This window comes from Rutidosis leptorrhynchoides, chromosome 9 (assembly GCF_046630445.1).
Source record: "Rutidosis leptorrhynchoides isolate AG116_Rl617_1_P2 chromosome 9, CSIRO_AGI_Rlap_v1, whole genome shotgun sequence".
NCBI classification, from domain to species: Eukaryota; Viridiplantae; Streptophyta; class Magnoliopsida; order Asterales; family Asteraceae; genus Rutidosis; species Rutidosis leptorrhynchoides.
Genome location: NC_092341.1, coordinates 48,359,995 through 48,504,173, shown reverse-complemented (window position 1 = coordinate 48,504,173; position 144,179 = coordinate 48,359,995). Strand labels below are relative to the sequence as shown.

Here is a 144,179-nt window from a genome sequence, read left to right as displayed (position 1 = left end):
GGTGTTCTTCGTGTTTACAAGTTTTATATCCTTATGTTAGCTTGACATACTGTCATAATACATGTGTTGAAGTGTTTTAAAATTCAAGTTAGAAGGATTAAGTTTATTTGCAAACAAGTTTAGAAATAATCTAAACTATGTTCTTGTTGTTATTAGTTATAACTCAAAATAAGATAGCTATATGAATACGAATCGAATAAGATTATGAATAAGGTTACTACCTTAAATCAAATGAGTAAAATTGCTGGAGAAATAAGGAGAATATTTTGAGTTCAAAGATACCCTTGATGGCTTGAAATTCTTGAAGTGTTCTTGATCAAGCTTTGTTATGACGATTATAACTTGGATTATGAGACCAATACTTGCTGAATTGAATGGAGGTTTGAGAGAGTGTTTGAGTATATGTTTAGAGAGTAAAATGATGTAGTTAATTGGAATGAAATGGATGGTTATTTATCCTACATGTTGGCATAAACATGGGGACAACAACATGGCTCCATGGTTTGTAATTTTATGCATTTAGTCATACTAGTTTCCAAGCCATGGTTCCCACAAGTCTACATCATGTTTATACATGTCTCATAACTGATTGAGGGCTACTAACATCAATGATTTAGTATGTATATACCCATAGTAAATACGTATAGACGCTGGGTATTATATGGGTATAAATACCGTATGAATACGAATAGGATTCTTGATAAAATTGAATGAGAAAATGAGTATAGCTATCTTTATTGAGTCTAAATATATTGATATGTATTATTAAGTCTTTCAAAAGTGTATTAATACATATTAATACAATACATATACATACATTTTAATTTAGAAATTATTACAACGTTAATCGTTATATATATGTATATAGTCTTGAAGTCTTTAAGTTAGTAATCTCATTTTATGTATATAACCAATTGTTATTATATATAATGAGATACTTAAATATCATTTTAACAAATCATAAGTATATATATATCCATATATACATCATTATATAATTATTTCAAATTATGATGTTCGTGAATCGTCAGACAGACTGGGTGGTCAAACATTTGCATAAAATCCATTCCAAATATATATATCTTGACAAGTTTGATTGCTTAACATGTTGGAAACATTTAATTATGTAAATATTAATCTTTAATATATTAGCGGAAAAATCCGGGTCGTTACACTTGCAGAACCCGATATCGTCATCCCTCTCGAGGAGCTTACCATTGATGACAAACTTCATTTCGTGGAGGAACCGGTTGAAATTGTGGACACCTCCGTCAAAACGTTAAAACAAAGCCGAATTCCAATTGTCAAGGTCCGTTGGAACGCCAAAAGGGGACCCGAGTTTACTTGGGAAAGACAAGATCAAATGCAAAGGAAGTATCCTCATCTATTCGCGAATTGGGAAACGCAAAATCCCGAGGAAGAAACAAAGACTACTACGCCTACTTAAATTTCAGGACGAAATTTCTTTTAAGGAGTAGGTAATGTAACATCCCGCCTTTTTCCGTTTACTTTCCGTTTATTCATTTTAAAGTCCGTTATATGTTTATAACATCTCCTGTTGATACGCGTTTTAAATTATCTCGCTTAGGTAATTCACGCACCCGTTTCTAAAGTTAAGGGACTAAGTTTGACAAAAGAGCAAAGAGGTGACTAGGTCAAAGAGTCAACTCTTTCTCCTCCATTCATTTATCCATTCATTTTCCTTTTTCTTAATTACTTACAGATTTTTCTCTCAAAACCTATACAAAGATTCATCATCCAAATCAAATCGAGCAAGCATCAATCCAAACAAATTACATATTCGGAATCCTCTCATCTTCCTCTTCGATTCCATACCGATTACATCTCATTTGGGTAACTTTCCAAAATCACTAGATTTTGTGTTCTTAATGTTTTTAACTTATAAAGTTGTTAATTAGTGTCTATGGCTCAAGGCTAACATGAATATATGATTTATATGCTCGATCTCGTTGTTTTAGTGTAACTAGCATGAACATGAAAAGTGCGTGTTTGATTTTGATTTTTGGATGATTTAATGTTGTTGTTACGATAAAGTGCAAGTATTAAATGTGTTTCTAGTATCACTAGCTTCAATTTGATGTGTAGGTTGCTTTAGAAAACTTCATAAACTTGATTATTGATTTTGGTGGATTTGAGTTAGGGTTTGGTGAACTTGAAATGAACCTTTGATGTTTTGAATGACATGAGATGTTAGTAGCAAGTGTTTAGTTGCATTGTATGTTTAATTGTCTTCGAAATAGCATATCATTCATGTAAATTGGTTGTCCGAATCATTGAATTGCATTTATGAACTTGAATGCATTAAATGATGAGCATTGAATGTGATATTGGTTGTTGAAAGTATTGAATTGTTTGTTGAAATGTATTTAGTTGTGTTCCTTGTCAAAATACCTTTCCAACGATATAAGATACTTGTTTTGAATGTTTACGGTTCGTAAGTTATGGTGATTTGAAGTTAGGTTCGTGCCTTAAGCTTGAAAACTGCCAGAAAAGTTGCTGAACAGGTATTGGCGCGGCGCTCAATACCCTCGCGCGGCGCGCCAAAGTAGGCTGACCACTTGGCACTTTTTAAGAAAAATGTTTGCTATGATATGGACCTCCGTTTCACATGTAACTTGTTCTAACATGCTTATATATGATTAAAAACCTCAGAAAAATAGTTCGGGACCCGACCCGAACGTGTTGACTTTTTGTTGACTTTGACCCGACCAAAGTTTGACTTTTTTTCAAACTTAACCAAATGATTATGCAATCTTTCTAACATGATTCTATACTTGTATCTTGCATGAAACTTGACAATTTGACTCACATATTATATAATCGAGCAGTAACGAGCCATAGTACTAATTGAACACTTTGATCTATCGTGTTTACCGATATTGATACAAACCTATTTGTTTAGGTCAAGACTAGCATTCGTTCTTGCACACGTTTACTTGTTGAAGTACTTTTTCATACGTGCACTCAAGGTGAGATCATAGTCCCACGTTTACTCTTTTAAACTTATATTTGGGATGAGAAAACATAAACGTTTCTTTTTACTAAGTGAACACAAGTACAGGAAAACAAACATTCTACATACGAGTTTGAACAAAAATACTCAATTCGATTATCATTAGTTACAATTTCCGGGTGTAAGCGAGAACTTATGTTATATGGCCATATGGGTTTGACAAACCCTCATTCAAACTGTTCGCTACCGTTTACGAATGGAATATATTTTCGAGAAACAGTGTATGTTCTAACACTATTGTGATGGGGTTCTATGGAAGGAATGTTAAGCATTGATAATTGGGTGCTCGTGAATATTAACTTTTGAAATGTATTACTATTATATCAATGTTACAAATCTTGTGGTTCACTTGTACTTACTTACTTAAACCTATGATTTCACCAACGTTTTCGTTGACAGATTTCTATGTTTTTCTCAGGTCCTTGAACATTTTGTGATACATGCTTCTGCTCATTTCTTTTGATACTTGCTTGGATGTCGAGTATACATGCATACGTGGAGCGTCTTTTGGCTACTTTTAAATTGTGTCGCATATGTTTCAATTGTACTTTAAACTTTGCTATGTAACTAGTTGTCGAACTACTTTGTAAACCTTGAAACATCTTTACTTTTGAAATGAATGCGACATACTTTTGGTCAAACGTTGTTTTAAAGACTTATGACCACGTAACGGGACCTAAGCAGACGACGCCGTCAATGACGATTTTGTCGGGTCGCTACACGTGTGTTTTGATGAGGGTGTATCGTTTCAAGATAGCAGAGATGATGAGGTGGTGGCATCGTGGAGAGGGTGATCGGTTTAAAAATGGTGAAGGTCGATGATGTGGGTAATTGAAGAAGATGGCTTACCAAGAAAGAACAAGAAGAGAATATGTATTTATCTATCCAGTGTTAGTATGCATGTATATATGAACTTATATAATATAGGGATATATAGATTCAGTTTGTAAGAAAACAACAAAAGGGAAGCACGGTAATCCGTTGAATATTGTGTCCTTTAACTTCACGGATATAAACTTAACAAAGTAGGAAAAGGAATATATCATATAAATATATAGAAGATTAGCCGCCTTCATTATTGATTTACTATTCTAACACGGGCTGAATTCCGTGCTCCATTGTTAATCAGCGCCGAATAAAAGTCTCTAGAAAAATCCCAAAATTTTATATTAAGTTTCTTTAATTATTTTAGTCATTATGGTAAAAAAATAAAATCGATCATTAACTTATTAAATAAAAAAAATACATCAACTGTCCCGCTCGATTCTGGGTAAAATATAAAAAGTGTTAAAATTTATTAATTAGCTTCTAAGTATATATTTTTTTTTAATAAGCCTAAAATTTATATAGCTCATTTTCGGATTACTGTTTATTTTAAAATCACACGAGTTCATTTATAACTTGTTTAATATCGATTGAAACATCAAACGAGTAATACAATCATTTAATATTTATTTTTAATATACTTTATTTATATATATAGATATATTTTAAATAATAATTATTATAATATCCTATTTATTTTATTAATAACAATAACATATAATACATCAAATTATATTTCAAATTATTGTATATTTATATATACACACACATATCTATTTACAATTAATTGTTCGTGAATCGTCGAAACGGGTCGAGGTTAAATGAATGTAATGAAAACAGTTCACAAATTCTGAGACTCACATTTACAGACTTTGCTTATCGTGTCGAAATCATATGAGAATTAAGTTTAAATTTGATCGGAAATTTCCGGGTCGTCACATTCAAATTGCGATTTCGACGCACATTTTCGGCGCGCGATTCCGACACGCATTTTCGAGGCGTGTTTTTCTATGCGTGTTTTTCGATGCGCGTTTTCGTGGCGTGTTTTTCGATGTGCGTTTTCGATGCGTTTTTTTTCCCATATAAAGTAATTCCCAAAGACATGATCGAAAATGGCAACATTTCGATACGCGTCGAAATCGCGCCTCGAGAATGCGAGTCGAAATCGCGAGTTGAAAACGTGCCACGATCAACGCGCATCGAAAACACTTGAAAAACGCGCATCGAAAACGCGCTTCGAAAACGCGTCGAAAACGGACGTCAAAAACGGGTGTCGGAATCGCGCATTAAAAACGTGCGTCGAAATCGTAATTTGAAAACGTTGATTGATAAAGGACTTGACATGTTTATGCAAAGTTTGACACTTAACTGACAAAGTTAACAAAAGTTAACGACACCCCTCTTTTTGATTAACTTTCGAAAATAAACTCCTTTTTTTATAGCGAGATGAAATACATTACCGAAAATAGGAAAACTGATATAATATGTTACCTTTAAATTTTATAAAGTAGTACAACTTGTATAATGTTTGATGAAAGCAGATCAAGAATTCATGGTATTCTTATAAAAGTTTACGAAAACGATTTATGAATAGATGATAGTAGTAAAGCAGTGACACAGTTGTATAAAACATTTTGATCTTATACCAAGTTTAGAATTTACTAGAAAGATATCGGTCCGCGTGATGCCGCGGATCTTTTCGAGTTGCATATTCATATTTAACATAGCGTTATATCTTTACAAAATTGAAAAGACGTTGCTACAGGTATAGTTGGAAACATGTGGTTAGTACCTACTATATATAATGGACTCCACGTTTTTAGCGCCACAAAAACCGCATAAGAAATCGATATAATGTGGTTACTTTTAGTTGTTTATTAAATCTGTATGTGAATGTATAAAATTTATCTCGAAATTTATAGCTTTTTTTAAAAAACAATCCGTTTCGCGCATAAGTAGTTGCGTCGTGTTCGTAAAATTATTTCGAGTTGAACGGTGATGACAAAAAAAACCTAACTCGCGGCGAAAAAAAGGATAAATTCCGTCAAAAAATTGAACGGTTTTATTTTTAAAACTTACATTTACCCCCCCCCCCCCCCCCCCCCCCCCTCCAAAATATATAAGGAATTTACAAATCTATATGAGCTAAATGTGTAATAAAGTAGGATTAAAAATATATAAGGAATTTACAAATATAGATGAGCTAAATGTCTAATAGAGTAGTATTAAAAGGGCCAAGTGTGTAAATGTTATATCACTTGAAACTGAGTCGTTTTGTAATAGCCAAACGACCAAAATAATGGTGGTAAATAGTATAAACTAGAAAAAATTCGACCGCGCGTTGCTGCGGTTGTATTCGACGCGCGGTCGAATTTGGATATACGTTGTTTGGTACCTAATATATCTAGTATGTTGGGTTGTTTGTTGAACGTGTATGTATATGTATGTAAAGCTTTTTTAACGATGTCCGTTTCGCGTATAGTTAGTTGCGTTGTGTTCGTAAAATTATTTCGAGTTGAACGGTGGTCTCGGAAAAATTTAACTCGCACCGAGCGAGAATATAGGGCCCGTTATTTAGTGTTTTTTTAACGATATCCGTTTCGCGTGTAGTTAGTCCCGTTGGATTCTTGAGATTTTTTAGAGCTGAACGGTGATCTCGGAAAAATTTAGCTCGCACCGAGCGGGAAGATATGACTCTCTGAAAAATCGGGTGGAGTTTATTAATTAAAATAAAGAATTGACATTTTGTACTCCTGTTTTGGGGGGTGAAGTTGCACATTGCTAAAATTTTTGGGGGTGAAATTGTTTTTTTCCATTTGTGGTTTTTGGGGCCAAACGGCCAAATTTGTTGTGTCAATTAGTATATATTGAAATAAAAAATGTAAATGTAAATGTAAATGTAAATGTAAATGTAAACTATGAGAAACAAAATATACCCCTAGTGGTCATGGAGTTTTAATGTAATTAATACCAGAATTAATACCACCACAACTCAGTATGCCAGGCACTACAAGCATCTTGTACATTGTAAGACCACAATTAACGGGGCAGCACCCAAAAAACTAACGCCCCTAGTATGTATGTGGCATCTCACTTGGCACCTCTCTGACGCCCCTAACGCCTGTAACGGGGCGTCACCCTTGTCGCTTTCGGGGCGTCAGTCGATCACTAATCTGACGGAAAAAAGGTAGGCGTCAGAATTTTTTGGACCAATCAGTTTTCAACATTAATTTTTATATATTATTAATTAATCTATTTTATATCGAACTACCAATAATATTTTACCACGTCACCCACTACAAAAAAATTTTGACATTCCCCATTAAAAAACTTCACTTATTGACCTTGTCACATCACCAAAAAGTACATCACTTGTCTTTGACGTCAAAGTCAGGGTTAATGGTGTTCTAATGGTATTTAATTATATTAGATGTACACTCATAGCTTACCTGTAGAATAGAATAGGAGTATAACTAGAATTATTCTACAGATAAGTTATGTTGTGTATATCTAATAAAGTAGCTAAGTTGAAAAAAGTTAGTTAGGCAGTTACAGTTGTTGTTAGTTAGTTACAAGCAGTGGCGGAACGTGGAGATTTTGAATAGGAGGGCCGGTAAATCTAGTACATACAAAATAAGCATCTAGGAGGGCCGGTAAAGGGTAAATAATTTTAGGGAAGGCTCATTAAGTCTAAATTTTTTTTGGCCCATAAAAAATACAAATTTTACACTTGTGGGCTAAAAAGTAGGGATGACCTTGGCACTCTTTGGCCTTCAAAGCCTTCCGCCTCTGGTTACAAGCCATCTCTTAGTTAATGTTGTGTATATAATATGGTGTAATAGATTCCAGATGTAACTTTTCCAGAATCAATGAAATTAAGATTTCATCTCCATCAAAGTTACCCTTAAGTTTCACCGGCAATGACTCCAACGTCCAAACTACTTGCAAAGCTGGTGGTCATCTGAGTTCACAAAGCGAGTAGGATACTCCTATTCAAAAAAATCGAATTCGATCTTATGTTTGCAATCTTTTCAAATGCGATATTGGTTTTGCTAACTATTAAATTGTAGGCAATGATTAACAATGTACACTTGTATAAATTTTGATATTAGTAACATCTTTAATAACATATATCTATATAGTAATAAATGATAGTATGTGATACTCGTATTATTCTGAGTTGACATAGGATTTTGGCTGTTTTTCTTATTGTTGCTGTTTTTCATATCTGGTACGCTACAAAAGTTGTACCGTAATGCTTAGTAAAAAAAACACTTTTCAACAATGGTAGAGCCCACTTAGGTACACATCAAGTTTCTCGCGGGTTAGACAATCACAACCGAAGCCCAAAATTTAGCCCACCAAACTTGTAAAGAGCCAAGATAAGCATAGCTTCATTTTCATTTTTATTCGTTTTATCTTTTCTCTTGAAAGGCAGGATTACACACCCACCGAACGAATATATACAATAATCTACGAAACGTCTACAATAAGATTTGAACCCTCAACTTCGATGCAGTGAGCTCTTCCGACTCAGTCTACTTCTTGGTCTATGAGGCCGGTCAGCAAGAACAACACAAAGAGCAACAGTTGATTCAGCCGTCACGACTTCAACTAAACTTCCGAGGAACTTTCGCTAAACGGTCAGTACGATATCGCTAGGCCAGGAGCTACAATTTATTTGATGACCTTTTTTATTTTTACCATGATTTTCCATGTTAAAATTAGTCGTGGCTAACAAATGCACATGTTTTTTCTTTTTCTTTTCATAATGAAGTAAATAGTTAATGTACTCAATGTCGACTCTAAGCTTTGTGGTGTGGGGTCCTATGACTCCACTACTTTGGAGATTTTTTATACAATGTACTCTTCAAATTGTACAGGACACTACTAAATTTAACTCCAGGACCCCATATATTTTGAAAGTTTATGGTTTTTGAAGGTAAACAACCACTAAATTATCCTTCAAATATAATTAGCTTTAGAAAAAAAATTTGGGAACCCATTGGGTTTCCATCCTAGAATCGCCACTGAATATACTAGATATGATTAAGAATTTATGATAACTGCTATTATGATTGATTGATAATTGATATTAGATAGTGTGTGTTAGATATAAAATTAAAAAGGATTATGCGATAAGTGATAATGTTTATCTATTCGGGTTAATAAGTGTTGCAAAAGTCGGCCAACTTGGTTGACGCGTTGTTTTTTAGGCATGACCGAGGCGTCAGCGGTAAAAAGTTGGTCAACGGTAAAAAGTGTTAGGAATTATGAACTCAAACAAGACCGGTGATTTAAACCAATCACCAAACCCATGAACGATAAACGATAAAATAAAGCATAACGATAAATGTAAACGACACGGGATTTAACGTGGTTATATCCCAACTAAAAAACACGGAGAAGGGTTTACTCCACGAGCGCAAACCAGAGATTTTTCACTATAATTTTCGTGCACACATTGTATGGGTTACATATGGTGTTTATATAGGCAAATCCAAACAAGGAAACAACTTAACAAGCAAGAAAACTCAATTCTAAAATTTTCTCCCGTCAGCACCATTTTCGTGACCGCAATGAATTTCTGGTGGTCGCGAGTTTTGTTTTCTCAGCACAGATGTGATTCTTGCGACCATAACTCTAAACTCGCGGTCACCAAATTCACAGATTCAGCAAACCTTGTTTAATTCGAACTTCGCACTCTAACAATCTCGCACTCGAAGGAGACATTAAACAACTTTCGCCAACCCGTCACTATGTTTAAACAAACCCACAATAACTCTAGATTAGCCGATTACCAACTCCTTTTGATACCGCCGGATGAGACACCCGAATCACGCCGCACTTCACTCGTTAGCCTACGAGCAAGTGAAGTCTTTCGACACCAAACACACCACTGAGTGATAATCCAATCTCATAGTTACTAGCTTGGGCATCTCGGTTTCTATCGCCACCATCTTCTAACACGAAGATCATTTTCTTACACTAGAAGACCAACTGAAGTATGCTACTCTTCAGTTATAGGATTCTTCATGAGACTACACCGCCTCACCAATCACTCTAGACATGTCCAATCCCGAAAACACATGTCAATAATCAACCTCGTACAGAATTTCACCGTCTATCTATGATTTTCCTTTCCAGCAATCAGAAAATCCAACAGACGCCCTCGTAGACTCTTCATCAAGAATCTAGTGAGAACACAGTCACAACCTCGAAATCTACTAACTTTTCAACTTTTCGCTTTCTCGCTGGTACACTGACTTCCTCATTGCTATGAATTTCACAAACCCATCTTCTCATCCCAAGCACGCTCCCACTGTACGAGTAAGAAATAAAACTGCGACTACTCGAGAAGAAACTTGGTTCGTACCACCAGTCAGTCACAAATTTCTTTGCCATCGGAGAGTAAAACAAGTACTCGAAGCCCTAGTGTTACCCGGAATCATCACACTAATCTTGAGAACTTTGGAGAACAACATCGCATAATTATCTCCAACACTCTACTAGTTGACTAACTCCCACTAGCTCGATAACTTTCGTCGATTACTAAACTCAACCGAGTTCCCGACACCCTGAATGATCCTAGAAAGCTCAAGTTCCATAATATCCCAATCATCTTGGAATATCTGACCATACGCTTGGTCACCCAGTTTCATAACACGCAAGCACCAACTTCCACCGATAAGTCACACTGTCAACTTCGACTCGATGCATCTTGTTCGTTATCCAACTACTCTAACCCGAGACAAAAACAACCTCCTGAGCTCCCATAACAAACCCACATCCCCGAAAAACACATGTCGTATTGCTCGAAGTTTCACGAGACAAAAAAAACCCGTCTCGCACTTGCATCATAAAACCCGAAAAAGTTCAACCTGAAAATGCTCAAATTCGAAAAGTCATATCTCAAAATTCAACGGTCCGATCAGCCTCGAATTTTTACCACAACTCTATTTATGTGTGTAGAATCACCATCCCAAAACTAAAGTCGATCCAACGATAGATGAACTCACAATTAATTTTCTCGCACAGCTGCGCAAACAAACCTCAAAAGGGTTTTTCCTGGCGGCTGCAAAATTCGAAAAAATATAATTCCAAATTGAACGGTCCGATCGCTACGAGTTTTGGATATGTTTTAGACCTACATGTCTACCACCTACAGAAAAAGTTTCAAGATTATCCAATGGTTAACGAATCCTCTATGAATTTTCGACCACGGCTCTTCAATCAAATCCTAAACCGAGTTACTGCAACTTCGGAAAATTTTATCTCCCAATCCAACCGTCTGATCACTTTCAAATATGGTACACCACCAGACATATGAGTCTTCAACCTATGGTTAAAATATCATGGAGATCCAACTGTTAACGAAACCGTTACGAATTTTCTACCACAGCTGCGCCACAATTTCGAATTTTTAAAAAATCTCCTTCACAACAAAAAACTATCGATCCGACCACCGACTCCGTTATCACCGCGAATCACCACAATAATCTATTATAATCATAGACCAAGTTTAATAGATTATCTCATGAGTACATAGACATACCTGTGAGTTCTTCGAGATCTCTTCAACTAAGCCCTTTGATCTCGATACATGTTGTACAAAACCCGTCGTTCGTTCACCATGCTTTCAAATCGCCATCGCTCCCACTCGAAACCATGAGCTCTTGATACCACTTGTTAGGAATTATGGACCCAAACAAGACCAGTGATTTAAACCAATCACCAAACCCACAAACGATAAACGATAAAATAAAGCATAACGATAAATGTAAACGACACGGGATTTAACGTGGTTATATCCCAACTCCAAAACACGGAGAAGGGTTTACTCCACGCGCGCAAACCAGAGATTTTTCACAATAATTTTCGTGCACACATTGTATGGGTTACATATGGTGTTTATATAGGCAAATCCAAACAAGGAAACAACTTAACAAGTAAGAAAACTCAATTCTAAAATTTTCTCCCGTCAGCACCATTTTCGCGACCGCAATGAATTTCTGGTGGTCGCGAGTTTTGTTTTCTCAGCACAGATGTGATTCTTGCGACCATAACTCTAAACTCGCGGTCACCAAATTCACAGATTCAGCAAACCTTGTTTAATTCGAACTTCGCACTCCAACAAAAGTTGGTTAAAGTTAGAAAAATCGGTTAAAGTCGAAAAAAATTGGTATAATTCGGGCAAAGTCGGTCAAAGATGGTCAAAGTCGGTCAATTTCTTTATAATATTATATAGAAATTGTAATATTGTTAATTGTTCATGTTTATTGTAAATGTAGTTTTTAATTTAAGATTCGATTTCTATATAATTTAATATATAAATATATATTTAATAAAACTATTTTATAAAGTCAAGGTTGGTCAACGCCCGACGCGTCCCCGTCTCGACCGAATCGTCCCTCCAAGGTCCCGGCCGACGCGTCCCCGTCTCGCGTCTTTTACAAGGGCGAATAGTTTTACTTTGGTGTACGTGACTTAATCGGATTAATATGGTATCGTTTGACTCTATCCTCGCTTCACAAAATTAAAAGGTTATATGGATGATTTTGTAAGAAAATAAATACTGAAGATTAAAGACATATGAAGGTAGTGATGTACATTGGAGCCGTTGATAATGGTCTGCCAATAACTTTAATCATGGAGAGAAAGAGGATCAATTATAGGGAATGGCCAACATTCATTCACTACTAGTAGTCTAGTACCCACTTAAAGTATTATCTTCTAGTTAGCATAACACATTGACACCCTTAACAAGTGTCAATTGAATGGTATGTTGTTTTCAATAGGTTGAAATTTTTGGATTGTAGACGCCTAAATTCAGTTATAACAACCTATTTCACGTGATACACAATCATATACATACGTGAATAGGTTTAAATGATAACCAACAAACTTTAATTTTTTATTTTTTTTTAAATTTTATACATGTAAATGCAATGAATTTCAAGATTTAAATGTTTTGTTATTGACAAACAAAGACTAAAAATCACAAAATGTACATGTCGAACATTTATATTTTCAGGACACAAATGTGCAAATGTGAAATAAAAAATATAAATTCGATTTTATGCTACTCCGACGTTTTTTAAATGGCTCTGCGTTTAATCTTAATCTACATTAATATTTACATATGATTTAATCTATTTATACATGAAAAGCCTTATAATTTGTTAATCACATAACTCGTGATTATTTTAAATCACATTTGAACCTTTTAAACTTGACCCAAAAAAATTTCAATGGTCTATTAATCGAGTCAACAGCAATCTTCGATTTATTGAATACTTTTTTTTTTTTTTACGAGGAACCCCCTAGCGACGAGCCATAATGGCTCCCCTCTAGTTGGTAAACCCCGGGTAAACGGCATGTCAGGCCTCCACCGCTACCAGGCAAAGCATCCTCTAGTCAATCAGTCACTAAATGGAGCTCGCCCCAAGGTATTTGCCTTGAAGGGAATCGAACCCGTGACCTCTTGCTTCATTGGAAGTCCTGGTGGCCACCCAGGCTTAACTGTCCCTTAGAGCCCAAATTGAACTTCAAGCAGGTTTAAAATCCATGGAAATTTGATTCTACCATTTTCATGGCGTCTCACACTTTTTTTGTTTTTTTTAAACCTACTTACTGGTCGGAAGTCTATTCGAAAACAATCTCCCTATCCATAATACATTGAGATGGAGGACTTTCTCTACTGTTGGTGTGTTTCACTCATGGGTGAAGAATTGACTTCTCCTTATTTTAGGATATGGGAAAGATCATCTACATTTTACCTCTTATAACCCACTTATGTAAGATTGTGTTTTGTTGTTGTTGTGTTCTTCCGTCGAAAGTTGAGATATTTATTTAGAGAGCAAGATTGGGAAGGCTTTCGGTTAAGGTGGAACTTGACAAACGTAGCATTGACTTAGACTCGATTAGGTGCCCAAATTGCAACAACGACATCGAAACTATAAACCACATGTTTCTTTCGTGCCAAAAAATGAAAGAATTACGGGGGCGTACAATACGTTGGTGGAATACGGGTCTCTCTACGTACACAAATCAGAATCATGTATTTTTGGGTAAATGATCGAATTCAGACCCAAATGCATATTCCAAAATGAATAGGTGTGCTGATATTTAATTTGAAGGAATTGCAATCTTAAGGTATTCGAAAATAAAAGTTGGAATGTCCCAATAGCATTTAACGAGATTCAAGTGAAGAGTTTTCAATGAATAAATAATCGCTCGAAAAAAAATTGTTCACTTGTTTGTAAAATTATTTTTACAAGCTTTTTGTTTTTCGGTTACTCAAATAAACATGGCCTAATTATATATTATTATATAACTTATATAAAAGGAAAAAAATGATGAATAGTAAAATCTTATCTTTTACATATCAGTCACAAACCTTTTCTTCTTTTTAAAAACAATCATATTATCTTATCTAAAACAATAAAGTTTTTATTTTTAATAAATCAACTACAAACCTTTTTTCTTTTCACAAATAATCACAAAATATTTCACATATTGCAAATTAACCACATAAAATTTCACTTTATTATTATTTAACTTTTTTACTTATTATAAATCAACTACATAACTTTAAATTTTTTTAATAACTACTTATTATTACTCGTATTATTATTATTATTATTATTATTATTATTATTATTATTATTATTATTATTATTATTATTATTATAAATATACCTTTTTTTATTAAATGGTTTGTACCAATCATTGATGTACGTCTCACTTTATCGATGAAGCATTTGAGTCCTTTCTCGCGATAAAGCCGGAACTAAAACACAAAAATGGTGAATAGTTACTTTTTCACTTATTAAAAATCAACCACATAACTTTACACTAGGTTGTGCATGATAGGGTACCGGACCAAACTAATTCGGTCCGGTTCCATCCTGAGTCCCATTTTATAGCAAAAAGTCGGATCGAGGACCGGACCACATAATATCGTTACGTTTCGGTTCTTGAAAATCGAATCTGGGAAAAGAATCGTCTTGTTTTATAATCATATGATATACTCTGTATAAAAAGTAGCATATATATATATATATATATATATATATATATATATATATATGGGCATGATCAATGGGGAAGTAAACAATTAGGGGGAAGCAATTTTTTTTTTTCGTTTTTTTGGAATGTTTTTTTTCAGGCATCAAGATCACACGAAAATATGAACATTTAAAAAAGACACTTCGTGATGAATGTTATTATTTTGAGGGATAAACGATCGACAAAAATAACATTCAAGATAATATTGATCGTGAAGAATGTCAACGTTTTTTTTCTTCATGTTTTATGAAGTAAAATTTAGCCCGATTTAGAGTTTAAGGTTTAGGGTTTAGGGTTTAGTGTTTTGGATTTAGTCCCTAAATTCAAAACCCTAAACTCTAAACTCTAAACCGTTCGTGTTAAAAACTCAATATAAATCCTAAATTTAAACCCTAAAACTAAACCCTAAACCCTAAATTTCTAAACCCTATAAACCCTAATATCTAAACCCTAATAACTAAACCCTAATATCTAAAACCTCAACATACGCTCGAAAAACACTATAATTGTTATATATTAATTCTTCGAGCATTTTCCCGTCAAAATAAAAACATTTATCACAAAGTGTCTTTATTAAATGTTCATATTTTCATCCAATCTATAATGTTCGTGAACAAAGTTTTTTCAAAAAATGAAAAAAAAAATTGCTTCCCCCATATTAGTTACTTCCCCCTTGATCCTACCACTATATATATATATATATATATATATATATATATATATATATATATATATATATATATATAATAATAATAATAATAATAATAATAACTGAATAGCATTGTCATATTATTAAAGTAAATGGTCAATTAATATTTTTTATGTTAGACTAAACAAGTAACATCCGTTGGGATTCGAACCCTCGGATCTTAATTTATGGAGCTTGAAAGGGTGAAACTTTCTCTACATTTACGAGTAAGCGGAGGCTACATAGTATCATGGTAGGTTAATGAAGTCATTTGTTTTTTTTGTTGTATTATTCATATGATCTTATTTTGCTTTCATATATTTACATGATCCACTCCTTAGTATGTGGACGTGATTGTCTCTTTTTATAATGTTTCTTTATCATTTTGATGAATCTTTTTATATATTATATCATTTTTCATCAAAAAAGGTAATACCGTTGATTACTAAACGAATCAATAGGTATGCTAAAATATATGTGAACATCGTTATATGCATTGGTTATTTAAAAGATTCACGAACGAGACTAAAGTCGTTTATTATTTAAGTTTTTGCCATAAAGATGCATCCATCGCTTATTAAAAGGAGCAAGAAAAAGTGAACAAATTAGATCTACATAATGTAAATATCTCGGTCTGGTCCGTTTCTCATTTTTTCGGGTTCGGCTCGTCCCGTACCGTGGACCGAAAAAATATCAAAATCGAGGACCATGCACCGTACCGAATCTCCTCGGTCCGATTCGATCTGGCCCTCAATTTTTTCAGTTTTTCCCGTATCATACACACTCATACTTTTCACATATTACAAATCAACTATAATTATTATTATTGTTGTTATTCTTAATATAATTGTTATTGTTTGGTTTTTTATTTTTCATTTTTATTTTTAATTTTTTTTTTTTTTTTTTTTTTGTAAACTTTGAATTTTTTACACAGTTCAATTTATGTCATTTGCTTTTATTTTTTCCCTATTTTTCTTAATCAAATTTAGCTAATATTCTCTTTGACATAACGCGAGGGCACTTCAACCGTTGGCTCTAATGACCATTTTCACAATAACTCAAGGCGTAAGTAGTGATGCTTGAACCTAAATTTCTTATGAAGATACCATAAAGTCAACCATTAGTGATGATGAGTTATTATTACTATAATGGAAAGTAATAGTATTATGCTTAGATATATACATGTGATTAATGCTCCACTTGCAAAGATTAAATAACACTTTAGATTGTATTTCAAGTCTGGTCTATGAGTATTATGAATTGGTGCAAAGTGTACCTCATCCACATATGTTAATATCAACTCTCAAATCATATCATTCCTCAGCTAGCTTGCAAGTCATTAAAGTTCCATTTTCATCTAATAGTCTTAGGAATAAAATTTCACAATTTATTATTATATTATTTATTAGAACTTAGAGTTTGTACCATTAGAAAGATTTGATCTTACCATTTGAAATTTTCTAAGGACAACCTTTAATGTTTTCATTACGAAATTTGGACATGTAAACATACTTGTACTTTAAAAAAAACTTAACCACCCTCTAGAAATAACTACCACATGTACCATATTTTTTGCACTAAATTAATTTTTAATGACAACCTTCGAAACTGTCATTAAAAAAATATGTATTCTTATTGTTCTCCCGACAATAGCAGACCTCATGTATAATATGGTTGTGTATTTGGTATCACATTAATTGATACAAGGACACATCACTTCGTAGTTTGTACGATTTTATAATTACAATCGCACATTGCTCAATATCTAAAATGGCTCAAAATATAATCCAATATTACACACCATTACTTTATTTACAACTATTATTTTAATTGATGTTAGTATTGATGACATTTTTTAATATTATTGAATTTATTATTATTATATATGAAAAACTTTCATATAATTTTCGTATATAAAATGTACACTTTTATTTATTAAACAGGACCAACGAAAATAGCGGGACGACCCTTATCAAAGGTCGTAACGTGAATTCATATTAATGCCTAAGATGTTTCATATCGTCTTACATAGAACAAAAATTAAGGTTACTGGTCTAGCTCGTTAATCAGCTCAAGCTTCCTATCTTTGTCGGTATATCAATTGCAGTGCAATAACCGGATATTTTTTGAAGTATTATTGTTCTTCCTTTATAATGCAATCTATAACAGATGCACCAACCAACTGTAAGCCTTATACTATTAAAAACCATTATCAACAAAACAAAAGTGTGAGCATATCTTGCTAAAATTATACTGTAACATCTTATCTGCTTTAACAATAGTAGCCTTGTCTTACATTAAATAAGACGTGAATTGACATATAAACCTTTATAAGAGTTGAAAGGGCCATTTCATCAAATTTTAGACAACAAATTCCCAACTACAATTTGATCTGGAAGTACTTGATCTGTTAAGTATAATAAAAACTAAATTTTTTTTTTTTTTTTTTGAATAAGTTCCAACTTTTTCTTAGTTTTATATGATGGTGAATTGTTAGGTGTTTATCAGTGGCACATTCCGAATTTCCGATAAATAGAAATACGTGACAGGATTTATTCTCACAAGACATTGACATTCTAACACATGGTCGTGTTGTTGTTTAATTAAATCTAAATAAAAATAATCTATTGGAATGACATGTGGCATGTTATAATTTATAATTATCTATTCTATACTATATAATATAATAAAAGTAATAAAAGGGAGTTTACGATGTCATGATATGCTTTCAAGGTTGTACTATGTGCTTCTAAATATATACCTAAATTAATCTAATGATGTCATAAATAATGATTATGGTCCAAATCTTTCTTTATACTCATTAATATACTCCAACAAGTTAAGGAGCCCGCGCTTCGCTGCGGAACTTCAAAGCAGACCCTAATGGAAAATCAAGTGTTTGAAAAAAAAAAATAATGTGTATGAAAGGTGGCCCAAACTATTTAGCGTTTTTTAAAAGGCATCCGTTTTGTGAGTAGTTAGTTGCGTTGTGTTCGTAAAATTATTTCGAGTTCAACGGTACGGTTGGGAAAATTTAACTCGCGAGAAGATATGTCCCGTAAGATTTTTTTTTAAAATTCTGGTTGGGGGTCGATTTGTATTTTGAAAAAGTTGGGGGGTCATTGGATTTGTATTTTGACCAAAGTTGAGAGGTTATTTTGAAAAACTGGATTTTAGTAATATAATAATGTTAGAAATAGTAAATTCATAGTTTAGGTAATCGATTTGTATTTTGATTAAAGTTGAGGGTTATTTTGAAAAGTAGATTTTAGTAATATAATAATATTAAGAATAGTAAAATCATACTTTATATCGAATATATTTATATTTATAATACAATAATACGGAGTATAATATAATTAGTCAATACAAATACAAATAAGATCTGATATTATCCTCGAAACTATCTGCAATCGCCTTTTTTTTTCACCGGTTATTTTTTCTACGACCAATGACTTCTGCTCTTTTGCTCTTCTTAAATTCAAAATTTAAAATTCAAATTTATATATCTGACCTAAATGGCTAAATCAGTCACACAAAATCATAAAATTGGAGAGAATTGGGGTTTTATTCATTCAAAGATACATAAATATTGCAGCCGGCGGCCATGGTTTTCAAGTATGATTCTTAATCTCTTTTTATTCATTCATTCATATTATAATTTCATTATTCGATTCGACTGCTTGGTTGGGTCTTCCATTTAAGTATTAGATTTGGGATAATTGGGATCGATTTTGTTGTTGATGTATTAACGCAGATCTGGAGGCAACTGAAATACGGAGTGCTCCTTTCTACCAGTTTGAAATTGTAGTGAGAATCATTTTTATCGGTATTCTAATAAAGATTAGTTTGCAGGTTTCAACTATAGTTGATGTTGCTGCTCTTTTTTTTTTTTTTTTATCTATGTGTATTCATGCCTTTTATTGATGTTGATCGTTGTTTACTTCTTGAAATTGTAGTTGTTTTCTGGAATTAAGCACCTGATAAGTAAGTTTACATTTTTATTTATTATATTCGTTTTCATCTTCTTCCTTTTTTATATTTGAGAATTTAGTGCTCGCTATGAACGTTTTTGTTATCCTGTGCAGTTATTTTGTTGCAGGTTGTTGTTACTTCATCTTCTTATTACAGCATTGTTTAGTAAGTCGGTTCTTTCTTCTTCTTCTTCTTTTTTTTTTGTATCTATATAAGTGGTTATTTCTTGTGAGTTTTAGTTTTTGTTTCACTTGGTAAATGTTCATAGTATGGGAATGTTATATGAACAATTGTTATGTATGCTATGTATGTCATTCGCTATGGGTTTATGTTGCTGGAAACCCAAATGTTACACGGAAAAGATTTCGCAAAATTGACATCAACAAACCTGAGGTAACGCAACTAAAAAACTATTTCTCATTAAAAGTCTATGTAAAAAATGCCATCTTGCATACTGTGCTGCTACAATCAAATGAGTACAATCAGCGACAATGTCACCCAACTAATGCTTTGGAACGATCTGGCAACCAAATTTGACATGCAATAATTTGAGACAGCTTGACATTTTGTTGCTGCACCCCATATGCTCACTGATTTTTGGTATCAACTTTTTCTTGATTTGTATAATTTAAAATGAAGTAATAGTAATGAAACTGCTACTTATTTGTATAAATTTTTCTTGATTTGTCAACAATGCTTTAACATTAAGGCAATTGTGAATTTGGGGAATACGACTCTAAATAAAGTGTGCCTTGCCTTAAGATACATTTTATTGTGGTTAATTTGGAAGTGGCATAATAGTTTAGTACATAAGGAGCATCATAAAAGGGGGTATGATTTTAAATGAAGATGTGTCAGCCACTCTTAAGGTAGTCACCCTGTTGTGGATCTCATCAAGGAGTATACAAGTGGATTATAACTTTGAATACTGGATAGAAAATCCAAGATGAGCTACAGCTGCTACAGGAGATGGTATTGTTCCTAAGGTGTGAAAATAGATAGTCCCATATTGTATTCTGTAATGTTGGTGTAATTGTCTATGTACCTTCGCTTCTTATGGGTTGTATACGTAATCTTTTGTGGTGATATAAAATCTTCCAGCTTTAAAAAAAAAAACAACAATATGGTACTCGAAAAAAAATCATACATGTGTCTTTTTTTGGACTATAAAATCTTCCAGCTTTTCAAAAAAAAAAAGAAAAAAAAAAAAACAATATGGTACTCGAAAAAAACAATATGGTGATAAAATTGTATATAGAATAACTTTGATTCTTTCAGTTAGTATTATGGTTTAACTGTTTCTTTTCAGTTTTGATCATTAGTACGGAGTATATAATAAGAGGGTAGTGATTCATATACATTTTTGAATCAATTTGTTAGTGTTTTGAAGTAAAGAATGTATGCCGAAGTTTCTTAGGTAATTTGAAACTTTTGTGCATATAAGGTATATTCTTATGTTTCTACAATTTTTATGCATGTTACGGACTTGAAATTTGTTTGGATTTAATATGCCCAATTCATTTTCGATCCCACTTTTAGAAGAGAGGGGTGTTAATGATTGGATCATGAACCGTGTCTCAAGTCACAATGGTTTTAAATCAAACCCGTAAAATTCACGGGTCACTAAACTAGTTATAATTAAATAGAGGGTTAATTCAATCTGGAGCAGTATTAAACTCCAATAAAATATTTATCTAGCACAAAGGTCCAGGGCGAGTAATGATAGGCCTGCGAGTGTTGTAAATGTTGGCTCGGGAGGTTTGAATTTGATTGATCGTAACAGGGAGGAGTCTTCAGAGGTGAGGCCTAGAAGGTACGGCGTTGGTACATCGTCGGGTAAAGAGGCTAACTTTTTCGATGAGGCGGGGAAAGATCTCAAATATATTTGGGTTGAAGAAAAAGTGCTTAGTTCAAGGACGGCGCCTACGCTAAAGAAAAGACAAATAAAAAAAAAAGCCTAAAGTTCATGATGAGAGTTGAGAAAGTTTAATGTTGATGGGATTTGACGTTTTGACGTGTGGGCTGAGTTCTTATTTATCTTTTTATGTTTCTTGTTATCGGCCGTTTTTCTTTCGTGTTACGTTTTTGTTTCGTGAGAAGTTTGTGGTTGTCTTGATTTAGTTGGTGTTTCTCTTGGATAGTGCTAGGTTTCGGTCTATTTTTTGTGGTTGTTATTGTAGTTTGAGTTATTTCTTGGTTAGGCGGCTTTGTTGCCTTTGGTTGTAATCGTTTTGAGGCCTCATCTTTACGATGGCCGTCTCCGAGTTTTTATATAAGTTTCAGTTTTTAGGGGGAAAAAATCAAAAGAACACTTGCACTTGTTGAGGTGTAGGCTTCGGTATTTAAGCCCAATAAAAACAGGCTTGGAGTTTACTTGGTGACCAAGTCAGGGTCTGGGCAACCCTAATTGGTTGGGCCGACTTTTATTGTTCTTTTCTTAGTCTATATATAGTCTCTCATTGTACTTGTAAATTATCACCTCCAAGTTAATAATACTCTCTAGTTCCAAAGTGGATGTAGGTTTCACATCGAAACTGAACCACTATAATTCTCGTGTTCTTTTCTTTTTTCTGTGTTTATTATTCGGCTATTGTGTTTTGTGATTATTAGGGTTTCTACTCTGATTAGGCAGATTAAGCCATAACAACTGGTATATAGAGCTCAGGTTCTAACCCTAGCCGTCAATCATAGCTGTTGCTGTTACAGATCCAGTCGCTGCTGCTGTTGTTGCTGTTTTTTACAGATCAGATTGCAGATCAGGTTGCAGGTGCTAAACCCTAGCCGCCACCAGACTTTGCTGATCAACTCTAGCCGCCACCAGACTCTGCTGATCAACTCTAGCCGCCACCAGACTCTACTGTTACAAATCAGATTGCAGGTGCTAAACCCTAGCCGCCACCAGACTCTGCTGATCAACCCTAGCCGCCATCAGACTCTGCTGTTACAGATTTACTGCTACTGTTACAGATCAGATTGCTGTTGACCTCAGATCCAATAATTCTTTTTTTTCAATGGCAGAAGAAGGAAGGATCAAAATCGACAAGTTTGATGGGCAAGATTTTGGGTGGTGGAAGATGCAGGTTGAAGATTTGTTATATCAGAAGGATCTGATCGATGCCTTGAATGAGAATAAACCAGAAGGAATGAAAGACGACGAGTGGAAAACACTTGACAAAAAAACCCTAGCAGTTGTCAGACTCACGTTGACAAAAAGTGTTGCCTTTAACATTGTGAACGAAACCACGACACATGGTTTGATGAAGACCTTAGCAAATATGTATGAGAAGCCGTCTGCTTCTAACAAGGTGTTTTTGATCAGACAGTTGGTAAACACCAGGTTGAAACAAGGTGCTTCAGTAACAAATCATGTTAATAACTTCAACAATATTATCTCTCGGTTACTGTCAGTTGATATCAAGTTCGATGACGAAGTCAAAGCTCTTCTATTATTATCTTCGTTACCTGAAAGCTGGTCAGGTTCAGTCACAGCTATCAGTGGATCCACAGAGTCCTCAAAGCTAAAGTTTGAGAGCATTCGTGATTTTATTCTTGGAGAAGATATAAGAAGAAAGAGTTCAGGAGAACCATCAGGAAACTTGCTGAGCACAGAAGAGAGGGGTAGGAGGAAAGGCAGAAGTAACACCACCAGGGTCAGGTCAAAGTCAAGAAGGAGGAGTGTGTCAAGAACGAGGAATGATATTAGATGTTGGAATTGTCAGGAGACTGGACACTTCCGAAACCAGTGCACTAAGCCAGTAACATCTTCAAAGCCAAAGGAAGTTAATGTTGTAGTTGCAACAGATGATTATGATAACGTCATTGTTTGCTGCATTGAGAATACAATTGATGCGTGGGTTATGGACTCAGGAGCATCGTTTCATGCTACTCCAAGTCCACATTTGATGAAGAATCTACGAATAGGTAATCTTGGTAAAGTTCGTTTGGCTAATGATCATTGTCTTGACATTACAGGGATTGGAGACTTAGAGCCGAAGACCTCTTTGGGTACTAATTGGACCTTGAAAAATGTCCGAGTTATTCCTGGCCTAAAGAAGAAACTAATCTCTGTTGGACAGCTTGATGATCAAGGATATAGTGTGCTATTTGGTGAAGGTCAATGGAAAGTAATAAAGGGGAACTTAGTAATAGCCAAGGGTAAGAAGAGAGGCACTCTTTATATGGTAGAAGTTCCAGCTAATGAAGTAAATACAGTTTCCAATGATCGTATAGCTTAACCAGTCAGTGGCACCAACGTTTAGGTCACATGAGTGACAAAGGAATGAAAATGCTAGTGTCTAATGGTAAAATTCCTGGTCTAAAGAGAGTTGAATCGGACTTTTGCGAGTCATGTGTTATAGGAAAGAAGAAGAAGGTCACCTTTGCAAAAGCAGGCAGAACATTAAAGGCTCGGAAGTTGGAGCTAGTACACATGGATGTGTTCGGGCCTACTCCTGTTTCTTCATTGGGAGGAGCACGTTATTATGTTACTTTCATCGATGATTCAACACGCAAGGTATGAGTTTACTTTCTTAAAAATAAATCTGATGTATTTGAAGCTTTTAAGAAATGGAAATCTGCTGTTGAATTATCTTGTGATTTGAAGGTAAAATGCTTGAAGTCGGATAATGGAGGAGAATACATCAGCACCGAGTTCGTTAACTATTGTGCTGATCATGGCATTCGGATGATCAAGACGGTTCCAGGTACTCCACAACAAAACGGAGTTGCAGAAAGAATGAATCGCACTTTAAATGAGAGAGCACGTAGCATGAGACTTAATTGTGGGCTACCAAAGACTCTATGGGCTGATGCAGTAAGCACTGCCGCTTATTTGATCAACCGTTCTCCATCAGCTCCGCTTGATTTCAAAATACCCGAAGAAGAATGGAGAGGTAAAGCAATCAGTTATGAGCATCTAAAAATCTTTGGGTGCAGTGCATATGATATTAATAAAGATGGTGACAAACTTGATGCAAAAGCAAAGAAGTACGTGTTCATTGGTTATGGGGGAGATGACATGGGTTACAGGTTATGGGATAACAAGGGAAAACATGTTATCAGAAGTAAACATGCCACCTTCAATGAAGCAGAATTGTACAAGGATTTCAACTCAACACCAAAAGAAAAAGAATCAGTTGAATTTGAGGTTGACACAGAGACAACTAGAGAAGATGAAAGGGAAACTCCAGAGTGTGAAACTGAAGTTCCAGTGGGAGTTCCTAACAGTGAAAGCTCGGAGTCTGATCACGAGCAGACTTCAGATAGTGGGAGCTCAGACTCTGATGATGAGCAGACCCCACAGCCCCCATCACAATCTGACCAGTCCAATTGAGTCAGGAGATCTACACGAGTTACAAGACAGCCAGAAAGGTTTAGTCCAATAGTTAACTATCTTCTTTTGGCAGAAAATGGGGAACCAGAAAGTTATTCTGAGCCAATGAAGGTGAAAGATTCGTTCCAGTGGGAGCAGGCTATGAAAAGCGAGATGGAATCTTTATTGAAAAATCAAACTTGGAGGTTAACCAGGTTACCACCAGGAAAAAGAGTCTTACAGAATAAATGGGTTTTCAGAGTCAAAGATGAAGCAGATGGTTCTAAATGATACAAAGCAAGATTAGTTGTCAAAGGATTTCAACAAATGAAAGGAGTCGACTATGCTGAAATCTTTTCTCCAGTAGTGAAGATGACGACTATCAGATTGGTTCTAAGTATGGTTGCAACCGAGAAGTTACACTTAGAACAGTTGGATGTTAAAACAGCCTTCCTGCATGGCGACATTGAAGAAGATATTTACATGTCTCAACCAGAGGGGTTTCGTGTCAAAGGAAAGGAGAGTCTTGTGTGTAATCTAAAGAGAAGCTTGTATAGTTTGAAACAAGCTCCCAGACAATGGTACTTGAAATTTGATAATTTCATGGAGAAGACAGGATTCGTGAGAAGTTCTACAGATCATTGCTGTTATTTGAAGAAGTTCAAGAGCTCCTATATTATATTGCTTCTTTATGTCGATGATATGTTAATTGCAGGTTCTGATATGGTTGAAATACGCAATTTGAAGAAGCAATTATCTAGAGAATTTGAAATGAAGGATCTCGGGCAAGCTAAGCAGATTCTCGGTATGAGTATATGCAGGAATAAAGATGGGTCAGTTTCTTTATCTCAATAAAAGTATTTTCGGAAGGTTCTTGAAAAGTTCAGAATGAATGGTGAGTCTACAAAGCCAAGAAACACACCGTTGGGAAGTCATCTAAAGCTTTCTAAACATCAGTCTCCTAAAACTGAAGTAGAAAAAGCAGAAATGGCTAAGGTTCCTTATGCATCCGCAGTGGGTAGTCTAATGTATGCTATGGTGTGTACAAGACCTGATATATCACATGCAGTTGGGATGGTTAGTCGCTTTATGTCAGCTCCGGGGAAAGAACATTGGGAAGCAGTGAAGTGGATACTACGGTATTTAAAGGGTACTCCTAAAGTTGGGTTATGTTTCAAGGGCAGGGGTACTACTCTCAGGGGTTATTCTGATGCAGATTTGGGTAGATGCAATAATAACTTCAAGAGCACCACCGGGTATGTATTCACTATAGGAGGAACAGCAATGAGTTGGACGTCTAGGCTTCAAAAGAGCGTGACTCTATCTACTACTGAAGCAGAATACATGGCCTTGACTGAAGCCAGTAAAGAACTAGTGTGGTTGAAGACATTCATGAAAGAACTGGGCAGCAAACAGACAGAATTTGTCTTATATTGTGATAATGAGAGCGCAATCAAGTTAGCAAAGAATCCAGTCTATCATGCTAAGACGAAGCACATTGGCATGAAGTATCACTTTATCAGAGAACGGATAAGCAAGGGAACATTTAATCTGGAGAGCATTCCAGGTTCAAAGAATCCAGCAGATATGTTCACCAAACCAGTAACGCTGGATAAGTTGAAGCTGTGCATAGCTTCAACTGGCCTTCAGGAACATTGAAGAGAAGGCAGGAACTAGAGAGAGAAGAGATGAGCTGAGTCTTGCATTGCAGAAGTACAAGAGTGCAGATCGATGTTATTCGAAGCCTCCTAGTGGGAGATTGTTGAGGTGTAGGCTTCGGTATTTAAGCCCAATAAAAACAGGCCTGGAGTTTACTTGGTGACCAAGTCAGGGTCTGGCCAACCCTAATTGGTTGGGCCGACTTTTATTGTTCTTTTCTTAGTCTATATATAGTCTCTCATTGTACTTGTAAATTATCACCTCCAAATTAATAATACTCTCTAGTTCCAAAGTGGATGTAGGTTTCACATCGAAACTAAACCACTATAATTCTCGTGTTCTTTTTTTTTTTTTTTTGTGTTTATTATTCGGCTATTGTGTTTTGTGATTATTAGGGTTTCTACTCTGATTAGGCAGATTAAGCCATAACAGCACTTAAAATCAGTTAATGCAAAACTAATAAAATTGCAATCTATATAGTCATATAAAGCTCTAAAATGATGATGTTATCATTAAACTAATTACCCTTTAATTTTTATAATGATGATGTCATAATTATATATTAATTTAATTAAAAAATAATACAAAATCTTTTATAAAAGGAAATATTAATCTCTCCTAAATTGTAATTTTGATTTTCTAAAAAAATTTAATAGGCATTTATTATTACTAATAATAATAATAATTATTATTATTAAAAGTATAAATACTCAACTTTAAGCGAACTTTATTATTATTATTATTATTATTATTATTATTATTATTATTATTTATTTATTTATTTTTAATATAATAATTATAATTATAATTAATATATTATTTATATATATACTAATTCCCGTAAAAATGCTGCATTCCTATATATATATATATATATATATATATATATATATATATATATATATATATATATATATATATTTTATTTTATTTTTGAAAAGCAAGAGAATATAAAAAAGAAAACTCGAAAGAAACAACAGGGGATGATAAGAAAACAACCCCAGCACGAATATACAAATAACAAGCAAGAAGAACAAACTAGCTAAAACTATTAAGTCGCAAAGCTTTGAGGATTTGAAAGCCAAGTCAACCAATCAAGCCTTTTATCATTAATACGATGAGAAATCCACTCGAACGATTTAATTTGAATCTCGTTCAGAGCAACCGGCGGAGTCCAACTTTTCTTTTTGAAGACCATACCATTTCTATTTTTCCATAGGAGATAACCGCACGACCACTCCACTGCTTGCCATAACTTTTTCCCGAACGGTGTCAATTGAAGCATTGTGTTACCCCGAAACAATTCATTAATGCTCAGGTTTGAAACATTACCAAGATTCCACCACTTGTATACCCTATCCCAAATATCCCAAACTTGATTGCATAAAACCAAAGAATGATCAACCGATTCGATGCCGTCGTCGCAAAGAGGGCATCTAACCGTGTGAAGATCGATACCTCTTTTATCCAATTCCACACGAACCGGTAATTTACGTTGTATAGCCCTCCAAATGAAGATTTCAATTTTTTTCGGAAGAAGATTATTACGCAAAGTGTCTTGAGATGATGAGACTGCATGCTCCGCTAGAATATGTTCTTCTATGATTGATGTCAATTTTTTTACAGTTAAGAAGCCCTTACTCGAAAGGTTCCACGTCCAGGTATCCTGTTTGTCCCTATTAAACGAGACTGATGATAATAAATTCTGCAGGTCGCTTAATTCACCTGCTGTTCGACCCCGAGGATTTTGCAGCCATTCCCAGTTCCAATTAAAACCCGAAGCAGATTGTTCAAACCGATCCATAATTAGCACGTCTTTAACCGATTCAAGCCGGTATAGCCGAGCAAATTTATCTTTCAGTTTGTAATTCCCTAGCCAATGATCATCCCAAAAACAAGTATTGCAACCATTGTTGACTTTTTTAACAAAGGAATTAGAAAACTGAATTCCTGAGTTATCAATGTCAATACCTGCATTAACAATTCGGGGCACGAAAGAGGGAGAAGTAGTACAACGGGAGGCTATTTAGAACCGACTTTATAAGAGTAACACGACCACCGTAAGACACTGTTCTAGCTTTCCAATCCGATAAACGTTTTTTAAACTTTTCGATAACCGGAGACCAATTGCAAACTTTACCCATCTTGGCTCCCACGGGTATGCCAAGGTAAATAAAAGGTAACTTACCTTCTTGACAATTGAACTTGCTAGACAGAGCAACAACCTCATTGTTAGGAACACCTATCCCGAATAATTGACTCTTATGATAATTTATTTTCAACCCGGAAGTCAACTCGAAGCATTTAAGGAGTAAAATGAGATTATTCACATTATTTTCATCCCACTCGCCAATGAAGATAGTGTCATCCGCGTATTGTAAATGAGAAACCATAACTTTATCCGAACCAATTTCAAGGCCTTTGAATTTACACTTCTGAACCGCCACCTTGGTAAGTAAATTAAGCCCTTCCGCGGCCAAAATAAATAAAAAAGGTGATAGCGGGTCACCTTGTCTAACACCTCGACCAAGATTAAATTCACGAGTCGGCGATCCATTAATTAAAATAGATATACTAGCCGACTTTAAACAAGACCTGATCCAATTCCTCCATCTTAACCCGAAACCCATACTTTCCATAACCTCCATTAAAAAATCCCAACTAAGACTATCGAAAGCTTTTTCGAAATCAACTTTAAAAATGACCCCTTTTTGTCTTTTGTGATGGAGGTAATCAACCACCTCATTCGCGATTAAGGCCCCGTCCAGAATATACCGCCCTTTTAAAAATGCACTTTGTTCACCACCAATTAACTTATGAATGATTTTTCTGAGCCGAATGGAAAGAAGTTTTGCAATAATTTTATAATAGCTATTTATGAGACTAATAGGTCTAAACTCACCAAAATGCAACGGGTCCAATTTTTTCAGAACGAGGGTGACAAAAGAGGCATTGCAACCTCTAGAGAATTCTCCATTTGCCCAGAACCCACTAACTGCATCAATCACAGATTCTTTGATGGTGGGCCAGAATTTCTTAAAAAAGCCCAAATTGAAACCGTCAGGCCCAGGAGCCTTTGTACTACCGCACTCGTTTATTGCATCGATAATTTCCTGTTCAGTAATCGGTTGTTCCAGAACAGCAGCTTCCTCTTCAGTAATACGTGGGTATTGAATATCCCTGAGACTTGGTCTATTAAGATCATGAGATTGAAAGATATTCATATATTCATATAATGATTAAAAGCCGCTTCCTTAATTTTTTCCGGGTCCTCACACCAAACCCCGTTAATGTTTATACCTCTTATGTTGCATTTAGTGAACTTTCTTTTCATCGAAGCATGAAAATAACGTGAGTTTTCATCTCCTTCCGTTATCCATTTAACCCGCACTTTTTGCTTAAACATATTGGCCTTTATTCTCTCCTTTTCAAACCAATCCTTTCTCGAATCCATCCACAGTTTATGATCCGCTTCATTTAACAAGCCTTGCTCCACTTTTAACTCTAGATCAGATGCCTTCTTTCTGTTGTGTTCAATTTCTTCTTCAAGGTTGCCCAGAGCTGATATGCTCAAAGACTTCAAGGCAAACTTAACATCTTTCAACTTGTTTCTCAATACACAATCTTTACGGTTACCTGATTTTGTCTTGTTCCAGACCTCATTAATGGCAGCTTCAGCACCATCAAGTTCTAACCATGTATCAAAAACCTTCACCGGTTTGGGACCAAAATCAATGAGATTATCACGAAGCATGATTGGGCAATGATCCGAAAGTTTCCTTTCAAGTGCAATAACCGATAGATCATGGTAAGTATCAAAGAGTTTTTCAGAAACAAGAAAACGATCTAGTTTACTCATCTTGAAACCATTGTCAATAATACGAGTAAATTTCCTACCACCTAATGGGATGTCTATCAAGCTGTTGTCTTTAATAAAATCATTGAACTTCTTAGCTCTACTTTCAATAAACTGACTGTTGAATCTCTCATCTTGAACACGTACCTCATTAAAGTCGCCACACAATATTAACCCACCATCAATAATACTAATGAGCCTGCTCAGTTGATCCCACATTTTGCATTTATCCGCATCATTATGCGGGCCGTAGATGTTAATAATAGACGTCTCAATACCAGTACTTCTCCATTTCCCTCTAATCCCAATACAGAAATCATTTTCAATCTTATTAGTAGCCTCGAATAATTTATTATCCCAAACTAACAATTGTCCTCCCGATTTTCCAACTTTCTCTTTCTCAATGAAATCACAGCTATTAGACCCCCAAATCGCATATACCCACTTCGTATCCAATCTTTTACATTTAGTCTCCTGGAGCGCTAAAAAATTGGGTTTTTCAGAACGACAAAGAGTTTTAACCCACCCTAATTTACCTTCCACGTCCGAACCAAATCCACGAATATTAAGAGAAATGACCTTCATTAAAAACAGCTGTAAAACGATGAAAAGAATAAACATACTGTTTAGCCTGATCAGGCCAACTGAGTCCTAATTCTCTCCCAAATTTCTTTAGTTCAACACTATCTTCTGATACCCCTTGTTGCTTATTATCGCCACATTTCGAAGGTTGTAACTTACTTCTACTAGTAGGTCTGACAGGACGATGTTCCTTGTCACTTCTAGCCGACTGCCCACAGTTTTTGCTATTTGTAGTTGGATGATTAGGATTAACAGTACAATTGCAGTAATTCATTTCCTTTGAATCCTTCTTCTTGTTTTTATTGCGGGCTTTCCTCTTGACATTGAGGATTCTTGACGAACTCTTCCAATTAAGAATAGAAGGCCAATTGACCTCGTGAGAAGATGAATTACCTTTACATACATATATATATATATATATATATATATATATATATATATATATATATATATATATATATATATATATATATATATATATATATATATATATATATATATATATATATATATATTATAGTTTAAGTTGTTTATACTTTAAGGGAATCAGGTACCATTAATATTACGTACTCCTATCATCTCATAAAAAGTGTTCTGTTAAGTCTTTGTTAAATTTAAAGGATTCTTTTTAAGAAATTAATTACGTTACATATGTATGCGAAAATACATGTCTCTATATATTTGTAAAAACAACGACAAGTTTCTTAGTCAAACGGATCATTAAAATAAATTACTTTAGCATTTACATTCACTTAATACTTAAAACATGTTATTAAATTTTTTCGTTTAAACAAACCAGTAATTTAACAGGTCATTTCACTAGTTAGGTATTAAAATCCTAGGGAGTATAATATTACCTAATAAAAGAGCTATAAGATCATTTCGTAACAAAATAAATTTCATAACAACCGTAAGTTTGTAACAACTAAGTACTCCTAATTAAAACACTAAAAAACTTGTTACATCATTATTGTATGATGATCAAACCCACCCACACACTTTTTCGTATCACTTCCCTTTTTCCTTTATTCCCCTTTTACTTTTTCTTAACTTACACTTTACCCCCTTTAACTTTTCCAAAACGTGTCTCATTACTGCTTGCATAATTCCACAAACACAGAGCAATTACACTTTACCCCCTTTAATCAAAACTATTTTCGCCCGCGCTTTCGCTACGGGTTGGTTTCGGAAAAAAAGTACTGTAGCTACAGTAGCGGGTATTCGGATCGGGTTGGTGGAGCGGGTCAGGGGATCCGGATGGTATTGGGTTAGTAGTTTGGGGGGTGTCGGGGCAAATCATGCTTTGAAAAAAAAAAAATAAGTTACTATTAACAAATGGTGTCAACCATAGCTTGACATATATATATATATATATATATATATATATATATATATATATATATATATATATATATATATATATAATGCTTGTAAATTACAATAATTAGTTCTGACGATTAATATACACAGCGACTCACTTATGATTTTCATAAATGCAAACCCTAAAATTTTAAAACGGACGTAAATTTCTGTTAGATCGACTTACAGTAGTTAATGCACTAACCAGCGTTTGTCCGGACGGTAAGTAAGATCGCCGTAGATTCACCGAAGCTACACCGTCAGTATTCTCAACATTTTTCACTTTTTCATTATGTATCTTCTTATTTGTTGAAATTAACGGTTTAAGAAGTAGAAACGGCGTCGTTTTATCACCGTCGCTTTTACTCCGGTACAGAATATCACGAAACTTCCACCGCCGTGACGAATTACCGGTAGAATTACACTTTTCCGGTGACTCTGTTTTAGGTTTAGGTTTAGTTTTAGGTTTAGGTTTCCACACGCAATACATTTCAGGCTTAATTCTAGACAGATCATCAGTTTCGATCACGAAATCACGCTCTTCATTGAACAGATTTCTAAGCGGAATCCGTGCAACGAGAGACGGTTTACAATCAGTATCATCCGTACGATTATTAACGATTTTAATTAAATTAGGATCGACGTCTGATAACAAACTTGTATCAAATAAAGGATAGTGAGGTAAATTATCATGATCGTGTGAGATAGCTGAAGTTGAAGATGAATTAGCAACAGCAAATTCGAATTCATCATCATTAGTGTTATAATTGTGATCGTTGAAGCTGAATATGTCGTTGTAACTATCGTGATTTTCGTGGTGGAGTTCTTTGATGACCCTAGCCGCAACGTCAGCTAGGTTGTTGGAGGAATGGCTGGTGAAACTTGGTGATAAAGTGGTGATTGTGCCAGATTGCATGATGGATGGATGTGCTGGTAATGAAGTTGAATGGTGTGATTGTAGTGAATGAGGAGTTACTTGTGAAATATGAAACGTGAAATGATGCTTTTTATTGGGCCGAAGCCATATTGTGTGGTCTTTGCTATACTTCGGATCGGATTTATGAAAATGTATAAACGTTATATCCCCATACCCTACTTACGTGCGATTGAATTTTGTTGTTGTATAAATGTTATGTCTTAAAGGCTGCAAATGTACAAGTGTTGAAGTTATAATAAAACCGAACTTTATTTAGAAAAAAACACCAATAATATTAATGATTTGTACCATATTAGTGTGTACTTTTGGGGTTTAAAAGTTTAAAACTCATTTAAGACAGTGAAATGTTACTAGTAATATTCAAGATGGGTTGTACATAATGTGTGTGTTAGATTGTATATTTGACGTTTTAAAAATTCAAAATAGTTCACAAAGTTTACATGGACCAAACATAGCGTGACATGACTCATTCACCACACAATTCGAATTAATGAGCACGGGAATATACACAAGAATGAACACGAACTACACTTGTTTATGCTTGTTGGCTTGTTCGAATATTTATATTGATCATGTATGTGTAGTACCCATTTAATGGTTCACTCACACTCACTCAAACTCTGGTATTCATAATTCTCAATGATAAATAACAACGACAAAAGCATAATCTAAAAAAGACGAATAAGGTATTCATGTTTAAGGCTACCCGAAAAGACTATAATTGAGCAAAGGCGAGGTAAAGTAGCTTTACGGAATTGTAGATGTTTTTAAAAAACAAGGTTTTGATAATTCTTTTGGTTCTTGAATCGGAAAATCATCTTCTTAATTAAGTATTTCGACCCTACAAGCATCGAATATCACAAAAGTCTAATTGGGATGAAATAAGAACGTGATTTGATTGTAGGCAAGAACAATATAATTATAATGTATTAGAGAGGTTTGTGTCTTTTATGTGTTTAGGAATGAAAAGCAAGTAAATGATTTTCATGATGGGAAATCAGTTATAATTCGATTGATAAACCAAAGGGTGTAATCCTTCATCTTGGGGAGAAAATCTGTTGGCAGACAACTTTTCGATAAAACATATAGTGCCTAAACTTTTGAGCTGGGGCGCTTCCCCTTGGACCCGCAAGGGGGCGCGGCCTCTTTAACCCCCACTATTTTTCAAGATAGTATCTAGTCAACTTTTACGAATGTGTACTCCACATTCTCCAAATCAATTGTTAATTATATCTAGCTAATTCTTATTTTTTCTGTAAATCTCAATCAACTAAAATAACTGTTATGACACTAAAATCACCAACAAATGTGAAGGAACAAAAACTCACCCTGAATCGACAAAAAGATTTCTTTGTCGAGCACTTTTGGTCAACATATATCTTCAAGTGGGCTTTGAACGTGAGAGCTCACGCTCATGTCAAGATATATAGACCCAACTGTCAATGGATCTTATTTTATCTATGAGTTATCAATTGTGGGACTTTCTTACCGGTATTTAATAGTTAGTTTATTACTCGCTTGAATTGTTATAACCAAAGCGTACTCCGTTTTCCAGGACGGGTGGCTCCCTCTTTCTTCCGCTAAGAAAGCGGTTTTTCCCTCATGTAATTGAGCATTAGAAGAGTCACCGTTTCAGTAGTCTCTCTATATATTTGATGTAGTAATACTTTGGAAAGCAATGAGATATGGTTTTAATTCCCAGCAAGCTTCTAGCTTTCTTATTAAGCCTTCTCGCACTTGAGTTCCTTCACCACCTCCCAAGTGAAAATAGGGTCTGTCCTGCCGAAATGTCCGTACACAATAGTCTTCAAGAACCTCTTGTTGTCCCCGCGATAGTAGCCTAGTGGTTGGGGGACATGCAGCATAAAGCGGTGATCATTGGTTTAATCCCAGCCCCATGTCCCTTTAAGCATGTGTTACATGATTTCCCTCTCACATGTTAGACCGTAGGAGCAGTTGGTGTGGGGCCGCAAGATGGTCGGTTTTACCCTTCAAGAACCTCTTGTTCCCACCTCTTTTAAGATCAAGGTTGATGGAGATCATTCCGGGTCTAAAATCAAAATTCTCCATCACAATCTTCAAAATCTCCCTGTCATGAATCTTTGATTTTCCATAAGTATCAACAAAAACTGACAACAGTTCAGGGACACCAATGGCATACGACACCTGAACAGTAGCCCTCCTGGCTAACCCACAAGCCACAATGCTAGCAGCTTGTTTAACAATGTAAGCACCACTTCTGTCCACCTTAGTGGGGTCCTTTACGGAGAAAGCAACCACCATAAGTATCGATGATGATTTTACGCCCGGTAAGTCCAGCATCACCATGGGGTCCACCAATGATGAAATGACCAGACGAGATAAGATGGAAAAATGGTTCTTACCATCAAGGTAGTTAGCTGACACAACAGGCTTAATCACATGCTCTTAAAGATCAGCTGCAATCTCATCATTAGTAACAGTCACATCATGTTGGGTCGAAATAAGAATAGTCTGGACACGAAGTGGAACCATTGCACCATTATCATTAAGGTATTGAACTGTGACTTGCGTCGTTCCATCAGGCCTGAGCCATGCACAAGTTTCATGCTTTCGAACTCCGGTCAAACGGGCACCAAGCTTAGTTGCAAGAACATGACTAAGAGGCATAAGCTCAGGTGTTTCATCAGTAGCATAACCAAACATATGACCTTGATCACCAGCACCAATATCCTCAGGTTCCATGAACACCTTGAGCAATATCAAAAACCATAACCATGTTGGTTTTGGTGCAGGTTTCACAAGCAACCTAGCTGTCAGGGTCCTGAGCTAAACAGGAACTGCATCATAGATCTGATTACAGAGTTTGTCTGGGTGTCCCTCATTCACAGGTGCAGATGTGAACAAAAAGGTAGGGGAGGATTTTATAAAATCAGGGTTTGGTTAAAATCCTCTGTTCATGGTGACCCGCGCCGATAACACCGGAGCTAAGAATTTATACATAATATCAGCTATCACCAACAACTAGACTATCTCGAGATGATAAAAAATAACATTATGGAACAAAAGCAATTCGAAAAAGCTCATAACGTTTTGAAAATGAACATTTATACCCATAATGACCAACTGGAACAAAAGAGGGCTAACAAAAAGAGATAACAATCAACCAACCGTAACAAAAGAGAGCAAAATCAAAAAGTCCAGATTTCGTATCACAAATTTATCTCTTGATTGTATGCAGAACAACAGACTCTCGAAGTTAATAGCTTTGTATGATTGAAAAAATGTACAGGCACAAACGTTACTCCTAATGCGTATAATATAATATAAATATAAATATAAATATAAATAAAACCTAAACGCATATAAAACTCTTCATATAGTGTGTTCATTTCTTTTGTTACCAACAAAACAAACACATCCAAAAATGCTCCGATCTTCTGTTTGTTCATACTTGTATTGCAACTTCTTCACTTTAGTCGATTAGCAATCAACTCAAATTTCCCAGAGTGGTCAAGCCCGCGCTGCAAAACCAACAAAAAAACCCCATCAAGCACAAAACTTCTTACTGTTTTCTGTGAATTTCGAAGCTGCTCTTATACGTAATCAGTCCGAGTCTAGTAATATGAAATATGCGCAATCATATATCAGGATATATATATATATGTATACACTATGTCCTGTTTGCAACCATTAAGAGAACAGGAAAATGTTGCAGACTACCAAAAATTTGTTTACTGGGTGACCAATCGAGCTGGCAACTTTTCAATCAAAGATCACAGCCCTACAGTTCCAACAGCAATTTTCTAACTACAACAAGATGAAGGTGTACCTGCTCTGTGAATTCTTTTAAAACCGCCACCAAAACCCTATCCCCGGTAACTTTTCTGATCCTTTTTATCATCTCAGATCTGGATATCTTATGCTCCTGTCAAACGTTACTAGCCAGAGCCATCATTAGGATTCAGGATCAAAAATTCGAGCCTAATAAGACATACACACAATTAACTGAAACTTACGATGAAACTGCGATGATGCAGCGTGATCTCCTTGATGGCCTTAAGGGGCAAAATCTTTGAAAGTGCAGTAATGAGTTGTGGAATTGGGATCCTAGGGGAAACAGGTTTCCCTGTACGAACTCCATTTAATTGTGACCCTAAATCACATACGTTAGGTTCAATCAAGATCAATAAACAATAATAGGTTAAATCCAATTACTAATACATGAAATTTTTGGAACAACTTACTGATAACATTCGTTATCGTCTTGAAACTTAGGACAAATTGAGGTAATATATGAGTGTTCATCTGACTACTCCACACAACATACTTTTTTGGGGAGACTAAATCATCCACACCAGTGTCGAAATCATCTGAACTCGGATAACATTGTTTAGAACCACAATTCATAAGCTCAGTTTTACCCAATAACACACGGCATAGCAAAATGTGTTTCATCCCATCACCATCAACAATTGCAGACTCCATACTGTTAGTAATATATATAATTAACTAATCACTAATTATTCTATCAACATACAAAATACTAATCAATTACTTATAAGCTAAAACAAACTATATTTGAATTTTAAACTCAACTAACCTTTCAAGAGGAGAATGAGCAGCAGAAAGAACAATTCCTTGACCAAAACCACCATTAGTCTGAACATTATCATGACCAAATCCGTACATAACAATTTTATCGATTTCGTCTTTTGATCCACCGAACCAAGCATACTTAACATTCACCTCACCGCCATTTTTTTTCTCCACAGCTTTTGTAACCAGCTGGAAACTAGTTAGTTTAGCTTGGGCAATCGCACTCGAATTAAACATATTCTTACGAATACATTCAACTTGGACATTAATCCCAATTTCACCCAACCTAGTCACAAAATTCTTCACAATAGTTCCGTACAGCTTATCACTCTCATCCAATTGAACCAATCCATTAGTCTCATTACTCTCGATTAAAACCCGTTCTGCAATTCGGTTTCCGGAAACAACACTTTCGCAATCAGAAACCGACGATTCGTCATAATCATCACCTCCATATTCAAAGCTATTAGTAGCAACAGAACCTTGTAGAACTGGTATATGAACTTTCGATTCACTTCCAAAACTCGATAATATCGAAATTTCGTCAGGTATCAAATTCAGATCAACAGGTACTCGAGACATTGTTTGATGACTTAAAATCTAAATTAACTTAACCTAATCAAAATTTTCACCTATAAACCCTAATTCCTAAAATGTTTCACTGATAATCCCGTGAACAAAACGCCAACTGTAATTAACTGCTGCATACATGTATATAGCGTCTTATATATAATATATAATAAAATAATATAATAATACAAAAAAAAAAAAAAAAGGAAAACACGGCTGTAAATTAACTAAGGTACAAATTCAAGTAACTAATTTAAGAAAACTGTAAATTACTTACAACAATTGAGAAGCATGTGTACGTATTTGAGTTGATTTGTAGTATCTGTATCCATATATCTGTATGTGTATATATAAGTCATGTATGTATAGACTTGAGGAACAATTAAAGAATTTGTGATATGTATGGGCACGCCAACAGGTACAATTTACGACGGTGTGCGACGGAAACTTGTGGCGAGGGCCGCCGGTTTATAATATGGAAGAAGGTCGGTTACAATAAACGAAACCTGCTCCCCACGGAATTGAATGCAATGTGAATTACGAAAATGCCCTTAGGATTTGACCCGTACATATGCACCTTGTTTAGCAAGTCTGTACTTTTGGGATTTTTTTTTTTTCTTAAATAACGATTACTACTATTTAAATCAGAATGTCCATTAATAAATGTATGATCTTCTAAATCAATACAACAAAGTAACGATTTTTAGTTTATTGTAAGGTCATTGTGAAAGGGGGTTTCTATGTGATATCTATGTGATATATATTGTAAAGTCATAAGGTTCTTTTTTTCTTTTTCTTTTTTTATATGGGATTATGGTAATTATTTGTTTGATATTTGATACAAGTAAACGAAATCTTTGACCTAACATGGTAGTAATGTATTTTAAGACGATTGTACTTATCTATTGAAAATCGCACTTAAAAATTATGACGATTGTTCTTATCTATTAAAAATCACACTAAAAATACGACAAGCGTTCTTATCTTTTGAAATTCGCACTGATAATAGCCAACTTTCTAATGTATGTGTCGATGGAGGTATCTTTTGAATTTCACACTGATAATCATTGTTAGAAACGAAGGATGAAATTAATCCCAGCGAATAATATCAAACGAGATTTTTAATGAATGAGTGTCTGATTTTATGTCTCTTAGAAACATACCAATTTTCAAGTTAAATGACATATTAACTGACGAAAAAACAACAATTTTACCTAGTGAATTAAAAGCTGTATAGATACAAATCATTAAGCTAAAAATAAATATGCCCTAAGTCTTGTATTAAATATAATAAGTTTAATATATAAAATCAAAGGATAAAATTATTTCGAGCGAATAATATCATATGACACTCTACATCCTCAAAACGATACCGACCTCATTACAATTAGTATCCAAATTTGAGTCGGGCCTTATTAGCATATACTCCTTCGTCCTATATGAATAGTCTTTATACAAAAAATATACGATAAATGCAATTATTACACTTCACCTTTTTTTACTGCAAAGGGGAAAACCTTATTATTAAATCCATACAAATAAAGGCCCGGGCCAAAACCTGCCCCAAACAAAACAAACAGAAATACAAGTCAATACAAACCAAATACAAACACAAACTGAAGATACAACTAATTTAAACGAAGCGTCTCATCTTTCACGACGCGCTAGATTTAGAACAACCAATTACCCACCATTCCATTGAAACTGCATATTGTCCCAAGTCAAATCCCACAACTCACCAGCTTTTATAACAGCAGCACTCCGTTTGACTTTAAAAGTCAATAATTTGACCCGAACAAATTGCTCAATTGTACCCCTTAAATCCTGCACAGATCTCTTCTTTCCTTTGAAAATTCTCCAATTTCGTTCTTGCCATATATAATATACCATAGCAGCAACAACAGTTCTATTAATCACACTCCATATGTTCTTAGAAAATGGATATGCAGAAAGGAGATCTATAATTCTGTACAAATTATTTGACAATCCCTTAAACAACAGCTTCCTTTTCAACAAATTCCATACTTTAGCAGCAAAAATACATCTAAAAAATAAATGTTCATGGGAATCCACCTCTTGATCGCAAAGAGCACTATTTAATCTCAAAGTAGGGTACCATTTCTGCAGCTTATCCTGTGTTACCAGCCTATTCTGCACAGCTAAACAACTTATAAAAGCATGTTTAGGGGTAGCCTGTGGGAACCAAATTACACGATGCCATTTGACTTTTGGCTTATTTTCACTCAAATCATTCCAGACTTGATCCGTGTTGTATTTGCTTCTTTTACCATCATTACTAACCCAGACTATTGCATCATCTTGGTTTGTTAACACAGGGACATCAATACTATAAAGAGCTGGATATTTAAGCCTCCATTCATCAGGCCACTTCCATTGGTTGTCAAGGATAATATGTGCCACTTTCAAATTATCACCCATCCTGGCCTGAAACCTGTCCCTTCTAGTAACCATTTGGTCCAAATAACCAATAGAACTCCAATTATCAAACCAGACAGATGTGTTAATTCCATTACCAATTACATGAGCAACATGTGGCTTTTCTTTATCTCTTAGAGCAAGTAATTGTCTCCAACCCCAACTATCAGAGTTTTCCATTTGCATATCCCAAATACTTCTACCCTTAAGCTTCACAACATAACCCATTTGGCCCATAATGAATCCTCATGAGCAACAATCTTCCATAGCTGCCTAATTAACAACAACTCATTCCATGTTTTCAAAGGCTTAATCCCTAAACCACCTTGGTCTTTATGCATACAAATGGACTTCCATGCAACTCTAGCTTTGCCTTTTGAACTGCAGCTTTGACTCCATAAAAAACATTTTAACATTTTCAATATCACCGATAAAAGTACTAGGTAACATGTAAACTGATGCCCAGTAAATTTGCATAGAGGTTAGAACAGATGAAATCAATTGGAGTCTACCTGAAATGTCCCGTTAATATAGATTATAAACGTTCCATATTAATTGATTTCGTTGCGAGGTTGTAACCTCTATATGAGACGTTTTTCAAAGACTGCATTCGTTTTTAAAACAAACCATAACCTTTATTTTATCGACAAGGTTAAAAGGACACCACCTAGATTATCAGAAATGATAATCTAAAAATATCACACATACACTCCACAATTACATGTTGGTTTACAATATTAATATGTTACAACAAAGTAAAGCTCGAATGCAGTTTTAAACAATATTATACAAGCATGCTGACACCATATCTTGTCCATATTTTAGCATGCAACAGCGGAAGCTCTTAATAATCACCTGAGAATAAACATGTTTTAAACGTCAACAAAAATGTTGGTGAGTTATAGGTTTAACCTATATATTTATCAAATCGTAATAATAGACCACAAGATTTCATATTTCAATAAACATCACATACATAGAGATAAAAATCATTCATATGGTGAACACCTGGTAACCGACATTAACAAGATGCATATAAGAATATCCCATATCATTCCGGGAAATCCTTCGGACATGATAAAAACGAATTCGAAGTACTAAAGCATCCGGTACTTTGGATGGGGTTCGTTAGGCCCAATAGATCTATCTTTAGGATTCGCGTCAATTAGTAGATCGGTTTACTAATTCTTAAGCTACCAAGCAAAAGGGACATATTCGGCTTCGATCATTCACCCATATAATGTAGTTTCATTTACTTGTGTCTATTTCGTAAAACATTTATAAAACTGCATGTATTCTCATCCCAAAATATTAGATTTTAAAAGTGGGACTATAACTCACTTTCACAGATTTTTACTTCGTCGGAAAGTAAGACTTGGCCACTGGTCGATTCACGAACCTATAACAAATATGTACATATATATCAAAGTATGTTCAAAATATATTTACAACATTTTTAATACGTTTTAATGTTTTAAGTTTATTAAGTCAGCTGTCCTCGTTAGTAACCTACAACTAGTTGTCCACAATTAGATGTACAGAAATAAATCAATATATATTATCTTGAATCAATCCACGACCCAGTGTATACACGTCTCAGGCTAGATCACAACTCAAAGTATATATATTTTGGAATCAACCTCAACCCTGTATAGCTAACTCAAACATTACTGCATATAGATATAGAACATGTGTTTAGTTGATTTTAAAAGTCAAGTTAGAAGGATTAACTCTATTTGCGAACAAGTTTAGAATTAACTAAACTATGTTCTAGTGATTACAAGTTTAAATCTTCGAATAAGATAGTTTTATATGTATGAATCGAATGATATCATGAACATCATTACTACCTTAATTTTAGTAGGTAAACCTACTGGAAATGAGAAAAATAGATCTAGCTTCAAAGGATCCTTGGATGGCTTGAAAGTTCTTGAAGCAGAATCATGACACGAAAACAAGTTCAAGTAAGATTTTCACTCGAAATAAGATTGTTATAGTTATAGAAATTGAATCAAAGTTTGAATATGAGTATTACCTTGTATTAGAAAGATATCTTACTGTAAATAAGAAAGATTTCTTGAGGTTGGATGATCACTTTACAAGATTGGAAGTAAGCTAGCAAACTTGGAAGTATTCTTGATTTTATGAAACTAGAACTTATAGAATTTATGAAGAACACTTAGAACTTGAAGATAGAACTTGAGAGAGATCAATTAGATGAAAAAAAATTGAAGAATGAAAGTGTTTATAGGTGTTTTTGGTCGTTGGTATATGGATTAGATATAAAGGATGTGTAATTTTATTTACTTGTAAATAAGTCATGAATGATTACTAATATTTTTGTAATTTTATGAGATATTGCATACTAGTTGCCAAATGATGGTTCCCACATGTGTTAGGTGACTCACATGGGCTACTAAGAGCTGATCATTGGAGTGTATATACCAATACTACATACATCTAAAAGCTGTGTATTGTACGAGTACGAATACGGGTGCATACGAGTAGAATTGTTGATGAAACTGAACGAGGATGTAATTGTATACATTTTTGTTAAGTAGAAGTATTTTTATAAGTGTATTGAAGTCTTTCAAAAGTGTATAAATACATATTAAAACACTACATGTATATACATTTTAACTGAGTCGTTAAGTCATCGTTAGTCGTTACATGCAAATGTTGTTTTGAAACCTTTAGGTTAACGATCTTGTTAAATGTTGTTAACCCATTGTTTATTATATCTAAAGAGATGTTAAATTATTACATTATCATGATATTATGATATATTAATATATCTTATTATGATATATATATACAGTTAAATGTTGTTACAACGATAATCGTTACATATATGTCTCGTTTCGAAATCATTAAGTTAGTAGTCTTGTTTTTACATATGTAGTTCATTGTTAATACACTTAATGACATGTTTGCTTATCATTTATCATGATTAAACATAGTGTATCAATATCTTAATATGATTCATATGTATTTAGTAAGACGTTGTTATAACGATAATCGTTATATATATCGTTTCGAGTTTCTTAATTCAATAAACTCAATTTTATGTATATAACTCATTGTTAAAATACCTAATGAGATACTTACTTATCATAATATCATGTTAACTATATATATAATCATATATATGTAATCATATAGTTTTTACAAGTTTTAACGTTCGTGAATCACCGGTCAACTTGGGTGGTCAATTGTCTATATGAACCCTATTTCAATTAATCAAGTCTTAACAAGTTTGATTGCTTAACATGTTGAAAACACTTAATCATGTAAATAACAATTTCATTTAATATATATAAACATGTAAAAGTTCGGGTCACTACAGTACCTACCCGTTAAATAAATTTCGTCCCGAAATTTTAAGCAGTTGGAGGTGTTGACGTATCTTCTGGAAATAAGTGCGGGTATTTCTTCTTCATCTGATCTTCTTGTTCCCAGGTGAACTCGGGTCCTCTACGAGCATTCCATCGAACCTTAACAATTGGTATCTTGTTTTGTTTAAGTCTTTTAACCTCACGATCCATTATTTCGACAGGTTCTTCGATGAATTGAAGTTTTTCGTTGATTTGGATTTCATCTAATGGAATAGAGAGATATTCTTTAGCAAAACATTTCTTCAAATTTGAGACGTGGAAAGTGTTATGTACAGCTGCGAGTTGTTGAGGTAACTCAAGTCGGTAAGCTAATGGTCCGACACGATCAATAATCTTGAATGGTCCTATATACCTTGGATTTAATTTCCCTCGTTTACCAAATCGATCAACGCCTTTCCAAGGAGCAACCTTAAGCATGACCATCTCTCCAATTTCAAATTCTATATCTTTTCTTTTAATGTCGGCGTAGCTCTTTTGTCGACTTTGGGCAGTTTTCAACCGTTGTTGAATTTGGATGATCTTCTCGGTAGTTTCTTGTATTATCTCCGGACCCGTAATCTCTCTATCCCCCACTTCACTCCAAAAAATTGGAGACCTGTACTTTCTACCATAAAGTACTTCAAACGGCGCCATCTCAATGCTTGAATGGTAGCTGTTGCTGTAGGAAAATTATGCTAACGGTAGATGTCGATCCCAACTGTTTCCGAAATCAATAACACATGCTCGTAGCATGTCTTCAAGCGTTTGTATCATCCTTTTGCTCTGCCCATCAGTTTGTGGATGATAGGCAGTACTCATGTCTAGACGAGTTCCTAATGCTTGCTGTAATGTCTGCCAGAATCTTGAAATAAATCTACCATCCCAATCAGAGATAATAGAGATTGGTATTCCATGTCTGGAGACGACTTCCTTCAAATACAGTCATGCTAACTTCTCCATCTTGTCATCTTCTCTTATTGGCAGGAAATGTGCTGATTTGGTGAGAAAATCAACTATTACCCAAATAGTATCAAAACCGCTTGCAGTCCTTGGCAATTTAGTGATGAAATCCATGGTAATGTTTTCCCATTTCCATTCCGGGATTTCGGGTTGTTGAAGTAGACCGGATGGTTTCTGATGCTCCGCTTTGACCTTATAACACGTCAAACATTCTCCTACGTATTTAGCAACATCGGCTTTCATACCCGGCTACCAAAAATGTTTCTTGAGATCCTTGTACATCTTCCCCGTTCCACGATGTATTGAGTATCTAGTTTTATGAGCTTCTCTAAGTACCATTTCTCTCATATCTCCAAATTTTGGTACCCAAATTCTTTCAGCCCTATACCGGGTTCCGTCTTCCCGAATATTAAGATGCTTCTCCGATCCTTTGGATATTTCATCTTTTAAATTTCCCTCTTTTAAAACTCCTTATTGTCCCTCCTTTATTTGAGTAGTAAGGTTAGTGTGAATCATTATATTCATAGCTTTTACTCGAATGGGTTCTCTGTCCTTTCCGCTCAAGGCATCGGCTACCACATTTGCCTTCCCCGGGTGGTAACGAATCTCAAAGTCGTAATCATTCAACAATTCAATCCACCTACGTTGCCTCATATTCAGTTGTTTCTGATTAAATATGTGTTGAAGACTTTTGTGGTCGGTATATATAATACTTTTAACCCCGTATAAGTAGTGCCTCCAAGTCTTTAATGCAAAAACAACTGCGCCTAATTCCAAATCATGCGTCGTATAATTCTGCTCGTGAATCTTCAATTGTCTAGATGCATAAGCAATTACCTTCGTTCGTTGCATTAATACACAACCGAGACCTTGCTTTGAGGCGTCACAATATATCACAAAATCATCATTCCCTTCAGGTAATGACAATATAGGTGCCGTAGTTAACTTTTTCTTCAATAATTGAAACGCTTTCTCTTGTTCATCCTTCCATTCAAATTTCTTCCCTTTATGCGTTAATGCAGTCAAGGGTTTTGCAATTTTGGAAAAATCTTGGATGAATCTCCTGTAATAACCAGCCAGTCCTAAAAATTGACGTATGTGTTTCGGAGTTTTCGGGGTTTCCCACTTTTCAACGGTTTCAATCTTTGCTGGATCCACCTGAATACCTTCTTTGTTCACTATATGATCGAGGAATTGAACTTCTTCCAACCAAAATGCACACTTTGAAAACTTAGCGTACAGTTTTTCTTTTCTCAGCAACTCTAGCACTTTTCTCAAATGTTCTTCGTGCTCTTGATCATTCTTCGGGTAAATAAATATGTCATCAATGAAAACAATGACAAACTTGTCAAGATATGGCCCACACACTCGGTTCATGAGGTCCATGAACACAGCTGGTGCGTTAGTCAATTCAAACGGCATAACCATAAACTCGTAATGACCGTAACGCGTCCTAAAAGCAGTCTTCGGAATGTCATCCTCTTTCACCCGCATTTGGTGATATCCAGAATGTAAATTGATCTTTGAATAAACCGACAAGCCTTGTAGTTGATCAAATAAGTCGTCGATTCTCGGTTATGGGTAACGGTTCTTGATGGTAAGTTTGTTCAACTCTCGGTAGTCGATACACAACCTGAATGTACCATCTTTCTTATTGACAAACAGAATAGGAGCTCCCCATGGTGATGTACTTGGTCGAATGAAACCACGCTCTAAAAGTTTCTGTAACTGACTTTGTAATTCTTTCATTTTGCTGGGTGCGAGTCTGTATGGAGCACTAGCTATTGGTGCAGCTCCTGGTACAAGGTCTATTTGAAATTCAACGGATCGATGTGGGGGTAATCCCGGTAATTCTTTCGGAAATACATCGGAAAATTCTTTTGCGACGGGAACATCACTGATGTTCTTTTCTTCAGGTTTAACTTCCTCGATGTGTGCTAGAATGACGTAATAACCTTTTCTTATTAGTTTTTGCGCCTTCAAACTACTAATAAGATTTAACTTTGCGTTGTTCTTTTCTCCGTACACCATTAAAGGTTTTCCTTTTTCACGCATAATGCGAATCGCATTTTTGTAACAAACGACCTCTGCTCTTACCTTCTTCAACCAGTCCATGCCAATTATTACATCAAAACTCACTAACTCGACTTGTATTAAATCAATCTTAAACGTTTCATCACCCAGTTTAATTTCTCTATCCCGATATATATTATCTGCTGAAATTAATTCACCATTTGCTAATTCGAGTAAAAATTTATTATCCAAAGGCGTCAATGGGCAACTTAATTTAGCACAAAAATCTCTACTCATATCGCTTATATCCGCACCCGAATCAAATAAAACATAAGCAGATTTATCGTCAATAAGAAACGTACCCGTAACAAGCTCCGGGTCTTCCTGTGCTTCTGCCGCATTAATATTAAAAACTCTTCCACGGCCCTGCCTGAAATGTCCCGTTCTTATTGATTAAAAACGTTCCATATTAATTGATTTCGTTGCGAGGTTTTGACCTCTATATGAGACGTTTTTCAAAGACTGCATTCATTTTTAAACAAACCATAACCTTTATTTCATCAATAAAGGTTTAAAAAGCTTTACGTAGATTATCAAATAATGATAATCTAAAATATCCTGTTTACACACGACCATTACATAATGGTTTACAATACAAATATGTTACAACAAAATAAGTTTCTTGAATGCAGTTTTTACACAATATCATACAAGCATGGACTCCAAATCTTGTCCTTATTTAAGTATGCGACAGCGGAAGCTCTTAATAATCACCTGAGAATAAACATGCTTAAAACGTCAACAAAAATGTTGGTGAGTTATAGGTTTAACCTATATATATCAAATCGTAACAATAGACCACAAGATTTCATATTTCAATACACATCCCATACATAGAGATAAAAATCATTCATATGGTGAACACCTGGTAACCGACAATAACAAGATGCATATATAAGAATATCCCCATCATTCCGGGACACCCTTCGGATATGATATAAATTTCGAAGTACTAAAGCATCCGGTACTTTGGATGGGGTTTGTTAGGCCCAATAGATCTATCTTTAGGATTCGCGTCAATTAGGGTGTCTGTTCCCTAATTCTTAGATTACCAGACTTAATAAAAAGGGGCATATTCGATTTCGATAATTCAACCATAGAATGTAGTTTCACGTACTTGTGTCTATTTTGTAAATCATTTATAAAACCTGCATGTATTCTCATCCCAAAAATATTAGATTTTAAAAGTGGGACTATAACTCACTTTCACAGATTTTTTTACTTCGTCGGGAAGTAAGACTTGGCCACTGGTTGATTCACGAACCTATAACAATATATACATATATATCAAAGTATGTTCAAAATATATTTACAACACTTTTAATATATTTTGATGTTTTAAGTTTATTAAGTCAGCTGTCCTCGTTAGTAACCTACAACTAGTTGTCCACAGTTAGATGTACAGAAATAAATCGATAAATATTATCTTGAATCAATCCACGACCCAGTGTATACGTATCTCAGTATTGATCACAACTCAAACTATATATATTTTGGAATCAACCTCAACCCTGTATAGCTAACTCCAACATTCACATATAGAGTGTCTATGGTTGTTCCGAAATATATATAGATGTGTCAACATGATAGGTCGAAACATTGTATACGTGTCTATGGTATCTCAAGATTACATAATATATAATACAAGTTGATTAAGTTATGGTTGGAATAGATTTTTTTTACCAATTTTCACGTAGCTAAAATGAGAAAAATTATCCAATCTTGTTTTACCCATAACTTCTTCATTTTAAATCCGTTTTGAGTGAATCAAATTGCTATGGTTTCATATTGAACTCTATTTTATGAATCTAAACAAAAAAAGTATAGGTTTCTAGTCAGAAAAATAAGTTACAAGTCGTTTTTGTAAAGGTAGTCATTTCAGTCGAAAGAACGACGTCTAGATGACCATTTTAGAAAACATACTTCCACTTTGAGTTTAACCATAATTTTTGGATATAGTTTCATGTTCATAATAAAAATCATTTTCTCAGAATAACAACTTTTAAATCAAAGTTTATCATAGTTTTTAATTAACTAACCCAAAACAGCCCGCGGTGTTACTACGACGGCGTAAATCCGGTTTTACGGTGTTTTTCGTGTTTCCAGGTTTTAAATCATTAAGTTAGCATATCATATAGATATAGAACATGTGTTTAGTTGATTTTAAAAGTCAAGTTAGAAGGATTAACTTTTGTTTGCGAACAAGTTTAGAATTAACTAAACTATGTTCTAGTGATTACAAGTTTAAACCTTCGAATAAGATAGCTTTATATGTATGAATCGAATGATGTTATGAACATCATTACTACCTTAAGTTCCTTGGATGAACCTACTGGAAAAGAGAAAAATGGATCTAGCTTCAATGGATCCTTGGATGGCTCAAAGTTCTTGAAGCAAAATCATGACACGAAAACAAGTTCAAGTAAGATCATCACTTGAAATAAGATTGTTATAGTTATAGAAATTGAACCAAAGTTTGAATATGATTATTACCTTGTATTAGAATGATAACCTACTGTAAGAAACAAAGATTTCTTGAGGTTGGATGATCACCTTACAAGATTGGAAGTGAGCTAGCAAACTTGAAAGTATTCTTGATTTTATGAAACTAGAACTTTTGGAATTTATGAAGAACACTTAGAACTTGAAGATAGAACTTGAGAGAGTTCAATTAGATGAAGAAAATTGATGAATGAAAGTGTTTGTAGGTGTTTTTGGTCGTTGGTGTATGGATTAGATATAAAGGATATGTAATTTTGTTTTCATGTAAATAAGTCATGAATGATTACTCATATTTTTGTAATCTTATGAGATATTTCATGCTAGTTGCCAAATGATGGTTCCCACATGTGTTAGGTGACTCACATGGGCTGCTAAGAGCTGATCATTGGAGTGTATATACCAATAGTACATACATCTAAAAGCTGTGTATTGTACGAGTACGAATACGGGTGCATACGAGTAGAATTGTTGATGAAACTGAACGAGAATGTAATTGTAAGCATTTTTGTTAAGTAGAAGTATTTTGATAAGTGTATTGAAGTCTTTCAAAAGTGTATAAATACATATTAAAACACTACATGTATATACATTTTAACTGAGTCGTTAAGTCATCGTTAGTCGTTACATGTAAGTGTTGTTTTGAAACCTTTAGGTTAACGATCTTGTTAAATGTTGTTAACCCAATGTTTATAATATCATAAGAGATTTTAAATTATTATATTATCATGATATTATGATGTACGAATATCTCTTAATATGATATATATACATTAAATGTCGTTACAACGATAAACGTTACATATATGTCTCGTTTCAAAATCATTAAGTTAGTAGTCTTGTTTTTACATATGTAGTTCATTGTTAATATAATTAATGATATGTTTACTTATCATAATATCATGTTAACTATATATATAACCATATATATGTCATCATATAGTTTTTTTTTTACAAGTTTTAACGTTCGTGAATCACCGGTCAACTTGGGTGGTCAATTGTCTATATGAAACCTATTTCAATTAATCAAGTCTTAACAAGTTTGATTGCTTAACATGTTGGAAACATTTAATCATGTAAACATCAATCTCAATTAATATATATAAACATAGAAAAGTTCGGGTCACTACAGTACCTACCCGTTAAATAAATTTCGTCCCGAAATTTTAAGCTGTTGAAGGTGTTGACGAATCTTCTGGAAATAGATGCGGGTATTTCTTCTTCATCTGATCTTCACGCTCCCAGGTGAACTCGGGTCCTCTACGAGCATTCCATCGAACCTTAACAATTGGTATCTTGTTTTGCTTAAGTCTTTTAACCTCACGATCCATTATTTCGACGGGTTCTTCGATGAATTGGAGTTTTTCGTTGATTTGGATTTCATCTAACGGAATAGTGAGATCTTCTTTAGCAAAACATTTCTTCAAATTCGAGACGTGGAAAGTGTTATGTACAGCCGCGAGTTGTTGAGGTAACTCAAGTCGGTAAGCTACTGGTCCGACACGATCAATAATCTTGAATGGTCCAATATACCTTGGATTTAATTTCCCTCGTTTACCAAATCGAACAACGCCTTTCCAAGGTGAAACTTTAAGCATGACCATCTCTCCAATTTCAAATTCTATATCTTTTCTTTTAATGTCAGCGTAACTCTTTTGTCGACTTTGGGCGGTTTTCAACCGTTGTTGAATTTGGATGATCTTCTCGGTAGTTTCTTGTATAATCTCCGGACCCGTAATCTGTCTATCCCCCACCTCACTCCAACAAATCGGAGACCTGCACTTTCTACCATAAAGTGCTTCAAACGGCGCCATCTCAATGCTTGAATGGTAGCTGTTGTTGTAGGAAAATTCTGCTAACGGTAGATGTCGATCCCAACTGTTTCCGAAATCAATAACACATGCTCGTAGCATGTCTTCAAGCGTTTGTATCGTCCTTTCGCTCTGCCCATCAGTTTGTGGATGATAGGCAGTACTCATGTCTAGACGAGTTCCTAATGCTTGCTGTAATGTCTGCCAGAATCTTGAAATAAATCTGCCATCCCTATCAGAGATAATAGAGATTGGTATTCCATGTCTGGAGACGACTTCCTTCAAATACAGTCGTGCTAACTTCTCCATCTTGTCATCTTCTCTTATTGGTAGGAAGTGTGCTGATTTGGTGAGACGATCAACTATTACCCAAATAGTATCAAAACCACTTGCAGTCCTTGGCAATTTAGTGATGAAATCCATGGTAATGTTTTCCCATTTCCATTCCGGGATTTCGGGTTGTTGAAGTAGACCTGATGGTTTCTGATGCTCAGCTTTGACCTTAGAACACGTCAAACATTCTCCTACGTATTTAGCAACATCGGCTTTCATACCCGGCCACCAAAAATGTTTCTTGAGATCCTTGTACATCTTCCCCGTTCCAGGATGTATTGAGTACCTGGTTTTATGAGCTTCTCTAAGTACCATTTCTCTCATATCTCCAAATTTTGGTACCCAAATCCTTTCAGCCCTATACCGGGTTCCGTCTTCCCGAATATTAAGATGCTTCTCCGATCCTTTGGGTATTTCATCCTTTAAATTTCCCTCTTTTAAAACTCCTTGTTGCGCCTCCTTTATTTGAGTAGTAATGTTATTATGAATCATTATATTCATAGATTTTACTCGAATGGGTTCTCTATCCTTCCTGCTCAAGGCATCGGCTACCACATTTGCCTTCCCCGGGTGGTAACGAATCTCAAAATCGTAATCATTCAATAATTCAATCCACCTACGCTGCCTCATATTCAGTTGTTTCTGATTAAATATGTGTTGAAGACTTTTGTGGTCGGTATATATAATACTTTTGACCCCATATAAGTAGTGCCTCCAAGTCTTTAATGCAAAAACAACCGCGCCTAATTCCAAATCATGCGTCGTATAATTTTGTTCGTGAATCTTCAATTGTCTAGACGCATAAGCAATCACCTTCGTTCGTTGCATTAATACACAACCGAGACCTTGCTTTGATGCGTCACAATAAATCACAAAATCATCATTCCCTTCAGGCAATGACAATATAGGTGCCGTAGTTAGCTTTTTCTTCAATAACTGAAACGCTTTCTCTTGTTCATCATTCCATTCAAATTTCTTCCCTTTATGCGTTAATGCAGTCAAGGGTTTTGCTATTCTGGAAAAGTCTTGGATGAACCTTCTGTAGTAACCAGCTAGTCCTAAAAACTGGCGTATGTGTTTCGGAGTTTTCGGGGTTTCCCACTTTTCAACAGTTTCTATCTTTGCCGGATCCACCTTAATACCTTCTTTGTTCACTATGTGACCGAGGAATTGAACTTCTTCCAACCAAAATGCACACTTTGAAAACTTAGCGTACAATTCTTCCTTCCTCAATACTTCTAACACCTTTCTCAAATGTTCACCGTGTTCTTGGTCATTCTTTGAGTAAATAAGTATGTCATCAATGAAAACAATGACAAACTTGTCAAGGTATGGTCCACACACTCGGTTCATAAGGTCCATGAACACAGCTGGTGCATTAGTTAAACCAAACGGCATGACCATAAACTCGTAATGACCGTAACGTGTTCTGAAAGCAGTCTTTGGAATATCATCTTCTTTCACCCGCATTTGATGATACCCGGAACGTAAGTCAATCTTTGAATAAACAGACGAGCCTTGTAGTTGATCAAATAAGTCGTCGATTCTCGGTAGTGGGTAGCGGTTCTTGATGGTAAGTTTGTTCAACTCTCGGTAGTCGATACACAACCTGAATGTACCATCTTTCTTCTTGACAAACAAAACAGGAGCTCCCCACGGTGATGTGCTTGGTCGAATGAAACCACGCTCTAAAAGTTCTTGTAATTGGCTTTGCAGTTCTTTCATCTCGCTGGGTGCGAGTCTGTAAGGAGCACGAGCTATTGGTGCAGCTCCTGGTACAAGATCTATTTGAAATTCAACGGATCGATGTGGGGGTAATCCCGGTAATTCTTTCGGAAATACATCGGGAAATTCTTTTGCAATGGGAACATCATTGATGCTCTTTTCTTCAGTTTGTACTTTCTCGACGTGTGCTAGAACAGCATAGCAACCTTTTCTTATTAGTTTTTGTGCCTTCAAATTACTAATAAGATGTAGCTTCGTGTTGCCCTTTTCTCCGTACACCATTAAGGGTTTTCCTTTTTCTCGTATAATGCGAATTGCATTTTTGTAACAAACGATCTCCGCTTTCACTTCTTTCAACCAGTCCATACCGATTATCACATCAAAACTCCCTAACTCTACTGGTATCAAATCAATCTTAAATGTTTCGCTAACCAGTTTAATTTCTCGATTCCGACATATATTATCTGCTGAAATTAATTTACCATTTGCTAATTCGAGTAAAAATTTACTATCCAAAGGCGTCAATGGACAACTTAATTTAGCACAAAAATCTCTACTCATATAGCTTCTATCCGCACCCGAATCAAATAAAACGTAAGCAGATTTATTGTCAATAAGAAACGTACCCGTAACAAGCTCCGGGTCTTCCTGTGCCTCTACCGCATTAATATTGAAAACTCTTCCACGGCCTTGTCCATTCGTGTTCTCCTGGTTCGGGCAATTTCTAATAATGTGGCCTGGTTTTCCACATTTATAACAAACTACATTGGCATAACTTGCTCCGACACTACTTGCTCCGCCATTACTCGTTCCGACACCATTTGTTCCTTTCGTTCTATTAACCCCTGGTCCGTAGACCTCACACTTCGCCGCGCTATGACCATTTCTTTTACACTTGTTGCAAAATTTGGTGCAGAACCCCGAGTGATTCTTTTCACACCTTTGGCATAGTTGCTTCTGATTGTTGTTGTTGTTGCGGTTATTATTGTTGTTGGGATGATTGTTGTAGTTGCTGTTGTTGTTGTTGTTGTTGTTGTTGTTGGGCCGTTTGTTGTAGTTGCGATTGATGTTGCGATTGTTGGGATAATTGTTGCGATTATTGTTGTAATTGCTGTTGTTGTTGTATTGGTGATTCTTATCACCGTTTTCCTCCCACTTTCTTTTGACTTGCTTCACATTGGCCTCTTCAGCAGTCTGTTCTTTAATTCTTTCTTCAATCTGGTTCACTAGTTTGTGAGCCATTCTACATGCCTGTTGTATGGAGGCGGGCTCGTGTGAACTTATATCTTCTTGGATTCTTTCCGGTAATCCTTTCACAAACGCGTCGATCTTCTCTTCCTCATCTTCGAATGCTCCCGGACACAATAGGCACAATTCTGTGAATCGTCTTTCGTACGTGGTAATATCAAATCCTTGGGTTCGTAACCCTCTAAGTTCTGTCTTGAGCTTATTGACCTCGGTTCTGGGACGGTATTTCTCGTTCATCAAGTGCTTGAATGCTGACCACGGTAGTGCGTACGCATCATCTTGTCCCACTTGCTCTAGATAGGTATTCCACCATGTTAACGCAGAACCTGTGAAGGTATGCGTAGCGTACTTCACTTTGTCCTCTTCAGTACACTTACTTATGGCAAACACCGATTCAACCTTCTCGGTCCACCGTTTCAATCCGATCGGTCCTTCGGTTCCATCAAATTCCAAAGGTTTGCAGGCAGTGAATTCTTTGTAGGTGCATCCTACACGATTTCCTGTACTGCTAGATCCAAGGTTATTGTTGGTATGTAGCGCAGCCTGTACTGCGGCTATGTTTGAAGCTAGAAAAGTACGGAATTCCTCTTCATTCATATTCACGGTGTGTCGAGTAGTCGGTGCCATTTCCTTCAAAATAGTTAAATGGAACAAGTTAATCATACAGAATATTAAGAGTAGTTAATAGTATTTCGTAGCATAATATGAACTCATTTATAAAAGCTTTTTCTTCATATTAGCGTTTTATAAGTTTAAATTCGGGTAGTACCTACCCGTTAAGTTCATACTTAGTAGCTAATATACAATTCAACTACTACAATTCTATATGAAAAACTGATTATAATAATATTTCGCGTTCAAACTTTTATACAATATTTTACAAACTTACAATACCGCTTATTTTACATAAAGCATGAAATATAGCACACAATAACTTTGATACAAAATAGTTGTGAAGACAATTCTAGCTAGTACACAAGTCGTTCAGCAAAGGCAATAAAGACACGTAATTCATACGTCCAGAAACAAGTCATGCATTCTGGTTTTACTAGGACTACTTCCCATCCTTGGTCTTGTGCAACATAACCGTTATGGCCGTTGATAAGACAGCGTGTTGTAACGTCATCAAAGGGACGAGGGTTACGTAATGTCCAACAGTCCCGTAATAATCTAAAAACCTCATTTCTTACCCCAATTACCGACTCCGTCACTTGTGGAAATGTTTTGTTTAATAGTTGTAGCCCGATGTTCTTGTTCTCACTTTGGTGAGAAGCGAACATTACTAATCCGTAAGCATAACATGCTTCTTTATGTTGCATGTTAGCCGCTTTTTCTAAATCACGAAGTCCAATATTCGGATATATTGAGTCAAAATAATTTCTTAACCCGTTGCGTAAAATAGCATTTGGGTTCCCCGCAATATATGCGTCAAAGTAAACACATCGTAACTTATGGGTTTCCCAATGTGATATCCCCCATCTTTCAAACGAAAGTCTCTTATAAACCAAGACATTCTTGGAACGTTCTTCGAATGTCTTACAAACTGATCTCGCCTTAAATAGTTGTGCAGAAGAATTCTGGCCGACTCTAGACAAGATTTCATCAATCATGTCTCCGGGTAGGTCTCTTAAAATATTGGGTTGTCTATCCATTTTGTGTTTTTAAACTGTAAAATAGACAAGAGTTAGATTCATAAAAAAATACTTATTAATACAAGCAATTTTTACATATATCATAAAGCATAAGAACACTATATTCCATATATTACACCATACGAATACAACTATCTTATTCCGACTCGCTCGTTTCTTCTTCTTCGGTTTTAGTTCGTTTTGCCAAGTTTCTAGGGATATATGATGTTCCCCTAATACGAGCAGTCGTTGTCCACATTGGTTTAGAAAAACCTGGTGGTTTAGAGGTTCCCGGGTCATTGTTACAACTTAAGGACTTCGGGGGTTGACGATACATATAAAGTTCATCGGGGTTGGAATTAGATTTCTCTATTTTTATGCCCTTTCCCTTATTATTTTCTTTTGCCTTTTTAAATTCAGTTGGGGTAATTTCTATAACATCATCGGAATTCTCGTCGGAATCCGATTCATCGGAGAATTGGTAATCCTCCCAATATTTTGCTTCCTTGGCGGAAACACCATTGACAATAATTAACTTTGGTCGGTTGGTTGAGGATTTTCTTTTACTTAACCGTTTTATTATTTCCCCCACCGGTTCTATTTCTTCATCCGGTTCCGATTCTTCTTCCGGTTCCGATTCTTCTTCCGGTTCCGACTCTTCTTCCGGTTCCTCTTCGGGAACTTGTGAATCAGTCCACAAATCATTCCAATTTACATTTGACTCTTCATTATTATTAGGTGAGTCAATGGGACTTGTTCTAGAGGTAGACATCTATCACATAATATCAAACACGTTAAGAGATTAATATATCACATAATATTCATATGTTACAAATATATAGTTTCCAACAAAAATGTTAAGCAATCATTTTTAAAGAAAACACGGTCGAAGTCCAGACTCACTAATGCATCCTAACAAACTCGATAAGACACACTAATGCAAATTTTCTGGTTCTCTAAGACCAACGCTCTGATACCAACTGAAATGTCCCGTTCTTATTGATTAAAAACGTTCCATATTAATTGATTTCGTTGCGAGGTTTTGACCTCTATATGAGACGTTTTTCAAAGACTGCATTCATTTTTAAACAAACCATAACCTTTATTTCATCAATAAAGGTTTAAAAAGCTTTACGTAGATTATCAAATAATGATAATCTAAAATATCCTGTTTACACACGACCATTACATAATGGTTTACAATACAAATATGTTACAACAAAATAAGTTTCTTGAATGCAGTTTTTACACAATATCATACAAGCATGGACTCCAAATCTTGTCCTTATTTAAGTATGCGACAGCGGAAGCTCTTAATAATCACCTGAGAATAAACATGCTTAAAACGTCAACAAAAATGTTGGTGAGTTATAGGTTTAACCTATATATATCAAATCGTAACAATAGACCACAAGATTTCATATTTCAATACACATCCCATACATAGAGATAAAAATCATTCATATGGTGAACACCTGGTAACCGACAATAACAAGATGCATATATAAGAATATCCCCATCATTCCGGGACACCCTTCGGATATGATATAAATTTCGAAGTACTAAAGCATCCGGTACTTTGAATGGGGTTTGTTAGGCCCAATAGATCTATCTTTAGGATTCGCGTCAATTAGGGTGTCTGTTCCCTAATTCTTAGATTACCAGACTTAATAAAAAGGGGCATATTCGATTTCGATAATTCAACCATAGAATGTAGTTTCACGTACTTGTGTCTATTTTGTAAATCATTTATAAAACCTGCATGTATTCTCATCCCAAAAATATTAGATTTTAAAAGTGGGACTATAACTCACTTTCACAGATTTTTTTACTTCGTCGGGAAGTAAGACTTGGCCACTGGTTGATTCACGAACCTATAACAATATATACATATATATCAAAGTATGTTCAAAATATATTTACAACACTTTTAATATATTTTGATGTTTTAAGTTTATTAAGTCAGCTGTCCTCGTTAGTAACCTACAACTAGTTGTCCACAGTTAGATGTACAGAAATAAATCGATAAATATTATCTTGAATCAATCCACGACCCAGTGTATACGTATCTCAGTATTGATCACAACTCAAACTATATATATTTTGGAATCAACCTCAACCCTGTATAGCTAACTCCAACATTCACATATAGAGTGTCTATGGTTGTTCCGAAATATATATAGATGTGTCAACATGATAGGTCGAAACATTGTATACGTGTCTATGGTATCTCAAGATTACATAATATATAATACAAGTTGATTAAGTTATGGTTGGAATAGATTTTTTTTACCAATTTTCACGTAGCTAAAATGAGAAAAATTATCCAATCTTGTTTTACCCATAACTTCTTCATTTTAAATCCGTTTTGAGTGAATCAAATTGCTATGGTTTCATATTGAACTCTATTTTATGAATCTAAACAAAAAAAGTATAGGTTTCTAGTCAGAAAAATAAGTTACAAGTCGTTTTTGTAAAGGTAGTCATTTCAGTCGAAAGAACGACGTCTAGATGACCATTTTAGAAAACATACTTCCACTTTGAGTTTAACCATAATTTTTGGATATAGTTTCATGTTCATAATAAAAATCATTTTCTCAGAATAACAACTTTTAAATCAAAGTTTATCATAGTTTTTAATTAACTAACCCAAAACAGCCCGCGGTGTTACTACGACGGCGTAAATCCGGTTTTACGGTGTTTTTCGTGTTTCCAGGTTTTAAATCATTAAGTTAGCATATCATATAGATATAGAACATGTGTTTAGTTGATTTTAAAAGTCAAGTTAGAAGGATTAACTTTTGTTTGCGAACAAGTTTAGAATTAACTAAACTATGTTCTAGTGATTACAAGTTTAAACCTTCGAATAAGATAGCTTTATATGTATGAATCGAATGATGTTATGAACATCATTACTACCTTAAGTTCCTTGGATGAACCTACTGGAAAAGAGAAAAATGGATCTAGCTTCAATGGATCCTTGGATGGCTCAAAGTTCTTGAAGCAAAATCATGACACGAAAACAAGTTCAAGTAAGATCATCACTTGAAATAAGATTGTTATAGTTATAGAAATTGAACCAAAGTTTGAATATGATTATTACCTTGTATTAGAATGATAACCTACTGTAAGAAACAAAGATTTCTTGAGGTTGGATGATCACCTTACAAGATTGGAAGTGAGCTAGCAAACTTGAAAGTATTCTTGATTTTATGAAACTAGAACTTTTGGAATTTATGAAGAACACTTAGAACTTGAAGATAGAACTTGAGAGAGTTCAATTAGATGAAGAAAATTGATGAATGAAAGTGTTTGTAGGTGTTTTTGGTCGTTGGTGTATGGATTAGATATAAAGGATATGTAATTTTGTTTTCATGTAAATAAGTCATGAATGATTACTCATATTTTTGTAATCTTATGAGATATTTCATGCTAGTTGCCAAATGATGGTTCCCACATGTGTTAGGTGACTCACATGGGCTGCTAAGAGCTGATCATTGGAGTGTATATACCAATAGTACATACATCTAAAAGCTGTGTATTGTACGAGTACGAATACGGGTGCATACGAGTAGAATTGTTGATGAAACTGAACGAGAATGTAATTGTAAGCATTTTTGTTAAGTAGAAGTATTTTGATAAGTGTATTGAAGTCTTTCAAAAGTGTATAAATACATATTAAAACACTACATGCATATACATTTTAACTGAGTCGTTAAGTCATCGTTAGTCGTTACATGTAAGTGTTGTTTTGAAACCTTTAGGTTAACGATCTTGTTAAATGTTGTTAACCCAATGTTTATAATATCATAAGAGATTTTAAATTATTATATTATCATGATATTATGATGTACGAATATCTCTTAATATGATATATATACATTAAATGTCGTTACAACGATAAACGTTACATATATGTCTCGTTTCAAAATCATTAAGTTAGTAGTCTTGTTTTTACATATGTAGTTCATTGTTAATATAATTAATGATATGTTTACTTATCATAATATCATGTTAAATATATATATAACCATATATATGTCATCATATAGTTTTTTTTACAAGTTTTAACGTTCGTGAATCACCGGTCAACTTGGGTGGTCAATTGTCTATATGAAACCTATTTCAATTAATCAAGTCTTAACAAGTTTGATTGCTTAACATGTTGGAAACATTTAATCATGTAAACATCAATCTCAATTAATATATATAAACATAGAAAAGTTCGGGTCACTACACTGCCCATTAGTATTCCCCTGATTCGGGCAATTTCTAATAATGTGGTCCGGTTTTCCACATTTATAACAAACAGCGTTGGTATTACTTGCTCCGACACTATTCGTTTCGGCATTACTTGTTCCGACATTATTTGTTCCTTTAGTTCTGTAAACCTTGGTCCGTAGACCTCACACTTTATCACGCTATGACCATTTCTTTTACACCTGTTGTAAAATGTCGTGCAAAACCCCTGGTGATTTTCTTCACACCTATGACATGGCTGTTTTTGATTTTTGTTGTCGTTGTTGTTATTGAGGTTGTTATTGGGATTGTTATTGTTGTTGAAACGGTTGTTGTTGTTGTTGTTGTTGTTGTTGTTGTTGTTGTTGGGACATTTGTTGTAGTTATTGTTAGGATTGCGGTTATTGTTGCGATTGTTGTTGCGGTTGTTGGGATAGTTGTTGCGATTGTGGTTGTAATTGTTATCGTTGTTGTACTGGTGACTCTTGTCACCGTTTTCCTCCCACTTTCTCTTGAGTTGCTTCGTGTTGGCTTCTTCGGCCGCCTGCTCTTTAATTCTTCCCTCAATCTGATTTATGAGTTTATGAGCCATTCGACTTGCCTTTTGTATGGAAGCGGGCTCGTGTGAACTCACATCTTCTTGAATCCTTACTGGTAACCCTTTTACAAACGCGCCGATCTTCTCTTCTTCATCTTCGAACGCTCCCGGACACAATAGGCACAACTCGGTGAATCGTCGTTCATACGTGGTAATGTCGAACCCTTGCGTTAGTAACTCTCTAAGCTCTACCTTGAGCTTATTGACTTCGTTTCTAGGACGGTACTGCTCGTTCATCAATTGCTTGAATGCCAACTGAAATGCCCCGTCCTAATCCATCCGGACAAAGTCCACATCGATTACAAACGATTCACAATAGTTGATTACATCGCGAGGTTCTTGACCTCTATGTGATACATTTTACAAACATTGCATTCGTTTTGAAAAGACAAACTTCCTTACATCGAAAATTGACGATATGCATACCATTTTATAATATATCTAATTATAATTATCTTAATAATAATCTTGATGAACTCGACGACTCGAATGCAACGTCTTTTGAAATATGTCATGAATGACTCCAAATAATATCTTTAAAGTGAGCAAATGCACAGCGGAAGATTTCTTTCATACCTGAGAATAAACATGCTTTAAAGTGTCAACCAAAAGGTTGGTGAGTTCATTAGTTTAACATAAATAATCATTTCATGATTTTAATAGACCACAAGATTTCATATTTCCATTTCTCATAAACATACGTCCCATACATAGAGACAAAAAATATCATTCATATGGTGAACACCTGGTAACCGACATTCACAAGATGCATATAAGAATATCCCCATCATTCCGGGATCCTCCTTCGGACATGATATAAATTTCGAAGTACTAAAGCATCCGGTACTTTGGATGGGGCTTGTTGGGCCCGATAGATCTATCTTTAGAGTTCGCGTCAATTAGGGTGTCTGTTCCCTAATTCTTAGATTACCAGACTTAATAAAAAAGGGCATATTCGGTTTAATAATCCAGCCATAGAATGTAGTTTTAAGTACTTGTGTCTATTTCGTAAAACAGTTATAAAAGCAGCGCATGTATTCTCAGTCCCAAAAATATATATTACAAAAGCATTTAAAAAGGGAGCAAATGAAACTCACGCATATAAATATTGTAAAACAGTTAATAAAGCATTTGCATGTATTCTCAGCCCAAAATGTATATAAAAAGGGAATAATGAAACTCACGCATATAAATATTGTAAAACATTTAATAAAGCATTTGCATGTATTCTCAGCCCAAAATGGTAAAGAGTAAAAAGGGAGCAAATGAACTCACGCATATAAATATTGTAAAACATTTAATAAAGCATTTGCATGTATTCTCAGCCCAAAATGGTAAAGAGTAAAAAGGGCAAATGAAACTCACGCATATAAATATTGTAAAACATTTAATAAAGCATTTGCATGTATTCTCAGCCCAAAATGGTAAAGAGTAAAAAGGGCAAATGAAACTCACCATACTGTATTTTGTAGTAAAAATACATATGACGATAACGAACAAATGCAGGGTTGGCCTCGGATTCACGAACCTATATCATTTGTATATTTATTAATACACATATTTGTAATCGAATAAGTTTATATAATAAATCTTGGATTATATATTATACTTATTTAGTTTGTGTATATATTCAAAATGTTTAATATTATTATAGTTATATATAGGTATATCTGTTTAGTGTTATAGAAAAATGCCTAAATTGTTATATATGAGTATTTCTAAAATAATTTGTTAATATAGTTAATATATACTTATAATAATGTTTTAAAAACTTTTATTTTTAAATTCACAATACTTTTAATAATAATAATATTGTTATTACTGATACTTATAACAATAATAGAAATTTTATTGATACTGATAATATTTTTATTTCATAACACTCTTCCTAATATTCTAATATCTTCATATAAAAATAATACAAATAATGTTTAGTGTTATTACCAATCTTAATAATAATAGTAATAACTGTAGTTTTTAAATGAAACGAAAAGTTTGATATTAACAGTAACGAAAATAATACTTACGTATGATAAAAATACATAATACTTAATGTTCATAATAAAAATAACAACAATATTAATGTTAATATTTATAGTGATACTACTTAATGATATTACTAGTAAGGATAATAATATTAGTAATAACAATAATAATAATAATAACAATTGTAACTAGGATTATGATAAAGATAATAATAGTTGGTAACTACTACCTATATTAGCAAAAATAACAATAATAACTAATGTTCATAATACATATTGATAATACAATTACTAATAAAATTTTATTACTTAATGATAATAATAACAATAACAAAAATTAAAAGTGTAATAATAATAACAATAATAATAATTATCATAATAATAATAATAATAATAACCATAAAAAATAATTTTGATAAATAAACTACCTTCCAAGCTTTTCTAAAAAAAAACGTCCAGAGCTGGGTTCGAACCCGTGACCTCACGCTCACACAAAACACGCCTAGACCATCTCACCATTCTCTGTTTTCTGATTTAATCTCCATTCTAAATCTATATATTTATTAACTTTCTGTATCCACTTCACCTTCTTCATTCTTTAATCGACCTCCACAGATCAAATCTTCATAACCGATTTAGATACCTCAAACCAATCATAACTAACCAAAATCAAATATTTGTATAAATTGGAAATGAAAAATATAAAAAAAAAATGAAACTGCTGATGCAGTTCACGAAAGGAAAAAAAATAAAAACTTGATTTTCGATTTCCATTTTAAAAACGTTTTGATTAATTGTTACAACCTAAACTAGGTGTTAAATTGTTTATAAAACCTTCTGAAATCCATAAATAAACTTGATCAATAACAGAGATTTCCAATTTAATCGAATAACAGATAGTTGACTTTTAAACTTATAACTTTGACTCCGAAATTCGTTTTTGATTTCGCAAATTAAGATGTAAGAATTTACAGAAAGATTCATAACATTATTTAGATCACTTCTGCATTTATAAATTTTAGAGATTGAATCAAAACACAAGCTTATGATTCTTACCCCTTCGACAGAAACAGGATCGGTTTTTCTTTTCTGTTTGGTATTATTTTGAAATTGCATAATAGAAATTAGAGTGTATAATTGAATTATTGATGTTAGAAATCTAATGATTCCTCTTTTAAACGTGAACTCATCGATTAATAAAGGGAAGAAAAAAAATTCGACAGAGTATCACGAGTGTAGCAGAAGAGAAAAAAAAAATAATTAAAACAGATTATGTCAGGTACCATTTTTTTACGCGTGATATATATATCCCTCTATATATGTAATATTTAACTTTAATAATTAATAATTATATAAATATTAATAATAATAATTATTATAATAATAACTAACAACAATATTGATATATATATATATATCAGTATTTTTCGTAAATATATGCATATATTGATATATCTCTTATTGTATTTTATAACACACTGTTTTTGTATATTTCTTTATTTATTATTATTATATTTTTTATAGATTTTAATTAATCTATATATTAAATATTAAGTATAACTATAGTAATAATAATACTCTTAATGTTATAATATTACAAATTTTTAATAATATAATTGAAATAATAACATTACTAATAATAACAACATGAAATGATATTAATAATATTATTATTGATAATGCTACTAATGATTGCTAATTATAAACTTTTAATATCTAATATCAATACAATTAAGAATTAAGATATAACAAGTTATATGTATTTATGTATATATCTATATCCGTATCTCGCGTATATGTTTATATTTGTATATTATTTATATAAAGATATTTAATATTAATTTTATTATTATTAATGAAACTAATAGTAATAGTAGATTTAATAATGATAACAATACTTGTACACCTCGGGTTTCATATATTTTGTATATTTTAATAATAATAATAATAATGATACAAATGTTAATATCAACATTTATAATGATAGTTGGGTTAATAGTATAATTTTTACATTTTCAATATACACCTAATAATAAATATGTACAGAAATCATTTGTTATATTTATTAACAACTTAATTGTTATTATATCATTTATTATTTTATAATTTATATCTTACAATTAATCATATATTATATCTAATTATTATATATACTCTTATATTTATATTTATATATTGACATATTTATTTACACATAAACGTTCGTGAATCGTCGAGCACAGTCATAGGTCGTTTGATTATATAAACATAGTTCAAAGTTTTTGAGATTCAATCTAGTTGACTTTGCTTATCGTGTCAAAATCATATAAAGATTAAAGTTTAAATTTGGTCAGAAATTCCCGGGTCATCACAGTACCTACCCGTTAAAGAAATTTCGTCCCGAAATTTGAGTGAGGTGGTCATGGCTAACAATAAAAATGTTTTCATGACGAATATGAGTTGATAAATTGAGTCTTATCATCATTGAGTGATATGGATAAAAATATCTCGATTATTCGAAGAATACGAATGAAACTATCACCAAAGAGCGAAATAGGAAAGTAAAGATTCATCTTAACTTTTGACAGAGTCAGGGTTGAATTTAGAAAATAAAGTGCATCTTAACTTATGACGTTGCCTTGGTTGAATTCCGGAATTCAAGGGATTTAAAGAAAATCTTCGAAATCTAAAAGATTTGATTCTTCGGTGAATAAGGAGATTAAGATCTCTATAATTAAATACGGTGATCTGTCTCGAATACTCTGTCTAATATTTCCACTATAAATTAAGTTCTTTCGTTCCATTATTCTCACCATTCCTATACTTTCTTTCTTAGTTCATATATCCAAACGATTATAATAATGCTTAATCTGGTTCTAATTCTTGTTCTTATTCTAACTATCGTAATGATCGTTCTTCTTTTCCAAATCCCACCGGAAGAATCTGTTTATTTCTACTATGCTCTAGGGATTATTGTATGCATAATCCTTCCGTATCTTTTTATTGCTATACGCACTGATCTCCACTGTTTGTAATTTCAGTGTTATCATTGGGCTTTATATTTTTCCTTATATTATTATGTCACTGCTTCTGTCTCCTATAATTATTGTCATCCACAGTTAATGGGCTCTCTTATTTGCTTCGATTTATACCCCCTTTCTATTTCGGAGTTTCATGCTTTTGTTTACTTTTCGCAAGTAACGGTCCAGAATTCATAGGTATGGAGTTTTGAATTATCATAATATACAAGGTAGAAAGAAAAGGTAGTAGCATGATTTGATTTGTCAAATTACCTGAATCACTGAGAATAAAACTATCAAGAATATACTTTCTTGATATGTTCAGAAGTTAAGCAGAATGAAAGAGTTATGTAACATGACACATGATGATGGTATAATCTACTGTGAACCATCATCAGGTTTCATTAGAAACTCAGCATGACTTACTGTAATATAATCACATTGATCAAGTGTCATTATATTATACTAACTCATGCATCAGTTCCCAACACTACTTCAAAAACATTCATATTTTAAGCTCGAAAGTTTACAGAATATAGAAACTAACAGTTTCTATATGATGTAACATTGATAGCACGAATAGATTATTGATTTCAGATAAGAATAGTTATGAAAATATCTTCAGAAATATGGAGGATATTTATAATGAAAGATACGATGATATCTTGGAATTTCTAATATCGATGGATGATGAAGAAGATTTATCCGTAAGGGTTTAGATTCGGAAGCAAGGTATTCGCTAAAGATTTCATCAGAAACGGAATCATTTGGATTCTTTGAAGTCAAACTTATTCTTTGTGATTTGTTCACGGCTTCCTTCATAGTTTCGCATAATCCGCTTTTCGGTACTAAATTTTCCATTGAATGTTTCCAACATAATGATACACAGGAAGCACGAAGAGGTATATAATTTCGGACGAGAATATTTATGAAAATATCCTCAGAAATATCGAAGATATTGATGATGATATTTTGGAATTTCTAAGTTCAATAGTTGATGGAGAAAGACTTTTCCGTTAGATTTTAACATAACTTCGGAGCAAGATATTCTCTAAAGATTTCAACGGATCCAGAATTATCTGAATTCTTTGAATATAGGGTATGGTCCTTGTATTTGTCCTTGGTCTCCTTCGTGGTTAGCTCAATCCGTTTTCCAGTTTTAATTTTTCTGAGCTTTTCCATCATACTATTCTTTATCATTAAACTTTCAATGATTAAAGTCGTTTACGGTTGTCTATGGTTTCTGCTGCTTTATTAAACTCTTTCAACATTCAGAGTACTGGTTTGTGACTGAGTGCTTTTCAGAATTTCAGAATGAGAGATCATAATTCTAAGAGATAAATGTCATACATATAATTGTTGATGTAGATATGCTGTGAGTTTTCAAAGTACTGATTGCTGATTCCCGGTAATTGGTATAGCAGTTCCCGTTATAAGATGCCGATGAGTATATGATAGGGTTTCAATGAATAAATATAATGATTTGTCAGAGAGATTTAAGCCAAGAAGTAACGAGGTTGCTGGTACGTCTGCTGGTAATATGGTGGAATAAAAAAAAAATTTCTCCGATCAAAAGGGTAATTGTATATATTAGGATTATAGTAAGGCTACTTCGAATGAAAAGTTGAAGTTGACTTGCTGGAGCTGTGACAAAATTGGCTACTTTGAAAAGGGATCGCAAAGTTATTTTCAGTAATAACAACGCCAAAGGAATTAGCACAGCTATGTTTTAAACGTTTACTCAGGTTCCTAGATTTTTCAGGTGCATAACTATATGTATCAATCTTTTCTTCCGTAGATGAAGTGCGGTTGTTTCAGCCTATCGATTGAGGTGTTTTCAAGAATCATGAAAGGTTTGAACGCAGATTGTAATCGTGATGATACGAATGGGATTTAAAATGAAATCAAGTGGCAACTTGAAGAATTGTTTAGTTTCATATGTTATAATCAATATTTTAATTCATTTTAATTGTCCAGTGTTGGTATTCCACAGTTGATAGTCCACAGTAACAGTCCAGTAATTCATATATAGTTTAATATATAATATTCGAATTAATTAATAAATATTGTGACCCGTGTACATGTCTCAGACTCGATCACAACTCAAAGTATATATATTATTTGAGAATCAACCTCAACCCTGTATATAGAACTCGATCATTACTGCATATAGAGTGTCTATGGTGATTCCAAATAATATATATAGATGCGTCGATATGATATGTCAAAACCTTGTATACATGTCCCGATATTTAAAGTGCGTAAAATAAATAACAGAAATTAAATGACGATAAATAAAGTGCGTAAAGTAAATAACAGAAATTAAATGACGATAAATAAAATTGCGAGAATGTAAATTGCGATAATTAAATTGCGATAATATGAAATGTAATCAGTTAGCTAGGAACAATTAGCTAGGAACAGTTAGCGTGGATTCTTAACAAAATTTCTCATAGTTAATTTGTTTGTTTCTAATAATTTTTATTTTGTCCAATGTTTCTTCATTATGCCACTTGTCGGATTCTGATAGATCAAAATCCAAATATGAAATTGAATGAAAATGGTTATTCTGTGGTGAACGAATACATATGTCTGTGGATGTAAGTAGGATAGTAAATGACTATTGAATCAGATTCGAAGAATGTACAGTGTAATTTATTAATGTGAAATCTGAATATTCCTCGGGTATTACCTACCCGTTAAAATATTTTCACGATTAACACTTTGTACAAAAAAATTTTTAATTACAATCTTTATGAAAACATATATACATATATATTTTCTTCAGATGTAATCATGGATTCATTGAGTTAATATGATATTAAACTCATTTGGTTTACCGTTAGAACTAGAATATATAATCTCTAAAACATTAGAGATTTCATAATCGCCATGTCGAACGAAGATAAATGATGTAAAATGATACGTAGAATGATGATTATGCTCGGGGTACATAATTAGATGTTGAGGCGTGATGTTGAAACTTGGGTTGTTGGTGATACTGGTATTGATGTTGGTGGTACTGTTGGTGCCAGTGATGTTGCTGAAGCTGGTAAATTTTGCACCATATTTTTCCAAGGCTATAACTCGGGCGCGAAGTTCGCTGACTTCTTGTATTACCCCGGGATGATTGGCGGTTGGAACAGCGAATGAATAAAGTTTAGAATATGAGATATGATATGTTTGTGGTGAGATATTCGGGAAATGAGAGTGAAAATGGTGTTTCAATTTGGTACGCCGATAGGTGCTTCAGGTTTTTCGTCAAGAGGTGAATTTGGTTGGTGAAAAAGATCGCCTTCTTCTCGTCTCCATTGATTGTGTCGACTACGAACTCATCAGATGAATTGAGGATGACTGATTGGTTGATTCATTCCGGTGACGCTAATAGGTGAAACTCCATATCGGAATAGCTGTCGGAATCCAAGGAATTCGAACTGGTTGAGGGATTCATCTCGTACGATCAGATGAAGGACTTTTCGATAAGAAATAGATTATAGGATGTAGATTAGTGCCCTGCAATACATAATTTACATATGCATATATAATACTAAAATCCCATAAGTTACAGAGGAATCTACGAAAGCTGTCAGGTAAAGGCAACAATAATAGATACGCTAAGATATGAATTTATCTATACACTGTCTATGCAACAGAGGCAGTAAGACATGTCTAGACTAAGAATAATGAGCAGGTAATTTCCTAAGGATGATAAGAAGATGATTTCCGACAAAAACGATAAGCAAAACTTTTGACATGCAGACCCGGTCGAAGTCCAGACTCATTAAGGCATCCTAACAACTATCAGTTAGACATACCAATGCAAGACCTGGTTCGCTAAGACCTCCGCTCTGATACCAACTGAAATGCCCCGTCCTAATCCATCCGGACAAAGTCCACATCGATTACAAACGATTCACAATAGTTGATTACATCGCGAGGTTCTTGACCTCTATGTGATACATTTTACAAACATTGCATTCGTTTTGAAAAGACAAACTTCCTTACATCGAAAATTGACGATATGCATACCATTTTATAATATATCTAATTATAATTATCTTAATAATAATCTTGATGAACTCGACGACTCGAATGCAACGTCTTTTGAAATATGTCATGAATGACTCCAAATAATATCTTTAAAGTGAGCAAATGCACAGCGGAAGATTTCTTTCATACCTGAGAATAAACATGCTTTAAAGTGTCAACCAAAAGGTTGGTGAGTTCATTAGTTTAACATAAATAATCATTTCATGATTTTAATAGACCACAAGATTTCATATTTCCATTTCTCATAAACATACGTCCCATACATAGAGACAAAAAATATCATTCATATGGTGAACACCTGGTAACCGACATTCACAAGATGCATATAAGAATATCCCCATCATTCCGGGATCCTCCTTCGGACATGATATAAATTTCGAAGTACTAAAGCATCCGGTACTTTGGATGGGGCTTGTTGGGCCCGATAGATCTATCTTTAGAGTTCGCGTCAATTAGGGTGTCTGTTCCCTAATTCTTAGATTACCAGACTTAATAAAAAAGGGCATATTCGGTTTAATAATCCAGCCATAGAATGTAGTTTTAAGTACTTGTGTCTATTTCGTAAAACAGTTATAAAAGCAGCGCATGTATTCTCAGTCCCAAAAATATATATTACAAAAGCATTTAAAAAGGGAGCAAATGAAACTCACGCATATAAATATTGTAAAACAGTTAATAAAGCATTTGCATGTATTCTCAGCCCAAAAATGTATATAAAAAGGGAATAATGAAACTCACGCATATAAATATTGTAAAACATTTAATAAAGCATTTGCATGTATTCTCAGCCCAAAATGGTAAAGAGTAAAAAGGGAGCAAATGAACTCACGCATATAAATATTGTAAAACATTTAATAAAGCATTTGCATGTATTCTCAGCCCAAAATGGTAAAGAGTAAAAAGGGCAAATGAAACTCACGCATATAAATATTGTAAAACATTTAATAAAGCATTTGCATGTATTCTCAGCCCAAAATGGTAAAGAGTAAAAAGGGCAAATGAAACTCACCATACTGTATTTTGTAGTAAAAATACATATGACGATAACGAACAAATGCAGGGTTGGCCTCGGATTCACGAACCTATATCATTTGTATATTTATTAATACACATATTTGTAATCGAATAAGTTTATATAATAAATCTTGGATTATATATTATACTTATTTAGTTTGTGTATATATTCAAAATGTTTAATATTATTATAGTTATATATAGGTATATCTGTTTAGTGTTATAGAAAAATGCCTAAATTGTTATATATGAGTATTTCTAAAATAATTTGTTAATATAGTTAATATATACTTATAATAATGTTTTAAAAACTTTTATTTTTAAATTCACAATACTTTTAATAATAATAATATTGTTATTACTGATACTTATAACAATAATAGAAATTTTATTGATACTGATAATATTTTTATTTCATAACACTCTTCCTAATATTCTAATATCTTCATATAAAAATAATACAAATAATGTTTAGTGTTATTACCAATCTTAATAATAATAGTAATAACTGTAGTTTTTAAATGAAACGAAAAGTTTGATATTAACAGTAACGAAAATAATACTTACGTATGATAAAAATACATAATACTTAATGTTCATAATAAAAATAACAACAATATTAATGTTAATATTTATAGTGATACTACTTAATGATATTACTAGTAAGGATAATAATATTAGTAATAACAATAATAATAATAATAACAATTGTAACTAGGATTATGATAAAGATAATAATAGTTGGTAACTACTACCTATATTAGCAAAAATAACAATAATAACTAATGTTCATAATACATATTGATAATACAATTACTAATAAAATTTTATTACTTAATGATAATAATAACAATAACAAAAATTAAAAGTGTAATAATAATAACAATAATAATAATTATCATAATAATAATAATAATAACCATAAAAAATAATTTTGATAAATAAACTACCTTCCAAGCTTTTCTAAAAAAAAACGTCCAGAGCTGGGTTCGAACCCGTGACCTCACGCTCACACAAAACACACCTAGACCATCTCACCATTCTCTGTTTTCTGATTTAATCTCCATTCTAAATCTATATATTTATTAACTTTCTGTATCCACTTCACCTTCTTCATTCTTTAATCGACCTCCACAGATCAAATCTTCATAACCGATTTAGATACCTCAAACCAATCATAACTAACCAAAATCAAATATTTGTATAAATTGGAAACGAAAAATATAAAAAAAAAAATGAAACTGCTGATGCAGTTCACGAAAGGAAAAAAATTAAAAACTTGATTTTCGATTTCCATTTTAAAAACGTTTTGATTAATTGTTACAACCTAAACTAGGTGTTAAATTGTTTATAAAACCTTCTGAAATCCATAAATAAACTTGATCAATAACAGAGATTTCCAATTTAATCGAATAACAGATAGTTGACTTTTAAACTTATAACTTTGACTCCGAAATTCGTTTTTGATTTCGCAAATTAAGACGTAAGAATTTACAGAAAGATTCATAACATTATTTAGATCACTTCTGCATTTATAAATTTTAGAGATTGAATCAAAACACAAGCTTATGATTCTTACCCCTTCGACAGAAACAGGATCGGTTTTTCTTTTCTGTTTGGTATTATTTAGAAATTGCATAATAGAAATTAGAGTGTATAATTGAATTATTGATGTTAGAAATCTAATGATTCCTCTTTTAAACGTGAACTCATCGATTAATAAAGGGAAGAAAAAAAATTCGACAGAGTATCACGAGTGTAGCAGAAGAGAAAAAAAAATAATTAAAACAGATTATGTCAGGTACCATTTTTTTTTACGCGTGATATATATATCCCTCTATATATGTAATATTTAACTTTAATAATTAATAATTATATAAATATTAATAATAATAATTATTATAATAATAACTAACAACAATATTGATATATATATATATATATCAGTATTTTTCGTAAATATATGCATATATTGATATATCTCTTATTGTATTTTATAACACACTGTTTTTGTATATTTCTTTATTTATTATTATTATATTTTTTTTATAGATTTTAATTAATCTATATATTAAATATTAAGTATAACTATAGTAATAATAATACTCTTAATGTTATAATATTACAAATTTTTAATAATATAATTGAAATAATAACATTACTAATAATAACAACATGAAATGATATTAATAATATTATTATTGATAATGCTACTAATGATTGCTAATTATAACCTTTTAATATCTAATATCAATACAATTAAGAATTAAGATATAACAAGTTATATGTATTTATGTATATATCTATATCCGTATCTCGCGTATATGTTTATATTTGTATATTATTTATATAAAGATATTTAATATTAATTTTATTATTAGTAATGAAACTAATAATAATAGTAGATTTAATAATGATAACAATACTTGTACACCTCGGGTTTCATATATTTTGTATATTTTAATAATAATAATAATAATGATACAAATGTTAATATCAACATTTATAATGATAGTTGGGTTAATAGTATAATTTTTACATTTTCAATATACACCTAATAATAAATATGTACAGAAATCATTTGTTATATTTATTAACAACTTAATTGTTATTATATCATTTATTATTTTATAATTTATATCTTACAATTAATCATATATTATATCTAATTATTATATATACTCTTATATTTATATTTATATATTGACATATTTATTTACACATAAACGTTCGTGAATCGTCGAGCACAGTCATAGGTCGTTTGATTATATAAACATAGTTCAAAGTTTTTGAGATTCAATCTAGTTGACTTTGCTTATCGTGTCAAAATCATATAAAGATTAAAGTTTAAATTTGGTCAGAAATTCCCGGGTCATCACACCAACCACGGTAGTGCGTAAGCAGCATTTTGTCCAACCTGTTCAAGATAGGTGTTCCACCACGTTAACGCAGTACCTGTGAAGGTATGCGTAGCGTACTTAACTTTGTCCTCTTAAGTACACTTACTTATGGCAAACACCGATTCGACTTTCTCGGTCCACCGTTTCAATCCAATTGGTCCTTCGGTTCCATCAAATTCCAAAGGTTTGCAGGCAGTGAATTATTTGTAGGAGCATCCTACACGATTTCTTGCGCCGTTAGCTGCATTGCTAGATTCAGAGTTATTGTTGGTATGTAGCGCTGCCTGTACTGCGGCTATGTTTGCAGCAAGAAAGGTACGAAATTCCTCTTCGCTCATATTCATGGTGTGTCGAGTAGTCGGTGCCATTTCCTTCAAAATAGCCAACTGAATCGAGTTAATCATACAGAATATTAAGAGTAGTCAATAGTATTTCGTAGCATAATATGAACTCATTTATAAAAGCTTTTTCTTCATATTAGCGTTTTATAAGTTTAAATTCGGGTACTACCTACCCGTTAAGTTCATACTTAGTAGCTAATATACAATTCAACTACTACAATTCCATATGAAAAACTGATTATAATAATATATCACATACAAATATTCTTCAAACTTACAACTTCGCTATATTACATATAACATGAAATATAGTACACTTTGATACAGGACAGTTTTGAAGATAAATCTAGTTAATACGCAAGTTGTTCAGCAAAGGAAATAAAGACACGTAATTCATAAGTCCAGAAACAAGTCATGCATTTTGGTTTTACTAAGACGACTTCCCATCCTTGGTCTTGTGGATAATAATCGTTATGACCATTGGCTAGGCAGCATGTTGTAATGTCGTCAAAAGAACGAGGGTTTCGTAATGTCCAACAGCCCCGTAATAATCTAAAAACCTTGTTTCTCACCCCAACTACTGAATCCGTCACTTTGTGGGAAGGTTTTATTTAAAAGTTGCAATTCGATGTTCTTTTTCTCACTTTGGTAAGAAGCCAACATCACTAACCCGTAAGCATAACATGCTTCTTTATGTTGCATGTTAGAAGCTCTTTCTAATTCACAAAATCCTATGTTGGGATATGTTGAGTCAAAATAGGTTCTTAACCCGTAGCATAAAATTGCATTTGGGTTCCCCGCATTTAACGCTTTAAACAAAACACGACGTAACTTACGGTCTCCCCAATGTGATATACCCCACCTATCAAAGGAAAGCCTTTTATAAACTAAGGCATTTCTGGAAAGTCTTTCAAATGTTTGACAAGTTAATTTTGCCATAATTAATTGTGCTGATGAATTCTGACCGACTCGAGACAAGATTTCCTCAATCATATCCTCTGGTAGATCTTCTAAAATATTCGGTTGTCTACCCTTAATGTCCATTTTGTTTTTATACTGTAAAATAGACAAGGATTATATTCGTAAAAGATAATTAACAAACAATACAAGCAATTTTTACATAGAACAAAAAAAGTACAAGCACACTACAATACATATAATATACAACATGATTACAACCCTCTAATCTGAATCACTTGTTTCTTCTTCTTCGGACTTGGTTCGTTTTCCTAATTTTCTAGGAATATATGGAGTTCCTCTAATACGAGCCGTTGTTTTCCACAATGGTTTAGAAAAACCTGGTGGTTTAGAGGTTCCCAGGTCATTGTTATATTTTAGAAAATACGGATGTTGCCGATACATATAAAGTTCATCGGGGTTGGAATCGGGTTTCTCTATTTTTATACCTTTTCCCTTATTATTTTCTTTCGCTTTATTAAATTGGGACGAGGTAATTTCTATAACATCATCGAAATCCTCATTGGGATCCGATTCATCGAAAAATTGGTAATCTTCCCAATATTTTGCTTCCTCGGCGGAAACACCATTGACCATTATTAACTTTGATCCGTTGGTTGAGGATTTTCTTTTATTTAATCGAATTACTGTAGGTATCAATATTTCTTCCTCCGGAACCTCTTCTTCTTCTTCCGGTTCCTCCTCTTCCGGTTCCTCCTCGTTCGGTTCCTCTTCTTCCGGTTCCTCCTCTTCTGGTTCCTCCTCTTCCGGTTCTTCTTCGGGAATTTGTGAATCTTCCCAAAATATATTCGACTCTTCATTATTATTAGGTGAATCGATGGGATTTGTACTAGTGGTAGACATCTATCACACAATATCAAACACATTAAGAGGTTAATATATCACATAATATTTACATGTTAATTATATATAGTTTCCAACAAAAGCGTTAAGCAATCGTTTTTAAAGAAAACACGGTCGAAGTCCAGACTCACTAATGTATCCTAACAAACTCGATAAGACACACTAATGAAAATTTCTGGTTCTCTAAGACCAACGCTCGGATACCAGCTGAAATGTCCCGTTCATATAGATTATAAACGTTCCATATTAATTGATTTTGTTGCGAGGTTTTGACCTCTATATGAGACGTTTTTCAAAGACTACATTCATTTTTAAAACAAACCATAACCTTTATTTTATCGACAAGGTTAAAAGGACACCACCTAGATTATCAGAAATGATAATCTAAAAATATCACACATACACTCCACCATTACATGTTGGTTTACAATATTAATATGTTACAACAAAGTAAATCTCGAATGCAGTTTTAAACAATATTATACAAGCATGCTGACACCATATCTTGTCCATATTATAGCATGCAACAACGGAAGCTCTTAATAATCACCTAAGAATAAACATGCTTTAAACGTCAACAAAAATGTTGGTGAGTTATAGGTTTAACCTATATATTTATCAAATCGTAATAATAGACCACAAGATTTCATATTTCAATAAACATCCCATACATAGAGATAAAAATCATTCATATGGTGAACACCTGGTAACCGACATTAACAAGATGCATATAAGAATATCCCCTATCATTCCGGGAAATCCTTCGGACATGATAAAAACGAATTCGAAGTACTAAAGCATCCGGTACTTTGGATGGGGTTCGTTAGGCCCAATAGATCTATCTTTAGGATTCGCGTCAATTAGTAGATCGGTTTACTAATTCTTAGGCTACCAAGCAAAAGGGGCATATTCAGCTTCGATCATTCACCCATATAATGTAGTTTCATTTACTTGTGTCAATTTCGTAAAACATTTATAAAACTGCATGTATTCTCATCCCAAAATATTAGATTTTAAAAGTGGGACTATAACTCACTTTCACAGATTTTTACTTCGTCAGAAAGTAAGACTTGGCCACTGGTCGATTCACGAACCTATAACAAATATGTACATATATATCAAAGTATGTTCAAAATATATTTACAACATTTTTAATACGTTTTAATGTTTTAAGTTTATTAAGTCAGCTGTCCTCGTTAGTAACCTACAACTAGTTGTCCACAATTAGATGTACAGAAATAAATCGATATATATTATCTTGAATCAATCCACGACCCAGTGTATACACGTCTCAGGCTAGATCACAACTCAAAGTATATATATTTTTGGAATCAACCTCAACCCTGTATAGCTAACTCAAACATTACTGCATATAGATATAGAACATGTGCTTAGTTGATTTTGTCAAGTTAGAAGGATTAACTCTATTTGCGAACAAGTTTAGAATTAACTAAACTATGTTCTAGTGATTACAAGTTTAAATCTTCGAATAAGATAGTTTTATATGTATGAATCGAATGATATCATGAACATCATTACTACCTTAATTTTAGTAGGTAAACCTACTGGAAATGAGAAAAATAGATCTAGCTTCAAAGGATCCTTGGATGGCTTGAAAGTTCTTGAAGCAGAATCATGACACGAAAACAAGTTCAAGTAAGATTTTCACTCGAAATAAGATTGTTATAGTTATAGAAATTGAATTAAAGTTTGAATATGAGTATTACCTTGTATTAGAAAGATATCTTACTGTAAATAAGAAAGATTTCTTGAGGTTGGATGATCACTTTACAAGATTGGAAGTAAGCTAGCAAACTTGGAAGTATTCTTGATTTTATGAAACTAGAACTTATAGAATTTATGAAGAACACTTAGAACTTGAAGATAGAACTTGAGAGAGATCAATTAGATGAAGAAAATTGAAGAATGAAAGTGTTTGTAGGTGTTTTTGGTCGTTGGTATATGGATTAGATATAAAGGATGTGTAATTTTGTTTACTTGTAAATAAGTCATGAATGATTACTAATATTTTTGTAATTTTATGAGATATTGCATACTAGTTGCCAAATGATGGTTCCCACATGTGTTAGGTGACTCACATGGGCTACTAAGAGCTGATCATTGGAGTGTATATACCAATAGTACATACATCTAAAAGCTGTGTATTGTACGAGTACGAATACGGGTGCATACGAGTAGAATTGTTGATGAAACTGAACGAGGATGTAATTGTATGCATTTTTGTTAAGTAGAAGTATTTTTATAAGTGTATTGAAGTCTTTCAAAAGTGTATAAATACATATTAAAACACTACATGTATATACATTTTAACTGAGTCGTTAAGTCATCGTTAGTCGTTACATGTAAATGTTGTTTTGAAACCTTTAGGTTAACGATCTTGTTAAATGTTGTTAACCCATTGTTTATTATATCTAAAGAGATGTTAAATTATTACATTATCATGATATTATGATATATTAATATATCTTAGTATGATATATATACAGTTAAATGTTGTTACAACGATAATCGTTACATATATGTCTCGTTTCGAAATCATTAAGTTAGTAGTCTTGTTTTTACATATGTAGTTCATTGTTAATACACTTAATGACATGTTTTCTTATCATTTATCATGATTAAAGATAGTGTATCAATATCTTAATATGATTCTTATGTATTTAGTAAGACGTTGTTATAACGATAATCGTTATATATATCGTTTCGAGTTTCTTAATTCAATAAACTCAATTTTATGTATATAACTCATTGTTAAAATACCTAATGAGATACTTACTTATCATAATATCATGTTAACTATATATATAATCATATATATGTCATCATATAGTTTTTACAAGTTTTAACGTTCGCGAATCACCGGTCAATTTGGGTGGTCAATTGTCTATATGAAACCTATTTCAATTAATCAAGTCTTAACAAGTTTGATTGCTTAACATGTTGGAAACACTTAATCATGTAAATAATAATTTCATTTAATATATATAAACATGGAAAAGTTTGGGTCACTACACTACCAACATATGAAAGTTTCTTGTTTCTCCAATTTTGCACTTTAGCTTGAACCTTATCCACAAACATTTGCAATCACCAATTCCTAATCTTTCTGCTAATAGAGGCACCCCCAAATATCCCATAGGCAGATTACCAATTTTAAATGGTAATATATCCATAATGCTACTTTTAACCTCCTCATCAACATTCCCAAAAAAGATAGTACTCTTACTCAGATTAGGTATAATCCAGAAACACTGCTAAAGTCATCCAAAGCTATTTTAATAACTTGAATAGATGCTAGATCACCATGGCATAATACCATCAAATCATTAGCAAAACACACATGGGTGATTTTAAGCTTTTTACAACCAAAGTGGTATTTGAACTCACTGTTTTCCTTAATTTTCTTAGGCAAAATCAAAGTGAGGACTTCCATAACTAAAGTAAACAAATAAGGAGACATAGGGTCTCCTTGTCTCAACCCCCTTCCACCCTTAAAATAACCATGAGCTTCCCCATTAACACATATAGAAAAGCTTGCAGTTTTGACACATGTCATGATCCACTTGATCATAACTGGATGGAAACCAAAGCAGTATAACACTTTTTCAAGAAACACCGAACTTACAGTGTCATATGCTTTTTGGATGTCAATCTTTAAAGCACATCTTCTTGGCCCACTAGCTCTCTTGTAGCCTTTAAGCAATTCTTGAATCACCAGGATGTTAACTTGAATATGCCTACCAGGAATAAAAGCACTTTAATTAATACTCACCACCTTCATAAGCCACTCCTTGATCCTGTTTGTAATTATCTTACTAATGCATTTAAAGATGACATTGCAACATGCAATTGGTCGAAAATCAGATACTTTGTCTGGTGTGTCAATCTTAGGCACCAAAGCAATTAATGTTGCATTGACCTCTCCAAGTAACTTGTTTGTTCTGAAGAATTCCTTCATAGCTAAACATACCTCAGGACCAACAATGCTCCACGCTTTTTTAAAAAAATGTGAGGAATAGCCATCTGGCCCTGCAGCTTTATTACTATCAATGTCAAAAATGGCATCCTTTATCTCTTGATCAGTAACTTCTTTCACCATAGCCAAAGCCTCATTGCCAGACAGTTTAGTGGTAAAAATATCAATCATCTCCTCCAAGGGTCTAACATCTGTAGTAACTCCCAAAAAACTGCTGAAAATGCTTAACAAATTGAACAGTCACTTGATCTCCAAAGTGCCTAGTACCCACTTCATCACGGATACTATCCACTTTACTTTTTTGCCTTCTGCTTTTGAGAATCCCATGAAAAAAACTTGTGTTTTTGTCACCTTCAGTCAACCACTTAATTCTAGCTTGTTGTTGAAGCAATTTCATCTCATCTTTTTTAGCTTCATCATACTCTTGAGCTAATTTCACAGCATTGCATTTAGCCTGCTTATTAAAAGGATCCTTATCAATTTCTTGTTGTGCCATATGAAGCTTACATCTTATCTCCTTTACTTTTGTGAATAAGTTGCCATGACTCCAATTCAGATTATTGAGATCTTTTTTAAGAAGCTTGAGTTTTTCACCAGTTTATACATACTATATCCTTCCACATGCCTAGTCCACCCTTGTTCAACAAAAGGTAAGAACACATCCCTATCAGCACAGTAATTCATGAATCTAAAAGCCTTCTTTAAACGTTTGAACCCTTCAGGAATACCCACAATTGCAGGACTATGATCAGATACAAGATAAGGCAAGAAAAGACCATATGCATAAGCATACTTGGACATGAATCCATCATTTATTAGAATTCTGCCAAGCTTCTTAAGAGTGTTGCAATTTAGATTTTTAAGTGATATGGTCCATGTAAAATGGAAACCAGTACTGCATATGTCTTCCACTTCAATGCCATTAATGCAATTAATAAACTCCTGCATATCTTCAGTTACATTAGATCCACCAGCCGTATGCTCATTAGGCTTCAAAGTAACATTAAAATTCCCCATTAACACCCATGGCTGCTGATTTGTAATACCCTTCTACAATACTAAATCATTCCATAGGAATCTCCTCTCCTTACCAGAATTGATTGCATAAACAATACTGAGAAAAAACTTTGTTATATGATCACATGATTCTACTTGACAAAAAATCATCTGCTTATTCACGTGTAAGATCATCACTTTAATTTTAGCAGGATCCCACCCCAAAACAATCCTACAACTGTTAGGACTATGAAGAACATGAGATGTGTTTCAAGTGCAGCACACATCTGAACCATTTCATTCTTAATAAATAAACTAAATTCTTTTTGCTTATTCTCTGTATTCATACCTCTTATGTTCCAAGTTGAAAATTTGAACTCCATGGGTAAACACAATAATCACACAACTGCTCATATTAAGATATTAGGGTCCAGCCCTTTTACCTAATTAGCAGTAACATCTCCTTCCTCTAATCCACATTCAACATCATCTTCCTCATATCCATTATCCCTTTGCCTACTTTTAGCTTTCCATTGGAGTTTGAAATAATGGATCATATCATATGTCCATTTTTTGGTAACTTCTGCAGAGGGTTGAACATTCTTTTTAACATATCTATATACAATTATTCTGTTATCTATCAAAGGATTATCAATTTCATCATCACCCTCTTCGTCTGATAGAACTGCATATTTATTTGCACCTTTAACTTAAATGCATCAGCCATTTCTTTATTCAACTCCCAAGTCTTATTAGAGCTTGTAACATTTGGAGCCTTCTGCCTGTATTCAGTTCTAATAGCATTTTTGTGGCCATTTTTCTTTTGAACAAATTTTTTATTCCTCACTTGCTCATACCCTTCATTGTCCTTTTTGCTAATGTTCTCAACCTTTTTAGCTGCCAATTCTTCTTCAGTTCTAGGCCTCATCTTACATTCACCATGACTGTGACAAAAAACAGAACAATGACTGCACACTTTAGGCTTCCAGGGGTATTCCACATTAACTTTCTTACTATCTTTTACATTATTCTGTTTATCTTTATATTGTATTTCAACAGTATCCACAAAACCTTTTCCAACCTCAATTTCCACCATCACTCTAGCATACTCTGCCCTACCAACACCTTTGTGACACATATTAGCACTCACATTATCCATCACCATAGGTTTCCCTAATCAGCTAGCTATGGCACTTATCCCTTTCACATTCCATGCTTCCAAAGGAACATTTGTCAGCTTAACCCAGAGGGGAACCTTATTAGGATCAGTTTTCTCTATCATATATCTGGATTCCATTTATACACTAATATAGGTTTACCATTCACCATCCAAGGACTTTGTTCAACCACTTGAGTCAAACCATCTATGCTATTAAACTTGAAATAGCACATCTGGTTATTATCCATTATAATATCTCTAAGTCCAAATCTTCCCCACATTCTCCTTAAATTGTACTGTAAAGCACCATAAGTCATATCATATCCAACAAAATATCCACAAGCAGTATTCTCCCATTTTACACTACTCTCAGCCACAAATTCCTCATCAAATATAACAACTTCATTACCCTCTTTATCAACAGCAGTAGGCACAAAACTCAGTTTCCTATCAATGCTCTTAGCCTCCTTATTCACAATATTAGCATATGATACCTTCTCATTATTCACATTCTTATCCATATTAATAGTATGAACGACATTCACATTAGCAGAGCTATTAGCAATATCAGAATTCACAGTTGCAGTATTAGGGCTAGGAGTATTCAAAACAGTATTATTAACAATCTGTGGATTACCTCCTTTTAACACATCATTATTCAAAGTAACACCAGCCGGATGTTGATATACAGAGCTATCATGAGTATCCATTATCTTCCTATGCATATCTTCCTTCGTACCAATTACTTCATCCTCCGAACCTGCAATTCCTTTTGAGTCGGTATCATCAATTTCTGTCACAATTGCCTCAGCTGTAGCTTGATGCTTACTGTTATTAGCAAACGTGAGGATTGAATCATCAAATTTGTTTGGCAGTTTAACTTTCCTATTTGACTTCTTATTAGAAGCCATTGCAACAAAATCGAAGTAAATTGATGAGAAAATTACACTAGAACTGAAATAGAAGAGTAATAACTACTAACTACCGGATTAATTCGGAGAGATTTAGTGTAATTTGGGGCGAAATTAGCGAAATTAGGGTTCAAAGGATGTAACCATCCTTCTCGCCCAATCGCCATCGAGGAGAGAGAAATTCATTTTTTTTCGCTTCACCTTTTTATTTTACCGTTTATCATTATTTTTTACATATATATTTATTATATATGTAAAAGTTGAGAAGAAAAGAAAATTTTACTTATCTATTTTTATTTTTAGAAATCAACTATGGAGTATTAGTTTGGGAAAAACACAAAATGAAATGGGACGGGAGTATCATTTTTCAATTGTACATGATTGGGCCAAAAAGCCCACTAACAATGAACATATTCCGCCTTCTAAATCCCTGATTTACATATAGGGTTTAACCAAAATCAATCAACATTCACCTCCTCAATTGCTCTCTTAAAATCTGAAATGGGAAAAAAACGAAAGCATACCGAAGTACAGCCACCGGCAGCGAAAAAGGAAGAAACGGCACCGGAAAGACCTAAACGGACTCTTTTAGGTTGGAAAGATAAATCGGAATTTCAACAGCAAAACGATTCTACTGGTTTTAGGAACAAAGTGAAAGTTTTAGTGACGTGTTCACGTCGAATTAATTACAGGTTCAGTTTTATTTATTCAATTATTTGTTATTGAAAATATAGATTGTATCTATCTATTTAGCTAGGGTTTGTTTGTTGAATTGATTTTGTAAATGAATATTTTTAGGTATCGACATTTGATGTTGAATTTGGTATCAGTTTTGCCTCATTGTAAGAAAGATAATAAAGTTGAGTCTAAAGCTACTAAAGGTGCAACCCTAAATGAGCTTGTTGAACTTAAGAGCTGTTCTTCATGTCTCTTTTTTGAGGTTAGTTTATATATACATATACATTTGTATATATGCAATGATTTCTGTTAGAATTTGAACAAGTTTGTGTAACAGTTTCTTTTTTAATTTTAATTTGCAGTGTAGGAAACATAAAGATCTTTACTTGTGGATGTCTAAGTGTCCAAATGGTCCATCTGTCAAGTTCTTAGTGAATGCAGGTAAGATTATAGTTGACTTTGACTTGTTGTACAAATTGTACAAATTTGAAAATATACTATGAGAATATGATATGGATTGTTAATATGCTATACTTATTGATGACTTGTTTTATGTTATATTAGTTCATACAATGGAAGAGTTGAAGCTTACTGGAAATCATCTTAAAGGTTCCCGACCTCTTCTCACATTTTCGTCTAATTTTGATAAAGACCCGCACTGGAAACTGCTAAAAGAAATGATTACACAGGTATGTAGTTTTTACCCTGCTTTAAAGTAGAGGAGTTTTTAGTACGTTTTGTGGTTCATTGTAAGAATCGTTTCGGTATGGTGTTCTTCACTTATGAACAGATATTTGGAACTCCTAAGGAGCACAGGAAATCAAAGCCTTATCATGACCATGTGTTTGTGTTCTCCATTGTTGATGACCACATTTGGTTCCGAAATTACCAGGTTGGTGACAAAGATAGCAGCTATATTGCATATATAACCTATAGCTTTTCAATGTATTCTATTGCTTTCATGTCAGAATGCCAAATTTAGTCTTTTAATTGCAATTTGTGTAACTGCTATTTGTTAAATTCTGTTACAGATATCATGTCCTCATACTGGAGCAGATAAAATTGATCGTGGAGGCCTGGAAAAAATGACCCTTATCGAGGTTTGTACTTTGCAGTAATGGACTTTTTAATATTATCATATTTGGAGGTTCGTTTTCAAGTTTTATTTGAGACTTGTATGTTATTTTCAATAGGTTGGTCCACGATTTTGTTTGAATCCAATCAAGATCTTTGGTGGTAGCTTTGGAGGTCCTACTCTATATGAGAATCCATTCTATGTTTCACCAAATATGGTTAGAAAGCTTTTCGCAACAATTTCCCAAGCATTTTTTTTTTTAAACGAGCTGATATTATGCATAAAATTTTAATATACGTTTTTGTTTAATTGTTAGATACGTTCATTGGAGAAGAAAAAGAAGGCGGGCAAGTATGCAACGAAGATTAAAGCCAAGACTAGAAGAAAGATGCATGAGATGACTAACCCATTGGAGATTGATGAGTTTGATGACATGTGGAAACAAGAATAATTCGATATGTACGTTCTTGCTATTTTAATGCCAAAGTCTAATGAAGTTTTGTATCCTTTTGATGTTTATTATATATATGGCTGTAGGGTTGATCATCATATTGTTATATGTTCCCATGGTCAGAAAGACATGTTGTACTTTGATAGAGTAAAACTTGTGGATTGGTTTTTGGATGTGATTGTGCTTCTTATTATCACGTTTATGATATATTTACCGTGTGGAAATGTTTAATTACATTACTTTTAATTGTAAGTTCCTACAAGAATCTTCAAATGTACCCTACCTAAGAATGATATGTTCGTTATGGCAGGATGTTTTTTGCGAATTGGGGCAATCGGGTGGGTAACCTTGTCTGCAAGTTGTGTTTGAGTTGAATTCGTTATGTTCTTTGTTCTATATATATTTATATGTTAAGGTGATTATTTATAAACCTTGTACCTACGAAATTAATATTACAGAGTACAAATATTACTCTTTGGTTAGCCGTTGACTAAATCAATCGAGTAGATTGGTTATAACTTATAACCACGTTATATCTAGTAGTGTTTGTTTACGTTTCTTCCATCATACCTATTGTGTTCATCTTGCTATTCGGTGGTTGCTTTTGTTAATTTCGATTATTGTTAGTGGATGTGAGCAATGACTAAGTTTACTTTGTCTGGTGGTTGCAACTTACAAGTAGACATTTATTCAAGTAATATAGGTTTCCACTTTCAACAAATTGTACTTGAAAAAGAAATTTTGAAGACTCATTTTTTTTTGGTTTGAACCTTGTATATCTAGTCCAGTCTGTGCCTTCTTGTCTATCATGGCTTGAACATTGAAACCAAATGAGTACTTTCTCAATAAAAAGTAACTCGTGGACGTGAGATCTGGTATAAATATTTTGAGTTTTATATTAATTTCACTACATCATTATCAATTTAAACTTAAACTTGTAACAACACCTCTTTAAGTAATGTTTATTGAATTGTACGTACTTTATCAAAAAGTTGGTGCATGGTTATATTTTTTGTATCATCAGCCATTCAGCCGTATTAGAATTGTCAAAAAAAGTTTAACTGCCCACATGTTGCAAAAGGGGGCATTCCGAGAATCGAACTCGGGACCTCTCGCACCCAAAGCGAGAATCATACCACTAGACCAAATGCCCAGATGTTGATAACGTTTGTATTAATGTAATACATATACGCGCGTTTACACACGAGCTTTCTCACACATTTGGACAAATAAGTAGGTGTCAAGGTTATAATCGGTTGTAAACATATATGTTTCCTTTATATGATGGTGCGTTTCTTGCAGTTTTGATGATGTGTATGTAGTTTTGCTTTTAGTGGTGGTGCGGTGTGGCCTACGGGTTTTTATGTTCGTATGCCCGTGTAGAGTAAGGGTGTTGTCTGTTGGGTCACATTGCACGGTTCAAACTTATTTTTTTGGTTTGATGATGGTTGGTGATTCAAACTTATTTTTTGTTGTTGTTGTTTTCGCTTACTACGTTTACTTGGTTTCTTATTGTTCAAGTTAGTAGATCTTGTATGTTGGTTGGTTTATGTGGTTAGTCAATGTGTCGTTCATGTATTGAACGCTTGTTGCTTGGTATGATCAAACAGATTGTGACGATCACTAATTAAGCAAATTAATAAGAACCCTACAAAGATCAGATCTATTGGTCCGTTGATGCAAAAAACTGATTAAGCAACTCTGTTTGAACATACCGGTTTGTCATAATGTATCGTCAAGCTTAAATACATCAAAAGCCAAAAAACGATCAGAAAGTGTATCAACGTTGGAACAAAACGACTCTTAATCTACTGACTACTCGGAGTAAAAAGGTACTCAAATATCCATAATTTCATACATAAAAGTAACTACTCAGAATACATTAGTACTCGGATATCCATAATTTTATTTTCATAATTAACTAAATAGAAGTAATGCAAGTGTTAAAACAAACGCACACAACTGTTGAAACTTATTCCTCGACTTCAATACATACATTGATACATACATATCTCTATCAAGCTTCAACTACTTGTCACACAAGAAAAATAAACAAAGTAAAAAAGAAAGAAATACAGAAAGGGGAAAGGCATAGTTTATGGGCATGTGAGGTTCTGTGTTTCGGGTACCCAGACGGATATAATCAAGCCTCGGCAGCTTTATCGGTAGTCGAAGCAACCGATTTACCGCGTTTAGTCTCATAGTCTTTGACTGCTGCCTTAATAGCATCCTCAGCAAGCATGCTGCAGTGGAGTTTCACAGGTGGAAGGGACAAGTGTTTTGCAATTTCTCTGCAACAAAATTTTCAACAATAGATTAATAGATAGAGCACCAAAATAGTAATTTAATCTTATTTTTTTTATATATGAAAATTCTTTTAATAATTCTTACTCCATTTCAGCTAGATTAAGTTATTTGACCCGGTTGAGATAAGAAAATAATCCAAATCAGCCTAGTCATAGCTAAGTAGGTTCAAAGTCCCACCTCCATATTAATGTTTTATGTGAGACAAGGTACTTACATGGTGTACATTAAGTACCCAATTGTAGCTTGGATGGAATTGGTTCTTGGTTGTTTACGGGTCTTTAAAGATGTTTCGGCTCCGTTTTAGGTCGGGTCAGGATATTAAGGGAGTCTAGAAGATTCATGAGTTAGTTTTCATATGTTTTGTATTTGTGAAAAGTATATGGGTTGTAACTGGGTTTAGCTTCAATAGATAGTCAAAAAGATTGTAGAATTAGCTCGAGTAATATATGTATATATGTATGTACAAGTATTGGCACCCTTTAATGAAGTAGTTCACCAGAAGAATAAATTATTAGCCACAACATGCATATAAATTATAGAGAAAGGGGGTTGCAACTAACGTGTTCTTGATGGTTATAACTTCTTCCATTTGTTTTCCTTTGACCCATTCAGTAGCTGAAAACACAAAGTTAACATTTAAAGCAGTTATTACAAAAAAAATAATCAAACTTTAGCACATAATCCATCTGCAAAGTGTCCTAAACATATTGTTATTAACGTCTCAAGTATCATAAAAAGCTAATGCTATTAATCATATCACATTCATCAACATGTCAAAAAAAAAAAAAACAAAAAAAACCCTAGCACACCCCACGGGTTACAAAAGAAAGAGCATTCAATATGTTTCTTTTAGCAGATAGATAACAATACGTCACAAGCAAACTGGCAAAGAGACGAGATCGGTAGTTAAAGTTCCAAATCTATGTGTTGTTTGTTTTAAAACACTCAACCAAAAACACATGCAGGGGTGAAAATATGAAGGGACCGGGGGGCACCTGCCCCCAAGTGGATTTGTAATATTTAGAGCAAAAATTTTGGATATTTTGATTTTGCCCCCAATGAATATTTTTTGCCCTTAAAGCCTCCATATTTTACCTAAAAGCCTCACAATTTTGCCCGAAAACATCCATATTTTGCCCCCAAACCACCAAATTTTGCCCAAAAAAAAGTTGCTACGTTTTTAAATTTTTTTCGCCCCCGGTGAAAAAAATTCCATCTTCCGCCAAAAATACACCACAAGCATTCTTCCATTATAATACGAACTAACCTAAAGCACAAGCATAGATTATGCATTTATGCTTAAATTAATCATTTCCTAAACCGTGTAAGCTAGAGTAAATACGACCTATAAATTATTCAGTAAATAGACATAAAAAATAGCATCTTAACAATTCATTAAACCACAACACGTATTTCAAAGTTATGTATAAATAGCAAAATCATTTAATGTAAACAATACATAATTCTCACAGATGAAATAGCTATAACATATGAAATATACTTTCAAACCGCCATAACTAAAACAGAGCTAGGGTTTTAGAAAACAACAACTAACCAACAGAAGATGAAGCAATAGCAGAACCACAACCAAACGTCTTAAAACAAGCGTCCGTAATCTTTCCAGTATCTTCATCAACCTTGATTTGAAGCTTCATTACATCACCACAAGCAGGTGCACCAACAAGCCCTGTTCCGACCGTCGGATCATTCTTATCAAACGCACCCACATTACGTGGATTATTGTAATGATCCACCACCCTTTCATGGTAAAACCGTGGCTGAATTCGATTCACCACCGGCGTAAACCCTAGAACCCTATTTGTTGCGTGTCTCAGCATTTTTTGTGATTATATGATCTCGATTGAATACAAATTCAACTCAGTTCAATTCCTATGTCAAGTTAGGGTTAGGGTTATGACTTTTACGATATGAAATTGGTTGTATGGAGATTAACTAGTTTTGTTTTGGAGCCCTAGCTTGGCACCGGAATCCATTTTGAATGCGAGTAAAAAAAACATTAAAAAAAAAAAATTGATCTTTTTTACAAATTTTTTTTTTCCACATCTAACATTAAAGGTTTGTTACTTTTGCGAAATTTGCTTCTTTTAGCGTTCCTTTTTTTAAGTTAGTTATCTATTTTGTAAAAAATAATGTTTTTCGACATCTTTTGGTAGCATTGAAGTAGGGATGACAATGGGCGAGAAAAAACCCGTGACCCGCGGGTACTCGATCCGCAATGAGCGGGTTAAATCATTAAATCTTACCCGCGGGCACGGGCACAGGTAAAAATTTATACCCGTCGACGGGTCGCTGGCGGGTCGCGGGTATATACTACCCGTCGCGGGTAAAACCCGACCCGTGAATACATGAGACTTTTCTTAATTTACCCACGAATTAATACTTACAATTATTAAATTTAAAAGCTATTTTACTAGTATTTGAATAACGATTAAAAATTTAATATTATATACAAGTAAAAAACTTAATTTTTACATCATTATACATATAGCTTGTACATACGGTTTTATAATTAATAAAATTATTTGGGTTTTCTAATAAAAAGTTGTATATTATTATTACCCGCGGGTCACGGGTATCCGCGGGTCACGGGTATCCGCGGGTCACGGGCATGGGCGAAAAGTTTTTACCCGTGGGCTGGTAACGGGTCTCAATGTGGAAAAAAGAAACCCGACGGGCGGGTCGCGGGTATATAATACCCGTGCCCATTACCCGCGGGCGCCATCCCTACATTGAAGGGTTGTTCCTTTTATGAATGTTGCCTCTTTTATCGTTGAGGGGGAAAAAACGGTAGTTGATTTTTTTATAAAAAAGAATTTTTTTTCCACATCTTTTGGTAACATTGAAGTGTTGGTTCTTTTACGAAAGTTGCTTCTTTTATCGTTGGAGACAAAAAAAAAAGGTGAAATGACGGGAATACCCCTGGTTACTGTTGATGAATAGTGAAATAGTGTTTTGTCTTTTAGATAATATGTAAATTGGCGTACGTGGGTTAATTTTGAGTGGGTTAATTTTGAGGGCGGTAAAAAAGTTGGGTCGAGAGATTATCACCAAAAAGCCCATTTTTCCGAATTTTTGTGCCTGAGAGCCCAAAAAAAATTGCCAATTTGCCCTCGCAAGAAGCAAAATGCCTCATGCTCACTTGCGTTTTGCGTCATTGTGACCTTAGTTTCACTCGGGAGCAAGACACCTTGCTCCTAGGTGGAAACAAGGACGCAAATGTGTCTCTTGCTCCCTTGCTTCTACCTGGATTGCTCCCAGGTGAAACCAAGGACGCAAAGCGCAAGAGAGTAAAGGCATCTTGCTCATTGTGAGGACAAATTGACAATTTTTTTAAGCTTTCATACATAAAAGGCCAAAAATGAGTTTTTTTGGTGATAATCCCTTATAAGCGGCCTAGTAAACCTATATGCAAAAAGACTTGACCTATATTTTTAGACCATCTTACACACTTCAAGGCCCACAACTTATCATTCTTTCCATTTCTATAATTTCTATTTCTATATTTGGTACTTTGGCATCCCCTAATTAAATTAGTTTAAAAGTAAATAAAAATTCTAAACACAACGTTTATAGTTATTCGGATTCGTTAACATGTGGATTCCGTTTCGAAAATTTACAATCTATTTTTTCAAGACTATTTATCGTCAACTTGCATCGAAGTGTTGTAAATAACAGTTACCGGGTATTTATTACTTTTGAAATGACGATTTTCTAACTATAAAATATCTATATACGGATTAACAATGGTCTTAAGGAAATATTCATAAAAAGAAACATAAATAATTTCACACTTGTCTTCAACGGATGAGCGAGAGTCTTGCCCCAATATTCGCCATAAAAAGGTGAAGCCATAACAAATGCGAAGCTATACGACTTAACTCCAACATAATGACTTGATATAACAGACCCTTTTAGGGACTTAAATATAGACTAATTGCTCTGACGCATTTACAGTTATTGATTCTGTGAACATAGTAGCTAAATAATCCCGACATTTACATAAGGCAAATATTTATAGTTATTCGATTTTTCGAAATTTTTTTCCACACCTCCGTGTAAATAATCCAATCCATCAACAATCATAGAGTACAAAGTATAGTGACCATTGTACGTTCGGATCATTCAGCCTTAATTCCTAATATACAACAATAATGAGCCCAAGCCCAAGCCCAATCCAAGCACAAGACCAAGACCATCTACTTTCAATAAGGTCATGGGCCAATTAAATGTTCACGTGAGTACGTGACCAACTCGATTTTGTCTGATTGCATTATATGTTAATTTTTTTAATCAGAGAGATTTTCATTAGGTTAACATACATTTAGTATTTTACGTTAAGTACTTGTGTAGCTAGTCCGGTACACTGCACAAAACATATGAACTGATTGCCAACCAATTTGTCCTTCTTAAAATGTACACTTGATTGAGCTATTTACTATTTATACACCATCCCATGTGTAATGCTTCATTCTTTTACTCCACTTTTGGGAATTTAGTTCAATGTTTTTCAGCTATGGTGTAGCTACATACCTCAATTATAAATGACATAAACAAATTCGTCGGTAACAAAAGTTGGCGTTATATTATGAATTATGATTACTCAACAAGATAAATAATCTGCTTTTTGAATACATTGTGAATACTCATTAGTATTTAATCTGTTCGATGTGAACCTGTGAATAAACGCTTGTGTGCCATTTGCAGAGCTCTTTGTTTTCTTTTGCTCTTTGATTACCAGATTTTTTGTCATTTACCATGAAACTTAAAGGTATGCTCCCTATCCTCTCAACAATTTATATTCTCAAACATGTATGTTTATATGTTCCTAGCATTAATTAATTAAAAATGGAATCATCAAGAGTTTGTTGGTGCATAGCTTGTTGACATTTATGCATATGGGATTTGTCTCTTTCCTAATATGAATATGAATTGGAAAATTAGTAACAATTTACAAGTGGTTGGTTTGAACTAATATGTCGATTCATCACGTCGACACGTTGGTTGTATAGAAGGAGAGTATATGTTTAAATTTTAGATATTGTATCGTTGACCTATTATTTTGTGCCACAATAATTATGAATCCTCACTTCGCCACTTAGGTATATCATTCATTTTCCTTGTCAGGGTGGGGATCAGGTCATAGTTACACTAGTTAACTTCCCTACCTGGCTTGCCCGACCAGTGTATATGATTGATCAGGGTTCCTGGTTAATTACCAAAGGGCCATTGATCTGTCGGTATCGAGGCGCCCCTTGACTTTGAGGTCATAGGTTCAAACCCCTTGGTGAACATTACGTATATATTCGTTTAAAATCGTGTTGGGTGTGCGTGTTTGCTATTAATAAAAAAAGGTTCCCGGTTAATTAAGGTGTTTGCAAAGAAGATGGATGAAAATGAGAAACAAGTGAAATTCCAATTGAAGAGGACTTCACAATTTTAGAACTTGTGGTGTTATATATATACTCAGTATGTGTTTGATTTAGATTCATGCTTAATGTGCTTTTTACATATACAACGCAAGATCACACCAATATTTCCTTCACTTTAATTGCATGCAAATGATATGATCAACTAAATTGATGTGCCCACACAAGTCACAACCCATGCAAAAAGGTACAGGTTTTAAAAATAACACATCTTCATCATAATTCACATCAAGGGGTTATTTTTTATAATTAGCATTATATCATACTCACTATTAAATAAATTATTCGGAATAGTTTAAGGTTACGTGTAGGTTGATTCAACTAAGCTTAGACCATTAATAACGCACCGTTTGTCCCCGTGATCACACCTACATGTCAAGACAAACACCCTCACAAATGCCTGTGATGTTGAGGTGGCGATTGCTGATTGGTTGGAGTTATTTCTCTCTCTCTAACTTTTTATTATTTTACTTTTTAAATATCAATCAAATTTTAACACATTTCCCATAAACTATCACTACAAGAAAAATGCTCATTTGTGACGATCTTTTAGTGACGACTCAATATTTGGTCACTAATAATGCTATTTAATTACCATTAAAAAAGTGGTCACTAAATTTTGGTCACTAAACTATATTAGTGGCCAAACAAATGGTCACTATAGTGACCAATTTTGATATTTTGGTCTCTAAAAATATTTTGTGACGGATCTATAGTGACGAGAAGTGACCAACCTATTTTGGTCACTAACTTGATTTAGTGACCATTTTAGTGTTATTAGTGACCAGTAGTCTTCGTCACTGAAGCTCATTTTTCTTGTAGTGTATCTACAATCCTCTCAACACCTTCACCATTACAACTCACCCATTTCTCCATCATTGCAATGTCAGCGCCATAACACAAAAAGTACCTATTATCCACTCTACGTCAACGCAACCATTATCCGTGGTCTTAAAAAAGTCATAAACACTATTTATAATGCATACTATACAACATACAACGTTGATTAGAATACTGAATAATGTCTTTAACTTAATCGGACTTAATTTTGCCTGAAAAATAATTAACTTAAGCTTTTATTTTGTTTAATGAAGTGCTCAACATTTTTGAAATGTACTAAAAGTAGGTATTTCTGTAGCCAAATGGACCAAACATAGGAAAGGCTGCTTGCCTAATATTATTGAAGTGCACCTTTTTTTTTCTTCTTCCTGTGATAACTGATAAGTACATTCACCAGAAATCTCTGAGTAATTATACAAATAACGATCAGTAAAAAAGTTACTGAAGTTTACTTTATTTGAGACCCTTAACAAACCTTAATATCAGCCTAGCCGTGAATATACAGCTATTTATCATAAATGTCTAAGAGCACCTTTAATTATAAAAATAGATTTACAGAGTATTTTTTTTAATTGTCATTTGTTTATTGTATTTTATTTTTACTAGATCAATATTATCTACTTAATTAGTTAATACTATTTTGTTTATGTAATACTCAGTATCTAGTAATCTATTTGATCATGTAGAAAAGAAACCTGTAAATATGTATGAAAGCTTATTTATTTATTAGAACTGTTTATGCATAGATGCACAGTAATTGTCTGTCAGTAATAGTTGTGTGGCTACACTTTCCTCATATTTTTCTAAATCTTGCTCTCGAAGTCTTGGAACATTGTGACTAGGATTGCTTGTGCTAAGTAGTTTTCATTGCAAGAATATTTCATAATATAGCTTTTCTAATATATTGTGTTAAATTAAATCAAAATTAAATAATTTTACGCAGTACTAACATCCTAAAGTAATATGTGGGATAATTTCTTTTGGTAAAAAGATATACTAGTAGAGTGGGCAATTCTTTGCGTGCTTATAGTGGTATGGGAATATTTTTCCTAGAAAAAACTTGAGGGTGTATCTAAGTATGAATCTATTTATTGATGTACACTTGCATAATTGGAGCAAAACTTCTCTAATTGATGATTAATGGATAATTTAAGTTACAAAAATTCGAAGTTTTTGGGTAAAATTTATGGTTTGATACTAGTATAATTAGTAATTGTCCATCTCAAGTAAAGATCTTTTTATGTAGTTATAACATCGCGAAAGTCAATAATTCAAATGAAGAAAAAAAACCCCTTGTTATAATAATAATAATAATATAGATATGGATAGTCAATTTTGGTGTATACATATAGTCAATTTTGGTACACAAAGTATGTATTTTTATATTGAGATTTTAGGCTATAAATACTCATGAATGCAAGCATTAAACTTGCACCATTTCACACACTTACAAAGTGTTTCTTTCTTTCTCCATTATCATCTTTGTTCTTACACTTCATTATTAGTATTCTTAATCAAGAATCAAATCACTAAAGGTAGTTATAAGCCTACTGAATTATAACATCAAGAATCAAACCACTAAAGGTAGTTATAAGCCTACTGAATTATAACACGTTATCAGCACGATAATCTTAATACTAAATATGGTTGGCTCTGCCACCAAAATGATATATGGTTGGTTATACCACCAAAATGATATATGGTCGGTTATACCACCAGAATGATATAGGTCGGTTATACCACCTGAAAAAATATATGGTCAACACTGTCGCCAAATTTTCATTTATGTTTACTAATATTTATATTTTTGTTATATAACATTTATTTATGATTGCTTACACATGGTCGACACTGTCACCTACTTATCATTTATGTTATATTAAATTTATGTTTAATGTTTATATACTTATGAATATAAATTGACTCTAATTTATCATGATGTTTGTTTTAATTTTTGATAATAGAAAATGTCGAATCTGGAAAAGCTTAAATTTACTCCTTTAGAATCAACTGGAAACAACTACATGCCATGGGTTATAAAAGTAAAAATGCATCTTAAATCAATGGGCATTCTTGAAGCCATAAATGAAAACAACAATTGTTCTGAAAAAGAACAAGCAACGGCATGTTGCTTTATTCATCAACATATTGATGAATGCTTACAAAATAATTATGTGACTGTAGAAGATCCCCATGTATTATGGGAAGGTCTCAAAAGCAGATTCAATAATCAAAGAGAAATTTTACTTCCAGCTGCTATGGAACAATGGAGAACATTAAGGTTCCAAGACTTTAAGAAAGTAAATGAATATAGCTCAGCTCTGTATAATACATGTTCACAACTTAAATTCTGTGGACATGAAATAAGTGATGCGGACATGATGGAGAAAACTTTCTCCACAATGAATGCTGCAAACATCACAGTGCAAAGAAATTTGAGAATGCTAAAGTTCAAAACATATCCTGAACTTAATTCATATCTCTTAGTTGCAGAGCAAAATGATGAGCTATTAATGAAAAATCAGCAATCCCGTCCTACTGGTACACTTGCAATCCCTGAAGCAAATACTGTAAATAATTATAAACAGGGACAAGGACGCGGGCAAGGTCGTGGTTGTAATAACCATCACCATCATCATGCCAAAAGCCATAACTATGGTAGAAACCATCCTTATGGTAATGGTAATGGGCGTGGACGTGGTCGTGGTCGTGGCCGTGGTGGTCAAAGAAATAATAATCCACGAAAATATAAATATCAACCACAAAACAAGCCCATTAAACAAGATGTTGAAGAAAATTCTTCTAAAAATTCTGAAGAATCTTGCTACAGATGTGGTAGAATGGGCCACTGGGCTAATACTTGCCGAACATCTAAACATCTTGTTAAGATGTATCAGGATTCGCTGAAAGATAAAGAAAAGGAAGTAAACTTTGTGGATAACGTCGATCCAACAGTCACTGAGAAACCATCTGATTTATATGAAGATTTCTTGAATGTTTAAGTTGTGTGTTTTTCGAAAAATAAACGATTTAATATCGTCTGTCTTTGTCATTATGTTTGCTAAATGTTTCAGTACTATCTATTTGCGTTTAAAATATTGTGTAATATTAATGTACTCACTATTTATTTCTTATATATGAAGTTCAATATGAATTTTGCTGGAATACAACATCAATCAAGTGGTGGAGATCTCTGTATAGCAGACAGTGGAACTACACACACTATACTTAAATCCGAGAAATATTTTATTGATCTAAAACCAACGGAAGGAACTATACATACAATATCAGGACCTGCTAACTTGATAAAAGGGATAGGAAAGGCAAATTTCATACTACCAAATGGTACAAATTTTTTAATAAATGATGCCTTATTTTCTCCCAAGTCAAGCAGAAATTTATTGAGTTTCTCCGACATATACCTTAACGGGTATGATTATCAGTCAGTGACAACAGAAAATGAGAAATATTTAAGTATCACTGACAAGAGTCATGTGGTTGAAAAACTGCCAAGACTTAGTTCTGGATTACATTATACACATATAAATGTACCAGAAATACATATGGTAGTTAACGAAAAATATATTGATCCTGGTGTATTCAGTTTATGGCATAACAGATTAGGCCATCCAGGATCAACAATGATGAAAAGGATTATTGAATGTACTCATGGACATCCACTAAAGGATAGAAAAATCCATCATGATACAATGGTTCCATGTACATCTTGCTCTCTTGGAAAATTGATAACTAGACCCTCACCACTTAAGGTTGAGAAAGAATCACCAATTTTTCTTGAAAGAATTCAAGGTGATATATGTGGACCAATTCATCCACCATGTGGACCATTTAGATATTTCATGGTTCTAATAGACGCATCTAGCAGATGGTCTCATGTTTGTCTGTTATCAAGCCGTAATGTGGCATTTGCAAAATTTCTTGCCCAAATTATTAAATTGAGAGCTCATTTTCCTGATTACACCATTAAAAGGGTGAGACTTGATAATGCTGGTGAATTTACATCTCAAGCATTTAATGACTATTGCATGTCTATAGGAATTGTTGTTGAACATTCTGTTGCTCATGTGCATACACAAAATGGTTTAGCCGAGTCATTGATTAAACGTTTACAGTTAATCGCTAGACCATTGATAATGAGAACAAAACTCCCTGTATCTATATGGGGTCATGCAATTTTACATGCTGCTGCATTGATTCGCATCAGACCAAGTGCAAGTCATAAATATTCCCCCCTACAACTTGCTTTTGGTCAAGAGCCAAATATTTCCCATCTTAGAACATTTGGTTGTGCAGTGTATGTTCCAATTGCGACACCACAACGTACAAAAATGGGTCCTCAAAGGAGGTTGGGAATATATGTTGGATATGAAACATCTTCAATATTAAGGTATATTGAACCTATGACAGGTGACCTTTTTACAGCACGTTTTGCTGATTGTCATTTTAATGAAACATTGTTCCCTAGATTAGGGGGAGAAATGAAAAATAAAGAAAATGATGTTTCATGGTGTGAACCTCAATTAAAGTATCTTGATCCTCGCACAAAAGAATGCGAGACAGAAGTTCAAAAGATAATGCATATACAAGAACTTGCAAATCAATTGCCTGATGCATTTACAGATACAAAAACGGTGACAAAATCATATATACCAGCAGTAAATACTCCAGCTCGAATTGAAATTCCAAAAGCTGGCAATAACGTCACTCATGAATCTTTGCCACGTCAGAAACGTGGAAGACCAATTGGTTCAAAGGATAAAAATCCTCGAAAAAGAAAATCAGCTGATAATGAAGTAAAAGAAAGTGTTCAAGAAGAACCACAAATCAGTACTCCTACTGCAGAGGAGATTGATGATGTCAATACAGAAATTGCAATCAATTATGCATATTCAAAAATATTATGGAACCGAAATGAAATGAAAAATCTTGATGAGAAATTTTCATTTAATGTTGCGTATGACATCATGAATAATGATGATGATCCAGAACCAACATCTATGGTTGAATGTCAAAATAGACATGATTGGGCTCAATGGAAAGAAGCAATACGAGCTGAATTAGAATCACTCAATAAAAGAAAGGTTTTCGGATCCATCATTCTCACTCCTAAAGATGTGAAACCTGTAGGATACAGATGGATTTTTGTCCGAAAAAGAAATGAGAAAAATGAAGTTACAAGGTATAAAGCTAGACTTGTAGCTCAAGGTTTTTCTCAAAGACCAGGAATTGATTATGAAGAAACTTATTCCCCTGTTATGGATGCAATTACTTTTAGATACTTAATCAGCCTGGCAGTTTCTAAAAATTTAGAAATGCATCTCATGGATGTTGTGACTGCTTATCTATATGGATCACTTGATAGTGATATATATATGAAGATACCTGAAGGATTTAAGGTACCAGAAGCATCAAATGCAAAACCCAAAGAAATGTATTCGATTAAATTACAAAGATCTTTATATGGGTTAAAACAATCGGGACGTATGTGGTATAACCGATTAAGTGATTACTTGATAAGCAAAGGGTATACAAATAATCTTACTTGCCCTTGTGTTTTCATTAAGAAAACAACATCCGGATATGTGATCATAGCTGTTTATGTTGATGATCTTAACATCATAGGTACAAATAAAGAGATCCATGAAGCCATTCAACTTCTAAAGAAAGAATTTGAAATGAAAGATCTCGGAAAAACCAAGTATTGCCTTGGTTTACAAATTGAGCATATGCCTAATGGTTTACTTGTACATCAAACAACATATACTGAAAAGATTTTGAAACGTTTCAATATGGACAAGGCAAAACCATTAAGTACTCCTATGGTTGTTAGATCACTCAATGTTGAAGCTGATCCATTTCGTCCATGTGAAGATCAAGAAGACATTCTTGGACCAGAAGTACCATATCTTAGTGCAATTGGAGCTCTTATGTATCTTACAAATTGTACAAGACCTGACATTTCTTTTGCAGTTAATTTGTTGGCAAGGTTCAGCTCTGCTCCTACCAAAAGACACTGGAATGGGATCAAACACATATTTCGATACCTTCGAGGAACTACTGATTTAGGATTATTTTATTCTAACGAATCAAAACAAGATTTGGTTGGTTATGCAGATGCAGGTTATTTATCTGATCCACATAAAGCTAAATCTCAAACTGGATATGTATTCCTAAATGGAGGTACTGCAATATCATGGCGTTCTCAAAAACAAACACTTGTTGCTACATCGTCAAATCATGCCGAAGTGATTGCATTACATGAAGCTACTCGGGAATGTTTTTGGTTGAGATCAATGACACAAATCATTACTGATTCTTGTGGACTAGAACGCGATAAAAGTCCAACAATTATCTATGAAGATAATGCAGCTTGCATAGCACAGATGAAAGAAGGGTATATCAAAAGTGACCGAACCAAACACATACCTCCTAGATTCTTCTCATACACTCAAAATCTCATTAAGGACAACGAGATTGAAATGAGATATGTTCAATCCAGCAAAAACTCTGCTGATCTTTTCACGAAAGCACTTCCAACTGCTATTTTCAGAACACACGTTCATAACATTGGCATGAGACATGTTCAAAAGATGTAACAGCTGAAGCGATGTCTACTTGAGGGGGAGTCAACTCCATGCTGCACTCTTTTTCCCTTAGCTAAAGTTTTTTCCCACTGGGTTTTCTTTAGCAAGGTTTTTAACGAGGCAGTAATTTATAGTGGATCTTCAACAAAATAAAATTGCTATCCAAGGGGGAGTGTTATAATAATAATAATAATATAGATATGGATAGTCAATTTTGGTGTATACATATAGTCAATTTTGGTACACAAAGTATGTATTTTTATATTGAGATTTTAGGCTATAAATACTCATGAATGCAAGCATTAAACTTGCACCATTTCACACACTTACAAAGTGTTTCTTTCTTTCTCCATTATCATCTTTGTTCTTACACTTCATTATTAGTATTCTTAATCAAGAATCAAATCACTAAAGGTAGTTATAAGCCTACTGAATTATAACATCAAGAATCAAACCACTAAAGGTAGTTATAAGCCTACTGAATTATAACACCCCTTATTGAAGAAAAAGTGTCATTGTTGGTTATTCGAAGTCATAAAAATGTTAGAAAAGAGTAAAAAATCATATGAATACATGATACACAGTTTTAAATCAATTATTTTTTTAAGGCAAGTTGTTTTAAATCAATTATAAATATAAATTAGCTTAAACCGGAATGGAAAGTTATGATGGAACAAAACAAGTTATGTTACTCCTATCACGTTGCATATAAATTTACCAAAATATATCTATTTTGTGATCAATTTATTAAGCACTAGAGTTTTCTAGTTGCTTGGAGCACTTCATATTCTTCCATTAAGAGTGTTCTAACACTGACATACTCCCTCTCCAAAACACTAGCTACCATATTAGCACTTCCTTCCCTGGACTAACTCATGATGAAACACTACCAACAATAACATATTTCCTCAAATAAATTGTGACACACTATATTAATTAATTATTGTGTGGTACAAATAGTAGAACAAAATGTACAAATCATTAAACCCTTTTCTTCTCCTTTCTTCTGTCCTGGTTCCTGCCTGAGAAAGAAAGAGACAAAGGCGAAATGGTGGGCGGATGGCATGGTGGTCGGTTGGGTGGGTTGCTGCCAACGGCACCCTGCTGGGCGTATGGTTGGACGGGTGGCAAGACACCACCATCGAGAACTCTCTAATTAGATATATAAAAAAGATGTTCTAAAACTTAGGCAAGTTATCATACAATTGTTACACTTTTCTTACAATGTTTAATGGTTGAGTTACACATACTTATGTTAAAACAATCTTTCATGAAATCATGTCTTTATGCAAAATTTTCTTTTGTTGTACATATATATACTTATTTAGTAGAGTCACTCAAAATTGTTAGATGGTTTGAGTTGTAAGTTATTAACCTTTTATCTATCCCAATAAGGCAATAACATTTAAAATGTGTAATTAATTAAATAAATGAGATTTCAGCTATGTGATTTAGTTTTGTTAGGAAAGATACCAAAACATTAGATATAAAACATTTAACATAGAACTATAATATTAAAGATGTTTGTTGTAAAAAGTTACAATGAACAGTTTTATATAACATGGTTGTTCAAAGTGTTTATAACCTTTCACCAAGATTTACCTTAAATATTTATTGCTTTTATGTAAAACAGTTTTTCTTGTTAACACCTATTCTTTAAGCTTTGTACCATATAACTATACTGTATGGACCTTTAAATTAAATATAATAAACATTAAAAGGTTACATTATACTGTATTTTATTAAAACATTACAATGTCAAGAAGTGAGCATATAGCAAAATCCAACACAAAATCCATATTCAAAAGCATTCTTATGATGGTCCCCACACACTATCTCTTCACTATCATAGAAAACTAAACTCATATGCCAAACACCCATCCATTAAAAAGAATAAAATAATTGCATGGGAGAAGCATATTTATTTGTTGTATATAGATTTTGACATAACACCACATACACAAAACAGAGCTCTCCCTGTTCCCAAAATCTTGTCATATAATAAAACACCTTGAAATCAGAAAGCTTTTGCTCCAAGCACATCATCCCTCCCACAATTTTATTTTCTTTAAATCTTGAAGAGGGTACCTTATATTCTTTTTAATTATAATTTTTTTTATAATTTATAAAAATAAATAAATACAAATTCTTATAATCTAAACCATAGAAGCAAAGCATCTCTTGTTCTTGCACAACTCCTTGCTTTCTATTGTAAGCTTCTCATCTTGCCTTTGCTTGTAATTAACAACTTCACATCTTTTCATCTTCATTCAATATCTTCTCATATTTAATCCATCATCTTTTTAATGAGAAACAATCCTAAAGTTTAGAATCTTATGTCATGCTTCATTTCATCCATTAATGAGCTTGAATAATGCATGAGTTTTTGTCTTTCTTGAAACCCTTAAACTGCTATATATCACCTAATCATCATTATCTCCTTTCATTAACTTAATCTTTTGTTAAAGTCTTCACTTTCCCATTAATTATTTAAAATGAAATTCCCATAAATTACCAATCTTTTCATGTTCATACCTTAGTAGGATCATTCTTGAAGTTAGATTACATTGTTGTAACAAAAAGATAATGGATTTTATAACAGGAGGGTCAAAGAACACGTGGCAGCCAGTTATGGGGCCAGATACAACTACTTCAAGTTACTGGTTGAACTGGAGACTGTTTTTATGTTGTGTATGGTTATTGACATCAATGGGTATAGCTTCGTATATCATAACAAAATACGAAGCACCGTTTAATCGAAAATTAAGAAATCGAGATGACGATGATGATGATGATGATTATGGAGGAGTGTTGTATGATGATGAATTATGGAAGCCATGTTTGAAAGGAATACATCCAGCTTGGTTAATGACATTCAGAATATTTGCTTTTTTTGTGCTCTTGATTCTTTTAGTCCTAAATGCCATTGTTGATAGTGGCAGCATATTTTATTACTACACACAGTAAGTTTCATCATCTTGATCTTAAGCATTCATTAATAGATTATTATTGAATTTTACATTTGAATTCAAAAATCTTGTTGAGTCTTCTTGTTTACCAATTTAGCCATGTCACAAATTACTGATTATGTTGCAAAAAAAAATCTTTTTAAGGGTACTTTAGACATTTCACTACTAGTTGATGCTCTAGTGTCCATTGATGAAACTTGGCCTGATTATCACCTTTTTAGTACTAAGGTGTTCAAAAACTCAGTATTATTTCTATGAAATCTGATAACTTTTTGAAAGTAAAATATCAGAATGGCTTTATTCTGATTCTCCAATTTTCATGCATTTTTTTACTCTGGTTTTTACCATTTTGATTCTGAATTTTACTTTGTGTTCTATTATATTATGGTGGTTGCAGATGGACTTTTACATTAATTACAATATATTTTGGGGTATGTTTCATCACCATCATCTGATTCTTACCCCTTTATCTTTCTTTATTAAAGCTGTTTTATTATCCTTTTATTCATTAAAATTTATCAATGTTAATTAGTTTTTTTAATGTGCAGATTGGATCTTTGTTATCAATTTATGGTTGCAACCAAAATCAAAACAAAGTTGGTGGTGATCAAAGTGATGAATTTGATGCAGAGCTTGCTGATATTTCAAATTATCCGAATGGTGCGAAATTTGAATTCCATAATAATCAAAGACACCCGCGCCAAGTCGCTGGCTTTTGGGGTTACATTTTTCAAATAATGTTTCAGGTAAAGTTTTAAGAACAACTATATAATTAATATAATTTAACTTAAACTGGAAAAAAAATTATAACGAAAGTTTATTATTCAGATGCAGGCAGGTGCGGTTGTGCTTACAGACTGTGTCTTCTGGTTTATCATAGTCCCATTTCTTGCTATTAAAGACTATGATTTTAATTTTGTAAGCACAACCTTTTTTTACATTTAATTTGAAAATATGTTACACGTTCATCTCTTTTAATCTTTTTTTTGGGGTATTATACATTATTTTGTGCAGTTTATAATAAATATGCACTCGATCAATGCTGTATTTTTGCTTGGTGACACCGCGTTGAACAGCTTGGTAAGTTATTTTCGCTTTGCAAACGCTAAAGTCAACCTAATATTTTTCGTTACATATTGACCTTAACAATTTTCCATTTTTCAGCGATTCCCTTGGTTTCGAATTGCATATTTTGTGCTGTGGACGTGCGTTTTTGTTGTTTTTCAGTGGATCGTTCATGCGTGCATATACATTTGGTAAACTATCACACCTTTAATCATCTACAGAGACTTTAAATACAAAGTGACAAAATATGTTAAAATATGTGTGGCTTAAAACTGGACAAATATTTACTTGTTGATCGACCTACGAATAATTTGTTTTCTGCTGTATTATTTTGTCTAACAATAAAAATTAGTTTGTTAGTTATGGCTATGACTAACTTTTGGCTATAATCCACTTACTACTTATGACTAAGTTTTCATGACTCATTTAAGACTGAATTGAAGTCGACCCATACTGACCTATTCATAACTAAATGGGTCGAAATTGCCACTTATTAAAAGTTATACGAAATACAACGTACATAAACTTTCGTTTATTAATCTTGTTAAGATCAAAGCTAACAAAATTTTAAACTTTGGCAGGTGGCCTTATCCTTTTCTTGATATTTCATCCTCATTCTCTCCATTATGGTATGATTATGAAAATCTTACAAGAAAACACATTTTTATTATCAAAAAATCGATTTATTAAATCTTTTATATGTATGCAGGTACTTAGCAGTGGCATTGTTGCATGTACCATGTTATGGAGTTTTTGTTCTTGTGATTAAACTAAAGCATCATCTTTTGGTGAAATGGTTCCCCGATTCTAACCGTTACGTTCTATGATCTGCCTCAGTCACAATGTGGGTTGACTTAGTGTTTGACTATCTAAAAAGGAAAGGTCTTGCTAAAGACGACTGCGACATTTTATAGAGATTGACTGAGAGCTAGATTTTCAAGTGAGAGTGATAAATATCGCTAGAATATACGTTAGTGGCATTCTTAGAAAAGTTTAGTGTATTGTTGTTTGATGTAATTATACGTTATATACAAATTGTGAGCGTTAAACGGTATTTTTTCTTGATCGATTTTAATGTCATATGGTTAAACCAAGTAGTAAGAACAACCTTTTGCTTTATAATATGTACATTGGATGATTGATAGGTATAAGTGATGATGTCACAAACATAAGCACATGGAAAAAGTGTTCTAAATTACAATACTCACTTTTTGATCAATCTGACTGTAAAATTATGGGTTGTCCTTAGACCCTAGTCAAAAAGATTATGAAGCAGAATTGGGAACTTTACACTTTGTTGATGCATCAGTTTTTGAGCCCAAGAACCCATTCAAATAGTCCAATAACCCCACCATTTCAGACCTTTAATGATCAAAGAATTCAAGTTGATCATAATTGTTTCATATGTCAAAATTAATTGCTAAAAGTATATGGCAAAAAATTTGCTTTTACGAACTAGAAAATAATGTAGATTCATTCATTGTCACATCATTCGTTTTCACATGTAGGGGTAAACAGGAAAAAAGTGATTGATAAGGTTTACTAGTTCGGGTTACCTTATAAGATGACACTATTTTTACTCTGATTTACATGGTCTAACCGTTTCGCTGACCATCACAAAATTTGAACCTGAAAGTCTCAAGGTCGAACCACTGAGCTCATATTGATGGTTAGGTTAGGGGTCAAAAATTGGTGCTAGCATTGATATGCTTTTAGTAGCATGTGATTTAAACAATATTAATAAGTGACCATCCACCTCATGTGCGTCAATTTCGGAGTTGATATGCCTATTGCCTGTTGGTTGGATGTGCACTAACATAAATATTCTTCAATGGTATATATCTGTCCACCATTTTCAACAAATCAACTGATTAGAAATATGACTAGTAACTTGATATGACATAGTAGATACTACACTCAAACCAATACATTTGTAACTAAATAAATTATACTCGTAATACTTTACTTAACCTCATACGTGTTGACTCTGGAATATAGTAATACATGTACATAATAGGTCTCAATTTTAAACCATACTAACAACACGCCTTGGGTGACTAGGAAAAGGTTAAAACAGTTACGAAATAACCCGATTAGAACGAGTACACTTGAGTAAATAAAATCGCCTCTTCGATAACTCGAACATGAAAAACCTCACGCGTTTTCGTTTTATTCATAAACTATGGGCCAGGCCGGTTACAAGAGAAGATAAAAAGGGTTGAGATGGAAGACTCTAGGTATTGGGCCCGGACTTAAATAATAATAAGCCCAACTCAAGTTGTTTTGCGTTGTTTTGCCTTTTGGGACCAACTGAAGGTGTTAAGGCATGAACTGTGCCCACTAGTACTTAGACGGAGCTTAAAAGATTAGGTTTTAATCCAAAGAAGCGAGCACATATTATAACTTTTTAAACGGCATTGCACATTTACACTCCAACAGTTCAATAAGTTGTGTTACGATTTAAAATTTTTGAACCAATAAATTGTTCAGTGGTAAAAAATATATGTCAGGTATGTCCTTTTCCTATAAGCCGAAATGGTAAATGGTAATTTTGTAAACTTTAAACAAAATTCATTGATCTAGTGAGATAAGTGACCCTTCAAACTGTAAGAAATCGGGTATGAAAACAGATAATCGGATTCATTCCTGAATCGTGAAACACTTTCCTAATTAAGTATTTCGTCACTCATAAGCCTCGGGTTAACACGAAATTCTAATTGGGATAAGACAAGAACTATTTTGTTTCCAGGCAAAAAGAAATCAAAATCACGAATTAGGGAATCTGTGTGTGTTTCTGTATTTGTTAGAATGAATGCAGAGAAATGCCAAAACGTTTTTAATAAAACAGTTTATAGGCAGTTATTGTCTGAAAGGTTGTAACCTTTCATTTGAGCGGTAAATGCTGTTAAATGACACCTTTTCCTTTAAAATGTATAGTGACATATAGTGTCATTTCTGTTAAATGACACCTTTTCCTTTAAAATGTATAGCAACCCCCTTGACCCCCGCATTTTGCACAACAGTTAGTAGACAACTCTTACAGGCGTGTACTCCACACTCTCCGAACCCGTTGTTAAGTATAGCTAGGTAACCTTTGCATTTAAGTAAATTCCAATTCACTAAAATGAATGTTGAATGACGCTAAAATCACCAACACAAACTATGAGGTTGAGAGTTAAGTCAAAGAATGAAACAGCTATATTATATAGTGCTAGATCTAACAGATATAATAAAACCGAGTTATAATACTCAAGAACATAAACCGAGTTATAATACTCAAGAACATAAACCGAAACTTATATAAATATCAGTGTTACCTTTAAATTCGTTTCACCAACATCTTGCCATAATGTATTAAACATTACACTGCATTCTTGAATTTTAAATAAAACGAACTAAATACTCCGTAACAAACAAGGATTAAATGAGGTGGTTTAGTGATGGTGGACGAAAGTAGCTTCAAGGGGACTAGAGGATTTGGTTTGTGATAAGGAATTGTTTTATGGAAAAAGTGTGTGTATTGTCAATTACGACTGGAGGTGTTAGGATGAGATCAAAACTGATATCCGTTATTTTTGGAAGAAATAATGGGAATTAAATGACTCAATCAACAGCCATATTTACGGAGGTTGACTTGGTAAAGTTAACGGTCGTTAGGTTTAGGACTAACGGTGTAAGGGTTTATGACTTGTGTAGACAATTCTAACCTAAACCTAACTAACTATTACAAAAGGTCACAGCACACATCATTTTTATGTATCTAACAGTTGCTTAGTTCGTAGTAACATAAGTGTGTGAGTCTCACAATTTGAGATTTCTCTATCTATTGAAGAACTAATTATGAAACGGATATTAGATGGACAATTAATGATGTCCACAAGGCTACTAGTTTACCATCTAAAGCACCAAGGGACAGGGGCGGAACCACTAAGGGGCAGGGGGTCACCTGCCCCCAGTGGCCTAGTATATTTTAATGTTAAATTTTTCGGTATTTGGATCTGCCCCTAATCACTGAAGCAAAACCCACCATATATAAGTTTATGCGTGATGAGATATGTTCAGAATCTATGCAGCGCGATGGGTATCGGAAATCCACCATCACGCCACCATAGCTCCGCTGTGGGGCATGATGGTGCAAAAAAAAAATTGAGGCATGGGTTGATCATGGGGAAGAAATTTGACTTTGGTTCGATCTGTCTCATCTGTTTCATCTGTTTCGAACGTTGCATTATATCATTTGCCATATTCTATTTTTCAAATAAAATGAATTTAATTTTATAAATAATAAATTTTACACACCTCTATAAATAACTGTAACGACCCTGGATTTTTCACGTTTATTTATTAATAATTATTATTAATACTTGTGTTTAATGAATGTATTGTTTATATACATTTACTTGTTACCATACTTGACTTTAAATGCCCGAAACGTCTTTGTGACACACGTACATTACACGAATAATATTTTCAAGTATTATTTACATTCATGATTAAGTTTTATTAATCATTTTAATTAACTAAGGTTATTAGTTAATTACTTGGGCTTTATTGGATTAATTTGTTAATTTATGGAACTTGGGCTTTTATTAGTGTTAATGGACTTAAAGAGCCCACCCTACTTCTTTAATGGACTAGTTAGCCCACTAATTTATGTAAGTATTACTTAAGATGAAACTAGTTGGTGTAATGCTTATAGAATCTTGTTACTTACTTAGTTACACACCATTTCCATAAAAGCACACCTATTAACCAACTTTTGAGCCATAACCATGCAAGACCTTGTGGACTTTCTCCCTCCCCCTCTCTTCCTCCAAAACTGTCGGTTTGGATGTGTATACAAGGGAGTTCAAACTTTTTTTTACATTACTTACTTGTATTCATATCACTTTACACACACACTCACTTACTTTCATTTTTCTCTCATTTCTTTCTTTCATTCTCTCTAAAGATTGTAAGTAACATTAGCTTTTGTTCTTCCTTTTCTTTTGTCTTAAAACCGAAATATACATACATAATCATCATCATCATTTGTTCTTTGTTATTTATTTACTTGTTCTTGTTTGTTACTTACTTACTTGTAGTTATTTGTTGTTTACTTACTAATTATTAAGAATCAAACTTGTTAGTTTGATTCTTCATATCAACTTGTTCTTACAAGACATACAAGAACATAAACTTTCTAGTTTATGTTCTACATTTAATGTTTGAAAGATTGTAAGTTCATATGTTGTAAAATCATACTTGTAATTCATGTTGTAAACTTAAAAGTTTACATTCTTAAAGATCAAGACAAAGTCTGAATCTTTAAAGTATGAACAACAATGAACTAGTTACTTGTTTATTTAGTTTATTACTTCATTTACTTGCACTTTAATTTCATGATTCATGTTGTTGTTGGTCAAGTGTTACAAGTTAACTTTGATCTCATTTTTCTTGAACTAAAGTTAACTTTAAAAGTTCAAGAACATGGAAGTATAACTCTTTAGTTATAAATTCATACACTTGTGTTAGATTTAACTTAATAACTTTAGATATAGACTTTTGGGTCTTGGATCTTCAAGATCTAACTAAGAACTATGTTCTACAACTTAAGATCTTGATTAGTTAGTTTACTTTCAAGTTTGTAGTTCAATATTACTTTTATAGTTCATGTATGTGTTAAATCTAAGACTTTGATGTAACTTTGGTTCATCAAACTACATACAACACTTAATTGAGTTGTGCTACATATCTTAGACTTACACTTGGGTTATTATGGTCAAAACTTGATTAAGATGATGCAAACTCATCAACGAGTTATACACTTGAAGCTATATGCATCAAGGATGAGAACCGTGATAAGCATCGAGCACCAAGAAACCCCGGAACCTACTATTTTATTGTTTCTGGGTCTGATCAGTACGACCTGGGCTACTGTAAAGATGATTTCAGTTATCTCTGTTCGAGTAGATAACTTTTCATTTAGGACTCGTCTTAATCCGAATTACGGTTTAGGATCTATGGCCCTCCGAACGTCACTATGTCTTTTAACGTTGTGCTGAAAATTCTGACCTACTCGCACTTAGACCGTCGCCACGGTCAAACGAAGAAGAGTTTGCTTCTGGAATTTTTACCACAACTAAAGGACTCATATATGGAGCCATGGCCACTGGTCTCACCTTATTTCAGTAGGTATAGAGGCCGTGGTAACTGATCAAAATCAGCCTTTGTTTTAAACTCTTTTCATGAACGAAACTTACTTTACACCTTTTGTTTAGTGATGAATGATGATGACCCTTAAGACCTAATTTACATACATTTAAACCTATTGGAACGATTTACTGACTTAGTACTATTTGACTTAGGTTGAGGACTTTCCGGACCTACGTACTTGCTTATTTTCCCGACTCGACTTTACCACTACTTTACCTCTGTGAGTTATAGCATCCCTTTTTACTTTAACTATTTTAGGAACTGAGAATACATGCGCATTTTACGTTTTACATACTAGGCACGAGTACTTAAACTTTATATATGTTTGGGTTATACAACGGTATAAACATTCCCTTTAGCTCGGTAACGTTTAGTCATTGGTTTTTGAACCGGTGAACGCGAATCTTAGATATGGATCCATAGGGTTTGACATCCCCACTCTGGCTAGTCGCGCTAGCATTTAACGAGTGTTTAATACTTCGTATACATATGCACTTGCCAAGTGTACTTTCAGGGGGTATAAACATTAAGTTAGTTACCAAGTGCCCACGGTTAAACATATACTTTATCATACTGTTTTGAAACGCTCTTTGTAGCACTGAAATCTCGTGGCCTACCTTACATACTGCTATACTTAAACTATAGCTCACCAACCTTTGTGTTGACGTTTTTAAGCATGTTTTTCTCAGGTGCTTAAGGTTGCTTCCGCTGTGTACTAGTCTTGCTGTAGACACCCGCTGCTCTAGAGTTATCACCGCATGAACTGTTTATCTTGCATTCATAACTTTAATACTTTTGAACTTTGATTTGTAACGACCTAAGGGTCACATACTATTATCTTTGCTTCCGTTCATAGAAGCATACTTTTGATGTAAAACATTGATGTTGGTTAAGACATTACCTTTTTATCATGAATGCAACGTATTTTGAAATAGCATATAGTGTTTGACCTTGTAATGATCCTGTTGTTGATGATTCGTACACGATGGTTTTGTACGGGGCATGTAGTGACCCGTCCTTATCCATCTGGACGAAATCATCAACATTTGGTCCCATTACGATGATCGACTCCAAATAATGTCCTTAAAATGAGCAAATGCACAGCGGAAGACTTAATTCGTACCTGAGAATAAACATGCTTAAAAGTGTCAACCAAAAGGTTGGTGAGTTCATAGGTTTATCATAACAATTATTTCAATATATTAATAGACCACAAGATTTCCGTTTATAAATATATGTACACTCGCAAGTGTATAAAAATATTCTATAAGTTGTAGGCACCCGGTAACAAGCCTTAACGTTCATGTTTTACCCTCTGAAGTACACCAGATCAGGTGTGTTTAAAATGACCTCGAAGTACTAAAGCATCCCATAGTCAGGATGGGGTTTGTCAGGCCCAATAGATCTATCTTTAGGATTCGCGCCTACCGTACATAGACAAGTAGTTTAATGTTACCAAGCTAAGGGTATATTTCTGGTTTAAACCCACATAGAATTAGTTTTAGTACTTGTGCCTATTTTGTAAAATATTTATAAAACAGCGCATGTATTCTCAGCCCAAAAAAATATATATAAAAAGGGAGCAAATGAAACTCACAATACTGTATTTCGTAGTAAAAATACATATGACGTCATTGAACAAGTGTAGGGTTGGCCTCCGATTCACGAACCTATATCATTTATATATATATATATACATATTAACACATATAATTGACATGTAATAGTAATCAAACCAGTTTATTAATTATATAATATGTTACTTATTAAAGTAGAAATATATTTATTATTTCCCATGTTATATATATCTATATATATGTTATTTTGATATGATATATATGAAAATAGCAAATTTAGATGTACTTACGATGTAGATAATAATTATATTTTTATATAACTATCATTTGTAAAAATAATATTTATAATACTACAAAAACAAAAATGTTAGTAATAATAATAATAATAATGATAATAATAATAATAATAGTAGTAATAATAATAATACTAATAAATAAAAATGTTATATGTTAATACTTATTTTAATAATTAATAATAATAATAATAGTAATTACTAATAGTAAACAATACTACCTTAAAAAGGATAACAATTATATCACAGGAAGGGCTCGAACCCAAGACCTCTCGAAACTCCCTAACACCTCGAACCAGTGAGCTGTTGCTGTTTTTCAGTTTTCTAATACCATTTAATTTTTATAACCCGTAAACCAGTGATTCCTACCCATTCTTCTTCCTCATTTAATACGATGCAACCAGGATTCAAATCAAACACCTCCCTAAATTATTTTAAACCTTTATCTGTTTTTATTTTTCATAAACCAACATCATTATTATTTTCTTATCAATGATCATAATCACCCTTCATGATCATCATCGACACCAATTTCATTTTCATTTCATAACCCGTCACCAAAATCATTATTACTTCCTCACTGTATCATTCATATATTCTTCTCTATTACTAATATCATCACTCAATAATCTGTATCGTTTTCCTCAAAAACACAGAAAACATAAATGACGAAAGAAAACGACGAGAGTGATGTGGGTTTCGGTTAAAACAAATAACGATGGGGCTTTTGCTACGGCCCAAGAGCAGCCCATTCAAATTTATTCAGGCCCGTTAAAAACCCAAGGCTACATATTGAAACAAACCCACTCTGTTTGAAGGAAAAATGTTGGTGGTATTCTTTTGTTAACAGGAGAAGACCAAACAAGTTGTAACAACAGCGTAATTATGGTCTACAGGTGGTTTTCGTGGTTTTGTTCAACAAGGAAGGAAACAAAATAGACGGCATTAAGTGGGTGGTTGTGTTTCGCGTCTGTAAACAGGAAGTAAAGCGTAGTGGCGGCTGTTTGTTTCGAGACAGGAGACAGAAACGAGTGAACAAAGAAAGAAAGAAAAAGAGGGAAAGTAAATATAAAGGTGATGACGGTGGTGGTCTCGCGGTGGCGATGGTGGTGGGTGTTAGCCGTAGGTTTTCAAGGTGGTGGTGGTGGTGGTGGTGATAGCATTGAAAGAGAAGGTGGCGAGTGGCGGATATAGGTGGTGGAAGTGAGTGGTTTATGGTGGTAAGTATAGTGAGATCAAGGTGGTGTTTGATGGAATGGTTCACGATGAAAGGTGTTAGCGAGGGTAACCGGTGGTGGTTCTCATGGGTTTCAAGGTGGTTGCGATGGTTGTGATCCTTGGCCAGAAATAGTAGTTATAGGTATGGTGAACCGGAAACAGAAGTTGTCGGACAACAAAATAGTAATGATTAAATGGGTGTTCGGGTTTGATTTGGAAAACGAAATAGGAAATCAACAAGAATTGTTTCGATGGTGTTTGAGTTGTATAGTGGTAGATGGTGGCGGTTTGATGATTGTCCTGTGAAGGTGAATGGTGGCAGCGGTGGAGATAGTTGACGGTTGTTGATGATGGCTTGAGTGCCTATATATCTCTGTGCTTTATGTATACATATGTATATATAGAGAAAGGTAATAATTAAGATATAATTATAATAATATAAAGTAATAATAATAATATAATAATACAACTTGAATCATAAAATTAAGAAACGTGCGTGCACAGTTTGCATCCTAATATTTCTACCGACAGTTTATCCGAGATAACTATATCGTGTCCATTGCTAAACAGTTGTCGTATAAAAGTGTTCCTAAAAATCCCAAACTTTTAGATTAAATATAATTAATTATTTCACTCATTACCTGCTTGAAACCTGATCAAAAAAATTCAAAAATTATTTATTTCCTGTTCCGATTTATATGTACGGAGTACGAATATTTAAACTTAAAAAGGTAAAAATACTTTTAACAAATCTAAAATCTTCGTAATCAATTTACAGACTAACTTTTATTCTAACTTTTCATAAACTCGTATTAGATCTATATGAATACTAACGAGATGCCAATCGAGTGTTACTGACGATTACTAATTAGGTCCGAAATCACAAAATATATAATTAATATACTTTATTTATATTTAGATGTGTTTTAAATATTAAATATTATAATATCCTATTTTTATTTTTTTACATTTTAATAGCAACAACATATAATACTTCAAATTATATTTCAAATTATTATTTATGTATCCATACACACATATCTAATTACAAATAGTTGTTCGTGAATCGTCGGGATTGGTCGAAGGTCAATTAAATATATGAACCAGTTCAAAATTTTTGAGACTTAACCTAACAGACTTTTCTTATTGTGTCAAAAATATTAAATCGTATCGAGAGTTTGGTTCTAAATTAGTCGAAATTTTCCGGGTCGTGACAGTACCCACCCGTTAAAGAAATTTCGTCCCCGAAATTTGATTGAGGTCGTCATTGCTAACAATAAGAATGTTTTCATGACGATTATGAGTTGATAATTAGAGTTTTATCATTAATGATTAATATAGATAAAACGACTCGATCTTGTGAAGCGTACGAGTGAAGCTATCACAAAAGTGTGAAATGAAGTGATAAGAGGTTCGTCTTAACTTCTGACATAGTCAAGGTTGATTTTCAGAATTCAAGGAATTTAAAGAAATCTTCCAATCAGAAGGAAAATGTATTAGCACGAATTCTTAGCAACTGTTGGAATTACGGAAGAACAGAAATATCAAGGAAATATTTTCGTGATATGCTTAAAGATTAAGTAGAATGAAGGAGTCGTGTGATATGGCACATGATGGGGGTAAGGTCTGTGAATCATCACGTTCCATTAGAAACTCAGCATGACTTACTGTAATATAATCACGTTGGCCTGACGTCATTATATTATACTAAATCATGCTTCAATTCCTAACACTTCTCTAGGAAATCATTCATAATTTAACTTGAATTTTAAAGAATATAGAAACCAAAACAGTTTCTTTTAGGATGTAACACAGATAGCACGAAGAGATAAATAATTTCGAACAAGAGTATTTATGAATATATCTTCAGAAATATCGAAGATATTTATGACGATATTTTGGAATTTCTAAGATCGAAGGTTGATGAAGAAAATCCTTCCGCATGGATTTAGAATATGTAGGAGCAAGATATTCGTTTAAAGGTTTCAGCTGATACTGAATCATCTGGATTCGTTAAGTACAGGCTTAGTCTTTGTGATTTGTTCACAATCTCCTTCATGGTTAGCTCAATCTATTCTTCAGTACCAAATTTTCTATCGTGCGTTCCCAACATTCCATTCTTTGTTATCAAACTTTTAGCCGTTTAGACCATCTACGATTTTGCTGTTTCCTCTGCATTTAATGCTACCATATCTGAATCATCGGTTATCAATCCGAGGTGGTTTCAAGAGAATTGTGTTTTTAGATGATTAAACGCTGATGGTAATATGGTGGAATATAAATGGTTTCCCGGTAACAATGAATGAGCACGCATATATATCAAAGTTATAATAAGACAAACCCGAATGAAAGTTGAAATTGACTTGCTGGAGTTGTGACAAAATTGGCTACTTTGAAAAGGGATTGTAAAGTGATTTTCCGGTAATAACAACACCAAAGGTGCTAGCACAGATGCGTGTTAAACGTTTGCTCAGGTTCCGAGTGTTTTTCAGGTGCATAACTATGTGTATCAATCTTTTCTTCCGTAGATGAAGTGCGAGTGGTTCATCTCCTCGATTGAGGTGTTTTCAAGAATCATGAAAGGTTTGAACGCATATTGAAATCGTCAAGATACAAATGAGGTTTAAGATGAAATCAAGTGGCAAACTTGAAGAATTATTTAGTTTCATATGTTATAATCAGTATTTTAATTCATTTTAATTGTCCAATATTATTCGTCCACAGTCTATAGTCCACATTTAACAGTCCAATAGTTCATATATAGTTTAATATATAACATTCGAATTAATTAATACGTATCGTGACCCGTGTACCGGTCTCAGTATTGATCACAACTCAAACTATATATATATTTTGGAATCAACCTCAACCCTGTATAGCTAACTCCGTCATTTGTATATAGAGTGTCTATGGTTGTTCCAAGATAAATATATAGATGGGTCAATATGATATGTCGAAACCTTGTATACGTGTCCCGTTATTTAAAGTGCGTAAAATAAATACAGAAATTAAATGACGATAAATAAAATTGCGAGAATGTAAATTGCGATAATTAAATTGTGATAAATAAAATGTAACCAGTTAGCTAGGAACAGTTAGCTAGGAACAGTTAGCGTGGATTCTTAACAATATTTCAATTAGTTAGTTCGTTTGTTTCTAACAAATTTTACTTTGTCCGATGTTTTCTTCATTATGCCACTTGTTGGATTCTGATAGGTCAAAATCCAAATATGAAATTGAATTTGAATGAAAATAGTTGTTCTTTGGTGAACGGATACGTATATATGTAGATTTGAGCAGTATTGTTAATGACTGCTGAATCTGAATTGAAGAATGTACAGTGTAACTTATTAATGTGAAATCTGAATATTCCTCGGGTATTACCTACCCGTTAAAATATTTTCAACATTAACAGTTTGTACGAAAGAATTTTTAATTACAATTTTTATGAAAATATACTTGCATATATATTTTCTTCAGATTTAATCATGAATTTAATGAATTAATATGATATTAATCTCATTTGCTTTTCGGTTTGAGCTAGAATAGTTAATCTCTAAGACTTTAGAGATTACATAATCGCCATGTTCCGTGAAGATAAATGATATAGAACGATTCGTAGAACGAAAATTAATCGATGTAGAACAATGTGTAAAACGAAGATTATGCTCGAGGTACAGAATGAGATGTTGAGGCATAGATTGTTGATGGTACTGGTGTTGTTACTAATGGTACTGTTGGTGCCGGTGATATTGCTGAAGCTGGTAAATTTTGCACCATATTCTCCCAATTGATTACTCGAGCGCGAAATTCGTTGACTTCTTCATTTATTCCGGGATGATTGTCGGTTGAAACGAGCGGATGAATACGGTTTCAAATTGTGGATAGAATATAATCATGTCGAGCTACTATGGAAATGAGAAAGAAAATGGTGTTCCGAATGGGTTCGCCGGTAAGTGCTTCAGGTTCTTCGCCAAGAGGGCAATGTGGTGGATGGAAGGGATCGCTTTTTTCTTGTCTCTAATGATTGAGTAGACTACGAATCCATCAGATGAATTGGGGATGACTGATTGGTTGATTTATTTTGGTGATGCTGCTTTCGGAGCTTAGGTGAACATCCTTATCGGAATAGCTGTCGGGATAACTATCGGAATAGTTATCGGAATCTGAGGGACTCGAACTGGTTGCAGGATTCATCTCGTACGATCAGATAAAGGATTTTCGATAAGAAAAAGATTATAGGATGTAGATTAGTACCCTGCAATACATAATTTACATATGCATATGTAATACTAAAATCTCATAAGTTACAGAGAAATCTACGGAAGTTGTCAGGAAAAGTCTATAGTAACAGATAAGCTAAGATATGAATTTATCTATACAATGTCTATGCAATAGAGGCAGTAAGAATTGTCTAGACTTTATGGATGATAAGCAAATAATTTTCAACACTAAATGATAAGCAAAACTTTTGACACACAGACACGGTCAAAGTCCAGACTCACTAATGCATCCTAATGACTATCAGTTAGACACACTAATGCAAGACCTGGTTCGCTAAGACCATCGCTCTGATACCACCTGTAGTGACCCGTCCTTATCCATCTGGACGAAATCATCAACATTTGGTCCCATTACGATGATCGACTCCAAATAATGTCCTTAAAATGAGCAAATGCACAGCGGAAGACTTAATTCGTACCTGAGAATAAACATGCTTAAAAGTGTCAACCAAAAGGTTGGTGAGTTCATAGGTTTATCATAACAATTATTTCAATATATTAATAGACCACAAGATTTCCGTTTATAAATATATGTACACTCGCAAGTGTATAAAAATATTCTATAAGTTGTAGGCACCCGGTAACAAGCCTTAACGTTCATGTTTTACCCTCTGAAGTACACCAGATCAGGTGTGTTTAAAATGACCTCGAAGTACTAAAGCATCCCATAGTCAGGATGGGGTTTGTCAGGCCCAATAGATCTATCTTTAGGATTCGCGCCTACCGTACATAGACAAGTAGTTTAATGTTACCAAGCTAAGGGTATATTTCTGGTTTAAACCCACATAGAATTAGTTTTAGTACTTGTGCCTATTTTGTAAAATATTTATAAAACAGCGCATGTATTCTCAGCCCAAAAAAATATATATAAAAAGGGAGCAAATGAAACTCACAATACTGTATTTCGTAGTAAAAATACATATGACGTCATTGAACAAGTGTAGGGTTGGCCTCCGATTCACGAACCTATATCATTTATATATATATATATACATATTAACACATATAATTGACATGTAATAGTAATCAAACCAGTTTATTAATTATATAATATGTTACTTATTAAAGTAGAAATATATTTATTATTTCCCATGTTATATATATCTATATATATGTTATTTTGATATGATATATATGAAAATAGCAAATTTAGATGTACTTACGATGTAGATAATAATTATATTTTTATATAACTATCATTTGTAAAAATAATATTTATAATACTACAAAAACAAAAATGTTAGTAATAATAATAATAATAATGATAATAATAATAATAATAGTAGTAATAATAATAATACTAATAAATAAAAATGTTATATGTTAATACTTATTTTAATAATTAATAATAATAATAATAGTAATTACTAATAGTAAACAATACTACCTTAAAAAAGATAACAATTATATCACAGGAAGGGCTCGAACCCAAGACCTCTCGAAACTCCCTAACACCTCGAACCAGTGAGCTGTTGCTGTTTTTCAGTTTTCTAATACCATTTAATTTTTATAACCCGTAAACCAGTGATTCCTACCCATTCTTCTTCCTCATTTAATACGATGCAACCAGGATTCAAATCAAACACCTCCCTAAATTATTTTAAACCTTTATCTGTTTTTATTTTTCATAAACCAACATCATTATTATCTTCTTATCAATGATCATAATCACCCTTCATGATCATCATCGACACCAATTTCATTTTCATTTCATAACCCGTCACCAAAATCATTATTACTTCCTCACTGTATCATTCATATATTCTTCTCTATTACTAATATCATCACTCAATAATCTGTATCGTTTTCCTCAAAAACACAGAAAACATAAATGACGAAAGAAAACGACGAGAGTGATGTGGGTTTCGGTTAAAACAAATAACGATGGGGCTTTTGCTACGGCCCAAGAGCAGCCCATTCAAATTTATTCAGGCCCGTTAAAAACCCAAGGCTACATATTGAAACAAACCCACTCCGTTTGAAGGAAAAATGTTGGTGGTATTCTTTTGTTAACAGGAGAAGACCAAACAAGTTGTAACAACAGCGTAATTATGGTCTACAGGTGGTTTTCGTGGTTTTGTTCAACAAGGAAGGAAACAAAATAGACGGCATTAAGTGGGTGGTTGTGTTTCGCGTCTGCAAACAGGAAGTAAAGCGTAGTGGCGGCTGTTTGTTTCGAGACAGGAGACAGAAACGAGTGAACAAAGAAAGAAAGAAAAAGAGGGAAAGTAAATATAAAGGTGATGACGGTGGTGGTCTCGCGGTGGCGATGGTGGTGGGTGTTAGCCGTAGGTTTTCAAGGTGGTGGTGGTGGTGATAGCATTGAAAGAGAAGGTGGCGAGTGGCGGATATAGGTGGTGGAAGTGAGTGGTTTATGGTGGTAAGTATAGTGAGATCAAGGTGGTGTTTGATGGAATGGTTCATGATGAAAGGTGTTAGCGAGGGTAACCGGTGGTGGTTCTCATGGGTTTCAAGGTGGTTGCGATGGTTGTGATCCTTGGCCAGAAATAGTAGTTATAGGTATGGTGAACCGGAAACAGAAGTTGTCGGACAACAAAATAGTAATGATTAAATGGGTGTTCGGGTTTGATTTGGAAAACGAAATAGGAAATCAACAAGAATTGTTTCGATGGTGTTTGAGTTGTATAGTGGTAGATGGTGGCGGTTTGATGATTGTCCTGTGAAGGTGAATGGTGGCAGCGGTGGAGATAGTTGACGGTTGTTGATGATGGCTTGAGTGCCTATATATCTCTGTGCTTTATGTATACATATGTATATATAGAGAAAGGTAATAATTAAGATATAATTATAATAATATAAAGTAATAATAATAATATAATAATACAACTTGAATCATAAAATTAAGAAACGTGCGTGCACAGTTTGCATCCTAATATTTCTACCGACAGTTTATCCGAGATAACTATATCGTGTCCATTGCTAAACAGTTGTCGTATAAAAGTGTTCCTAAAAATCCCAAACTTTTAGATTAAATATAATTAATTATTTCACTCATTACCTGCTTGAAACCTGATCAAAAAAATTCAAAAATTATTTATTTCCTGTTCCGATTTATATGTACGGAGTACGAATATTTAAACTTAAAAAGGTAAAAATACTTTTAACAAATCTAAAATCTTCGTAATCAATTTACAGACTAACTTTTATTCTAACTTTTCATAAACTCGTATTAGATCTATATGAATACTAACGAGATGCCAATCGAGTGTTACTGACGATTACTAATTAGGTCCGAAATCACAAAATATATAATTAATATACTTTATTTATATTTAGATGTGTTTTAAATATTAAATATTATAATATCCTATTTTTATTTTTTTACATTTTAATAGCAACAACATATAATACTTCAAATTATATTTCAAATTATTATTTATGTATCCATACACACATATCTAATTACAAATAGTTGTTCGTGAATCGTCGGGATTGGTCGAAGGTCAATTAAATATATGAACCAGTTCAAACTTTTTGAGACTTAACCTAACAGACTTTTCTTATTGTGTCAAAAATATTAAATCGTATCGAGAGTTTGGTTCTAAATTAGTCGAAATTTTCCGGGTCGTGACAGGGCATCACAATAACACTATCTCATTTATATATTTTTCACACAACACTTCTCACTTCTATCACAAAACACTCTCTATAATATTTTTTCAATTTCTTAAACAGTGTCTCAAAATCCCGATCAAAATGAGCCCGGTTCAGGTAATCTCTACAACTTCAGGTCTCCAAATATGCTCAGGTCGAGCTCACATTCGCCTCAAAACGTTTGGGATAATCGGCCATTTGACAATATACCGCAACAAAATCTTCTTAATGATTTTAATAATAATGCGTCTTTTTTTCCTAGTTTCTACAACAACAACAATATCAACAACAATACACTTCACAATTTCAACAATCATTTCCATATCAATCTCAACAACCATTTCATCAACATATCAACAACAATTACCATAACAATTTTCTCATTACTCGCAACCCGATGTTATACCATTTCAACTTCCAAATACGCAACCATGGACACAAACACAACAAACTTTTACACCTTTAAATAACGAAAAAGTAGAAGAAATTCGTGGTGGAAGTCAACAACCACAAGTTCGGTTCCGTATAAGTTATAAACGAAAAGGAAAAGAAGTTGCGAAAGAATGACAAAATAAAAAATTGTGGACTCCACCCGAAGAAATTTGGTTGGCGTCATGTTGGATTGATTGTTCGGAAGATGGTGTTCATGATAACTCACAAAGAGATTAGTCATTTTGGGCTAGAGTTCGTAATAAGTTTACCACTAACGATTCCGGTTATTTACGAAATGACGATCAATTAAGTGGGAAATGACGTCATATGGATAAGGCGTGCAATGATTTTACTGCCTTATATAATGAAGAAAAACGTAACCCAAGGCGTAGCGGTCGAAACGAAGAAGACGTGCATAATTTAACGGTGCAAAAATGGCGACAACGGGCAGCGAAGCCGTGGACTTACAAGGATGTTTGGGAATTCTTGAAGAGGAAGCCGGAGTGGTATACACCACCTGCAGTTGGTGGAAGTGGTGTGCGTAGAAGAAGAGGTTCGCAACTTGAACTCGAAGATGAAGACGATGATGTGGTTAGCGAAAACCAAACAATCAATCTCGGGGAAGATCGGTTAACCAACCTCCAGGAGCTATTTGGAGACGATGCGATTCAACGTCCAATGGGAAGAGAACGATCGAAGAAGGCTGCTAAAAATTCCTGTTCGTTTGATGCGGGTACTTCATCACGTGGTACGAACTCTTCCAACTCTTCAAGATTCGACGAGTTGGCTTCGCAATGGTCCGACAAAAAGGACAAAGAAGTGGAGAGGCGAAACAGTGTTATGGATGCAATTGTAGAGGAAGAACGAACACGATTGGCAATGGAAGTCATAAAATTACTTAAACTTAATTTAGCCGATATCGCCGAACCGAAAGAAAGGAAATCTGCTTTAAGGTTCAAGAAAAAGATGGCCGAGAAATACAAAGATTAGATCGAGCTTTCAAGTGACGACGAGTAATTTATCTTTTATTATAAACGTACGTTTTAAGTTCTAGGAATTTAATAAAGTAATTGTATTAGGATTTTTTTAATTATCGTAATTTCTAATTTTTAGGACTTTTATAAATTGTAATTGTTTGCTTTTTATTAATTTAAGTGTATTTTTATAAATTTTTATTATTTAAGTATGTAATATTTTTATAAAAAAACAAACAAGTTAAAAAAATAAATTAAACTAAAATAAAAAATAAATTAAAAAGTGGGACCAATTTAACTCATCACACAACAATCACGCTATCCACTACAAACTCCATCACATCATCTCATTTGTCAAATCAGCATTATAGCCCACAAAAACACTTCATCACGCCCCATCACCTCGTCTCCACTACAAATGGTCTAAGTGTGTAAGTCTCACAATTTGAGATTTCTCTTGTCTATTGAAGAACTAATTATGAAACGGATATTAGATGGACAATTTAATGATGTCCACAAGGCTACTAGTTTACCATCTAAAGCACCAAGGGGGCAAGGGAAATGAAGGAATTGGTAAAATCACATTGATATTCTACAATTTATCCTGATCCGTGCTTCTTAATAGTTGGTTTTACATATATAACTATAACTACACGGTAATAAATTTAACAATGTTAACTTGCAGTATGAGAATCAGACTATGTTGATGTTTAAGAAATATGTGAAAATATTGAATATTGAAGCACGGTTAAATTGGTCAAGAGACAAGAGCGATATTATATAAAGCTTCAAACTCAAATATGATGGCATACATGTTTTAATTTATTACTTGTTACTCTTCTAGAGGATGAGTATGGTCAGAAGAATGGTCTGGTTTCCCATGCGTTGACCTCATACGAGGAAAAAGATGAGGCAGACTCTTTAAATTACTTCCTGTACTCGCATTGAAATTGATCTAATTTTTTATTTTATTTTTTTGTCATCGCAATATTTTTATCTCGGGTTTCATTCACTTTTTGTTGTTAGAACATTACAAATGGTGTATGTGATATTACTGGCAATTTATGTATTTTTTGGGGAAAAAGTGCTAACTGCCTGTTAGTTTATGACATTTTATAACTGTTGTGTCAGTTTTGTGTTAAAAATTGAGTATGGTGATGTGTTAAAATTTAATTGGAAATTGGATGAGAAAAAAAATAAATTAATTATGGAAAAAATATATATTTGTTAAATCAGAAAAAAAATCTGATTGGTTGAAGGCAAATATGATATTTTTCTGTGTCAATAGCCCAACTGACGCCCCCTACTGATGAAAATTGATGCCCCGTTAAAACCGCTAATTTTCGTCAGTTTTGACACATGGACGGACGGTTAGAATAGGTCTGGCAAGTCTAATTTTTAAGAAATTATGCTTAAAGTTGGACGCTCTGTCACAATTCCACTTCACTCCAAAACCAGTACGCATTAATACCTTTGTTGCGACACTTTTGTTCAAAACTTCTTTGGTCTCATTCAATACTTTTCGTACTTATCCATGACTAAATTGGCTTGAAACAAGTAACTGAAGACATGTCTATTTAAACAAACGTGTCTGCCCTTGCAATGGAAGAGGTATATGCTTCTTGCATCTCACTTCATCAGTTTTTGTAGTTTTCTTGGGTTTTTTTTTATTTTTTACATTTTATTTATTTATTTATTTTTATTTTTTGTATTTTTCTCATGGATGTAGATATTGTCAATTTAATTTAATTGGGTGTTTATTTGATGAGTCAATTTCAATTTTGAGTGTGCTTGATTTTAACTGAGTAATTTAGTGTACTTGATTTCGAGATGATTTTAATTGTGGATAATTTTAGGGTTTATGATTTTTGGGATATATGAGAAAGAAGGTAATGAAGGTGGTGAAAATAAGAAGGGTATGGGCGAAAATACCTTTATGTGAGGAGCATGTGACCTCGCAACTTAACGGAGTTTGACTAATGTATGTGAGGGTCAAGTACCAACTGTGCAATATGTGCAAACATCAGGGCTATCCAGGCAAAAAAAAAAAAAAAAAGCTTAAGAGACATTGTAAAATTTCAATCAAACATCAAGGACTAACGGTGTAAATCTGTCTCTTTTTTACATTTTTCTCATGGATGTAGATGGCACCTCTAGCGGTGTCCGATGCGGCTATTCTGGCTCCCGGGGAAGTATTTTCCAGTAAAGGAGATATCAAAGAAGATTCATAATTAACACGGGCATATAAATAAGAGGAGAGCCAACAATAAAAGAAAATTTAAAAGTACCGATCTTCACTACTTTACTAGTAACATGAGTAATGTTGTGTTTTTTTTTTTTTTTCGACGAAAAAACTGAAACTCATATAGAAACGAAGTCGTTTTTCAAATGAAAACGCCCTCAATAGAGAGTACAAAAGAACAGGGGTAACGGGGAAGCTCGCGCCTAGAAATCACTCGTCTAACACAAAAATTATCTAACAACGAGTTTCCCCTAATGACCCAAAAAACCTTAAAACAACCTAACCAATACTAGCGATACAACACGAATCATAATATCAACCAAACTAAACGAACTAAGTGAACGACAAACAGAAAAAGTAAAGCGAAAGATCACGAGTCAAACCCAATCTTTCAACCTGTAGGTCCCGCCCTTTTCAGCTTACCATTAACCGTCTCTTTCAAAGTGTTTTCCCCGGCCCGATTCTCTATCTTATAAGATAACACTTTGGCGGATCCATCACTCGATACACTCTCCCCGGTCAAACGCGTCATCATTTCATCGAATGCCGCAAAAGCCTCCACGGACATATTTCCATTCCCTTCATTGGGTTAATTCATTGTTTGGTTTGACACATGATGACAGCTAAAAATGCGAAAAAATGACAAGGAAGGCAAGAAAAAGCACACAAACAGCCGGTGATGGTGAGGATCATCCCTTCAAGTTGTAATTTGTTTCTCATTTGATTATATCCTCAAAAAGTTTTGTTTAGTGTTATAGAGGTGAAGAAGATGAATATCAACTATTGAGTTACAAAGAATCACATATCAATGCAAGCTTTTATTTGTTTGTGTTCAAATATAAATATAAATTGATTATTATTATGCCTACTATATACCCAGTATATATGGGACTCAACAAAGCTTCGTCACCCTTCTTTTTTAAGATCTTCTCTAAGATCACAGATAACGCAGGCGTTTGTCGCCCTAATCCGCCCACAAACGCCCGGAATGGGGCGTTTGTGGACGTTTGTCTGGGGGCGTTTGCCACACAGACGCTGGTACAAACGCATTTTCGGACGACGTGGCACGTTTTGATTGGACCAAATATCATAGCCGTTGAAAATAGCCGTTGGTGATTTTTTTTCCCCTCTTTTTCTTCTATAAATACACACTCTTTATTTTCATTTTTCACACACTAAAATTCACTACACACTCACATATATATAAAAGTTTATATATTCTTTTTGTTTTAGAAACTAAAAAATATGGATTTTTTAGCCTTAAGTATCGATTTGTTATTCGATTCAACGTCGTCCGAAGAAGAGGAAGAAATCCAACCAAGAACTCGTTTTCAAAGACAACCACGACGTTTTTTAAATAGAGATCGTGAAGCAGCAGGTGAATTATTGTGGAACGATTACTTTTGTGAAAATCCGACGTTTCCGGACGACATTTTCAAGAGACGATTTCGGATGCGCAAAGTTTTATTTCTCCGTATCCGAGACGGTATTCTTCAACACTCTTATACTCCTAATGCCCCCGATCATTTTACTTTTTTCCAACAACGTCCGGATGCACTTGGACGTCTTGATTTCTCAACTATTCAAAAAATAACTTGCGCGTTACGGCAATTGTCGTATGGGATGACCGCGGATATATTCGATGAATATATTAAAATGGCGGAAAAAACGGGTTATGTTACTTTAAATAATTTTTGCAAGTGTATAATTGACTTATTTGGGCGGGAATATTTGAGGAAGCCTAATGCAACTGACATTGCTCGGTTGTATTCGGCGCACGAGGAGAAACATGGTTTCAAGGGAATGTTGGGTAGTATTGACTGTATGCATTGGGCATAGAAAAATTGTCCCGTTGCATGGAAAGGTCAATATACGAGAGGTGATCACGGTCACCCGGCGATCATGCTTGAAGCGGTTGCTTCATACGTGAAAGGACCCGTTCATATACATTATAAACGATTCACAATAGTTGATTACATCGCGAGGTATTTGACCTCTATATGATACGTTTTACAAACATTGCATTCGTTTTTAAAAGACAAACTTTCTTTACATCAAAAATTGACGGCATGCATACCATTTCATATTACATCCAACTATAATTGACTTAATATTAATCTTGATGAACTCAACGACTCGAATGCAACGTCTTTCAAAGTATGTCTTGAATGACTCCAAGTAATATCCTTAAAATGAGCTAATGCACAGCGGAAGATTTCTTTAATACCTGAGAATAAACATGCTTTAAAGTGTCAACCAAAAGGTTGGTGAGTTCATTAGTTTATCATAATCCATCATTTCCGTAATAGTAATAGACCACAAGATTTCAGTTTCTATAAATATCCGTACACTCGCAAGTGTATAAAAGTATTCTATAAGTTGTAGGCACCCGGTAACAAGCCTTAACGTTCATGTTTTACCCTCTGAAGTACACCAGATCAGGTGTGTTTAAAATAACCTCGAAGTACTAAAGCATCCCATAGTCAGGATGGGGTTTGTCAGACCCAATAGATCTATCTTTAGGATTCGCGCCTACCGTACATAGACAAGTAGTTTAATGTTACCAAGATAAGGGTATATTTCTGGTTTAAACCCACATAGAATTAGTTTTAGTACTTGTGCCTATTTCGTAAAACATTTATAAAACATCGCATGTATTCTCAGCCCAAAAATATATATTGCAAAAACAATTAAAAAGGGAGCAAATGAAACTCACAATACTGTATTTCGTAGTAATTATGTATATGACGGCACTGAACAAGTGCAGGGTTTGTCTCGGATTCACGAACCTATATTAAGTATATATATTTATATGTTGGTCAATCTCTGTCTAACAATTTAGGTCAAGTCGTAGTGTATCACAATCCTAATGCTCGAGACCGACATGCAAAAGTCAACTTGACCCAAAATGACTTTCAAAATCTATACATGTTTATTATATAACTTATATATAGTAGTTTTATATATTTAAATATATTTATCAGATCTTATTATACTAAATAATACAAGTCATTTATTAATAAATAAAAATTTATATTAAAATTCATATATGATAAAAATATACTTTTATATATCTCAAGTAATAAAATTTATAAAATTCACTTAATATCATAAAAATATAGTGGTATGTATTATTAATGTAATTACATTACGTGTGGTAAAAATATCTTTGTACGCATATTTATTTGATAAAATAATATTGATAATAATAATAATGATAAAAAATAATAAAATGATAGTTTCAATAAAAATATTAATTTTTAGTAATAAAGATAATTTTAGTAATAACATCAACTGATAACAGTTATAATAATTGTTTTAATAATAATATTAAAATTAATGATAATTCAGTTGACCATATCTTTTAATCCGTTCATCGAAACCACACGATTTCTAAATGAAAAGTTATTAATTTTTTTCTTCAGCTTTTCAACGACATGCATATCATATAACTTATCTCAGTAGCATATGTATCAAATTTGTGATTTATCATAAACTATTTAACGACGAAACTAAGCATACAAACATGCATAATCATATATACTCGAGCACTAGTCAGGGATACACTATTAATATATAAAAGATAAGATATGAATGCTCACGTATCAATATTGTGATTCAATATTGCAGGAAAGTACGTAGACGCAACGAAAATGATAAACGTTAGGTTGACCTCACGAGCAATACCCTCGATCAATACCCATAACCTTCATAGCTATAACCCATAATTTCCTTAGCTATATCCCATTTGAAAACTTATTTTGAAATCGTCTGAATATAACTCCGTCGTAGTATTTTATGTATACTAATAATATCTTGAAATAGTACTAAGTAAATATATATATATATGTAATTCGATTGAGAGAGTTTAGAAAAATATATTTTCAAGTTTCTATGAAATAATGAAACCTATTGAATTCTATTTATAATAGATTTTTGAATTATTAAAGTGAATTATTAAAGTATGAATTATTAAAGTGAATTATTAAAGTATGAATTATTAAAGTGAATTATTAAAGTATGAATTATTAAAGTGAATTATTAAAGTATGAATTATTAAAGTGAATTATTAAAGTATGAATTATTAAAGTGAATTTTTAAAGTATGAATTATTAAAGTTAAAGTAACGTAAAAGTAAAGTAAAGGTAAAGTTAAAGTATAGTAAAAGTACAAAACTATGTACGTATAATATGCGTATAAAAATATATAATATTAATTTAAATCGTTATATATATTTAATAAAATAAAATATAAATATCGTTATCTTTATCATACTGGTTAAGTAATGAGTTGTCAAAAAGAATAGATTTCTTAAATCACAGTGGACCTCATAACATAGGCCCGTAATCATATCATAATGTATCTGATAATTCAATCATTTGATATTATCTCTTAATTCTGTCGATAAATATATCGAAACAAATATGTTCATGTAAAGTATCATATATCTAATACTTTGTTAATGTTTTCAGTTAATATTATATATTATATATACAAATCTATATACACATAATTGTTCGTGAATCGTCGAACACGGTCAAAGGGTAATTGATTACATGAATGTAGTTCCAAACTTTTTAAGATTCAACATTACAAATTCTGCTTATCGTGTCGGAAACATATAAAGGTTAAGTTTAAATTTGGTCGGAAATTTCCGGGTCGTCACAGTACCTACCCGTTAAAGAAATTTCGTCCCGAAATTTGATCGAGGTCGTCATGGCTAACTATAAAAATGTTTTCATGATGAATATGAGTTGATAAATAGAGTTTTATCATCATTGAGTAATATAGATAAAATAATTTGATTACGCGAAGAGTATAAGTGAAGCTATCGCAAGAGAGTGAAATGAGTAAACGTATATTCGTTTTAACCGATGACGTAGTTATGATTGATTTTCGGAATTCATGGGATTTAAAGAAAATCTTTGCAATAAGATTTGGTTCTTCGGCGATTAAGGAAATCAGGATCTTCTTTGATTAAATGCGATAATCTGTCTCGATTTCTCTGTCTGATATTTTACTATAATTCCACCCCCTTCGTTTCTTTATTTCCACATCTCACACCTTCTAGTCTTTCTCCCTAATTCATACTTTAAAGCATTCGTTAATATGCTTCATCCAGTATTGATTCTTGATATATTCTTAACTTTCATATATGTCATTCTTCTTTTTCATCTACCACCGGAGGAAGTTATTTTCTTCTACCATTACCTTGGGGTTATTGTGTTTTTCATTCTCCCGTGTCTTTATATTGCTATACGCATTGATATACACGGTTTGTAATTTCGGGGTTGTTATCGGGCTTTATATTCTCCATTATATTTCGGAGCTTCATGCTTTCGTTTTCTCTTTCCGACCTTAAGTCAAGCGGATAATGGTCCAGAATTCGTAGATATGAATTTTTGGATGAACATAGTTAATGTTCCAAGAAGAAAATCGTAATGGCACGATCTTGATTTTGCAAATTACCAGAATATCCAAAAATATAGAGCTATCAAGATGATATGTTCTTAATATATTTGGAAATTGGGTAGAATGTAAGAGTCGTGTAAACAGTACATGATGACGGTATGTTCTGTGAATCATCACGTTCCATTAGAAACTCAGCATGACTTACTGTAATATGATCACGTTGATCAAGTGTCATTATATTATACTAACTCATGCTTCAGTTCCCAACACTACTTCAAAAACATTCCTATTTTAAATTTTTTTTTTTTAGAATTTAGAAACTAACACAGTTTCTTTTTATGTTGTAACGCAGATATTGCGAAGAGATAAAAGATTTCAGATAAGAATTGTCACACCCCCAAAATGGACCAGGGGTAATTGTGACCAATCATATCATAACACAGTTGTATAAGCGAGAACGACTCTAAATGAGACGTTTTATTTATTAAATAAACAGCGGAAGCATTATTCAAAGTTTTACATCATAAGAGTACAGTAAATGGAAAATGTCTTAAACAAAATGATAAATATGAATGATGGACTCCATGCAAGCAGCAAAGCATACATCAATCATCTAGTAGCAAGTAGCAGCTAGCTCAATCATCACCTGAGACAAAACACGCTTAAAGTGTCAACCAAAAAGGTTGAGTGAAATTCATAGGTTTATAAATAATATCCAAAGTTTTAGACCACAAGATTTAGTTTAAAGTTGATTGATATAGAAATATCAATCTAAAAGTGTTGCTGCATTTTGTAATATCGCTACTAAACAAGTTTACCCTATGACACCTTGTACTGTCAGTGTCGTGGAATCATTATTATGTAACCAAAGACCAACGGTCGAATGGTTAGAGACGTTACTCTCAATAGGCCTATTCACAATAATTAAGTTTGCATTTAAACGTAGCAATTGACGATATTACGGTAGGGATTTAGCATGAATCAAAGCATGACAGAATAGTTAACAATTTAGTACTTGTGTCTAAGTGTAAAATAGTTATAAAGCAAGCATGTGTCTCACCCCAAAAGTTATAAAACAGTTATGAAACAGTAAAAAGTGGGGCTATGAAGTTCACCTTAGTAGCACAAAAGAGTATTCCACGAAAGAATTGAACGGAAGGACGTGATCGAGATCTCAACCTAGAGATAGAATGTATGATCAGACATTGCCTAACAGACAATAGTATATAGTACTATATTGATAGTAATGGTTCACTAAAGAATTTCCATTTTCGGAAGGTTACTATTTATGGAAAGTTTCCAATTATAGTAATTTTTCAATTTTAGAAAGTTCGGGTTAATCTTTAGCAAGACGTTGTACAACTTTACTCAAACTTCGTTCCTATCAAATAAGTCAGGAATGACCAGATGTAACCGGGGGCCCAGGACTCTTGACCAGAATCTAAGTCATGGCATTCGAGATCCACAAGCTTACCCATAAATGGCAACCTAGACATCATTCACTTACGACCGTGAGTAGCGATGAAGTTCACATGAATTGTACATTATCTTTGATTAACCTTCACTTTAGGTTTATATGTTATTATATATGTTATATTATATTTATTAATGTATTAACAATTTGATTATCTTATATTATATACTATAAGTTATTATTATTAAATTAGTATAGTTATAAAATAAGTGTTTATTAATAATGTATTGTTATTAACTTACATTATAAGCATTATACTTTATTATATAGTATACTTAGTTATTAACCGTAAGTTATAATAATAATATTAATTTAGTATATGTAATATACTTATGTTAATCGAAAATCATACTAATATATGTTAATTCGAATATTAATTCATTAAATATTATATTTATAATTTTTATAAACTTAGTTAATTATACAATTCAGTAGGATATTTTATAAAAATAATTTTATCAAGTTTTTGTATTTATTTCCCACTTTTCTTTATATATATACTCGGTTTATATTAATCAAATTTAATTAGGTAATAAATATTAAATCGACCTAAATAAATAATTTTATATTTTTTACAGGATCTATATTATGTAAAAATATTATAAAAATTATTAATCGAATTTTATATCAAAATATTATTTATTTAATGTTTTCTAATTATTTAACCATTGTAATCGGCCTATAATTAAATAAATAGGAAAAATAATTTAAAATTAATTTTTATATTTTTTTTAAAGTATCTAGTAATGCTACTAATCATATAAAAATTTTATAAAAATATTTAATACACGTTTGTATTTATTTTGTATTTTTTTTATTATTTCTCTCGGTTTAGAATAATGCAAAAGTAAATTTATTTTAAATACTAATAGTCCCATTTATTTAAGTTTTATAATTTTCGCTTGTTTATAAAATTATAATAATCTCAAAAAAAAATTATAATTATTTTTATTACTGTTTAATATTTTATTATGAATTTTATATTGTTTTTATGTTTAAATACTACATAATTCGTATTTAATTATAAATAATATTCCATAAATTATCAAAATTATTTTTATACATCATAATACTTATAATACTAATTATAACATATAAAAATAATTTATATATATTAAATTTGAATTTTTAAAGAATATTCAAAAAAATAAAAGCAATTCGATAAAAAAATAGAAAATACCTCAAGTACTTTTCCAAGTTTGTGAGAGAGTTTTTTCAAAGATTTGATACAAGTTTTTATGAAATGAAAGTGGGTATTTATAGGAAAAAAATGGTTGGTGAAAAGAAAAAATATAAATAAAATAAAGTTGCCAATTTTGACAAAAAATAAAAACATGTTAAAAATGTTCTTAATAAGTTTTTGTTTTTGAAAATATTTAGTCAAAATTCATGGGCTCATTATTTAATTTATAAAAAAAATCTCTTTTTTTATAAGCTAAATATATATATATATATATATATATATAATGATTAAAATAACTTATCATTTAATTAATAATTATGTTTCATATAGTTTTAAATATAATACGCATTAATATTAATATTAACTAAAGTTATTTTATATAATTAGTGTAAACTTTAGTTAACAAAAAGTGTCGACTAAAAATAAATATTTGATCAATTTCAAATTTAATTATATATTACGTATGGATAACAACCCTATAGTCAAATTAGTCGATTCAGGTATGGAAATATGAGGGTTGTTATAGTACCTACCCTTTAAAAGAAATTTCGTCCCGAAATTTAGTTGTTGCCATTAATCGGTGTTGTTCGTACATAGACGAGGATATTTACGTTTTATTTGGTTTTCACGTTCCCAGGTATGCTCGGGGCCTTGCGTGAATTCCAACGGATAGAATATTGTTCTGTTTCAAGAATTAAAATCATACAAACCATAATTTCTACAAGTTCTTCTACGAAGTGCATTTTATTATTAATGCGGAGATCATTCAAAATGATGATGTTTTACAAGTCATTTCAGTAAATTAGATACATGAAATATGTTATGAATAATATTGTGCTCATTTAAAACCTTGAGCGTTTATGCCACAATATTGGGGCAGATAAGACAGAGAGGAGTTCGTGAAATCATATTCATGAAATTTGATAGAGATCATCATTGTTTACAACAAGAATATCTTAATGATGAATATGAGTTGAAAAATAAAGTTTTATCACTATTTAATAATATGGATAAAACGATTTGATTATAGGAAGCGTATAAACGAAGCTATCGTAAAAGAGTGAATGAGAAAATTAAATGTTCGCCTTAACTTTTGACGTAGTCACGATTGATTTCCGAAATTCAAGGGATTAAAGGAAATCTTCGTAATCTATAAGATTTGATTCTCCGGTATTCACGGAATTTTGAGATTTCTTTGATTAAATGCGGTGAATTGCCTTGATTGACGTGTTTGGAAATTTTGCTATAAATTAGCTTCTTCAGTTTCATTATCTTCACCACTTCTATACTTTCTTCCTAAATTCATACTTCCAAAAGATTTGTTAATATGCTCAATCCTGTATTGATACTTGTTATTATATTGACCATATATGCAGTCATTCTTCTTTTTCTTTTATCACCAGAGGAATCTGTTTACTTCTACTATGCTCTTGGGGTTATAGTGTTTTTAATCTCCCGTGTCTTTATATTGCTATACGCATTGATATACACGGTTTGTAGTTTCGGAGTCGTTATCGGGCTTTATATTTTCCCTTATATGTCGGAGCTTTATGCTTTTGTTTCTTCTTCCCAACTTCAAGTCAAGCGAATAATGGTCCAGAACTCGTAGGTATGAAGTTTCGAATGATCATAATTTATAAAGTAGAAAGGAAATGTAATAGCACGATTTGATTTGTCAAATTACCAGAATATTCGGAAAAGACCGAATCATCAAGAAAAATATTTTCTTGATATGTTTAGAGGTTAAATAGAATGTAAGAGTCGTGTCACATGGCGAATGGTGATTTATACAGTCTATGAATCATCATCTTCCATTAAAAATTTAGCATGACTTACTATAATATAATCACGTTGGCCTGACGCCATTATATTATACTAACTCATGCTTCAATTCCCAACACTTCTTCAAATCATTCATAATTTAAACTTGAATTTTACAGAATATAGAAACTAATACAGTTTCCTTTATGATGTGATAAAGATATCGCAAAGAGATAATTAATTGCGGACAAGAATCGTTATGATGATATCATCAGAAATATAGAGGATATTTATGATGATATTTTAGAATTTCTAAGTTCGAAAGTTGATGAAGAAAAACTTTCCGCAAGCTTTTAACATGACTTCAGAGCAAGATATTCTCTAAAGAATTCATCGGATCCAGAATTACCTGGATTCTTTGAATATAGGGTTTGGTCCTTGTATTTGTCCTTGGTCTCCTCCATGGTTAGCTCAATCCGTTTTTCAGTTCCAAATTTTCTTTTGAGCTTTTCCAACGTACCATTCTTTATTATAAAACTTTTGGCCATTGAGACCATCTACAATTTTGCTGTTTTCTCTGCATTTAATGCAGCCATATTTGAATCATTGGTTATCAATCCGAGATGGTTTCAAGAAATTTCGTTTTTAGATGATTAAACGCTGATTGTAATCGTCAACGGATCTAATGGTTGATGAATAGGCGTTGTTGATTTCAAAAGAAATGAACGATAATTTTGGTGGTTTGATGTGATAATTCATCATAGAATACGAATGATATATATATATATATATATATATATATATATATATATATATATATATATGAATTTAGTAATCTTTAGGAAGATAACACCTGCTAAAGCTTTACTTGGATTCTGATATGTCAAAATTAGAATATGTAATTGAATTTGTACGAAAATGGTTGTTCTTTAGTGAACGGATACATATATCTTGTGAACGTAAGTAGTATAGTTACTGATTATTGAATCAGAATTGAAGAATGTACAATGTAACATATTAATGTGAGATATAAATATTTCGCGGGTATTACCTACCCGTTAAAATATTTTCACAATTAACAGTTTGTACAAAAGAACTTTAATTACAATCTTTATGTAGATATACGTTCATATATGTATTCTTCAAATATAATATAGATTTAATGAGTTAATATAATATTAAAATCATTTGATTTGCGGTTGAAACAAGAATAAATAATCTTCAAAACTTTGAGAGATTACATAATCATCGCGGAATATTTCTTTAATGGAGTTATGAATCAATACTTCATCATTCATTGTTATTGATATACCTCGGTATATGATGTTGGTGCTCGTGGAATTCTTGTGAAATTCACAAGACACGAATAATGTTTTCTAAAAAGTTTCGAGTACATCGAAAATGGAAGTGTAAAACCAGACATGTATTTGAATAATACACTTGATTTATTATGAAATGGAGTTTATTGTGCTGAAGCAGTGATTAACGATCATTAAGTCATTAACGAAGGATGTACATTATAGCATATTAGTGATATGAATTAACCAAGTAGTACATACTACTTAAGATTTACACGTAATAGCTTAGTACGAAAAGATTTATTATTGTTTCAAACCATAAATATATAAAGTATACATATATAATTCTTCAGGAAGAATGAGTCAATACATCTTAACTCATTATTACTAATATTCCTTAGTATCTATGGGGCGTATGATGTTGATATCCGAGGTAACATAGGTTTTTATTGGTGAAGCTGATGTTGTTGGTGGTGATGCTGTTGGTACTGGTGGTGTGTGGTTTTGCTGTGGTGCTCGTAGGTTTCGCACCATATTCTCCCCCGAGCGCGAAGCTCATTAACTTCTTCTATTACGAGCGCGAAGCTCATTAACTTCTTCTATTATTCCGGGGTGATTGGTGGTTCAGACAAGTGGATAAATAAGATCTAGAATTTTAGATATTATATATTCGTGACTGGATACCCTGGAAATGAGGGTAAAAATAGTGTTCCGAACGGGTTCGCCGGTAAGTGCTTCAGGTTCTTCACCAAGAGGTGAATTCGGTTGGTGGAAGGGATCACCTTCTTCTTGTCTCCATTGATTAAGTTTACTACGAACCCATCCCCAATTCATTCAAAATAGATGATGACTAATTGGTTGGTTCATTCCGGTTACGCTGCCATTGGAGCTCGAGGATTCGATGAATTATGTGAGAAATCCATATTATCTGATCGGAATAAGGGTTTTTGTTATGAGATGAGTGTTGAATATTGAATGATATATTTGTCTTCTTGATATACGTATATATAGCAAAAAGATTTCCGTAATTTACGGAGGAAATTTAGGAAAAGTGTTAGACAAAGTTTATTAAGATAGATATGATAAGATATAATAAGATATGATGTGTCTATAATCCAATAATAGCAGTATGACGTGTCGAGATCATAAAATGATAAGTATGTAATATGATAATCTTTTGATTAAAGACTTTCAATTTGTAATGGCCTATTCAGGTCTAGGGGCTTGAGCTATAGGATCCTTTAAATCGGTAATCCAAACCCTTCCATTCTAGAGTTTCGGTAGACGCCATCCGTCAAGAAAATTCAATAACGAGAAATAAAAGGTATAAAAGTAATGAATATGAGTAGTGATGACATTATAATGTCTTTGAGATTCTCGATAACTCAATGACATTTTTCGGTTCGCAAACTGATGCATAAAGGCATAAAGGATATAGGTACGTGATATAACAGGGAGTTATATACGTTTGAGTATGAATAGTAACAAATATAGGAGTTTCAAAAATTCATGGATAATATTACATATGTAATACACAAAACCATGATAAATGACATAGGAATGTCGAGAACGGTGTCGCATTTAAATGTGGTGGCGGAATTGAATAGTACTTAGGAGAATGAGCAGAGTTCTTAGATTGGCTCAGCATTCTAAGATAAGTAAAGTTTCTAAAGTATAGTGTAGCATTTAACAGTTAAAGGCAACAATTAAAGGCACTATAGTCAAAGGAAGTTGTAGTCCTACATTGCTAAGGTACCTAATTGTATAAGGCACACATAATATGCAATCCTGGTTCTCTACAACAACCTGCTCTGATACCAATCTGTCACACCCCCAAAATGGACCAGGGGTAATTGTGACCAATCATATCATAACACAGTTGTATAAGCGAGAACGACTCTAAATGAGACGTTTTATTTATTAAATAAACAGCGGAAGCATTATTCAAAGTTTTACATCATAAGAGTACAGTAAATGGAAAATGTCTTAAACAAAATGATAAATATGAATGATGGACTCCATGCAAGCAGCAAAGCATACATCAATCATCTAGTAGCAAGTAGCAGCTAGCTCAATCATCACCTGAGACAAAACACGCTTAAAGTGTCAACCAAAAAGGTTGAGTGAAATTCATAGGTTTATAAATAATATCCAAAGTTTTAGACCACAATATTTAGTTTAAAGTTGATTGATATAGAAATATCAATCTAAAAGTGTTGCTGCATTTTGTAATATCGCTACTAAACAAGTTTACCCTATGACACCTTGTACTGTCAGTGTCGTGGAATCATTATTATGTAACCAAAGACCAACGGTCGAATGGTTAGAGACGTTACTCTCAATAGGCCTACTCACAATAATTAAGTTTGCATTTAAACGTAGCAATTGACGATATTACGGTAGGGATTTAGCATGAATCAAAGCATGACAGAATAGTTAACAATTTAGTACTTGTGTCTAAGTGTAAAATAGTTATAAAGCAAGCATGTGTCTCACCCCAAAAGTTATAAAACAGTTATGAAACAGTAAAAAGTGGGGCTATGAAGTTCACCTTAGTAGCACAAAAGAGTATTCCACGAAAGAATTGAACGGAAGGACGTGATCGAGATCTCAACCTAGAGATAGAATGTATGATCAGACATTGCCTAACAGACAATAGTATATAGTACTATATTGATAGTAATGGTTCACTAAAGAATTTCCATTTTCGGAAGGTTACTATTTATGGAAAGTTTCCAATTATAGTAATTTTTCAATTTTAGAAAGTTCGGGTTAATCTTTAGCAAGACGTTGTACAACTTTACTCAAACTTCGTTCCTATCAAATAAGTCAGGAATGACCAGATGTAACCGGGGGCCCAGGACTCTTGACCAGAATCTAAGTCATGGCATTCGAGATCCACAAGCTTACCCATAAATGGCAACCTAGACATCATTCACTTACGACCGTGAGTAGCGATGAAGTTCACATGAATTGTACATTATCTTTGATTAACCTTCACTTTAGGTTTATATGTTATTATATATGTTATATTATATTTATTAATGTATTAACAATTTGATTATCTTATATTATATACTATAAGTTATTATTATTAAATTAGTATAGTTATAAAATAAGTGTTTATTAATAATGTATTGTTATTAACTTACATTATAAGCATTATACTTTATTATATAGTATACTTAGTTATTAACCGTAAGTTATAATAATAATATTAATTTAGTATATGTAATATACTTATGTTAATCGAAAATCATACTAATATATGTTAATTCGAATATTAATTCATTAAATATTATATTTATAATTTTTATAAACTTAGTTAATTATACAATTCAGTAGGATATTTTATAAAAATAATTTTATCAAGTTTTTGTATTTATTTCCCACTTTTCTTTATATATATACTCGGTTTATATTAATCAAATTTAATTAGGTAATAAATATTAAATCGACCTAAATAAATAATTTTATATTTTTTACAGGATCTATATTATGTAAAAATATTATAAAAATTATTAATCGAATTTTATATCAAAATATTATTTATTTAATGTTTTCTAATTATTTAACCATTGTAATCGGCCTATAATTAAATAAATAGGAAAAATAATTTAAAATTAATTTTTATATTTTTTTTAAAGTATCTAGTAATGCTACTAATCATATAAAAATTTTATAAAAATATTTAATACACGTTTGTATTTATTTTGTATTTTCTTTATTATTTCTCTCGGTTTAGAATAATGCAAAAGTAAATTTATTTTAAATACTAATAGTCCCATTTATTTAAGTTTTATAATTTTCGCTTGTTTATAAAATTATAATAATCTCAAAAAAAAATTATAATTATTTTTATTACTGTTTAATATTTTATTATGAATTTTATATTGTTTTTATGTTTAAATACTACATAATTCGTATTTAATTATAAATAATATTCCATAAATTATCAAAATTATTTTTATACATCATAATACTTATAATACTAATTATAACATATAAAAATAATTTATATATATTAAATTTGAATTTTTAAAGAATATTCAAAAAAATAAAAGCAATTCGATAAAAAAATAGAAAATACCTCAAGTACTTTTCCAAGTTTGTGAGAGATTTTTTCCAAAGATTTGATACAAGTTTTTATGAAATGAAAGTGGGTATTTATAGGAAAAAAATGGTTGGTGAAAAGAAAAAATATAAATAAAATAAAGTTGCCAATTTTGACAAAAAATAAAAACATGTTAAAAATGTTCTTAATAAGTTTTTGTTTTTGAAAATATTTAGTCAAAATTCATGGGCTCATTATTTAATTTATAAAAAAAATCTCTTTTTTATAAGCTAATATATATATATATATATATATATATATATATATATATATATATATATATATATATATATATATATATATATATATATTTATATATATATAATGATTAAAATAACTTATCATTTAATTAATAATTATGTTTCATATAGTTTTAAATATAATACGCATTAATATTAATATTAACTAAAGTTATTTTATATAATTAGTGTAAACTTTAGTTAACAAAAAGTGTCGACTAAAAATAAATATTTGATCAATGTCAAATTTAATTATATATTACGTATGGATAACAACCCTATAGTCAAATTAGTCGATTCAGGTATGGAAATATGAGGGTTGTTATAAGAATAGTTGTGAAAATATCTTCAGGAATATCGAAGATATTATAATAAAAGATACGATAATATGGATGATGAAGAAGATTTGTCTGTGAAGGTTTAGAATAAGAAGTAAGTTGTTTGCTAACGATTTCAGTAGACACTGAGTCATTTGGATCCTTTGAAGGCAGGTTTAGTCTTTGTGATTTGTCCACAGCCTCCTTCATGGTCTGCTCAATCCGTTTTCCAGTTTCAAACCTTCTCTTTTTCTCAGTTTTACCACCATACTATTCTTTATCATCAAACTTTTGACTGTTAAAGTCGTTTACAGTTTTTGCTGCTTCATCAGCATTTTTCCAATTTCGGAGAACTAGTTCATGGTTTGGGATGTTTTTCAGAAAATTCTCATTCGAAGTATGTAAGTCTAGGAGATAGACGTTATATGTATAACTTTTGATGTAAAATTGTCGCGAAATTCAAAATACTGATTGCTAATTCCCAGTAGTTGGTGTGACAATTATTGTTACAGGATGTAGGTGAGTACATGATGGGGTTTTAATGAATAAGTATAGTGGCTTTTCAGAGAGGCTTAAGTCGAAGGTTAATGAAGTTGTTGATAAGTTTACTGCTAATGTGGCGAGATATGAAAGGTTCCCCGGTAATAATGATGAAGGGGTAATTGTTATAATAAGGTTTATTCGTATAAACAAATGAAGGTGATTTGCTGGAGCTGTGACAAAACTGTCTATTTTGGAAAGAGATTGAAAAATTATATTTGGTAATAAATATCAAAGGATCTGACATGGATACGTGTTAAACTATAACTTTGATTTCGAGAGCTTTTCAGATGCATGACAGTGGGTAATATGTGGTTGGATCATCATCTCGCATGTCTTTAGGAATTTCGAAGTGTTTGAACACATATTGTAATTGTTAATATACATATGATGTTCTAAGATTTTGAATGATACAAATATTTTTGTGAGTTCCATGAATAGAAATGAGGTTTTAGGACAGTTTTGAAGTCAAAGTATAGTTTTGAAAGATGTAGGAATTTAAGAGTGACGATTTCGGTTATATCTTGAATCGAATTCTGAGATTTTAAAATCAGAATATGTAATTAGATTTTGAATGAGTATGGTTGTTTTGATTTTATAAAAGAATGTATATTGTTGTGAAAGTAGGGAGTATAATGGATGATTTGCTGAATCAGATTCGAAGAATGTAACATATTAATTGTGAATTTATATATCTCTCGGGTATTACCTACCCGTTAAAAAAAATTCACGATTAATATTTTGTACAAAAGAATTTTATTACAGTCTTTATGGAAATATATATGTGTATATTTCTTCAGATGTAATATTGATTTAATGAGTTAATATTAAATTAAACTCATTTGATTTATGGTTAAGGCGAGGATAGATAATTTCTAAACTTTAGAAATTACATAATCGCCGTAGAATGTTTCCCCAATGAAGTTATGAATCAATACTTCATCGTTGTGGTATTCCTTGGTATCTACATGGCGTATGACGTCGATGCTCGTGGGACAGATTGTGAAGTTGAGGTTTGCGATGCGGTTGTTGTTGGTGGTGGTAATGGTACTGTTGATGTTGTTGATGGTGGTACTGGTTATGCTGTTGGTGCTGCTGCTGGTGTTTGTAACCTTTGCACCATATTCTCCAAAGCCACTACCCGAGCGCGAAGCTCGTTGACTTCTTCTATTACACCGGGGTAATTGTCGGTTCGGACGAGCGGATAAATAAGATCTAGAATTTGGTGTAGTATACAATCATGATGAGATACTCTGGAAATGAGAGAGAAAATGGTGTTTCGGACAGGTTCGCCGGTAAGTGCTTCAGGTTCATTGCCAAGAGGGCAATGTGGTGGATGAAAGGGATCGCCTTCTTCTTGTCTCCAATGGTTAAGTAGATTACGAACCCATCCCCAATTCATCCAGAATAGATGATGGCTAATTGGTTGATTCATTCCGGTCACGCTGCTTTTGGAGCTCATGTGGAAATCCATATCGGCATAGCTGTCGGAATCCGAGGAACTCGAACTGGTTGAGGGATCCATCTTGTATGATCAGGGAAATAATTTTTTGGTATGAAATAGATTGTAGAATTTAGATTTGGTATTCTTCAATACATAATTTACATATGTATATATAATACCAAAATCCCATAAATTACGGAGGAATCTTTGAAAGATGTCAGTCAAAGTTCACAGTAACAGATATGCTAAGATAAGAATTCGTCTATACACTATTATGCAATAAATGTAGGAAAACGCGTTTAGACTTAAGAATGATAAGCAGGTAATTTCCTTAGGATGGTAAGTAGATGATTTCCGACTAAAAATGATAAGCAAAAATTTTGACATGCAGACACGGTCGAAGTCCAGACTCACTAATGCATCTTAACAACTATCAGTTAGACACACTAATGCAAGACCTGGTTCGCTAAGACCACCGCTCTGATACCAACTGAAAGGACCCGTTCATATACATTATAAACGATTCACAATAGTTGATTACATAGCGAGGTATTTGACCTCTATATGATACGTTTTACAAACATTGC

General features: G+C 33.1%; 7 protein-coding genes, 1 non-coding gene and 1 pseudogene across 11 annotated transcripts; 2 read left to right on the top strand and 7 right to left on the bottom strand.

Annotated features, from left to right (window-relative positions):
• Positions 1-27,613: 27,613 nt before the first annotated feature.
• LOC139868026 (uncharacterized) lies at positions 27,614-29,786 on the bottom strand. The gene is made up of 2 exons (XM_071856365.1): positions 28,751-29,786; positions 27,614-28,533 (listed from the first exon to the last, which is right to left on the bottom strand). The coding sequence occupies exons 1-2, from the start codon at positions 29,784-29,786 to the stop codon at positions 27,614-27,616; spliced, it is 1,956 nt and encodes a 651-aa protein (XP_071712466.1).
• A 5,231-nt stretch (positions 29,787-35,017) lies between these two features.
• Positions 35,018-36,218, bottom strand: LOC139868025 (S-adenosylmethionine synthase 2-like; annotated as a pseudogene).
• Positions 36,219-36,705: 487 nt separating this feature from the next.
• Positions 36,706-38,456, bottom strand: LOC139868024 (probable inactive poly [ADP-ribose] polymerase SRO5). Its single transcript, XM_071856363.1, has 5 exons — positions 37,879-38,456; positions 37,523-37,764; positions 37,295-37,404; positions 37,108-37,203; positions 36,706-36,799 (listed from the first exon to the last, which is right to left on the bottom strand). Exons 1-5 carry the CDS (start codon positions 38,454-38,456, stop codon positions 36,746-36,748), a joined length of 1,080 nt encoding a protein of 359 aa, XP_071712464.1. The 3' UTR covers positions 36,706-36,745.
• Positions 38,457-39,797: 1,341 nt separating this feature from the next.
• LOC139868023 (uncharacterized) lies at positions 39,798-41,117 on the bottom strand. The gene is made up of 3 exons (XM_071856362.1): positions 40,136-41,117; positions 39,930-40,002; positions 39,798-39,879 (listed from the first exon to the last, which is right to left on the bottom strand). Exons 1-3 carry the CDS (start codon positions 41,115-41,117, stop codon positions 39,798-39,800), a joined length of 1,137 nt encoding a protein of 378 aa, XP_071712463.1.
• Positions 41,118-41,641: 524 nt separating this feature from the next.
• On the bottom strand, positions 41,642-83,745 carry LOC139866032 (uncharacterized). 3 transcript variants are annotated; one of them, XM_071854163.1, is made up of 2 exons: positions 83,271-83,745; positions 41,642-41,735 (listed from the first exon to the last, which is right to left on the bottom strand). In XM_071854163.1, exons 1-2 carry the CDS (start codon positions 83,542-83,544, stop codon positions 41,725-41,727), a joined length of 285 nt encoding a protein of 94 aa, XP_071710264.1. In that variant the 5' UTR covers positions 83,545-83,745; the 3' UTR covers positions 41,642-41,724. The 3 variants fall into 3 exon arrangements, with proteins under 3 accessions (XP_071710264.1, XP_071710263.1, XP_071710262.1); XM_071854162.1 differs by lacking the exon at positions 41,642-41,735 and adding an exon at positions 76,828-77,031; XM_071854161.1 differs by lacking the exon at positions 41,642-41,735 and having other exon boundaries at positions 82,696-83,461; positions 83,619-83,742.
• On the top strand, positions 82,938-86,193 carry LOC139866031 (ribosome biogenesis protein BRX1 homolog 2-like). Of its 2 annotated transcripts, XM_071854160.1 has the most exons (10): positions 82,938-83,476; positions 83,990-84,236; positions 84,343-84,484; positions 84,585-84,663; positions 84,787-84,911; positions 85,013-85,114; positions 85,254-85,322; positions 85,416-85,514; positions 85,614-85,756; positions 86,059-86,193. In XM_071854160.1, the coding sequence occupies exons 1-9, from the start codon at positions 83,455-83,457 to the stop codon at positions 85,746-85,748; spliced, it is 1,020 nt and encodes a 339-aa protein (XP_071710261.1). In that variant the 5' UTR covers positions 82,938-83,454; the 3' UTR covers positions 85,749-85,756; positions 86,059-86,193. The 2 variants fall into 2 exon arrangements, with proteins under 2 accessions (XP_071710261.1, XP_071710260.1); XM_071854159.1 differs by lacking the exon at positions 86,059-86,193 and having other exon boundaries at positions 82,939-83,476; positions 85,614-85,991.
• A 636-nt stretch (positions 86,194-86,829) lies between these two features.
• On the bottom strand, positions 86,830-86,901 carry TRNAP-UGG (transfer RNA proline (anticodon UGG)). Its single transcript has one exon. It is a non-coding gene; the product is annotated as a tRNA-Pro (tRNA).
• Positions 86,902-87,754: 853 nt separating this feature from the next.
• On the bottom strand, positions 87,755-89,930 carry LOC139866969 (iron-sulfur cluster assembly protein 1-like). The gene is made up of 3 exons (XM_071855275.1): positions 89,611-89,930; positions 88,616-88,670; positions 87,755-88,039 (listed from the first exon to the last, which is right to left on the bottom strand). The coding sequence occupies exons 1-3, from the start codon at positions 89,891-89,893 to the stop codon at positions 87,892-87,894; spliced, it is 486 nt and encodes a 161-aa protein (XP_071711376.1). The 5' UTR covers positions 89,894-89,930; the 3' UTR covers positions 87,755-87,891.
• A 13,476-nt stretch (positions 89,931-103,406) lies between these two features.
• Positions 103,407-105,808, top strand: LOC139868022 (uncharacterized). Its single transcript, XM_071856361.1, has 8 exons — positions 103,407-103,910; positions 104,296-104,347; positions 104,465-104,662; positions 104,745-104,834; positions 104,931-104,996; positions 105,081-105,172; positions 105,563-105,610; positions 105,691-105,808. The coding sequence occupies exons 1-8, from the start codon at positions 103,534-103,536 to the stop codon at positions 105,806-105,808; spliced, it is 1,041 nt and encodes a 346-aa protein (XP_071712462.1). The 5' UTR covers positions 103,407-103,533.
• The last annotated feature ends 38,371 nt before the right edge of the window (positions 105,809-144,179 follow it).

Bases quoted from the DNA above. Each gene is read 5' to 3' on its own strand.
- LOC139868024 (XM_071856363.1), bottom strand. From the start codon at position 38,456: ATGTCTCGAGTACCTGTTGATCTGAATTTGATACCTGACGAAATTTCG. The intron at 37,204-37,294 runs GTAAGTTTCAGT...AACGTTTGACAG, and splicing joins TGCATCATCGCAGTTTCATC to GAGCATAAGATATCCAGATC. The intron at 36,800-37,107 runs GTACACCTTCAT...TTGGTTTTGCAG, and splicing joins TAAAAGAATTCACAGAGCAG to CGCGGGCTTGACCACTCTGG.
- LOC139866032 (XM_071854161.1), bottom strand. From the start codon at position 83,358: ATGCATAGGAAGATAATGGATACTCATGATAGCTCTGTATATCAACAT.
- LOC139868022 (XM_071856361.1), top strand. From the start codon at position 103,534: ATGGATTTTATAACAGGAGGGTCAAAGAACACGTGGCAGCCAGTTATG. The intron at 104,997-105,080 runs GTAAGTTATTTT...TCCATTTTTCAG, and splicing joins ACACCGCGTTGAACAGCTTG to CGATTCCCTTGGTTTCGAAT. The intron at 105,611-105,690 runs GTATGATTATGA...ATATGTATGCAG, and splicing joins TCCTCATTCTCTCCATTATG to GTACTTAGCAGTGGCATTGT.
- LOC139866969 (XM_071855275.1), bottom strand. From the start codon at position 89,893: ATGCTGAGACACGCAACAAATAGGGTTCTAGGGTTTACGCCGGTGGTG. The intron at 88,671-89,610 runs GTTAGTTGTTGT...TTGTGTTTTCAG, and splicing joins TATTGCTTCATCTTCTGTTG to CTACTGAATGGGTCAAAGGA. The intron at 88,040-88,615 runs GTTAGTTGCAAC...ATTTTGTTGCAG, and splicing joins GTTATAACCATCAAGAACAC to AGAAATTGCAAAACACTTGT.
- LOC139866031 (XM_071854160.1), top strand. From the start codon at position 83,455: ATGCTTACTGTTATTAGCAAAC. The intron at 84,664-84,786 runs GTAAGATTATAG...ATGTTATATTAG, and splicing joins CAAGTTCTTAGTGAATGCAG to TTCATACAATGGAAGAGTTG. The intron at 85,323-85,415 runs GTTTGTACTTTG...TATTTTCAATAG, and splicing joins AAAAAATGACCCTTATCGAG to GTTGGTCCACGATTTTGTTT.
- LOC139868026 (XM_071856365.1), bottom strand. From the start codon at position 29,786: ATGAATATCTTTCAATCTCATGATCTTAATAGACCAAGTCTCAGGGAT. The intron at 28,534-28,750 runs GTAAGTTACCTT...TTGTTAATGCAG, and splicing joins CAAGTTCAATTGTCAAGAAG to GTATTGACATTGATAACTCA.
- LOC139868023 (XM_071856362.1), bottom strand. From the start codon at position 41,117: ATGGGCCAAATGGGTTATGTTGTGAAGCTTAAGGGTAGAAGTATTTGG. The intron at 40,003-40,135 runs GTGGGTAATTGG...TGTTTGGGGCAG, and splicing joins TATGCAGTTTCAATGGAATG to GTTTTGGCCCGGGCCTTTAT. The intron at 39,880-39,929 runs GTAATAATTGCA...CTATTCATATAG, and splicing joins GCAGTAAAAAAAGGTGAAGT to GACGAAGGAGTATATGCTAA.